At 47.8% G+C, this 144,179-nt stretch overlaps 1 protein-coding gene and 2 non-coding genes across 9 annotated transcripts; 2 read left to right on the top strand and 1 right to left on the bottom strand.

The window, feature by feature from the left end:
* The first annotated feature begins 440 nt into the window (after positions 1–440).
* Trnap-cgg (transfer RNA proline (anticodon CGG)) lies at positions 441–512 on the top strand. The gene has a single exon. It is a non-coding gene; the product is annotated as a tRNA-Pro (tRNA).
* Positions 513–7,490: 6,978 nt separating this feature from the next.
* Positions 7,491–7,562, top strand: Trnap-cgg (transfer RNA proline (anticodon CGG)). The gene has a single exon. It is a non-coding gene; the product is annotated as a tRNA-Pro (tRNA).
* A 51,222-nt stretch (positions 7,563–58,784) lies between these two features.
* Positions 58,785–115,512, bottom strand: LOC144170124 (uncharacterized). 7 transcript variants are annotated; one of them, XM_077699698.1, is made up of 27 exons: positions 114,451–115,510; positions 101,779–102,006; positions 98,843–98,952; positions 98,176–98,310; positions 96,696–96,779; positions 95,014–95,117; positions 93,629–93,751; positions 93,449–93,545; positions 92,533–92,666; positions 91,803–91,949; positions 91,129–91,430; positions 90,025–90,223; positions 89,042–89,381; positions 88,768–88,953; positions 86,232–86,408; positions 83,553–83,678; positions 83,275–83,390; positions 80,669–80,746; positions 77,967–78,081; positions 77,367–77,719; positions 76,522–76,620; positions 74,791–74,997; positions 72,784–72,903; positions 70,878–70,907; positions 70,737–70,757; positions 69,270–69,465; positions 58,785–62,103 (listed from the first exon to the last, which is right to left on the bottom strand). In XM_077699698.1, the coding sequence occupies exons 1-27, from the start codon at positions 114,879–114,881 to the stop codon at positions 61,844–61,846; spliced, it is 4,518 nt and encodes a 1,505-aa protein (XP_077555824.1). In that variant the 5' UTR covers positions 114,882–115,510; the 3' UTR covers positions 58,785–61,843. The 7 variants fall into 7 exon arrangements, with proteins under 7 accessions (XP_077555824.1, XP_077555831.1, XP_077555829.1 ...); XM_077699705.1 differs by lacking the exon at positions 114,451–115,510 and adding an exon at positions 104,086–104,203; XM_077699703.1 differs by lacking the exon at positions 74,791–74,997.
* Positions 115,513–144,179: the final 28,667 nt, after the last annotated feature.

Here is a 144,179-nt window from a genome sequence, read left to right as displayed (position 1 = left end):
GCACCATGCATGCAAAGTTTCCCGGCCTTTTCGTGCAGCATTCGACTGGAATGACATTTATGCTGAGCTTGCCACCACCTTGTGGCCACCAACACATGTTAGGTAGGCCACACTTTTTTTGTTTCCGCAGTTAATCCTTCCGCTTGTTTTGTTTATGTCCTAACTGCGTATGTATTGTTTGTTTTATTTGTTACCCACCCGTAATGTAATATCCCCTGAAGGTGGCCATTAAGGTATAATGAAATGAGGGTAAGGGCTGCAGGCACCGCGAGTCCATCACGTTTCCTTCGAGCTCTCATCCATACTAAGCAACTGTAGCCATCGTCGCTCTGAGTCTCTTCTTGCGGAAAACCGCCAAGAACGGCCGCCACGCAAATGATCTTCTCTAATGGTCGACTAGAGTCGCCTGGCTTCAATATGCCACGTCGCCATGCCATTGCGGCTCGTTGGTCTAGAGGTATGATTCTCGCTTCGGGTGCGAGAGGTCCCGGGTTCGAATCCCGGACGAGCCCACTCTTTTGCGATTTCAATACGGGAGAGCTTCTTTATTACGAGTGCTCAGACGCAAGTTACCGTCGCCTTTATGGAAGTTCCAGCGCCATTTTTCATGGAAGTTTGTTTTTATGTGTGTATATTGTGTCTAGACACTAATGATATCTTGATTCTAATAACAAAATGAGTGTTTTTCTTTCTTTCTGTATACCTACTGCGCTTTCATGTTACAATGGGCTCTCGTGGAGAAGGTATACCGCCGTCAAAAGTTTTCAGGACGTGATGTCGACTGACAAAGTTTATTTCTCTGCTGTATGATGGCTCGGTACTTGATGTGTATACGTAAACGAACAATCCCGCTTCGGAGGGCCATCTTCCCTTGGCGCGTCTTCGATATGTAGTCCTCGGTTTTCGGTCTTGGAAATCGAAGCGTCTTCTCTTCGACTCCCAGCCGCGTCGTCCGCTTTTCTGATAGAGGCGCAAAGCGAGAACGCCCGTGTGTACGAGATTTCGGCGCACGTTAAAGATCCTTAGGTGGTCAAAATTAATCCGGAGCCCTCCACTCTCCACTATGGCGCGCCTCATCGCCTGTGTAGCGTGGGCGCATTAAACCTCACAATAAATAAATAAATAAATAAATAAATAAATAAATAAATAAATAAATAAATAAATAAATAAATACATCTGAGCGTAATTACTATACAGGTAGCAGGAACTTAAAGGCCAACTGCACTCAAAAACAGACACCTATTTGTGTTGTCGTTGTACTTGATTGCTAGAGCGGATCTCAGCTTTGAAATTTCGTGTCAGTACTCCTTTAAGCGGGTGCATTAGCCCTTCTCACGCCCGATTCCTGGCCAATCCCCCACGTGGGTATGTGCCATGCACAGACACCTATTTGTGTTGTCGTTGTACTTGATTGCTAGAGCGGATCTCAGCTTTGAAATTTCGTGTCAGTACTCCTTTAAGCGGGTACATTAGCCCTTCTCACGCCCGATTCCTGGCCAATCCCCACGTGGGTATGTGCCATGTCAGCGGCCAGGCAGCGCGCGCCCATCTCCCCCCGTTGCCAAGGAAGACGAGGAGATTCCTGGCCAATCCCCCACGTGGGTATGTGCCATCTCCCCCCGTTGCCAAGGAAGACGAGGAGCGCGCGCACCCGCAGCTGTTGCTATGTGGACGGACGGCGGTCAACGGAATTCAGGGTCGCTTATAAAGTGCATTCGCACTTAAAAAATTGTTAGTGATTGATCTCCGCCCGTGCACGGTTTGTTCCCTCAAAAAGAGCGATATGATAGCCGAGGCGCAAGCTAACCAAAGCAGATTTTCGATATCGTACGAGTAAGTAGCTTTGTAAATCAAGGCCCGCTATTTTACTCGCAATGCCAAGGATTGCTACTCCGGCAGTTATTCTGATGCAAAAATAAATTGTCGGACGGTGTGCATCATCTCGAATGATTGCAACGCTGTCGGTATTGCACCTAACTCCATTATCCTGGGCAAACGCTAAGGGAAGTTTTGTGGAAATAAGAAAGCGAAAGGCGACGCTAACACGCGCATTTAAAGGCTGCTCTGAGAGACCGCCGGTTCTGGCGCGGCCGCTTCCGTTCTATCCCGTACGTCACGTCCGGCCGCCGTTAATGGCCGCCTTTTCTATTCAGTTTCGGCATGTTTCGGTTCCGAAAAGGCCAATTTTGCCAGCCGTTTGCATCGCGAGCGTTCATGACTGAAACTCAGTATTTTGCATGTCGCACTCTTTTCAGGCGCACTATTAGCACTATTAGGTGACATTCATTTTATGCAGTCGAAACTTTGAGTGCGGTGCCTTTAAATATCAATACCAAGAAAATTGCTGCTAGATGCCGCTGGAAGGAAATATGGATGGCGCTTATCTAGGGCTGCATAATAGCGATTGTCATTGATCATGTAACGAATGTGTTGGAAGAGTACGAAGACTCACAACACGTTATAGCCAACAGTGCCATCGTTACATGATGTATTTTTCATCGCAGCAATGCGCCCTATTTATTAATAAATATGACCATTTTACTTTCTCAGTTCAACTAAAAAGTCGCCCATGAGGAACGAGATTGAAACTTTTTTTTATTTTCTTGGTGTTAAGCCCTACATGGTGCAAATTTTCCCTGTGAATTGGCAGCTGCAGCGCCGCGCAGGCGGTAAAACGATATATTTTCCTATTAGGGGCGAAGCTCCTTAAGTCATGGGTCTGTCGATCCCTTGTGTCTCGTGGTACGTGACCGCCGCATGCTTTCGGAGATGTCGCAAAGTGGGCCGCGTTGCACGCGCAAGAACCGGCTGCAACCGGCAGCGCAAACTCGGCACCGGGAGCGCGAGCTTGTCTGTGTTCGCCAACGGAGGCGCGAGCGCACGTGCACTGCGAGGGGGAGATCACGCAAGAGATCACGCCACGAACGCAGGCAGTCGTTCTCGGAGATCGAACGAGACGCAAGGACCTTTGCTCGTTTCCTCTCGTCTTGTTCGGGCACAAGTTCGCCCTAAATAAAAGTTCTTTCTTTACCGTTGTGTCCCATCCTACGTGACAAATTGTGGTAGAGATGCGGGGTAGTCCTCGATGGCGCGGGGTCTTTCACCATGTCTGGGCCTGGGAGCATTGACTCCGAAAATAAAAGTTGATTTGTACAATGTACGCACACAGTCTTACGTCTTTCTTAATGATGTAATGGGCGAACTTTCACGGGAGAGTTACGGTTACCGATGATCTCCCCCTCTCGAGCTTCGCCCCACTTATCATCATTCATTCCGTGGATATGGCGTGATTTTTTTTCTCTGCTGCGACAAATAGCTAAATTCCAAGCGGTGTTCACAGGAGAAGTTGGACTGCTCTAAACATTTGGCAATTTGCCACAGCAACGAGAACAGATCGTTTTGCCGCACGAGCGGCGCCGCAGCCGCGAATCCGCTGGGGAAATTCGCACCATGTAGAACAGGCTTTAGCCACCAGACAGCGGCGGAGTTACTTTGGTTGTTACTTTGATTCGGCGGAGAGACTTTGAGCCGAATACCCGGGTTTGACGCATACATTCTATTCAACTTCAAAACAACCCAGAGATGCGTTTCGAACGAACACAACGTCACAACATGCGTTGCAAGTCTGAACCGCGATTGACAGACGATCGGTTGCCTCCTCCTGCCCGTCGTAAATTCGGTACTCACCTCGCGCCCGGTTTGCGGGAACGAACAGCAAGTCACTTAAATCTGGCGTGCATATACCCCATGCGAGGTTGAGTCGTACGTCGCTCGAGAAAGATAATCCACACACACACACACACACACACACACACACACACACACACACACACACACACACACACACACACACACACACACACACACACACACACACACACACACACACACACACACACACACACACACACACACACACACACGCACGCACACACGCACACACGCACACGCACACGCACGCACACAGACACACACACACACACACACACACACATGTGCACGCACACAGCTTCGGTCGCTGCCTTGGCTTAACTGCAAGCTTCGTTCGGACAGTCAGCGATGTTACGACGATCCAGAGCTGCGTGAGGGCGACGTGCTAACCACTTGACGTATTTAAAAACACAGGGGCAAAGAACTTGGTTCATCGGAAGCAAAAAATCTTTCCTCCATCTCGCGCTACTTGCCTCCATGTTGGAAACGCAAGCAGCCTCACGTACGCACGCTATTTTGCTGCTAATAGAGAGTTTTAGTGCAGCGTTTGTTGCCTTTGCATTCGCTGCACGCTAAATTTTTGCGTCCCGCTACGTAAACAGCGCGAGGGAAGCTTTAGTAGAGCGTCTCATCAGTTTTGCGTAGCGGCACGCTAATGCATACGGCGCCATCTGTCGAACGTTTTGCGAAATAACTCGCCGGCTGATCTGCTAGCGGAGTGCCGGAGTGCTTGGACATTTTACGACTATCCAAACAAGTGCACACAAACGCTTTCCCGTCAGTGTTGAATGCAACACATGGGTGCAGCTTGTCAGAACACGGGTGCTCGCTGCTCGAGTGCGGCGCTGGTTTGCTCTGCGCCTTCCCGTTCATCAGCACTGATAGAGCGATCTGATCCGGCGCGTTTTATGCACGGGTTCTGTGTCGGTTTAAAATGTCTTTTTCTCATGCCGTCGGTAGGAATTACCACCGCCGCAAAATAAAACCCGGCACCAGCGGGGCCACATCTGAGACTGCGCTTTTTGGATAAACAGTGCGCGGTGCATCAAAGGGAACGAGCGCACGATTCTCCACGTGCGGCTGCGAGTTCACCACCGTTAAAAAGTCACGAGCCGCCGATAGCAACTGCAGCAACGTACACCGCGAAAGGGCAAGGCCAGGCCGCACATATGCGGCCAGGTCTTTCGTTCGCTTTTCCAGCCTTGAGCGGAGTGCGGAATCCATGTCCATGGTGTCAACAAAGATGAAAAAGCCGGAAGAGCTTTCCCGTAGCAGACGCCAGTCTGAGGAGCGCAATAGCGGAAGTACGTCACCGCTGGGGAGCGCAGCATCATGGGAGGGAAGGCAGCGAAGAAAAAGTTGAAAGGAGGAGGAAATACGGCGCGACGATAATGGGCGGTTTTTGATTTACGATTTCTAGGTTATACTCATCGCTTTAACAAAATTCTTGCAGGAGGAGATTGCTAATACGTTGCTTTATTTGGTTACATGTACATCCATGCATCGGCGGAAGGTATTTCAGGATCCCTTTAATAGGAATGACACGGCTAAACCAAGGTTACAGTGATGACGATGATGACCATGATGGTTGTAGAGGCGGTTGACGTGAAGGGGGATTGACACCACTTAATGAATACGGAATATCTAATCCGAGACAAGCTATAGAGAGGTAGTCATTTGAAGGCATAGAAAGGTATAAAACAATTATATTCGCTAGCGGGTGAACAAGAGAAAGCTGATGCCAGAGGCTTATAATCAGGAAGTGGCACACATGACAACATTTTTTTATGCCATGAGCCAGCCCTATGCAGCTTTTGCGACGTAAACTTTCCATGACCAGGACATGCCGCCATTTTTACGTCTTATCCACCCGCTCGTTGAAGACAGCAGTTTCAACGTCCGCTTCCAGCGGCTCCCTTAACACATAGGAGTGCCATGAAATAAAGCCGACAGTATGTTGGCACAAGAAACGCTGCCATCTGCCCGCCTAATCATGGTGCCGCCATGGGAGAGGTGTATTTTAACGTGGATCATTATCTATAATTTTAGGCAACTGTGGCGTCCACATTGCTAACGCGATGCGACGTAAGAAGTGAAGAGGGCAAAGGCCTCTTCGTTGTTGTGTATCCCGACAAATATATAACGATCGCCTATGTGGCTTCAGTAGAGAGAGGGAGAGAGAGAGAGAGAGAGAGAGAGAGAGAGAGAGAGAGAGAGAGAGAGAGAGAGAGAGAGAGAGAGAGAGAGAGAGAGGCAGGCAGGCAGGTGAGAGTGAGAGGAGAGAGCTCTTTATTAGAGAAGAAAGCCGAGAGATTTGCCAGAATCTTAACACCGACATGCTACTCGGCGCGGGAATGTGTAGGGGAAGATAGAAAAGGCCCTATAGGTAACCATGCAGAAGATAGGAGAAAAGATGTAAAAGGAAAGCAGACAGCGTGCAGTTTGTGTGAAAAGTTCGATGAACATCACGGTAGTATTTTAAATCATTTCAGTGACGCCTATCTCGTCCAGGTATTCAAATAACGGTACTAGTGCTTTGGGTTGAGCTGAAGCAGTACTTTTAAGATAATTGGTCCTGGGCGTAGGTGCTCGATCTGCTGCACCAAACGGAACCTTGAGAGGATATAAGCGGGGCACTCTGACAGTACGTGTTCTACGGTTTCTCGCGATCCGCAGTTATTACAGGAAGGATTCAAGGCTGCACCAAGTCGAAACAGGTGTGCTGCCGTAAGCGCTCCGTTGAGGCGTGATCGGTGGTATAAAGTTTATAGTCAGCGCGGAAGGCTCTCTGGCAGCTTAATACTGAGCTCGTGGGCTATGTAGTGCAGGAAGGCATAATGGTGCTGTGGAGCTGAGCCTTGCAATATTGCTCCGCCAAGCGCTGCAGCGTCAAAGCCGTCCCAGCGCCGGCATGGAGGACCTTCTGTTCCCGATGGGGCCTGCCCCCCCCCCCCCCCCTACCCCAACGGGAAGTCTTCGCCCATCTGCTCCATTACCTGGAGACGACCAGTCTCACGCAGCGGCTCTAGCCCGGACTGACAGCCCTATCTCTTCTTCTTTATCCTCTCTTCATATCTTTCTCTATCTCTCTAACACTATACTTTATCCTTTCACCTCCTCTCTACTTCCCTCCCCCCGCACTGGGTTGATGCAGGTGAGCTCCCTGCCGAGCTCAAAAATATCCCCAGTGCACTTCATTTCCTTTTCCTTTGCCACAATTCACAAACAACAACACACCTATGTGTTGGAAGTGTGGTGTTCCGGGCGACGTTCGACTGCCCAGTGCTGCAGATCGTGCACCACATGCTCAAAGTTCGTCGTGCTTTTTCTCTTGGCGTGACGGCATTCATGTTGTCATTTGTTCCTTTTCTTCGTTGTATGCCTCTGGCTTCCTTTCACCCTTGTTCAACAACTCGGAAATGTTATCGTTGTTTACCTTTTACGACTGCCTTCACAAGAACTGCTCCCTAGCTAATCGCCTGGTTAGGTACGCCCAATTTATTAAGCTAGGTTCATCTAGCCCTCACAACCTTTCCCACTAATAATACCATCATAAGCATCATCGTCGTCAGCATCATCATTATTGTTTCTGTCATATTTTTGCTCTCACTCATTGGAAGGGAACTTAGGTTTTAATATCTCGACATCTTGTCCCTCTTATCAAAGCAAACGATAGGGAACTTTAATCACGTTTTCTTCTTAGAGTTTTAGGAGCTTGACATGGCGAAGAATTCTAAAGTGTCGGTTGGTTTCAATATGCATCGTGGGCAAAACATCGCGGCTCGTTGGTCTAGTGGTATGATTCTCGCTTCGGGTGCGAGAGGTCCCGGGTTCGACTCCCGGACGAGCCCGCTTTTTCGCGCAATTTTTTAAAATAGTAGAACTTTTTATTGCAATTAATGTTAAGACAAAACTCCTCGTCACCTTTCTGAGAGTTCAATCCTCACATAAACATTTACTTCTATCTGCGCACGTTGTATTGATACCCGATATCAAGGCCTTATTTATAAAACCATTATTTCCTTTTATTCCTACTGCGTTTTCATAATATGACGGCAAAAAATTATGGGTAGCGAAAACCTTCAACTATAATTTCAACTCGTCAACTTCACCCCCGCCTATTTCCCGGTTTTCCTCTCAAAATATTCCCTTTTCTGTGCTTTTGTTTGCTACAGTAGCTGGAAACGTGGACGACGTTCCAACATTTTGTAGTATAAATGAAAAGCGCTCAAACGGCTGGAACAAGACCTCGAATGAGGTGTGATAGACGCCCTGCACCTGCAATTTTAAACTTAAATACGCATCACCCATTTGGAGCCCTCATCAAGCGTATCTGAAAGATGCACTCTAATCAGTTCAAAATCGCGTAACAACGTAAATGATTGCTCAGACTTTTACCGTTTTAAAGGGCACATAATTTGCGAGGCGACATGGAGAAGGGTGCGCAATAATTTACACCCCGTGACACCCTGTAAGGCTGCCTACGAATCTTAAAACATGTGCGACTTGGTATGCTATTTCAAGGTGGTTACCTCCTTCTACACTGCGTGTGGCGTAATCCCAGTTTTTACACGGGGTCGCTGATTATATGATGAGTGTTTTGCACTCCGCCACATCCGTGCCCCATTCCCTCTCACATCTTGAAGACGACACCGGGCCTTTCAAACGTAACCTTTATCTGGTCAAAGCAGTGGAAGACGGTCTGCAACGGTGCCGTTAAAATCCCCACTTTGCATATGAAGGGGGTGGTGGATTCCACTCGGGGCTAATGTTGCACTCCACCATTACACAATATCCCTCTTCTCTGCGCATGTTACCATCTGCTTCTAGCCCCATTTGTATGCTCTGAGCTCGTTTCAGTTCACTGAATGTACAATGCTGCCACTCCGCTTGCGCCCGGATGAAAGGAAGCCGCACTCCGCAGGCCCGGTCGTTACAGCCGCGTCTTCGTTTCCAGAGAACGTCCCGGAGGCTCCGTGCATGGCTACGCAACTCGGCGGCGTGTTTGTTTTCAAAAGGGGCGAAATCCCTGAAAGGTTTCCGGGGGTGCGCGAGGTTGCCATAAGTCGTTCCACCCGTGCGACACGACGATCGCGACAGCGCGGACAAAATAGAAAAGCGCTGACGAGACGCAGCAGCGTGCGGGAGCGTTGGCGCCTTCTTTGAACGTCACGACTGTGTGTCAATGGCGCGAACAGAATGGGACCCCCGGTTGAAAAGAAGGGAAAGATGCCTCAACGGCACTTCAAGAATTTTTTTTTTTTTTTTTTTTTTTTTTTTTACATTTTGCGCTCGGGGAGAGGCGTTCAGGAATAGAGGTGATGTTTGATGCGGGAAACAACATTACTTCAGTACCGACACGTAAACCAGCCGCCAATTTTTTTTTCTTTTTGTCGAAGAAACTGCACGTCAGGGGGCGTTATAACTCTGCCTCACGTGTATTAAAATCTAACCAGGTGTAAATACGATGGAACCAGACGAGCACCCCATCTTAATTCTGTCTGCTTGATGTGTGGACATCGTAAAAAAGAGAGGGATCAAACGAATGCTTCGAACGCGCTGTCTCGCATACGAGTATCAAAACTCAACTACAGGTTCTAGATTTATACGGCACCCCAGCTTCCGTATGCAAGTGAAATCAGGCATAAACATCAATGGAGCGGAACAGTGCTCTACACTTTATGGGGCGCGCCGGCTGGAGAATAAAAGTGTGAGCAGCCCTAAACACGAATGAACAAGTGAATGCTGCAGCTCGTCCCCGCTTTTCATACGAAGCGCATGTGCCTGCTGGTTGGCTCGTCGGTTGTCTTCAGGTTTAATTCGACCAAAACCGCTGCCGAAAATGGCAATTGAGATATTGTAGTTAAATAGCTTTTGAATGGAGTGTGTATAGTGTAATCATTTTTGTGCATACAATTTTTCAACAGGAAAAGTTACCTGTCCTATTATCTGCATCACATATTACTTACACCTCACAGCGTGTGTGTTTGAAACCCGGAGATTTAAGTGAAATTTGATGCCCATCACATGAAGGTACTGCGACGTTCAGCGTGGGGTGTAACGGCTATAATGAGAAGTGCCAACCTTGCGTCTGTAGTTTTACGGGGTTGGGAGTGCGCTCGCTATATAAAACACCAACCATGATGTAGAGGTTACAGGATAATTAAAATGTACAACGCTGCTTGGTATTACGGGATTCATGTCATTCTGTTTGCGTTGCTTTTCCCTTTTCCTCATGGTGACACTGCAATATCGCATAACCTTTCCTTCAATCGTCTGGCAAGTCTTGCTGTTATAGTGCAGTTCCTTGCGAGACTTCGTACCTGTTTGTAACGGCACAAAATGAAAGAATCTAAAAAAGAAATAAGAAAACTAGGAAAGACAACAACATGTAACTGTTATTATCATAATGGCGTCCAAGTAAACATAGATGTTTGTTCCCTACAGCGAGTGCGCGTGCCTTTTTCGCTTGTATCTTTCGCCCCCTCTGCCAACGGGCAACGTACGAGCTGAGTTGGCGCCGTAGAGTCTAGACGACGCCTGTACAAATCTCTTCAAGCGACGGGGTGCACGTACGCTTTGTGCCCGGCGATGTGTGTGAGATGATCGGTTGTGCGTCCTTGGTAAAGGTTTGTGGTGTGGCAAGACCCAAACCACCGATGTTGTTTGGGTCGTGCCACGCGAAGTGAAGCATGGTGACCGTCTGGCAATGGCCTACCATGTAAACGCCTATGTGCACACGAGTCCTTTTATAAACGCCAGTGAGGCAAGCCGAACCGGCTTTGCGTAAAAATAAAAAAAAACAAATCTAGCAGCTGGACTGCAGCAAAATCTTTTGAAATAAAATTAAAGAAAAACTACAGGTTTCCTAGTCCTTTAACGCAAAATCTGTTTTTGTTTTCCCTATTACGACTGCCAAATGATGGCTGCACTATATGGCGCCCTTTCAGGTGATGTCTCCCTGTATACGCCATGCTCTGGTTCATTGACCTTTACACTGGAAAACACGCAACTTGTTCAGTGAAACTGGATTGGGAAAATATTCCTTCCGGTACTCTTCCTATTCTAAACCTTTCCAAAAGTTGAAGGGTAATAAAAGCGCGCCTATGTAGTAGTCGTCCCGGCAAGCGTTTCGAAAGGAACCGATTGTAAGAAAAATCTAGCTCCTGATCTTAGAAGACGAGGGGAATGGCCGCATCTCAAAGAGCTCACTGATAACTTACTCTACGCTTCTCCGCGTACGCTTGCAACATACTATAAGGCCACCAGCTAACACGGTTTAACGTCCGTGCCAGTGCAGGTAGTATTACGACGTTTTCCGACACGAATAAAGCAGTAACCCCATCCATTTTCTACCTTGCTTATTTTGCCAGCCGTTTATTGGTACTCCCAACATTTTATGTTGGGCGTTGAGTAATTTCACTTTACTTTGTAAAGCCGAAGCCGAGTGGCGGAAATCGCCACTACAAGCCTGGAGCAACAACGGCGAGCGGTTGCAGCCAATACGACGACGACAGAGGATCGCGTCCGGAAAGTTGCATCATCATTATTACGACCCGCATATGTCGCTTCTCCCGCGTTTATTTCATCATCATCCTCAACAACAACAACAACAACAACAGCCTATTTACGTCCACTGCAGCAGGAAGGCCTCCCCATTGACCTCCACCCGCTTTTGCCCTGCGCTGCCCGAGTCCATTCTTCGCCTCCCAATTTTCTTATTTCGTTTCTTCATAGAGTAATGGCTTTCCCCTTCTTTTAGCTCTGTCTCTCGGTGTTCAATCTGTTGCCCTCGCGATCCACCTGTTGTCCGTTCGTAGTACTACATGGCCAGCCCAAGTCCATTTCTTTTTCTTAATTTGAGCTATGATATCTTCTACTCGAGTTTGCTCCCTAATCCAGGATGCCTGTTTCCTGTGTCTAGGCGTTACTCCTATCATCATTCGCTCCATGGCACGTAGGGCGGGTCTAAATTTGCTTACTAGTTGTTTAGTAAGTGGCCAAGTTTCCGCAGTACAAAAAAGGACTCTGCTTTTTCTTCCAACTTCTCGCACAGTGCGACCTTTTCTTCTACCAATTCTCATGTTTGATTGCCCGCTTTATCTTCAGACAAAACTTTTTTTCCAAATCATAGTTTCGTAAAGCAGGCACATTAGCTCCGTGAAGCTCCCGGTACTGGCCAATCTCCCAGGTGAGCATGTGCCAAAGGAAAAGGAACAACAACACAAACAACAACAATTTTCGCTGAATCGTTGCTCGAGTTGGGCCTTTTCGCCACCGCCTAGCTTTCAGAAGCTCAGCGCAGCCCAGGTCTACTCGTAAACGCGCATTTGCTTACGCGTCAATAAAATTTGAACCTGATCCTGATTTTGATCAGTACCATAACATTACACATGCTGATCTATAGGATTTCCGAGTGGCAGATTATGTAACCGCGAGTGTGTATGTGTGTAATAAATCAAACAGGTACTTGTGCTTTGACTCCAAATAAACTGGTGTGGGGACGTCTGACGTCCCGATATAAGGTAACATGCCGAATATTTCTAATCAGTACTATTTATGAGTCGAAATCATCATCCCGAGCTGCAACAGCCGCACATCGCACGCTTCCAATTGCTATTGTAACTGTATTATCTAAACTTATTCTTTTCCCCAGAGTTTTCTCATATCATCCCGGCACCGGGTTGCCTGTCTGTCATGTATATCTCAGCCCGTCCCTTTTTAGGCATTGCGTTACTCTGGCAGTGCACCTGTACTAATTACCGTATACCAATTAGCATCCTGGACCCAACCTAAAGGATGCTTAACTGAATTTGTCAAAAACTAGTTCGGGCTAAGATTACACCGTTTAAACTTATGTAATCCATTATTTCACTATTCGGCGGAAGTCTCAGCGTCCTTTGTCACCTCCTCTCGAATTAACATAGTAGCGCCACAACCGTTTGCAATGCCGATTGGATGCTACCACAGTCTCTGCAATCTAGATTCTCACCTAAGCCCTGGTTTATATCAACGCTCTTCGTTTATTCGTAAGCAGTTCATATTGATTGAAATTCCACCATGCAGACTCGTCAATGAGTTGTTGTAATCGCAGTCGGTACCCACAAATCGGCTACAGAGGTGTCACAAGATTGAAAATTGTACTATTTGGTGCGATGTACTTGTAATCTGTATAAATAAAGAAATAAACCAACCAATCAGGGCTCGAATAATGGCTCTTGTGCCGCTATTTTCTTATGACAAAAAAAATGCGTGCAAATAGGTTGATGAAACTGGCATGATGGCCTGCAAATCTTTATTTTGACTCATAAAATAAATATAACGCATATAGGTTAATACTATCATTAATTGGACAACAAATGACACTTAGTCGAAGTCGTATTTCCGGCTGTATTGGGCAGTTTAAATTATGTAATTCATTCTACGACTATTAAAATATGATGTACGGCCTTAGTTCATCTGTAATGGCCGCAAAAGGAATGGAATGGAATGGATGACTTTATTATAGGAGGAGGCCAATAGGCCCTGTTGGGGCACATGGGATAAAAGGGTAGGGGAAGATGGTTTATATAAAGTCTTCACTGCACTGTGAGTTCACTTAGCACGGTATGCACAGTTGTAGCTGTGGCGAGGACACTCTAATACGACCATGATCGGGGTGTGCAATTGGAGCCGTTCAGGAGCCACAAAGGGTGTTTTGGGGGCCCATCTAGAGAGTGGGTGAACGATCCGCCATCATACTACTTTATAGAGACCTGTTTTAAGACCGGATTCTGTAATTTTCTGTAAAATTTGGGGGTTGTTTCTGACGTGTTGGACATGTTCTTCAGAAGTCGTCGGGCGTACATGCGTTGTAAGGGACTGGTCGTGGTCAGTCGAGTAAGCTGAACAAGCCCAGATGAGGTGGAAAAGGTTCGGTGTATTGTTGCTGCCACAGAAGGGGCACCGAGTACTAGCAAGGTGCCTATGTGTTGTCCATTTGGACATGACGTCCGGGGTGTAGGCCGAGTCAGCGTAGACTTGATTAGCGAAAATTTCTCCTGTTCTTGGCAGGGACTGCAGAGGAGCAAGAAAACTAGGTGGTGAGGCGTCGGCAAGCCGTTGCCGGCTGAGGCTCTTAATTCTACAGTATTTTTGCTGCCAGTCAAATTCTTGAATGGACGCGGGAACCATGGGAGGATTGCGTAAACACTCCCGGGCAGCAAAAGAAAAAAAAAACACCACGCGCTGTCTGCCGCCGGCGCTCCAACTACAGCGATGATGTCACACCGATTTACGGTGCGTTTTGATACTGTTTCGGTCTCACAAATTTCGATGTTGCCCCATTCCAAGGTTAATATCGTCTGTTTATTTACTAACCTACAGTTTCAGAGATTAAATTGCTAGAAATCCACGCAATTTACCCCCGCGAACTTGCCGTGCTGTCGTTATAGCCGAAGTCAGCAAACAGCTGAAGTCGAAGCCGGACAGCTGAAGCCGAAGTCAGCCGAAGTTGGCAGGAAGGCCCAGGGGAAGTAGCCACCTCCTTAGAAAGCACATTTACCGTTAAAATCCCTGTAAATCGGCTGGACAAGCTCAGAACGTGGCCCACGTGACCTGGACTTTAATACAGTAAGATAATTGGAACTGTTGGCAAGTCACTTCATTGTGCCTCTAGGGCTGCGTGACTAATTACAAGGTTAATTACTCATTGCAACTAAGTGCAACTGGTTGCTACAATTCCTCCTAAACCAGCCGAAGGTCATCATTTAAGCCGCTCGAATATTTATAAGTTTAACTAATCAAAATGCAATAAATGATAGTAACAACAAGCAGGGTAACTAATTAGTGTCCCAGACACAAGGCAAGGCCATGAAGGCAATTTAGAATTTTATTCCATTCACTCAATTAGCTCTAATCGTTGCATCCACGCATTACTGCTTGTTTGTATACTCAGCTAGAGGAACTCATTACTATAACAAACGTTGGTATATGCACAGGATAAAACTAATTTACGTCCTTTTGGCTCCTAAAGTTTCAATTTCTACAGCTTTTAGTTAGAGTATATATGCGTCGCTTCCATTTTTAGCTCTCAGTTCTTTGTGAAGGCCTTAACACTAAAAAAAAATGTGAACGAGATTCAGATTTTAAAACAAAAGTGAACGAGATTCAGAATTGGCAGTAATACTCGTCGCAGGCGTTGCCAGATTACGGAAGTGTCGAAACTGTCAGAGTAGGTCGAGAGAACCCGGCGAACGAAGAAAGAAACGTCCTAGATTTACGCTTGCACAACGCAAAAGAACGAAGCGCGCAATCAACAGGAAAACATCTACTCTGTATGCGAAGCACGAACGCCAAAGCTTCGAGGTAGAGGAATGGGCATAAATCCCTCTCAATATAGTGCTTAAATGTATATATGTCTTTTTTTTTAGTTTCCACAAGCCCAGGGGATTGTTTCGCCAATTGTTTCACCCTGCATATAAACTGGATGCCGATCATTTTTCTTCACCACCTACGAATAACACCCACTTCCGCCGGAACACGTCTCGCTTCTTTATTTGTGGGCGCAATCCTTTTGTGGACCCAATAACCGAGGCGAGGGAACGCACGTACGTCATTTCTTCGTTGCAGCGGCATTCGCGCAACCTTCGGAGTCAAGGTCAATCGGAATGGAGTAAAGACTGGGCAAAAAAGCCATGGGCTTCGCCGAGCCGTATTCGCTCGGGGGCACTCACTATGGCGGATGCTGCGCGTACGAGATGATACCCGCCAGTGTTCTGAGAATATATGTTTCCCAGCCCTCCTGGACGCGCTTGTTTACTTTTACCTTCCGGATGTAGAAAAATATGTCTAGAAAACTTTTCAAGAGACCTTCATTAGAAAGTTATGAATATTCGTGTCGAGCGTGTCTGTCACAAAAAAAGAAAATCAGTGCCCTCCCACTAAAGCGGATGGCCATCAAACCTGGGCCGAGTGCAAGAAGTGTACAAAACAAAACACGCTTGCTTGTAATTTGCGATTGAGCATAAGTTCCTAGCAAATTATCTAAATGAAATTTGGGAGGATTACAGTTTTACTTTATGGGACAAAGATGGAGCTGTCCATTTCCCTCACGCGTCGTAGGCATCTTACTGTCTGCGTATTACGTAACACACCAATCCAAACCAGGTCGCATCAGGCCGTGAGACGCTATCGTTGAAATCTCACCCCCAGCAGAACAGCTATGTCAACGGTGAGTGCGAAAAGCCTGGCTGCCCCCCCCCCCCTTCCCCCTCTCCCGATGGTGGTGAAAACATTTATTGAAGGGGAGAATAATAAAATGAGCTGTGGGTGGCCATCCTAGTCCGGTAGGCCGCGTGCCTTCGCAGCCGACCTGGACAAGAGGTCAGGTACTCCTGGTCTTCAAGCCGGATGCCGCACAGCAAGCTCTCTCACTACTCGAGGGAGGAGGGATAGGGGTGTGGGGAGTTGGCGGGACAGAGCAGTACGAAGCGGAGCGTGGTGCTAGGGGTGAGGGCAGTTATAGGGGTACGTAGCTGGCGAGATTATATTGCCGCGAACCATGCATTGGGTTTGTTTATGTTTTGTTTCTGCCGAACGGCTCTGCGCCCGGCAGTGTTATCTGTGTTATCCGTGTGCCAAGTGAAGCCCGTGTACCATTCCTAATTTTTATGCCGCACGTGTTATTTCTTTTGATAGGGAGAGTGTTTCGAACTAACGTCAACAGCTTAGAATCTTCTTTGATCTACAGTGTTCTGGATGAAATCGACGGTTCGAGAAACACTCGCGCCCAAAGATAAATGCCCGCAGAGCAGACGCCGCGACATTTCAACTCACCGACGCTCGCCTGCGCACGTCACTTTGTTGACGGCTGCTTCGCCGCCTGTGTATTCGTTGAGTTGTTAGGGGAGCACAAGTTCTCTCCAATAAACTTGTTTTCCTTGAAGACAACTGAGTAGTCTTTGGCATCGTGACAATATGAAGTTGAGGGTGGCGGTGGTACGTGTAGGTTTGCAGTCAGCGCCAAATGAGACCCTCCGCCATGGAAAGGGAGACGTGGGGAAGAGGGAAGATGAGGCGGGAAGCTTTGTAGTGGTGGAAGATATTCGTGTAGGTTTGGGGGAGGGTGTGCAGTACCGGAGAGTCGCAGAGCGGTGCGTCGTTTTCGGGCCCCTTTCCTCCCCCTCCCCCCCCCCCCCCCCAAGAACCTAAAAGCAAAGCAAAGCGGTGCGTCGTCTTCCCCCCTCCCCCCCCCCCCCCCCTGGATATGCTCAGTGGAGGAGGTCACGGGCGGTGGCATGTGCCCCCTCGTTCCCTGGAAAGGTTGTATGGGCAGGAATCCGAACGATGCGAGTCTGGGGTAGTTCAGGCCATTGGCAGAGTATGGTCACCCCGAGAGTGGATATACTTCCTAATTCAAAGCGCCGACAAGCCGCTTCCGAGTCTGTACGTACAGTAATCTAGGAAGAAGGGGCGTGTGTTATTGCCAGAGTGATGGCTGCTTCTTCGGCTGTGGGGATTGGGATGGTGAGGGAGGTAGTTGTAGTGAGAGCTGCGCCATTGGCTTGAATGGCTGCAACCGCGTGTGCGAGGTGAGTGCGGTAGCGTGCGGCGTCAGTATAACAGGCTTCTTGGTCATTGGCGTATTTTTTAGACAGCAGGCGGGCTTGATGTAGCGTACTCGATGTAGCGGACCAAAGACGAAGCTTACATCAATCTTTTTAAACTCGGCTTCACCACTAAACACAAACGCACTGCTGGGAAAATAATTATTTAGAGGCAATATAAGATCCTACAACAAGATTTGGAGGCCCAAAGACCATTTGTTTTACGCTGAACATAAGACCCTTAGTTTTTGATCCCCGCGCTGAGTTTTCTTTCCATATGGCAGCGTGAAATCTGGGGATAAGATATATACAGCTTTGCTGTAAAAAATAACATGGTAACGGCAAAGAAGTTATCTAGAATACTACAAAATCTACAGCTGCTCCACGAAACTTGCTGTAAACGCAAGTGTAGTCGGTAGAATTCGATCCCGCGGTTGAATAAACGCCATTGCAGCACCGGCACCCAGAGGTAGTGGCTGCTCAGGCGGAGGCGAAGCTGAAATCGCGTCTGTGGATTTTGAAGGCGAAAGCCTGAAGTGCCCCATTCCTCCAAAAACCGTCGTAGTTGTCTGGTACAGAACATTTCCGTCGCAGTAAGCAGCATGTAAAAATTATAAGCCATTCCACCCTGTAAAGGGATGACCAGCGAAGTTGAAGTAACATTGAGTATTAAACAAAGGTATAGGACTCGGAGCGACGACAGCTTTGCCAAGCTATTTACTCAAGGGACAAACCCAGTAAACGCCTGGTAGCTTCTTTATGAAATCCAAGTTCAGCCAAAGTCAAGCAAGCGCATCGTACGTTTTCGCAGCGCCGACGGAAGCGCCAGAGAACATGCTTCGGCCACCGAGCGAACCATTTGGCGACGCCGACGGCTTCCGCAGTGAAAGCGTCTAATCGTTTGTTCGTTCCAAGGGGAGAAAGAGTGAGACAGAAAAAACATCTTTGTTTGTCCTTGTATAAAGGCGTGTAGGGGTGTGAAGAGGTATATAGAAGAAAGAGTAAAAGCAAGCTCAGCCAAGGTCAAGCCAGTGCTTCGTGCGCTTCTGGAGTGACAGCGTCTACAATCACTAGTTCGTTCCCAAGGGAGGTATGCGGAGATGGGAATAGGGTAAACGGGTGAGGGCGCGTGCCGTCAGAAAATGATACAATGACGCGTAGGTTGCATCCAAGTTTGCTGCATGTTGCGCCAAGCGGCGTCTGTGTTTTGTCTTGCCGAGAAACTGTGAGCATGTTCACAGCACGCTCAAATGTATACCATAATTCTGTGTTAACTCTATGTCGTGGGTAGCAAGCTTCAATGGTCATCCACCATCGTAGAGTGGCATGGCTCCCACTTTATTCCCCTGCTACTGGAGTTGTAGTCGTTGAATGACACCGGCCCTTACCGTAGCACGCCAGCCGCAGTGCTGCAAAAATTAGCGGCGACGTCAACGCCAACGGCGCGGCGCCGTTGTCCCGTGCTCGGCCGAAAGAAGTTTCTCTCTCAACAGATGCCTCCTTTAGCAGCAGCAAGCAAGCAAGCACGTAAGCGAACCCAAGCCCATTAACTTTGGGTGCATCAAAGACACGCGGAGCCTAGAGAATGTGCTCTAGCGTGGATGCTTACCACCCCCTCGTGGAAGCAGGGCGAACTAGCCACACACGTGATTGGAGCACTTGCATATCGAGAGCGCACTGTGTGTTTGCTGGCGCAGAAGAAGATACATGGAAAGCCAGCCACAAACAACTTCGCTGTGAAACATTTGATTTTGTATGGGGATTGAACACGGGTCACCACCACATTAGGAGCCAGAAGCGTTAACACCTCACCACATCCGCATGTTGCCAGCGGCGGAACAAAAGGTAGAATAGTGTGTGGGCCGTGTGGCAGGTAAGGTTGACGGCACGTGAGTATAACAGGTGCAGCTCTGATTCTGGGGTATCTGTAACGTGAAACTTTACCAGTTTGCTTGTTGAAGTAATTTGCGGCAAAAGGCGAAGACAAGAGACGAAGAGGGAGACGGAAATACGATGCAAAAATAGTAGTGCCAGGCTTCACAGAGCGTGAGCAGACTTAAATGGCCCACGAATTTTTTTTTTTTTTACAACATGCCTCTTATCGTTAAGCAATGAGCGTGCTTTTAGTTAGAAATGGAGTTACCCGACTTGTTGAACGCTACCACTCCATGATGTAGTTTTTAGCGAATTCTCAATATTTCGCTCAACTTCGACAATGTCGTTTTTATTAAGTTAGAACTGTTTTAGCGTGTATTTTCGTTTCCGTCTATAGCGCACAAAATCCCTTCTATGGTGTACCGAGATGCGAGGCAGCTTCGCAAATGCAGCATAACGGGCCAGGTCAGCGATGCGCATTCCAAAAGGCACAGGCGGTGCTGAGAAGCATCACGTCTGGCACTGGAAGGCTTGCTGAAATCCCCTGTCATTGGACAGGAGCGCATTCGCGCGCTCACAATTCGGCGCCGACTGATCGAAAGGCTGCCCTTGGTCCGTCTCATCGCACAAGGAGCGAGCGTGTGCCACGTAGACCACCTGCGACACGCGAAGAGGCAGTTTCTGCTTTCACTCGTATGGATAAGCTGAAACGCATTGCGACACTGTTGAAATTGGTTCTTAATTCAGCGCATCGATGCACTTCCGCGGCTGTTCTAAATTTATGTCTCTTTGAGGTGCACAATAAGATTTGGTTTACACATATTATTTCCTTCGTTTTATGATTTGTTTCGTTCTTTTTTTGCATTTTCTTCGTGTTGCTATAGCGTAGGGTGATTTGAATTGAAACTAGGAATGTTATAACTCTGAAAACAACCACAACAAATGTTTCGGCTGGCCGGCTGGCCATACTTTATTTTACGCAACCTGTGACTAGGTTATACATTGATTGTTTTCCATTTCATTATTTTAACTTCAGAGCACTCCATCTTGCTTGTCGATGTATGCAAAGTGATAGGTCGATGTTCACCGTTTCGCTTACTTGGCTGCAACGATATCAAGCCATCTCAGGCTGAGTAATCCTTGGGCTTTCTTCGCCGTCCCTATACACGCACAGCAGTGCCTTTTCCTCTCTACACTTCGGGAATTTTTTATATTATTATTGTGTGATATGGTGCTCAAAAGGAGCGAAAACTCACGCTCTTCTCAGAGGCGACCGTTTTTAAAGGGGCCATGAAGAAGGGGCAAGTTTGGTTCATTCAAAAGATTGCCTCGTTAGAATCATGCTGACACCACTTTTAACGTAAACTTCGCTCAAATAAGCTGCATAATTAGGAAAAAAATGGAATGGTCATGCGACCCACTAGCTCATTTCCCGCAACAGAACCTATGATGTCATACCAGCGAGCTCTCCAATTGGCGGAGGCCGGAGAAAGCAAACGCAAATTAAGCAGAACTTATAAGCTTGCCGAACGAGCTGTTAGCGCTTAAATTTAGGGCACATTCTTTTTATATCAGTAAGAGTGGCGGTACAAACAGTGGAAGTTACGTAAGCGCACGTAAACATAAGAAGTACCAATGCGTACTGCTGTTGGTACTGCACGCACTATACTTCGTTTAGATGTACAGCACTGCGGGACACCGGGGTTGACTCAGACGACACTGGCCGATTGACGCCAGCGACGTTGTCTCACGTGACCATATTTGTCGAGCGAGAACCATGTTTCACAAAACGATTATTTCTTCATGGACAAAAACAAGACAGGTACAAACAAACCGAAGGCAGAAGACGGCTTGCCGCGGTGGGGTGGAATCATCGGGGTTGAGTAACAGTAAGCCAGTTTCCGCTCCACACCAAGCTTAGCTGAAAGACCTGTTCTTATGATGTCATTGCAAACATCGTTCAAACACACGTTTTGGCGCGAGAATCGAAATTTTAGCTTAAATTGATTAATTTCGCAGTGAATAAAGCATCGTTTGCTTCCGGACAAGCGCTGGGGGCACTATATAACACGGAATCTTTCGAATAAAACAAACTTGTATTTTGTGTTCATGGCCCCTTTAAGCACCCCACTAGAAAGTTGGCGGTTTTTTCCGAGCAGACTACAAATGCCGTTCCGAAGAACGAGCCAGCCATAAAAACTAGCTCAGGAAGTATCCTGCCCGAAAAAAAAAGAAAAGAAAATATAGCCCCGCTATCTAGCAATTACACAACACGGATAAGATCAGGAATGACATCTCTATGACCACCCACTTAATCATGGCATTAGGACCGATCGCAACAGACAAACTAGCGATTCACCCACAAATGGTCTGGAATTTTAATGTGTATGGTGGACGGAAAGGACAGTCTGGTTGAGAAGCCCTGCTGCTACAGCAGACCAGTGAACATGAACGTCCTGCCAGCACTAGACGCGCAGTCAGCTAATTGCAATAGAGCTTAGCGTGAAAGCGTACTTAACAAAGTAAACCTAGTTCCACCCAGTATGAATTCTGTTGCAACAGCAGAGCTATGGGTTGGCTTTAGCTTCGGCTTCCGTTTAGCTTCGGCTTCCTTCTTGTGCGCAAAGTTAGAGTCGTCTTGGCGGCTAGTTGTCATATAATTTATTTCCAGATAGTTTCCGTAAAACTAGTTGCAGCCGTTTTCTGTAACCGTACTCCCTCCGTCGATGATCATTTGACAGCAGACAGTAATTCTGTAACGTTTGCAACTTTACTGGGAACTAATTATTTATGACAAGTAAGTGAAACTCAGCGTGCTGGTAGAGTCGTCTTAGTGGCTAGGTGTCACACAATTTGTTTTTGTGATACTTTTGATAACACAAGGGTGAGAGCCGTTTTCTGTAATCATACTCCCTCCGTAGATGAGCGTGCTTCACTGCGCAACAGGCAATGTGAGAAAGCCAGCTTACAAAGCCCAAGCTTACAACGAAGTCGGCTTCATCTCTAAACCCAAAGGCATATTGCTCAAAAGACGTTTCTTTTTTTTTTTGGGGGGGGGGGGGGGCAATACAAGCCGTTTTATATCAAAATATGAAGGCCTTAGGACCTTTCTTATGTTTTTTTAACACGAAAGTGTTTTATTCCGGGATTCACGAAGATTTCACTTACGCCATATCCGTCACGGAAATGACGCCAGTACAACGAAGCAAGCGGCCTGTAAAGGGTGCACCCCTACACACAGGGTCTTCTTGCGGAGAGCAACGTTTAGTACTAAAGAGATACTTACGGTTGTTCGTTTTCGGGTTTTTTTATTTTAACACGAAAATCTTTTATGCCGGGATACACCAAGAGATCACTGACTTCATATCCGTCACGGAAATGACGCCAGTACACCTTTGCCGAAGCGACCCGCCAGCAGGACGTCGCTCGCCACGCACACCCACAAGACAGCCGCCGACCCGCTAATCATGCTCAGCTGCAGATTTCGCTGCACATTTCACTTTCGTGCTTTACCGATTCCTATGACAGAGGAATCAACCACCTTTTTTATATACTTGGAAACGGCTTTCGCGAGGCGGGGAAACCTGCTTGGGAGGCAGCCTGACACGATAACATTAGAGACGGTCGTCAAGGCCAGCGCAAGAACAGCTCCGCTGTCCAAACGATAAAATGACATGCCCATTCTGTTCAACCGAGGGCTAGGAATTCAGCACGCACCTGCAGGGCTGTTGATGTGTGAATATACGATGTGATGTTATCGTCTCCGTTTCTCAAGGTTGCGACGTGTTTCTCCGGCACTAGTTTTCCCCAACGTGGAAGCAGCAAAGTGAAGGCCCTGGCACACGCAACTTGCACGCAACAACATGACTGTCTCGCTACTGCACCGCCTGGCAATTTTCAGGCTGGCTGTTTTGCGGCTATGGCGCTTGCGATAAAACCTGCGCTTTACAGCATTATGAAACCAGCTAGCGTGTGGCTTTATACAGTCAGTGGTCTGTCAGTGGTCAGTGGTCTGCCAAAGAGCTTCACACCTTGTCCCAGCCAAACAACGTCCCGGCAGTGCCCTCCATCGGCTGACTAGCGGGATTCTCGTCGGCTAGGCGCTCCGCGTACACGTCGAAGACATCCCTGGCGGGGGTCAGGGCCGTGCTGTCCGCGACGGCGAGCAGCGCTTCTTGTTCCGATCCCCCGGACTGCTGTTCGGCCACGGCGTAGTGAGCGCGCTGCTGCGCGTGCAGGCAAGCGCGAAACGCATTCAGCCTGTCACTCGCAGTGGGCGACCACTACACGCTCTGGCGACCATGTTGCCGCGGCGTCGGGAGGCCGACGTGCAGGAGGCACTGTGCCGGTTGGTACGGATTTATTGAAAGGAATAGCAGCGAGAAAACACGCTACACACGGAGAGAAGAGTACGGGGACGACGCTGGCAGCACTTGCTAGCGAGCGTACGCGCAATACTATCATAACGTACGACGTTCTTTCTATAATTATTTATTGCATCACAACATCGTGATTTCTCTTTACGGAGCTTTTCTCACCGGACATTCTTATTTAGTGTTTTTTCTTCAATCAGCAGAGTGAGCCATACTTGCAATCAATGTATTAAACATTTATTTCATTGCATTCACGTGTTTGCATAGCCGGTATACGTTCGTCTTTTTTTTTCTTCTAACAACACTAAGTGTCGTTTGCTTTCTAAGCGAACACCACTTGCACATATAATTTCTACTCTTGAAAAGCATCCTTGTGCGCGAAATGCACAAAATTTCTGCAATTTATAAATGTAAACGAAATTGTGTTTTTACAAGAAATCTATGGTGCGTTCGTTTGCGTGGAGCCGAGAGCGTGCTACTAATCCCCTTGGCCGGATTCTTGATACACTTTTCCTCTCACCGACATGGGTAAGTAAACTATAGAAGTATAGGCTCTAAGAAATATTCACTCTACCCAAGGCGCAGTTTCTTGATACATGTCCTTAGTATATAAAGCGGACTAATGGCGTCCGTCAAGCGTTGGCGCATGACAAAGTTTAGGGTTCACATCTTACCTTTAATTTGGAGAGCGGTTCAAATGGAAGATGTCTGGTACCCTCATTTGTAAGGTCTGGAGTACATCAAGGTACGGTGCTGGGACCACGACATTTCTCCTTTTAATGAATGACATTCCCACCAAGATCACTGTCCCGTTGGGCTTGTTCACTTACGACTGCGTCATTTGTAACAAAACCAAATCAAGCAATGGCCAGGGTGAACTTGACTTTTAAAAAGTGGGCTACGTTTAGCAAATGGCCTTAAATCCTAAAAAAATTGGTCGGTATGTCCATTTAGCGCAAAGAGATATATTTTGAATTACTCGAGGAACGGTTTAAAACGCTGAAAAGTACTAGTAGATGAGTTTCGAATAGACACAAACAAGTGCGCCAAATTGTAGCTCTATGGTATTTGATGCGAAACCTAGACCAAGTCGATGGCTCAAATATTCTCATTTTACTCGTATCCCGAACACGATCATCAAAGTGTATACTTGAGCCTCGAGAAAAAAATGGCCGTGTATCTGCATACTTCGCTGCAATTGTCGCCGCAAGAGGATAGTATTGTGCCGCCGCTGCTAAGGCCCGCTGCCACGTAAATGGCTCTCTTCTCCCCACGCCCAATTATCACGCTTTTCTCCACCCGTCTCGCGCCTCCCACGATGGAAACAGTAGAGGTTTGCTCCAGTCAGTTCAATTTTCCCGTGTTCCACTGCTACAGCGCCACCTAATGGAACCTTTCGTTACTGTGGGACTTATTGAAATGCCGCCACGAGGCACGAGCCATGGGCGCGAGCGCTTTTGGTATTTTGGGGCAAATATTTCCGACGCGTATTCTTTTATTTTCAATTGCACATATTAAGCAACTACAGTGGAACCCCGATAATACGTCTTTCAAGGGACTGCGAGAAAGCGTCGTATGACCGGGGAGTTGTGCGACCGGGGTGCGGCTAAATGCCAGCCTAGTAGACGATCTCACGCGACAGGTGGGCTAAGAACTTATTTACACTACCATATTTAGCGCGTTCTCGCGTGATTTGCGAAACTTTAGCTGAAATCCCAAGTTAAAAAAATCAACGCCTATGTCACCCCCCCCCCCCCCCCCCCCCCCCCCCATCCATGCGTCAGAGCTAGCCTGCAGTGAAGCGCCGCGCACTAAGCGACACCTGTGCCGTCCGGCGCTATTTTTAACACACCAGCCCTGCGTCTTGCGTGCGCAAGATAAGGCCGACGTGTCGAGCAAATTAAGAAACTGCCTAGGCCAAGCGAAACGAACAGTAGTACAAGGTGGAGATGGAAAAAACGGCATTCTCGTAGAGGGTTGGACACCCTTTGAAGGGTCCCGTGCGTGCTATTGGGTCAAAGTGCTCAACACATAGCTGTTTTCGTTTCCTTGAAGATCCATCAACGCGAAATAGATGATTCAAACTTCGTGAGTAAACCGTGTTGCGGCGAAAATTATAGCGCAGTCCTGCTACAGTGACTTGCTGTGGCGGCCAGCGAATGACCCAAAACGGGGGTGCCAACGTATACGGGCCTCCGCAATTGCGGCGGACGCGCGTGAATTGAGATACTGTACCAAAAAAATTGGGCCCATCTCCCCGCGAGGGGGACTCGAGTAAATGCGTCGCATAGGGGGTGGGTGTATTGCGTTAACGTTTAGTGTTCGGGGAGTTGGTGGTAGTGAATGCGTTGTATCAGCAGCTTCTTGACGTAATTTGAATGAGTCAAGGATATCAGGCGCGTTCGTAGCCTCCCATTCTGTGTCGGCTTTGTGACGCAGTGGGTAGAGCACCATGTACATTGCGTTCCGCCCGCAGGGTCGAGGGATCGAAACCAGGCGCCGGATAGTATTTTTTTTTTATATAGTGTAGGGGGAGGGGTGCGGGCTACGACTACGGACGTCAACGCGGGTGACATCGTGAGTTACTGAAATGTTCTGCATTTAATAAAGGAGCTGAGTGACAACACCGCTCTGAAAGACACTGATAAGCAGAGAGAAGAGATATAGGGAGAAAGATCGTCATGAAAGGAAGAAGCTGGGGGGGGGGGGGGGGGGGGGACCGGCTGTTCGGTGATCGCCGTGGGGTTGCGTCCTATGTGTTTTCGCGTTCGTCGGATGCTCGATGGGAGCTTCAAATTCGCAGTCCGTCTGCCACCTGAACTCTGACTTCTCGCGGTTGGCGTATTGCTACCGGTGGGGCCGTCGAAGGTTAACTCCCGCTCACGAGTTCCCGCCTGCTTGCTTGCGTCTGTTTAGAAAGGGGTCTGGCCCGCATGCGGACCTTTGCACATCAAGCAGCGTCAAACGGGGGTTAAGAATAAAGAATGCCGGGATGAGGCGGCGAAGCGGTGTAAAAGATGGGGAAAACGCCGGTTAATCTGCGCCAGGTTCCGTCGTATGAAGCGGACCGCATGCACCCGGGCGTCATATCATCGGGGTTTTTATTGGATTGTTACTATGGGGAGTTTTCCGGGACCGGAGTGATCCGTCGTAAGAAGCGGGTCGTCGTAAGTCAGGAGGACGTATCAGTGGGGTTCCACTGTACGTACATTTAATTAAAAGAAGATTGCAAATGACACCTACGTATTAATGCCTTGCCTCAAATATGCCTAATGTTGTTTTTTTCTCAACAACGTTGATTCTGATTCTGATTGTAGGGTTTAACGCGCCGACGCAACGCAGGCGATGAGGCGCGCCGTAGTGGAGGGCTCCGGATTAATTTTGACCACCTGGGGATCTTTAACGTGCGCCGAAATCTCGAACACACGGGCGTTTTTGCTTTTCGCCTCCATCAGAAAAGCGGCCGCCGCGGCCGGGAATCGAACCCGCGACCTCGTGCTCAGCAGCGCAACGCCTTAGCCACTGAGCCACCGCGGTGGGTCCTCAACAACGTTGACAAGTATATTTCCTGAATAAATGGGGTGTAAAAGATTTTTCTGTATAAGCCTTTCGTAAAAGTATTCTTTTAATTTTTGGCCAGAAGGCTGAATAGAGTGACAACCAGACAGACGTTCTGAGAGACAGACCAATATTTTCGGCCTTAAAGGAGTACTGACACGAAATTTTTTTGTTACGTTTTTTTTTTTTTTTTTGCTGTTATGGGTGCCTACCAGCCCACTAATCACAGAATGGAACATTATAAATTCGGTCGCAGCGTAAATAATTATTTATAGTCTCGTTTACTCGTGCCAGATTCGGTTTCGACAAAACGAACAGAGGCGGCCGCAATAACAGGAGGGCGCTCGTGACGTCACCGTGTTCGTACCGGTGTAGCCGCGCGCCCGTGTTGTCCATCAACTCCACGCGTCCGGGCAGCATGGCGTCAGTTCCAAAACCCGTGACGTGATACACACGCCGGAACAGCGCTCCCTTACGTCGGCCGTTTGGGGCCAGAAGGAGCAGATGGCGCCATGATGATGCCGATTGCGAAAGAATATCCTTTATGAGCTGTCTCGTGCGCGGAAAGATTAAAATAAATTTTAAATATGCTATACTGAACGGTTAATGCTGACACTTGCTGGGAGATATCTTCATACACAAAGGAAGCCTTTTACATAGTCATCTCAACTTTGAAATTTCGTCTCAGTACTCCTTTAAGTAGCTCAAGACAGGCTATCGCCTTTGAAAATCGCCATTCAGTTTCAATAATGCTACCAACATTGCGTAACCATGTCGCTTACATAAAATATTTTACAGGTTTTCTTTCTAATTTCTTATCCGCGTGTGCTTTCACGATTTGCAATCCTGCCAGATGTCCTTATTCTAGGAGTGTATGCTTCGTAATCAAGAGAGTCGCAGAGAGTCGCCGTAGACGTGAATTCAGTGCTGAGAATAATTTTCCTTTGGTCACGACACGCCCCGTTGTTGTTTGCAATCAGCGATCGTGATGTCTACATTTCAGCCGCTGGTTACAGAATTGACCCAGCTTCTACTGTCCTGACCATTCAAGTCCTCTAAGGCAATGTTCACATACCTGCGACCTGCGAAGTCGCTTCGCTCCTTTACAACATGAAGCAATGGAACACACCGGACTTTTCGAATGACCGTCTCTATGTTCAAGATCCCCTTCTTCAGCCCCGTCTTCCGTATTGGTTGTCTCGACCCCAGTCGACTTTACTTTGTAGACTGTGGTTGGGAGGGGCCTTCGCGAAAGCCTACTCCTTCCTCATCGGGATGGCCACCAGCGCCCAGTGTGACGCCTGTGGGGCGGAAGAGACTATAGAGCATGGGCTGTGTCGCTGCCCCGAATACTCTTCGGAGAGGAGCGTGCTTTCCACCGCTCAGTGGCGGATCCAGAGGGGGGGGCGGTAGGGGCGATCGCCCCCCCCAAAGCCTGTGTCAACATCCCCCCCTCTCCCCCCTCCCTTCAGTGCCCGTGGCCACCTCCTTGGTCAGGTTGCCCCGACACGACTTCCCTAACCGCAGAGGAAGCCGAATGGCTAGAACGGCTGTTATGATCGGCCTTCACTGCTTCAGAGGTAGCTACACGGCAGGCGTAACCGAAGTTAGTCTCCTAAGCGTGGTTATCGCAAACCGAGCTAGGCAAGCACGGTTGCAGGTGCAGGTGCACCAGCCGTGAACCGGCCCAAGTTAATCGACAGCTTCGCGGAGCGGCGGGGGGAGCAGCCGTGATTGGGCTTTCTCTGTGCCCCCGCTTTCTTCGCGCATGCTGTCGTTCAGGAGATTTAAACAAAAAGAGCAGTGACCTGGCACATTTTTGTGTGTTTTTGTATTTATTCAGACGGTGCAATAAGCTGCGGCCGCCGCTGCGTAGCCGGGATTGCTACAGCCGCTCTGACCGCTCTGTTTTTTTGTTTTTTTCAATCAAAATAAGCAATTGTAGTGGACGCGCACTTCACGGCTTACTGAAGGTGCCTTTCTCACGCTTGCTCGGGTGGTTCGCGTTACCTGACTCGCCGGATGTATGACACGTGGGATATCGTGTTCCAGGCCTGCGCTGCCGCGCCATCGGGGACCGGGAAAGTGGATGCGGGGGGGGGGGGGGGGGGGGGGGGGTCACCATTTTTCTTCGCTTAATAAAGACACTTGAGTTCCAGCAACCGATCGGTGTGTACGCTTTTATCGTCATTCGTCAGCCGACGAGGCAAGAAGGTTCGGTAATTCAGTTGGTTCAGTACTGCGGCACAAGTTGAAGGAGATGTGACATGTGTAGTCGAAGGTGACGAAACACTCACGTGCTCACTACATGACGAGCACGTGATTTCGTCGGCCGAGTCGCATGAATCTGACGACTGGTACTGTAGTAGCCACTTGATCCATCCTGACGACTCGAGGTAAGCGTTGGCCACGCGCAAATATGTAGCTTGCATTTAGAACTTTAGATTTGATACCCGCACCTCTTAATTGTTTTGTTTTTGAGTAGAAGAAGACTTGAAACGTGCCTATCATTGCTAGCTGCAGTATTCGAGATGCCAGTCACGCCAGTATTCAGTCAAGCATACCCTGGATGTTGTAGTTACTATACTGACCCTTCTAACGCAGTTACGAGGAATGTACCAAAATCCTATAGAACCCGCTACGACGATATGCATCAGTGATTGAATTAAGTACTTTTTGCAGCAGTATAGGTTATTCATATAAAACTTCAAGGTACGTTTTTCTAAACATGCGTTTACAAAGAATACGAGCATGTGTTGTTTCATATTGATGAAATGAACACTGCCCACGATTTTATGCTGGGGAGTTTCAAAGGTAGTGAAGCAATGTCACATAGACTGAAATAATTTTGCTAAAGTACAAGCGATTTGATTATCGCAAGCCGATACAGCATCTCTTGCTCAAGCTTAGCACGACATCATGTCGCTACGCGCTTTGCGATTCATTCTTTCGATTACACGATGAACAGTTCTTTTTAAAGTATTACGCTGAAAGTCCCCTGTAAGGCTTACGTAAATATGCCTAAGCACTGCGCCATTTGCTAATTTTCGTCGTCTGTGATGCTTCTGCACGTTTAAGTTGCTCTCGCTCTGTTTTACTCGTTAAAACGATGCAACGCACGATTGAAGATGAGCAAGCAAGTAGAACCACTGTGAGCAAAAATGAACAGTATTTATTCTCTGACGGGGTTCCTTTGGTAATAGTAACTACTAAAAACAAAAGTCACCCTCCCCCTCTTCATTTGTACTTCAAGTGACCGCCCCCCCTAAAATGAGTCGCTGGATCCGCCCCTGCCACCGCTCCCAGCAGATTGGACAATCGACCACTTACCGTAGAGACTATCCTAGGTCATCGGTCTCCACCATCGAGTTCACAGAAGGTGGCGAAAGTCATTCTACGTTTCCTGAGAGAAACTAATGTGCTTGAAAGACTGTAATGCCCAAAACGGGACTAGAGAGTGCGCCTTTCCACTCCTATCTCGTCCTCTTCTCCCAGCCTCTCTTTTATCCCCTGAACCCCATTCAGCCAGTGCAGGGTAGCAAACCGGGTTCTACACCTGGTTAACCTCCCGGCCTGCCTCTCTCTCTCTCTCTCTCTCTCTCTCTCTCTCTCTCTCTCTCTCTCTCTCTCTCTCTCTCTCTCTCTCTCTCTCTCTCTCTCTCTCTCTCTCTCTCTCTCTCTCTCTCTCTCTCTCTCTCTCTCTCTCTCTCTCTCTATCCTGTTTTCCTTTTTAACCAGCTTGCTCATGACGCAGCGTATGAATAGAAGTATTTGCAGATCGATTCCTCTGGGTCCAATTAAAGAGAAGACTGCAGTCCTGTGAAAGGGGGGCGATTACGTGCTGCCGTATAATAAACAAAGTTTAGCTTCAACATGCGTCGTATAGGTATACCATTAGCGGTAGACAATTCGTCGTCTACTGCCAAAACTTAGTTGAACACTACGTTACTCAATGATAATTTATGAAGCTTTTAAAAGTGCAAATAACAGCACGGCATCAATATCATATACTATACTTCCTGAAACGCTCGTCTGCGGGCAGACATGCTGTTGACAGGACAATCGTACAACTCTGCACTGCGATTTGCGGAAGAACAAAAATATATACCAGCTGTGTTATTCTTCAGCAGACTACCGAAAATGCCGAGGAAATGTTATGCCGTTTTTTAAGAGATCCTTTCTAAAGCATAAAATGGCACCCTTACATGTCGCCGGCACATTCGTACGCAGTACATCAGTGAAACGGGCATGTCGTTGACAGGGTAAACACGCACAGAGGAAATGTAACGGCGCATGTTTTCATCTGCTTATATGACATACGGGAAAAGAATTGCCAGCAAAGCACGAGAAATGGCTCCACTGAAGCTGCAATGAGGTTCGCGAGTAAAGCCCAACCCGACCTCTGGAACACATTTGCACATTTCGCAAGTGGGTTCAGTGTAAATACCTTTTCCTCTACGAAAAGGCGTGCGCATGTCGATGGCAGCTCCCCACTCAAAGTGGGTTGACAAGCGGTGGAGCGGAGTTGGAGCGCACCAGATAACAACATAAGACGAAGAAGGCACAAACACAGTGCTTCGTCGTGTTCTCATCTCGGGCGCTGCTATTTCCCCATCACGCTGTACCGACGCGTTCAAGCTTTCACGACGTCGAGGAATTTTGAATGTGGCCCAAAATAAGCGAGCGATGGCTGACTTTGCAGCAATTTGTGTCGAACGTGTTATCTTCCGCGTTGACAATTTTAAAGCAAAGCTCTCTATGCCTCCCTGACGGCGACCGTCCGCACCAAAACTCCCTGCAGGAAAGCCAACTTTCTCTGCCGGTGATGGTGTTCGTGGATGAATGATGATCGTGGATGGATGAGGAAAGCGCTCAGGTCATAACCTGAACACCCTCCAGCACGCATTATTTTACCTAGAGTGGCTCATTCCGTATCAAAGGTAAAATGTGGGTACTCTATCAGCTGCGTGTAAGGAAAAGGATTACTTTTACTTGAAACCCCAGTATTTTTGCCAATTTTTTTTATGACTTGAGAGCACTTAATTTTTAAAGGTGCAGCGACACAAAACAAATCGCCAGAAGTCAAGATCTCCTTAGGTATTGAGCTTTTGTTTTTATATATTGTTGCTTGCGGCCTCCGGGTCCATGCGAACCCTAACCTCGTACAGTTCGAAGGCTGCGATGACTCCTAAGTCTGTCTTCTGGCCGTGGTTTCCCACGTTAATGCCCCCGTCGACAGCCTCGAACGTCAGATTTGCCACGTCAAGAAGTTGCTGTTCGTCGCCCTCCTGTGTGGGCAGCTCGCCTTTAGGGGGAGGGAGTGTCTTTCGGTTGGTTACCTTCGCCAAGAAGTCTCCGTGAAATGGCACCGAATCGCGCGAATATCTTTTTATACACAGCTGCGGGAAGTAAGATTTCTTGGCTGCTCACATCTTGCTTTTCGTGGTCGCCAGCGGTCAGCGTGCTTGGGTTCAAGATTGGAGGCGGATGCCCTTGGAGCAATCGGCTGCCACTGCTGTCCCTTTCCATATCCGCGACAAGTCCAGCAGGTGTATCGGCAGACGTTGAGGGGCTCCCTTCCGGCGAAGATGACGTCCCGAAGTAGGGGGAAGAGCGATTAGATAGTGTTGTCACACGGAAGTCTTGGAATGGCTGTTGAATGTAATATGTAATACCCTGAATGTAATATGTAATACCGAATGTAATATCTAATATCCCTTATGCAATACCCCGAAAGGGGCCTTTAAGGGAAAAAATAAATTATGATGATGATGATGACGACGATGATGCATCGCAAAAGGCCTCGGGTGCACGCCAATGAAGCAGCCACGCTCATCGTTGTCCCTGTGCTGGGCACAATCGACGTAAAGTGTGTCAGGTGTGTTGTATGCCTGCTCCGAAACACAACTGACCGGCGAAGCCTGAAAGGACGCTTCTGCGTTCGCCATCACAGGATGAGTCGGCTGATAATGAAGATGGCAAAGAAGAAAATGCCGCGCCCTGTCATGGCGCGCGCGATGACCTTGTGATGACAACAACAATGGTGATAATGACGACCTCCCGAAAATTGCGTGTACGCACAATAGTACTTAAAGCTGCTAGGAGGATACTACTGGCGCGGAAAGAAATTTAGGGAGTAATTCGATTTTCCTGGTGGTGCGCAAGGATATGTTCCACACATTGCATAATGTCATCTAAGCGCAGCGGGGGGCTGTATACCCGCCTCCGGAAATGGCAAAAAAATCTTTGTTGCTAATACCCCGGTCACACGGCCGGTGTAATGACATTTAAAGCAAAAGTCATTTGCTCTAAACGTCATTACTTCGGCGCTCCAACCTCATGTAGCTGCTAAATGTTAGTAACATTTAGCAGCTACATGAGGTTGGAGAGTTCATTCAAAGGCCAAATGAGTAGCCTCGCCAGCAGTGGCGCGTCACTAAACAAGAATGTACCGTAATAAACCAAAGAATAGTGTTTCTAAAAAAATTTCTGTAAACGTATTTTTCCACTCATGTTGTTTTTAAAATAAATAAAGACAAACAAGTGCGCACAAAAAAATTTTCATCCCCACTGCTGGGGCTACCCCGATACGGATTTCATGTGTGCGTCTCGGCTTGTGATGTCTACTTATGTTACCTAAAACGGTGATTTTCTTTTCATTTTAATCTAAAAAATAATTATTTTTGTTTTACAATACCATTATGTATGAAAACATTCTATACACGCTTGTACTATAATTTCGCCTCTATCACTATACCCCATATCACTATCAAATGACATTTGTTTCTCCATCTAGACCCGCACGGCCAAACCGATCATAATTAACGCCTAATGTCATTCACTTTGAATGACATTTGCCGACTGACAGCGGTATAAGATGGCTAGTGAGAGAGATGTCCAGGCGAGAGCCGATGGCACCTCCTGTTATCGGAACTGCTGTAGAATATCGCCATAGCAGTAAACTCGAAACATCGGCAGGTAGTTAGGGAGTTAGGGAAACCGTTACGGGTTATACATTCGAAAGGCGAGTGCAGCTGTAACGTAGAACCACGTGCTCTCTTTTGGCGGTGAGATGTTTGAGTAGCGCCCCCTGGCTCTGACGTCGGCTTAGGTACTCGCGCCGCTGTCGTCTGCTACATTCCGCTTGTGAGGGGCAGCAATGTCCGTGCTAGAAATCGCCCGCTTTGATGCTGAAGTGCATTAAAACGCGTATTTCTAGTAATTTAGTAATGTTTGCCAGCTTCTGACACATCTGAATAATTTCAAGCTGTATCCACCACAAGTTTGCAACACACGAGGAGAGAGAGAACAACTTTCTTAAGAGCATCGGTCAGAAGATCGTGCGTAGCTCGCCCTTTCTAGCTTATTCGCAAGGTTCAGCGTTCAGAGCTCCTCGATAAGTACTCGAAATGCGTAGGCTTCCCTACAGTATTGTTGAGATGCTCTTATGAAGACTCAACAGTGTAATGCTACGTACCAAGCAGCGGGCCCCTATGCGGGCATCGCACAGCAGGAAATAAAGCGGCTGTCTTCTATTTCTTTCGTCGTTGTTGACGTATCGGATGAATACCTGTTTTCTGTGCCCATCGCATTAATTTTTCTGCCCCGTCACAAACGTCTTATAAGTAGGTTTGGGGATGTTTGGCGGCTCACAAAGATCTTGTGGATATTTTCTTCTGGCTGTATGGCATACATTCCCTGCTTCACAAATTGGCTTTCGTTATGGTTGCGTGCAAAAATGAACATATCCGCCACCGCGATCGCGTTCCAGGCAACGTTGTCTAAGTACTCGAAGGCGGCTTTTGTGCTCCCAATTTCTCTCGTAATCATCGTTATCACAACGAACTGACTCTCCACCTGAACAATTATAACATGATTACGTTGTTGAAGGCTTGATATACTCGCTAACGAACGCAATAAATAGTATACATGCATATATGACAACAATCGAAACCGATGAATATTTCTAAGGAGCTCTTTCCAAGGAGCTCTTTAATGTTTTCCAACCCTTTCAGGCGTAAATAACAAATCCTGTCTACTCCGGATGGCATTCTATGAATTAAAGAAAATCACACTCTCTTATCCTGGACTGAGGACCTGGCCCATTAATCAGCTCGATTTTACTGTTAAAAAGAGTTTTCTCCTCCTCCTTCTCCTGCTCCTCCTCTTGGGTGCAGTTTTCCTATAATTCATATAGTGTTACTGTATCTTTACCGTACACGTGACTCGTTTTGCTCAATAAACCTCCATACTGGTCAGAAGCCTGGTATAAAACCAGCATGCGCCTGTACACACAGTTGGTTATTTGAAACTCAACCTACAGTTTTTGCAGCCCATAGTGCATGTCGGTATACGTTTTATGCCATGGCAACGTAAAGTGATGTGATAGAATATTTTCCAGCGTTCGGCAAGGCTGCAAAAACTGTTTTACCTTACATATGATTACCAGGAATCCTGATGCCTTCTGCCAAAGCCGACAGCCCCGAAGGCCTGGAATTTGTTTAGGTCTTGTATTTTCGCTATTGTCGTTTACTAGCAGCTGGCCGTTTCCTTGTTTGAAAGGTTGCTTAGTACAGAAGCTGACGCCTAGCTGCGACTCTTCGCGCTCCACACACAAAGGAATGGGGCGACGCCGGCAATGTTTTAGATGCGACTGCATCTCATTCACTCGCCTTGTCCCTGCATCCGGCGTCGGCGTTGTTGTCGGCGTCCGCCCCTCCCCCATTATCCTCGCCGCGTGAGCTGCGCTCTCCGCCGCTCACCCCCTCTCCTCTCCGATAGCGAACACTCTCTCGCGAGGGGCATTGGATTGGATTCGAATGGATTGGCTTGGCTTGGCTTGGCTTAAATTGGATTGGGTTGGATTTGGATTGGATTGGATTAAAGTGGATTGTGTTGGATTGTGTTGCGTCATAGCCGCGGCAGACGCAGTGGCGCCGGCGCGTCCCCTTACCGTTATGCGCGCTATAAAACGCGGTGCCTGCGCCGCTCCGCTCCATCGTTCCAGCGCCGTTCCTCCGCTGTCCAACGCTGCAACGTGAACCCCCTACGCGTCGCAATCTAGCGCAAAGAAAGAGCAGGGAGAGAGAGCCCGAGTGAAGCAGACGACAAATGCGAGAATCCCTAAGCTTACGTGACGGAGGCGCGCTTCGCAGCGCCGCCCGTGGTCTCCTTTGCGAAATACACGAGCGACTCCATGCACGGCCCTCTATGAGGTAAAAGAGAATAGGCTGCTGCACGATGCCGAACGGCGAGCTGTCTTCAGCAGTGCCTAAGAATATTAATAATGTTTATGGTTGGTGATTGGATAGCGCTCGGTGTACACAGGATGCTTAGTATCTCATACTTCGTAAATGTACCAGGCAAAGAAGTGCGGTGTCAGAAAGAAGATACGACAACACGCTGCGTATACTCTTTTAAAGCTACAGCATGTTCGAAAGCGAAGGGCGTTGTAAAGAAGGATATATACCTAAAAGTAGGAGGCATTTCTGCTGTGTATATTAAAAAGAAAGAGACTCGACATATTTCGTCAAAAGGTAATATTGCCGGTCCAAATTAATGCGGGCAAAATGCCCGCATTCCTGAGACTTTATAGCTTAAAGCTAATACTCAGAGAGCAAGCTACAAATCCGTGGAGGGGACTAAAAGGTAGTTACATGGTGTAGAAGGTGGAGAGAGGAGGATGTAATGCAGAACAGCGACCACCAATTACGCACAAAATCTTATTTATTTCAGCCTGCCCCTACCAGCAGGGCCAAAACTAGGAGACAAACACTCCTAGCTGGCTTCGCCCACACTTTTTAAATAATAAAAAAACGAGTCAAAGGCTTGCATGAATGCTTTAAATTAGCCGAACGTAACAAAAATTAGACGCTTTTTATGCGTTTTGCTGCAAAACATCGCGGGAGGAATCATCTCAAAATTTCAAGATAAAAAAACGTCTAAGCCAGATACTGTCATTTTAACTTCGTTAGCGGTATAATTTTTGAACATCCTAGTCGTTTATTGAGCAATCGTCAGATCCGAAAGCCAACAAAAAAAATTGCTGGCTTAAGCGGTATTGAAGTTATGAAAGCACGCTAGCCGTATACGTTATTCAGCGAGCCTAATTTTTCCTGATGTTCGCCATGTGGAAAGGGGCAAGGTTTTGTTGGACAATATTCGCCTACGGGGTAAGTGCTCTGTACGTAGCGGCGAAATGTCTAAACATAACCGAGTGCATAAACTTTCAAATATAGCTCTGTTTTTTATCATTTCGAAGGCTTATGACTGCGTCCTGAGACAAGCAATAGTGGACAGACTACATGCAATGGGGTTGTCAGGAAACCTTATTCGCTTCGTTCACGGCTTCCTCACATACCGATACATGCAAGTACGGTTGGGGAGTGTGCTAAGCGAAAAAAGAAGCGTCTCGAGGGGGGTTCCCCAGGGTAGTGTTTTGTCCCCTATTCTTTTCAATATGGCTATGGCTGGGCTACCTGCAGCACTAAACGAAGTTCGACAACGAGCTCAAGTATCCGTGTACGCGGACGATGTTTGCATCTGTTTGTCCGGATATCAACATAAGCGACTGGCAGTGATGGCTCAACGGATTGTTCACACCATGCAGAAATATTTGTCCTCCGTCGGTCTGACGATCTCGGCCGAGAAGTCCCGTTTTGTTCTTTTCCCTGGGAACCGGAGACGGTCCACCCGTGTTAATTTAACATTGGGCAGCCTGTCTACGCGTCAAGCCACTCACGTGCGGTTCCTTGGTGTCACCCTGGACAGCAGACTGTATTGGTGACGGGCAGTCGACATGACTGTTTCGGCTCTGCTTCCCCGTGTGAACATTTAGAGGAGGATTGCTGGAGCTAAGTGGGGGAATAACCCGGCGTCGACGATTAAGCTGCACTCAGCTCTGATTGTGAGTCGCATTCGTTACCACTTTCCTCTGATCTCCCCTTCAGAATCCCAGTATGAGCACCTCGAAGCGTTGCATAGGAAAGGGCTGAGGATAGCAGTTGGAGTTCCTCAGGGAGCGGCAAACGAGAAGGTCATACGGGAGAGCCAGTCTGCTACACTCTGCTTGATGGCGTCACAGAGGTTACTGACGCAGGTAATGCGTCTAGAGGAAAGCAGTGCTGGAAGAGCAATGATACGGCGGCTTCGAACAAGGACGGCCGCTCATGCGCACACTGCTCTTAACACTCTGAGGATATTGTGCCATCAGTGGCCGGGGAAACTTCCCATCTCAATGCCGCCATGGTCTTACGAGAGCCTTCAGTGCCAGGTACATGTTCCTCACATGAGAGTCAAGCGAAATACGCCAGTGGAAGCAGCCACATTTTTGGTTCTTGAGCATTTGGAGAACACTTATCCCAATCACCTTCAAATTTTTACGGATGGCTCAGTCGATCCGTACATATCGAGGGGTTGGTGTAGCGGCGCATGTCATTCCTGATGCCCAGGTTTCCTGGGCAGCACGCCTGGATCATGTGGTGCCCTCCACCGAATCCGAGTGCATTGCCACCGCGGCTGCTTTGAGAAAACTTAAGTCTTATATATAAGCCGCAGGAAGTTGTAATTCTGACTGACTCAAAAGCAGCACTACAACTTTTGCAGCGTGGGATCCCCACGAAAAACGACAGTCAGCGTTCCTTACGGCTTGTTCAAGAACTCAGCAGCAAGGGTTTTAATGTGCGGTTTCAATGGATTCCATCCCATGTTGGCGTCAAGGGCAATGAGACCGCTGATCAGATGGCACGGAGTGCGCTGCAATTTGCACCGACAGTTAAAGTTTCCCCCAATCACTGGAACGACTTCAGGCGAACAGTGGCCGAACATTTCAAGTTCTTGAGAAATCCCTATCACCAGCCTTGCGTCACAAAGGGGCTTACAAGACCGGAGGCAACATTGCTGTACCGCAACCGAACGGGCTCAGCGAAGACCACAGCATGGCTATTAAAGGTGGGCCTTGTGCGATCGCCTCTGTGTTCGTCATGTGCAGTGATAGGGGATGTACACCACTACGTAATGTGTTGCCCAGAGCATGATGTCGAGCGGACTGCAATGCTCTCAGCGATTCGAAAGCTGGCAGCCCCACACAGCCACATCGTCTTTCCAAGGGGACATTGGATGCTGCGCAGAGACGTGTCGCGCCTTCTCCTAAGCTTCGTTCAGGAGACGGAACTGGCGAACTCGTGGTGAAAGGACACTACCATTGGCTAATTAGGAGGAGCTTGGGCGGAGCAATTGCCGGCATATCCAGCCAGGCTAACCCCGCCTGAACCCACACAACAACCACCGCCACCACAATGCATTTCAATGAAGAACCTTTGCAGGCAAAGACCAATTTCATAGCATCGCGAGCCTAACGGCCATGAAATATTTATGAAAGCCCGTTTATTTCTATTTGTTTATACGTTTACTAGGAGTAAAATGTTGGGAATTTTTAAATGTGTACTTAGGCAATTGTATGCCCAAATTAAGTTAGGGAGCATAAAGTGACCCTATAATTTTACGGATTAGTGAGGCATTCAAGAGGTCGTTCGAATACTTTTTGAATGTGTATGTCTATCTGTGTAGTGTATGTGTACGTACGTGTATCTGTACATATATGCTGACGTGTATTTACTCGATTTAAACGTACTCGCGTAAAGCTTGTGTTTGTATTTTTCGCTGCTAACACATTTTTATATGGGCCTTCACTAGCTTCGGCTATTGGCCCAACACTTTCTTGCCTACTTTTATGTACCATTTCGACAAAATAAACCAACTCAAATTCAAAACTCAAACACGTTCAAGCCAAGTAATGCACTTTTTACACTCGTAGGAAGTGAAATCTTCAAAGTATCTTTAAATTATTTTATTAACATTTGTCTACGAGCTAGCTTTAGACCAGGAAATGTAACCTATTAGATAAACTTACGTTCTTTAGATATGAGCTAGGCGTTCACCTAACCATAGGCTGTGAGTGAAATCTCCGAAAATTCTCGAATTTGCATGTGTAATGATTCGACGCACACACACCCTAAACGATTTTATATGATCATATGATGAATGTAATTAGCTAGACAATGTTACCATAATGTTCGCAATAAATGTACAAAATGCTGCGATTTTTTGAGACACAACTCACTCGTCATACCAGCCTTTTAAGAGAGAGACTTTATTAACGGAAGGTGCCTCTAGTCCGGGGCTCCGAGTATGGAGCTGGGGGGCAACTCTGATGCTTGGCTTGATCCCTTGAGTGGGCAAGCCACTTCTTCCGTGCACTTGGTGTAGTTGGCATGAGGGGGCGGCAAGAGGACGGGATTGTGGGCGCAAGCCAAAATTATAATAGATGTCCAGGTATTCCCTACAGTGTGGGAATTGCGGAATATCCCTCCATATCTCGGCATTTGTGTGCCATGTGAGTTGTGGGAAGGGATCGGGTATGCATTTGCCTTAAAGGGACCCTGCAACACTTTGCTCAACTTTTTTTGAAATCTTAAATCTTTGCAGAACGTAGCCACCCAACACACCCAGTACTTAGATTAGGGTGCCGCAAAGTGCCTCAGCCAGAAATTACTGCTCTATGCCCATCAGATAATTTGTGAACTCGCTCAAAAGATTTTTCTCTCTTTCCCGGTCTTGACGTTCTTCGACGGCTCGAATGACGTCCCTAAGGCCATGCAGCGGCTGTTGGCCGGTTTTCCTTCAGTCGCAGCAAAGAACGCTTTTCGATAGAAACTTTTTAAAAAAGCCACAAAAACAAATCAGAAATGAAAGGCGTATCTGGTGCGACGAGCAAATCACGCAATGCCGCTCCGTGCTGGCGATAACTATAGCTTTCGCAGTGGTTCCAGACGCGAAGGAAAGAGTGAACTCGCTTATCGAAAGTGTTGAAGGGTCCCTTTAATGTCGTGTTAGTGTACTGTGGCGGGTGTCCAAAAAAGCTGTCTGTTATGGGAGAAGTGCGGGAATCCATAGCACTCAGTACCAAGTCTAACTGCGCACAAGTGCTTTTACTACTAATTACTACAACTACTCGCAAGCCTCCCGCTGTTTGCAAATAGCTGAAATAGCCCAGTCTTTATATGTGTGCCGCTTTCAATGGCCCTTGCTCTTGCTCCTGATTCGACTTCTGCTCTATGCAGTTTTTTTTGTGTGCCATGCTGTGACAAGTTCAAATGCCCTGTTTAAAACGGTAATGACAGCGGGTCCGTTGGAGAGACTGGCGTCCGTGTGCAGTATGCCAGTGTCCGGTGCCGCTTTATAAATAATTTTCAGGAGGGACTTCACGCACGGTGCCTTCCATCCTAGGGCCTTGTAGTGCTCATGCTTGTTGGTATACTAGTGGCTGTCTGGATCCTCACTTTGGTCTTTGGAGGTGTTGGTGGTGGCCCGAAAAATGGCGCATACCCACTTAGGGGGATTGGCCAAGAAGAGTTATGTTTCTATTGTACTTTATTCATGCAAGGCAAAATAATGGAGCATAAGGAAAAATTTGGTTCATGAGAGAGAGAAACAAATACGAAAAAACAACAGAGAGAAGAGTAGGAAAACTAGGTATAAGTCAGCCTTATCGGAATGTTTTTAACACTGCAGACGAGCTGTCTCCGAAATGAAGGAGTGGATGGCGTTGCACACATCTTTATGGCACCGGTCCGCGTATTTTCAAACGCTTCGCTGCACAGAGCACCCACGCGACATGTCGGTTCGCGAGATGGAGAACGGTAATTCAACGTGTTCATTGGCTGCGCCCCAAACCAAAAGCGACCTAAAAGGTACCGAATCACCATTATTAACAAAAATCAACCCGTATATCTGAGTTTAGAAGCAAAAAGTTAATTTTAGAAAACAAAATTAGGCAATTAAAAAGCTAAGACATAGACCTGCTGGGGCTCGAACCCAAGCCGCCAGCACCAATACTCGGTACTCTTCAGCGAGGCTACAAAGCCTGAACGGCGGGTTCGTCAAAACAATAGCGCGCGCAGTGACATCACACGTGTCACGTGGCTGCTCTGTGGAGCGAAGCGTTCGGAAACACGCCACCGGTCCAGCCTAGTCCCACCAAGCGACAAAAGCACCGGTACAGTCAAAGGCAGTCCAAGACGTAGCAGGAGAATCTCCAGCAGCCTTTTCCGATGGTTAGAAAATCGGTGGCGAAAAATAAAGAAATATTCTTCGGATTCAATTTTTTTTTGCAAAAGTGGTACAATGGGGAGGTTATCAGATTTGCCCTATATAAATACCGATTAAGTGGCGGCACACCACAGCGAAAAGAAGTCAGCGATACTTCGCACAAGCGAGTTTGGCAAAAACTTCTCTTCCAGCGGTACATGAGGTGTTCAAGTTCAGGAGAAGTGTTCAGACCATGATCGGACGCATCTTGATTCAACAGGTATTGGCGATAACGGGCCAACAGCACGCAAGAAAACGGGGGAAGAACCTCGACGATCTTTAAAGCAATGCTGTTTTAGCTAATATGTCAGCGGTTTCATTGAGCGTTAACCCACAGTGGCCGGGCAGCCAAACGAGCCGAATCTCCTGCACTTGAGTGGGGACGCAGGAATAAAAAGTTTTAAAAATAGGATGTAAAGTTTCTGAGGAGAGAGCCATGCACACGGACAGGGAGTCGGTGAGTAACATCACGGAAGAATTCGCCGAATCAAGTTTCAGGATTTGGAGTGAGCTGCGTCTTACGTTGACATTCTTCTTCTTTTACTTCGTACCCTAGGTTTTTCAAAACCTGAATGCCCTTTTCGGGATCCCAGAGTCGCTGAAGCTGGCTGATGTATAGTGTGCAACGATCAGTTCATCCAGTGTGTTCCTGATACTGGTGTCTTCAAGTGCCTGCGTGGTTCTGAAGGCAGGAAACGATGCGCTGCGACTCTCGCCTCCTCAATTGTGAAAATCTGAAAGTAGTCGATTGGGACCAATCCAGACGAGGCTTATCAACCTCGCTGTGCCTATGACGCCGAACGTATACCCTTGACGCCGATTGGTTTTGTTTTTATCACCTGTCGCAGCCACTTTTTTCCTTAAATGGAGTCATTTGTTCGTGGGTTGTCCACAATTGAGCTCTCGAGGGCGCGCTGAACCTGGCGTCATTGGCGACAGGACACCCTTTCCAAAACTCATTGGTGCTGTTCAGGTTCGGCGACCGGTACCGCAGTGATGCGGATGGCCGGCCTAACTGAAAAACCGATGCTAAGGCGTGTCATCAGTACAAGATGGTACTATCGTTTTAAAGTTCTGGTACCTTCGTATCTTTTGACTGCAGCCGTGTAAATCACGAGCCCCTAAAAGCTTTTTTATTTCCTTTATCTTTATTTTTATTTTCTTCATTGCTGGTAATATACTCCGCATCGAAAATGCTGTCTGGGAAGTGCCTCGCAAAGTACCTTATCCGTTCAGAGACAGCTTGGTTGTGATAGGTCGTTTTAACGTGTGCATGCAGCTTGCGTCCCTTGGAGGAGTCAGCAAAAACAAATGCGATGGCAAAACAAGAACAAGAAATTTTGCGTTGACTGCGATAAAGTCCTAAAGCCTCTTTTATACCCTTAGGAGTGAAATTGCTAAAAAATTCCTCTTTGGTCTCCAGTCTTCAATTCCGAGAAGGAGCGAAGACCCCAGATTCCAAGTCACTAACGCAGGCAGTTTGAGCTGGACGGTGATTAATCGATCAGACAATCTTTCAGTCAGTGATTCACGTCACACCAAATTGTATTTATTAGTTAGAATATCATAAATATCAATACCTTCATCATCAGTTCAATTCCTGTAGCTGGTGACAGGGATGAGAGAACTCCTGTAGGATGGGGGCTTCTTGTTCTTTTTCGACCTTTTAACCTGACACTTGTAGGAATAACTGATAGAAACATATTGGTGGAGGGCACCGCAAATTATGCTGGAAACAAGCAAACCATGTCTTCGTGTGTGTGGCTTCGGGTCAAGTATGCTACTCATAGGCATTTAGCTGACTGTCTCGCAGGCGGGTGAGATATGTTCACGTAAGGTCATTCCTCCGGTCATGTTCATTTGTAGTGCGTATGGCTCGTCGGCGTAGCGCTTCGCTGAAGGAGGTGGCACTGTGCTCCGCGATGATTTCTCGAAAGAAATTACGCCCACCTCCCCTCGCGGGAACCCTGGTGTGATGCAACGCATCTCATGGGGGGGTTCTATTGGCGTTTTCCATCGTATTGATTATGCTTATAGCAGGGATTCTCACGCGAAGGGGAGGTGGGCGGACGACCTTCGACTGAGACCGCCGGAGCGCGGCATGCCGCTTTATATTCACAGCGCCCGAAGGAGAGGAGAGCGTGGAGAGAGAGAGTACTGCACATGCGCAGCGCGCGCAGCGCCGCCCACTGGCGCCTAGCAACGGAGTGAGAGCGCGCTGCGCCAACCCGCAGCTGTTTGGGAGAGAGTGTTCGCTATCGGAGAGAGGAGAGGAGGAGAGGCGCAGCTGTGCGGACAACGCCGGACAGACGCAGGAAGGACAGAGGGGCAAGCATGAGATGCGTTGCATCTAAAATGGGTTCCAATTGAGAACATGGCTTCGCTGAGTCACCAGTGTAATCCAGATGGTATCTAGATTAGATGGGGTATTTCTCGTTCTGACGTATTTCTTCTTATTTTCATTTGCCACCTTCTCGTATTTCTTTTTTATTTTGGATAATGTACGCACAATCTCTCATTGTCTAGTTACATCTCTGAACACCATCGTCGTCGTCACCAACATCATCATAACCGCCATTCGCCGAACACGGCAGAGCAGAATCTTACCCTCCACTCTGTACGCGAATTCTCGCCCTATCAGAAATGAACCGAAGACGGGAGTCCGCCTTTCCATCGTGGTTCAACAAGCCGCGCTCGACGTCGACGGCTTCCCTGCTGCCCAGCGGCCCGCAGATGACTCTCACGGACAGCAGCGAATGCTTCGACGAGAGCGGGGACGTGCGCCTGCCGGAGCTGACCATGAACCTCGTCACATTCTCGCTGCCGCCCACAGATCTGAGCGACTCGAAGCCACCGCCCCGGCCAGTGGAAGAACCGCAGCCTCCTTCGGGCTTGCGACTCGTCCTCGGAGCGTGCCTCGTCGTCCTCCTGCTATCCGCCACGGCACTGACCCTCGGGTTGCTGGACTTGCCATTCACGCCGCCAAAGCAACGCGCCCGTTCCCTGCTGGAGGAGCAAGGGGCGCCAACAGCGGCGTTGAAAGAAGGCAGTGGACCCTGCCCGGAAGGCGTGGAGGCTCGCGGCGGTTCTTCGGTGGTACGTCACCTCTGTGACGAAAACAGCACGCAGCTGTTGGATTACCGGCCACAGGAATCAACAGAGGTTACCGTGGAAGACGCCTCGGGCAGCACTGACAGCGAATAACGAACAGCACACGGAAGAGAACGAAATTGCTGCACTATTCGAATAACTAGAAAGCAATGACGCATGCTTAATTACGCTGATGTTCGAGATTAGTTAATGTATGCTACAGCTTATGGTGTGTGTAAGTGAAATATTTGTTAAAAAGATAAAAATTTATTTATAAACATCTGAATTTTGTTAGAACTAGCGCCGTACAAAGGTTCCCAAAAGTTTGGTGCGGGAAGTATATTACTGTGACGAGCATTTAATTTGCTCGACTACTGAACAAGTTCCACCTCTGACACCCGCAAAAATATAATTTACTATAATTTGCGTAATTTTGAATATTAGCATTGCAAACATACATTAACAGTGATAGATCAGCCTATCTGCTTATATGAAGGGTTCAATATAGGAGTGTAGGATGGTCATTTAGTCATGCATGGAATTATGGAAAGACATTAGAAACTTCGTGATATGTTCAGGTTTACTTGTGACGGCTTGTGCAATCACATAGGTTCTGGCATCTCATCGAATGATTTCTACACCGAGGCCTCTCAGGCTTCTGTGCGGAGAGAGAGAGAGAGAGAGAGAGAGAGAGAGAGAGAGAGAGAGAGAGAGAGAGAGAGAGAGAGAGAGAGAGAGAGAGAGAGAGAGAGAGAAACACTTTTATTGAGTTTTGTGATTTAGCGGTGCGTGGTAGCCGCCGGTTGAAGTCTGGCGGCGAAGGTGGCAGCTCTTGTGACCAGGGGTGTTTTCACGTCCAAGTCCGAGCTGCCCAGCGCTCGCTCCTACTGCTCATCAATATTTACATTCGTGAAGGGTTTTGTGGGCATGCCCACATAGAGTGGATAAGTGTGGCGGGGGCGCCACAAAGGAGGCGATTCGGTGAGGGATACTGATCGGGGTACATACGATGGAGTACTACCCGTCAAGTGAGGGTATCCGTTTGCAGGAGCCGCCAGAGGCATTCCTGATAGTTGGTGAGCCCCGAATGAGCGGGGGATAAGGGCGGCGGGCGAGACGGTAATGCATCACGATGTCGTTATAGGTGATTAGACGGTCCCTCGTGGATCGGGCACCATGGTAGGGGGTGAGGCTAGCCCCGGCACGGAGAGTAAGCCCTCGTGCCACATTATGGGCCGCCTCGTTCCCTCCCAGGCCAGTGTGCGCCGGGGTCCAAATGAGTTCGACCGGAGAGGGCGGGGAATATTGTAGCGTGAGCTACACTGGCCGAAGTTGAGCAGTTTCGCGTGGCTCCTGAAGAGCCGAGCTGCGCAAGCGCGGCACGTGGCGACCCGGTCCACTTGAGGATCATGCGAGGGGTGGCCGGGTGTGGAACCGATGGCTCGTGCGTCGCAGCAACACCGCAGTGCGCCTGTGGAACCACACACCACGCGTCCAGCGTCTTCGCCGACCTCCGTTACGCACGTGGCGGCCCGCTCCACTTGATGATCATGCGAGGGGTGGCCGGGTGTGGAACCGATGGCTTGTGCGTCGCAGCAACACTGGCGTGCGCCTGTGGAACCAGCTTAGCTCTGGGGCGATTGGTAACACTGCGCCGGAGCTGCTTGATAAATGTAAGTACATGTGTCACATAATGCGTATACCATGTGTGTGTCATTGAAGCAGCAGTAAGCATGATAATCAAGTTAATCTAGACAACCAGGAAAGCTAAGAATAACCAGCTGAACGTGACTCACGCTACTTATATCCTGGCATAGCCGAGCTAAGCCACTGCTAATTTTTTGAAGAGGATTTTGGATGCCATGTGCACGAGGGAAATTGACCCACGGGCGAAGTTTTGAATGGCCGTTTTCGAATCTTTGATTATAATTGTTGGAGTAGGCCGGGTTGTTAGCGCAAGTGCTATTGCAGCCTCCTCCGCCGCCGCTGGGGAAGTGGTACGCATGGTGAGAGAGGTAACAGGGGGGCTATCCGGGCAGTTGATGGCCGCGAGGGCATAGCCATCGTGATGGCGGTATTCTGCCGCGTCAACACATGTCTGGGCGGATGGGCAATTTCTTCGCCAATGCTCGTGCTCGCTCCTTCCTGCGAGCCCTGTGGTACTCGGGGTGCAAGTTCCGTGGGAGGGGACGAACGCGGAGACAGGCATGGGTGGTTGTTGGGATGGGGACCTTGGGGTCGGAGATCTCCGGTGCGCGGATATTTAAACGTTTTAGAATGTGCTCACCAGTGGAGGTAGTGGGAAGCCTGCGGGGTTGGTTGATGTGATGGGCTTCAATCAGCTCCTGAGCCGTGTTGTGGAGGCCTAGGCGTTCAAGTCTGGCAGAGGGTGCATTCTGGGGAATTTGCAGTGCTGCCCGGGGATGACTCCCTAATTAAATTAGCAACTTACGGCAGATCCACATTGATGACTCGGAGGTAAGGGAGGGAATGAGTAATCCGGTTGATGTAATCCGGAAACAGGACGAGTCGTAGCCTGTCCTGTTCTTTGAGTCCCTGATTTCGACTGGAAATTCGTTTAAGGAGTCGAATTGTTTGATTTACATTGGAACTTAATTTTGAGATGTATTACCAGCTGTATTACCAGTTGTATTACCAGCCTTAGCACTTTAAGGGCAGGCACCTCTGGGATCAGATGACCATCACTGCGATGTTTGGGGGGCTTCGCGATCCGAATATAGATGGTAGAAGGAGAAGTTCGGATTTGAAGGGTGAGCACGCAAGGCCTGCCAGGACAGCTTCTTCGGCAACCGCTTGGGCCCCTTGCTGCAAGGTGTCCTCAATTTGTGCGTCACTACCGCCTGTTAGGCTGTTACCCATAGCGTTATATCGTTCGCATACAGACTGTAGTGAAGGTGGGATATTACTTCTAGGCATTTGGGAATATTAAGAATGGCCAAATTGAAAAGCAGGGTTGATAATACTTCCCTTTGCGGTGTACCACAAAGGAAGAGTGAGAATTTTCGATTTGAGATCTCTTACTTGAAGAAACGCCGTGCGCATCGTGAGGAATACACGCGCGTCGTTGTAAGTGCGTTCCCCAGGGGCCATCGATTCTAGGTCGCGCATGATGGCGGCGTGAGAGACCCGATCGAAGGCTTTTGTGAGGTCCAGAGCCAATATTGCTGCTGTGTCGCGCTTGGTATTATTATTACGTCTTGAGATAATTCTAGTAGGGCGTCTTGGGTGGGTAATCCGGGCCTGAAACCAATCATTGAATGCGGAAGAAAATCAGTAGATGTAAGGTGTAGCGTGAGGCGAGAGAGGATGATGTGCCCCATGACTTTACCTCTGAGGTGAGTGAGATGGGTCTGAGGTGATCGATGGTAAGACGCTTCCCTGGCCTGGAATGGGGTTGATCTGGGCGTGCCTCCATGCATGGGGTGAAATAACCGAGCTTCCAAAAGTGGTTTAAAATAATCTGTAAGAGCCGATACGGAGGACTCGTCCAGATTACGGAGCATTTTATTCCACCCGGCCCCGGCGCTGACGCGGGGCGGAGAGCAAGGATGGCGCAGCGTACCTCTGCTTCTGTAATATCGGCATCAAGATCAGTATTGGGTGGTCCTTTATATAGTGGGAACTGTTGAGTGTCACCAGTGGGGACATACAGAGAGCAAACTTTTTTCTAGTACCCGGGAAATTTTGTGTGACCATTGTAAGCCGATGGGTTTGTTCAGTCTTCGCAGGAGTTTGGTAATAGACTCCTGAGGAGGTACCAGTTTAATTTCGAGGTTTCCCTTCATTTGATTATAAATTTCATGCCACTGATCTTGGGCAAGCTGGGCGGAGTACCACTCAATTTCATCGTTGAGGCGGGATAGTTTAGAGCGCAGTTTCCTGCTGTGCTTTTGTTTGCGCCATCTGCGTTGTGTACTGCGGTGGGCAGCCCACAAGTGATGTGGGTGGGAATCAACCACATCCGAAGGAATTTCCGGATCCAGCCCGATACTTGTGTGCCGAGTATCTTTAAGAATTTGCTGAGTCCTATTGTCCAATCCTGAAGTACTAATTTCGGGAGGATCGAGAGTTTGGCGCATTGTCCCAATTCGGCAAAAAGGTCTGCCGGTGGCGGCGGCGCACGAAGCTGGCTACTGTCACGTCCGTTTGGAGGAAGAAATTCGCTTCCTAATGTCCGGAGTGTCCGGAGTGGAGGCCCAACATGCGTGTTTGACGTGATAAGTGAGGGTGAAATCGGGTGATGAGCCACGCTGCAAGCTATTGCCTATCCTATAGTTGGACTCGACGGGGCCGACTCTAGTAAGACGATGTGCTTGAATACGATCCCAGAGAAGTCTGCCCTTGCGAGTTCAATGCTGGTATCTCCAGGCTGTATGTGACGCATTAAAGTCGCCTACTATGATAAGCGCATGGGGTCCTATAATCTGTTTTATAAAAGAGAAGAGGAGATTAAATATATGCCCTGTTGCCTTCGGTCTGCTGTACACATTGAGGATGTACAGCCGCTCAGCGTCTCTTTTGTTCGGAGAGTCACCAGATCGTGCGGAACAGCGATGCCATCAAACTGCGTGCGTTAAGCAGGAATATTACGATGAACAAGTACCGCTGTTGTAAGGTTGCCGTTACCCTGAAATGCCTTTTATCCAGGAAGCTTAATTAACGAGCCTATCTTCTCGTAGTGCGACTACCGGAAGAGGAGTTTCAGAACCGTTGCCTGAGTTAGAAGTTGCAGGGCTTGTCGTTTTTGCCGATACCCCCTGTAATTCCACTGCCAGACCCGAATGGGCCGCGGGTCCTTATTCCCTGGGGATGTCATAATTAAGGACGAGGGCCGGATTAGGATTGCAGAGGGTATTAATTTTGTTCAGGAGCTCTTGAACGCTGTTGCGCAATTCTAAGCGTAAGGCCTCTACGTTAGCATGGACATAGGATATGCCGGCTTGCATGCAGGGCATGGTGAATATTCGAGCATTCGGCTTTTTGCTCCGTCAGCGCCTACTTACAGGAGACCTCACCCTGCAGTAATTTGGTTTTGAACTTGTTCGTCTGGTGTAAGGGGAGATTCAGAGGAGGGCGAGTCGTCTGAGACCGCCTTGCGCTTAGGAGGAGGAGGAGTGGGAGAAGTGGGGTCCTCTTTCCGAGGGGATAATAGCGACTTGAGAGCTTGGTTTTCCTGTCGCACAGCCGCATTCTCTTGGCGGGGGAGGGATATTTCAGCCCGAATAGCATTGAGTTCCCGAAGGATATCCAATGAGCAGTAAAGGTGAGGGAGACGGTGGGGGATTGATTGACGAGCAGTGGACAGGCGCTACCGGGCAGCTCACCTGGTGGTCCGGAGTGGACTGTTGTCCGCCTAAAGGCGCATGCTTATGCTTGGCATGAAGTCCTTGTGGTTGGCCGGCTGGTGGTTTGATGGGAGATCCCGTGAGGAGACCTTGGCGGCCGGAGGGTCCGGTTTGCAGCAGTGGTGGGAACTCTTGCCTATCGCTTTGTCCATGGGTCGATAAGGCTGGAGCACCCGTTGTGACGATTTGGGCGTCTGTAGGTGCCCGCCGTCGTGGTTGATATCGACGTGGGCAGTCAGTCGTTCCGGTGATGCGAGGGCCTTCACAGACGATACATCGTGGGGAGCAGTCATGGGTTCGGCGGGGTGAGCGGTGCCGCAACGGGGGCAGAGGGGGGTGAGGGAGAGAGAGAGAAACATCTTTAATGGCCAAGTGAGGTCAGCCAGGCTGGGCGCCTGGCTGTGTGCCCAGATGTGACAAGATGTGTGCCCGACGCATTGGGCACACATCTTGCCCAATCTTGCTCTATATCGATGCAAACAGCTTGCATCGATATAGAGCGAAGACAGATACCGAATCTAAAAGGGAACTTTTTGACCATCAAACAGGATCTGGGCCATGTTTGACGAGTTCAGCCGCTTTCAAGTTCAAGAATGTTCGGTTCAAGACTGTTCAAGAACATTCAAGAATGTTCGGTTCAAGAATGACGAGTTCAAGAATGTGGGGGTCCGAATTGTCGCTAAATATGATGCCGAACACTTTCTCGGGCGTGTCGTCTTCTGGGATATTAAATATGACCCCGACTACGCTGCTGGCTGGAGCTGCTATACGTGAGCAGAAACCTCGTATTGCTTCCCGCGGACCGTCAAGGAGGTCACACTTGCGTTCTTGTGGGCACGTTCCTCCGAAGGGGTGCTACTGACGAGGTAGTTAGCGGTTTGCTGCACTCAAACTTCGTCCTCACGGTTCGGCACAACGTGAGCTTGAACCTGTATTCCGTCGGCGAGTGTAGCCTGGGCTAGTGACGCAAGGGTCAGGCCGCCTCGGGGACGTAGGACGATCTTGATATCGTTGCCGGGAGTGGCGTCGCCGGCGGTGTCCGCTGAGCCGGTCGCTTGCGGCGGGATTGCTTCTTGGAGTCGAGTTGGGACGGACTTGTTGCGCCGTTGCCTGAGAAGCCACGCGTATGGCATGCTGCCGGTATCTGATGGTTGCCCAGCCTGGTGCTTGAAACCCAAAGCTAAGGCTTTCGCCTGAAGATGACTTGCATCGACCTATAGCTAGTCCTCCCCAGAGAAGACATTTCTTAGGGGGCCCCAGAGCGGCCGGAGCACGAGCGCATGCTGCGGCGGCGACGATGAGGTGAGCGAGAGAGCTAGGCCTGATCAGGCCTAGCGAAGCCGACGGTGTTGTGGATTTCGGGTACTTCGAACTAACCTTCTGGTGGTTCGATGACCTAGATGATGGTGTCCAGGTGAGCCGCGTAACTTGCCGGTTACCGCGGTACCCCTCTCGATGGCGTGGATAGCGATTACCCAGCGTAAGTGTGGGCGAAACTCGGAGCCTGTGCTGGGGGCTTGTGCATCTTATAGGTCGATGCAAAAGCCATTTTCAGGCGAAAGCCTTAGCTTTCGGTTTCAAGCACGCTCGTTGTGAGGTAAATGAAACCAGTGCCGGGAACAAAAAAAAAAAAAAAGTTGGTTTTGGTCGGATTGAGTGCGAGCCGGAAACAGCAGTGCGGGAGAAGAGTCTTAGGAGGGCTTTGAGAAAGGGTGACCCAGTGCACGCCGGGAAAGGGAAACAGCAGTGCGGGAGGAGGTGTTGTGCCAGAGCGCCCGGCTCAAATTCGTTGCACGGGGCGACGCGCCAACAGCTGTGCGTAGTCACACCTCGTCCAAACCAGACCAAACCGCCCGCGGCCGGCAGGCCCAAACTTACACCGCCGCAGAGTCGCCGCTCCTTTTTCGTCGTGGCGGCTCGGCCGAATATTGCATCGGGCGAACAGGATAAAAACACCGGGGAATAAAAGCGGGCGTGACAGGCGTGTAGCGGCTCGCCACACGCCTGGAGACGGCTTCGGTGAAACGGCGACGGCGTCACGCCCGCTTTGATTCCTCGGTGTTTTTATCCTTCATCCCTCTTTTAAATGCAGAGCATTTCTTTAACTCACGATGTCACCCGTTCTTGTCCGCATCGCTCGCCTCGACATGCCCGGCTCAGACGTTTCGCTATCGGCGCGATCAACATTCGATAGCGCGCCCAGGCACGTTTCAAAGACACTCTCTCCCCTCTCTCGGACTCAACGTGCGCCGAGGATGCCAATTTTACTGCTGACGAGCGCTCTCTGCAGTTGCCACAAGTGCAACAACATTAACGTAACGCAAACTACTTAACGTCGTGCGCCCCCGGAAATGCTCTGCATTTGATCGTGCCCCTCGCGAGGGGCATGTTTCACTGCGTCGCCATGCGAACAGTTTGCCACGCTTTAGTTTCAGTTCCGTATCTCCCGGCCACGGCCGTGGAGAGAAGGCGGCCGGCCGCGACTCTCGCCACCGCGGCACTGCGGTTGCGAGTTGCGCCATATTTCTTTCTCTATGGTTGCGCTAGGAAAGCGAGCGTCGTCTGCTAGCGGGGAGCGGAACACGTTCCGCTCGGCATCTCCGGTCTTCGCCACTTCTGGCTGCGCACTGCAAAAGAAATTTTTATATGACAACTTTTATGCACCGCCCTGTTTCATGGCTCGTGCCCGCACCAACACAAGAAATATGCGCTCTATACTCCAAGTTTTACGAGGTTCCGTAGGCAGCCGTACCTAAGGTTTCGCCACCGGGCTTCATGGAACAGATGCAGCCTTCTGACTTCCCTTCTCTCCCTGATCCCTGGACGAGGAGTAGGAATAAACTTCTCTAAAGAGAAGTAAGCATTGGGGAAGAGCCTTTTTTTTTTCCAGGACCCCTGAGGCCACCCGACCTTGGAGTCAGCATATTCCGTATATCAATAAGTGCGTCATATCACGGATCAGAAATTTTCAATTGAAGAAAGCGTCGTTTCTCGCCGGGCAAGAACGTAGTTGCCTATGAAACGCCAAATTACCGACACGCAGCAAAATTAATTGACGTCTGTGTGGTTTTTTTCGAAGAAACGCCAAGAACACGGTTACGAGGAAAACTCAGTGACACTCATGCTAGCCCAAATATACTATACAGTAAAACTGCGCTTAGCAAGTATGATACGCTACCTTCTATTTAGATGTTATTGTTTTCTCTGCCTGCTTGAATATCTGCCTGTTTTACACAGAAGATGCAAGTCAAGCCCCCCTACCCCAGTTTTCATTCCGGTGAAGCCGTTTTACTTGGCACCGCTTCTCCGCTCCTCTTAGCCCGACACCTATTTCACGAGTTTTATACCCTCGCCACCACCGATGCTTTTTTTCCCAAAGTTGCGCAATCAGCTGCTAACGGCGCTAGCACCGTTACAAGCAGTTGTGTTGTACTTTTTACTAGCTATGGGGCGGACGCGTGTTCGCTTGGATGAAGAAGAGAGGGAACCAAAGGAGCGCCGGCGCGCACAGAAGCGCGAATTGGCGCGAAAACAACAGAAAGCCGTTCCCGCAAAGCGTGCAGCCGCCACAGCTGCTGCACAAAGTTCCACCTTGTCGAGTAGCTGCGAATTTCTCCTGTATGAAGAGCAACTTTCCCACTTGGAACGTTGACGTGAGCCAATAATTCTCGTTCAGCTTGAAGGGCTTTCGGAGCGACATTTTAGCCGGTGTCTTTTACGCCTAAGCACGTGCACATCGCTGGTTGCTGGTTTATGCGTTTATGGGTGAGGGAGGGGGGTGCGTGCACGCATAGCTAGGCTTCATGCCTTACCCATGACATGCGCGTTGTGCCGGTGCGAGATTTAAACATGGACGTCTCACGCCAAAATGAGACCTCTCTGCTGTAGTGGTCGAGCAGCTTGGGTTGGTGTGTTACGACGCCGGGAACGAAACAGGCAGCCTTGTCCAGTTTTTTTTTTTTTTGCACTTCATTTCTGACTCGGTATTTTTTTCTTTGTTGGGGCTCACTTTTTGGCCAACGGACCTCGGCGGTTCGTTCGTTCTGGCCCCCATGTGACATTTTCCGCGGGCCATCATCACCATTACACTCCGGTAAGAAGAAGAAGGATCGTGCCGCTAGTGCCATGGATCTGCGTCGACTGCCGAGCACACGGCTTTTCAAGCTGTGTCCACAGCTCCCGTTCGCCATCATTCCTCAAAAAAAGAGCGAGGAGGATGATTCGTTAATAGAGAAGACGGACTGGGAGCCTGGTTGCTCAGACATCCGGCTGCCGGAGCTGCGTACCGAATCCGCAACCTTCGACTACGCCTCATCGGACAACGGGCAAGCCTGCAAACCAAGTGGCACACAGCTCGACGTGCCTGATCTTGTCTCGTATTCACGGCTGTTTGTCGTTTTGTTTGTCCTGAGCGCTACCCTGTCCTCGACTGCAATGGTTCTGGCCTTGCTAGACGCGCCGTTCGCTCCGCATCGCGCTGTAGACACTCTACCAGAATATCGTCGCACGGTGGCTATCCGGGACCAGCGTGACGCGTTACTGCCGCTAGACCGCGACGCTGAACGGGACAAGTTGCTCGCCGAGAAAGCCACCGACGCAAAAGAACTGGCAACACAGACAGGTTCTACGAGGTTTCCAGGGGCTAACCTCGCCACGGAGCCGTTGCAGAACGACTGGGACTTGCTACCAAACGATGACTCGGCCTCGCCGCGGGATGAAAACAAGTCAACCACCCACGAGAGATAAAGTACCACCTGTGAAATAATGTTCAACTATAGTGTTTGGGCACCCCTGGGACAAAAGGAAACTGCGCTGAAAAACAGCGTGTACATGCGAATTATCCTATATATGCTTTTGGATATCTGAGAGTATGGGATCACTTCAATAAAAGCGAGGCGTTACCAGGCTTGTGCATGCACTGGCAGGTCCCTGCGTACCCCGGGCTGCCCAATTTAATTGCACGCCCCATGGAATGCCGTTTGTTCCACGGCTTTTATTTTTCACTGATGATCAGTCACTAAAAGTGACAATGGTCTAGAAAGGTAAACATTTAAGTGCATCATACTCACACTTCTCTTGCAGAAATGTGGTAAAAGAGCCTTTAGAACTGAAGGGTATACTTGAAACTGCACAAACGCCTTTCAGTGAACCGCTGACAAGCCCACGTACATATACCTTCGAGGCCGAATGTCCTCACCCACCATTCCTCCAAATGTCACCCGCAACCCACATTGGCCACTATTCACGGTAAGCGGCATTACAAGAGTTGTGGGAGGCCTGTTATGCACTTAGTCATGTCAGCGCCATCAACGAGAAATTTCATTCTTTACTTCAGAGAAAGTCAATCTACACACACACACGAAAGCGGATGCAGAAGCAGCAATTTTTGTAGAATTCACTAAAGTGCATGCATGTTTGTATGCGTGTATGTGCAGAGTCGCACTACATCTGCGTATACATTTACTATCCGAGGCAGGGATTACTCTGCCTTTTCTTGCACTTCATTTTGAACTAAACAATTGAAATGCGAGTTCAAACTCACGGTTTCTGTACCGAATTTAAATCCGGGCTGTCAGGCTTCTAAAAATGAGTCTGCGGACATGAATTCATTTGAAAAAAAAAAAAAAAAAAAATTTGTGAGGAATCCCACTTTGTGAAGGTGGATGACCAGTGAAGCTCTTCAGCGCTTGACATAGAGTTAAGGTATATTGTGCCGTGGGTGAACATAGTTAAACCGAGTTTGTCAGGCAATAGCTTGGTTTTCACGCAGAACGCACAGTGAATGCGCACACAATGGCACAGCAAGCCAAAAGATAGAGGCTAGTCGGTGCTGTAGGCACAAATGTACAATGAACGCGGATGCATCCCGTGCCACCTTGTATCAATTTCTGATGACACACGCCCTTACACTTTCCCCCCATCCACCTCTCCGCACACTTCCCTTTGAGGCAAACAAGCGATTAGTAGGCACTTTCACTGCACAACCACGAGGCGCTGACTCGACCTTGGCTGAGCTTGAAGGTCAGACTGACGCCATCATGAGGAACGAGTTGTTTTCCGGGTTTAACCTGGAGTAATAAGCTTCGCTTAAAACCATGGTTACAGATGGTTATTGGCATATAGGTACAAGATGTCCTTTTCCCTCGGACATCATATCTGTGTCATTTCGTATGATGACAGCCTCCTGCAAAGAGCTGTCCAGCAGATAATAAGCAGGGGAATGATCCCACATTGTATGAGTTTTGACATATGGTCTTTTTTTTTTGCCTGCTTAAAGCAGCTTTGAGCAGCTCCAAGCTGCTCCATGTTTCATTTGCAGCAGCAGCACCGCGTTGGCTCTGCCCACCAATTCTGGAGCTGCTGAATTGTATTTCATTTGCACCAGGGCGCAGCTCAGAGCTGCCCCAAACTGCTCTCATGGCTGGGGAGGAGCAGCTAGCAGACGACAGAAAGACGAGCGGACGACGCGCAAGCAGACAACACATGCAAAAGGACACTCGGTGTCCTCGGGGTCTCGTTGGCAATTTTTGCTCGTTCTGGCATCAGTTGATAGTCTACTCAGTGCGACAATGGCGGGATTATTGGCTGTTCCCTCGCAGTTCGTGATTACACTTGATGTTAAGACGCCGGTGTGTCCGCGGTCTTTGACGAAGGCGGGACACCGGTGTTTAACGAAGGGCACCAGGTTATCGCGCCTGCCAGTGCATATATAGTATACAAATGGCAACGTTTGGATACTGTCATTAAAGGTTTGTATGACCGCTTGCTGAAGCAAATGAGATGAGATTTCGCATCAGTTTGCATCCCGTATTGCAAATTTATCCTCAAGGTACGCCACTGTTTTGTCGCAGCCACCATAGGAGTCAAGTATATATCCAAAATTGCAGGCAGTGCAACAGCTTGTGCAGTAAACAGTTCATTTCGACCCGCCAGTGCACACCTTAGAACATGTGCTCAGCTGCAAACGGAATATGCAATGTAAAAGCGTCCCGTACACGTCGAAACGGTGCGTTTGGTTGTGTCGACAACGGTTTGTGACGCAACCGAGAAATTTTGTAGTTACTTTGATGGTCGTTCTCAAAAACTATTCACTGTAATAATTTGAAATCAAATAATTATCAGGGTTCTAACTTTACGTTGTTGAGTGCCTGCCTGCATGAGGTGCCGACATGAGCAGACGACAAATCGTCTGCTCCTCCACAGTGCACTTGCCGCGGCGTATCACTGGCAGCTCAGAGCAGCTCTGCTTTTTCACGTGACCCACTATGTAACTTTTGTCTCAAAGAGCTGCTTCATGGCTGCTCAAAGCAGCTTTGAGCTGCTATAAGGCCGGGAAAAAAAAAAAAAAAAAAAAGGAGACCTATTAATTTTTTACGTAGATTCCTGATAAAACAATGCACACCTTTTGCGGCATTCATTTTTTTCGGTAGTGCTCAGGCAACAAGTTCGAATTAAGTGTGTCTGAAGTGGCAAAATTTTAGCATGGAGGCTCATTTGCTTTGCCATCCAGCAATATGAATATTCAGATGTCTTATAGCTGTAGTCCGCAGCTCTGCGTTATGTAACCATTTCTTACAGATCACACGAAAGTGTATAAATCCCCCAAAATGTACTTCTTACGTATTACAAAACCGGAGCTACAAGAAAGTATTTCATTCCCCACAAAAACGTGTTACAGAGGCTAAAATTCAACACCAAAAACACTGATGCCTACTCATAATCTATGATCCAAGAAAAAATACATGTTTACACTGAGGATAAATTTTTCATTCTTCTGGCTGGCGAATTTAGGGCAGTCACTACGCCTAACAAATCAGTTAAAGGCCACGAGTACAAGAATTTTGGCCTAAAAAAGGACCTTTGGAGGAAATCCCAAAGGTAAAATCGGATAATTACAAGATAGATAAATACAAGCAGCAACCCGAGTGAACCAAAGGCCACATAATCTGATCTGATATGGAAAAGATTCTATCTGATATGGAAAAGAAAAACAACAAAAATTCTGGATTGTTATCCCTTATGCTCCCCCTTCCAAAGCACATACAAGCCATGAAAGTGAAGAGGCGTTAGGAGCAGCCTACAAGACTATAGTGTTTATTCGATACAGCGCACAGCGAAAGTTGTGCAGGATTATTTACAGTCACAGACTGGCACAGACGCATCTTAGGAAGTCACTCTGTACACTGCAGCACTGTTTCAAGAAAACATGCTGCCAACTCCAAGTCCACTGGGCAGACACACAGAATGCAGGGCATCAACAACGAAAAAAAAAAAAAAAACCTTCCTATGACTGAGTGAATGTTCTGTGTGAACTACTACAATCACAATCACCAAAAAAGAGAGAGAGAACGGGAGACACAACAGAGAGAAGACGCATCGAGCAGGACACTTAGTTAACAAACCACAAAGCCTTCCCACTGTTCAACCCTCTTATTGTAGGCTATGATCAGGGCGCAAGCGAATGCAAAGACATTAGGGCTGCATGTGCGTGGTGGTTTCCCATTACGGACGAAATGAGGAGGGCTGTGGCGAAGAAAATGTAACAGCTGAAATTTTAACACTCAAAGGTAGCTCGAATGCTCAACTTAAGCAGGCAAGAATAGTTCCACTGAACGAAAACAAAAATGATGTTTGAGACCACAAACGAATATTTCCACAAAATTTCTCGCATAAAAAAATATACGCGAAGTACAATGCACGCAAAAGCGTAAAAACCGGAAAATAGGACTGTGCAGTTTAACTGCTGAGAAAGAATACTGTGCGTACAGGACGAGGAGATTCGCCGGGAAATTTCACAAACAGAAAAATGCTGTTGCAGGAACCCAAGTGCCTCCCACCACAGAAAACCAGGCAAACAAACTGCTGCACAGGCAAGGAAGTGAGGGCACCGTCTTGTTGCAAGAACCGTGCCCGCTAACTCTGGAATGTTTACAGTATGTCCACAGCCTGGTTGCTATGGCACACATGCTCGCGCACACACATACACACACTAACCCTGACTAGCTGTGTGCTCAGTAATCAATACACAAAACAAAACCTGTCAGTGATTTCTTTTAGCACATAATTAATTACCTGTACCCTCTGTTAGCTCCCAGGCAATTATTCCTTGTAAACATACAATGTATATATTTATATATGTGTACATATGTATATGTATAAATTTCTTTACAACCTAAGTACATAAGAGAATACTCTAAAGACCTTCCTGAGGTAAATAGACAAACTAGACACTACCCTCACGCAAGTCGAAACAACAGCATCGTTAAAAGCCGGAAAAATGTATTAGACTCTCTCAAAAAAAAAAAAAGCTACCAAAACGAGGCAATTAGTAGGTTAACTGGTCAAATGTATTTACCTACAGTGGCCCCTTTTACCAGTTAGAGTGCACAATTAGTGTGATAAGAAAAAAAAAAATTCTAGCTTCTTCACTTTTGTGAAGAACAGAGCAGGCTGCCGTGAAACCAAGTTGAGAGCCCAACTCTTTTGGCACTGGCAGGAGACCGAACAGTCTTCACAGGTCTTTGCGATCGCCCCTTCGTTCATTTGTTCAGGAGCACGTAAGAAGTTGCAAAACAGGCCATCAGAACTCAAGTTATTTGCAGGCATCTAGTGTTAGCTGCATAGTACGTGCGCCATTGTGCTGACTATGACAAAAAAAAAAAAAAAAGGTTACACCAGGATGAAAGTTTTCCACATCCCACATTTATGTTTACAATGCCAGCGCCAATAGAAATAGCAGCAAAAAAAAAAAAAAAAGAAAGGGGGCTGTTTTCTTCAAAATTTTTCATCACACCAAAATGCAACAAAAGAAAAAAAGAAAAGAAAACCCACAATGCTGTGAACAGCAAACAGCACGTGACAATGCTTGACAAAGTAAACAATCTAACAAGATTCGAAAAGCATAAAATACACAAATTATACTGAGGAATTAGCTCCAGTCTTCGAGTTCCACTAAATGACAAAACGCGGTGCAATGCTACGGCACTACACAAACGGCAAGTGCAAAAACAGCTACCGGAGTAAACAAGTGATGGTTTGACCGCAAGACAGCAATGCTGATCCTGCCAGGGGCACATGTAAATAGCTTTTTCGAGGCACACAGCAGTCAAGTGACACAGAGTAACAAATAAAACAATATGACCTGTGCAAAGCTGTGGCCTCAGTTGTTCCATAAATACGCATGCCACTCAACATGAAGTAAGAATGACAAGAACAAACATACAGATGGCTGTTTCTCTGCACGTTAAGCATGCCAGATCATTTCTACGGGGCATGCCACAAATCAATGTGCTAAAATAAAACTTGCATGAAATCGGAGTTCATGCGTCAAATACATTTGGAGCAATACTGCAGAAGAAAGTCCAGGAAGGACGAACAACCACGCGGCTCTTAGAGAAGTCACAGACGTGAGAAGCGCCGCAAACACAGAAGCAGGCACATTTTCATGATCGTGCCCAATGCTTACAACAAAACCGCTTAGGGTCATTTGGGTGGGGGAAAAAAAGTAAACCTCTCCTGGAATGTGCTTTTGCCATCATTTAACACAAAATAACATTGAACTGAGGGGTGCCTATGATATTTCCTATGGATAGATGCATCAGCTTGTTCCAAACGTTGTGTGGCACAATACAGCAGCCTGGCGAATAGAATCACAAAAGCAAAGCTGCCATTTCGTACTTAACTTGGCAGGGGGGGGGGAACCAGACGAAGTTGAAGGTTGAAAGCACCGTGAAAGGAAACCGCAATACATTTATGCACTGAGACAATGTAGACAAGTTGGGCAAACAAAAAGGTCCAGTCTTTCAAACAAAACTCGTCACACTGTGTCCTCATGCATCACATGCTTAAAAAAAAGAAAGAGGAAACGAGCGACTGTGTCTTTTCTTGCTACAATGCACGTCTTACTCTTTGTCTGTGTGAACAAATACAAATCGCACGACACTTTGATTTTGCATAAAAATTAGGATGTAAAGTTGAATGCATTTGTCTTTTATCAAACATAAAAAGAGGTGATGGAAAAGACAAGAAATGGAAGGCTGCCAGACTGATGTGCTGGAGGATATGCGAGTGTGCTCACTCGCGTGTGCAAATGGCGTGATGGCGAGGACAGAGGACACGCAACAAGGCTGGGCAGTCCCTAGGATTTTGCCGCACTGTTGGCACGCCCCTCATGAAGTGGCGGGAACTCCTCAGTGACCGAACTGTCCGACAACAGCCCCTGCTCCACCCGGCGCTCCCAGTACGAGGTCCGCTGGAGGATTCCACGAGATGCCGCGACCCGCGGGCGCCGCTTTCCACCGGACGGCTGCCTCGCTGCTCCGCTCACTCCGCCGCCACCCAGGGACGAACTCGTGGAGCTTTCATCAGAGGCGTAGCCAGGTGTCACGTCTCCAGCAGCTGTGCGTGAACAAGAAAGAGAAACGTTGCTCTCTCTCTCTCTCTCTCTCTCTCTCTCTCTCTCTCTCTCTCTCTCTCTCTCTCTCTCTCTCTCTCTTCTTTCTTTCTTTCTTACAGTGAGTAGTTCTAGGCTGCAGTAACTGTAGGCCTGGTGTTGAAAAATCACCTCATTGCACCATACGGGCATAAAAAACAACGATCACAGAACGGCCAGTATCGCTTACTTCTTGTGTCTCAAAGTTCATGGAAAAGCTAGCCTGTGCCAGAGGCTGATGTGGTGGCTAGAGCACCGGAAAAAGCTTTCTGTCTGCATGACTGGCTTCCGCTAGCGGCTGAGTGCCCAAGACAGTGTACTGGATCTGGACAGTCACTTGGAACGTAATAGTGCATATGGCTTGTCCACTGTTGCTCTATTTCTTGATGTGGCTAAAGCATACGACTGTCTTGCAATGTGCTATTTTGAGTCATCTGCAAGCAATGGGGGTTACAGGACACCTACTCCACTTCATCCGAGTCTTCTTGACCGACCGCTTCATGCAGGTGCGGATAGAGAATGTTTTTAGTTCAAAAAGAACTGTAGCACGAGGTGTACCCCAGGGCAGTGTTCTGTCGCCCATTCTCTTCAATGTAGACATGGCTGCCCTGTCTTCTACACTAAGAATCATCAGTCAAAAGCTCGTATGTCAATATATGCGGTTAACATCTGCATCTGGCTCACCGGACACCAGACAAAATGATTACACAACATGCTGTTTCGTCTGTTCAAGCGTATCTTTCAACAGTAGGGCTGACACTATCAGAGGAGAAATCGTGCTTTGTTCTACAGTTAAACCTCGTTATAATGAGACGGGCTATAACGAAATAATGGATATAACGAGCAAATCGTAATTCCCCTTCAAAGTCCCCATAGAAACCAATGTATTTAAAACCTCGTTTTAACGAGGTAAAATTTCCCCGTTACGGGATATAACGAACAAATTTCGTTGAGAAATCAAATTTTGAGCTAATTTTACAACAGTGCGCAACGCAGATTTGAGACAGTGCGTGACGCGGCAACTGTATTAGCAGTTCAAAACTCCCGCCACGCGCGCGAAGCTGGCTGGCGCGCCATGCGGACGCTGCGCCCGCGAAGCCCCCCTCCCCTCCCCTCCTCACCGCGGGCTCCCCGAGAAGCAGTCCGACTAGAGTGAACTAGAATATTCTAGTTCACTGTAGTCCGACGTTCGATTTTCCCACGTATCCCTACGGCTTTGGGGAATCCGCGGGGAATCCGCGGACTATCCGCGGTGAGCCCGAGAAGAACCCCAATGCACACGGCGCGCGCGGTTGCGTCGCCTTCCTCCTCCACCCCTCCTCGTATCGCCGACGTCGCTGCGTAGTTATGTGTGCGTGGGTTTTGGCAGTCTTCAGCCTTATCTTATCGTACTGCCGGCGTGATTCCAACAGCGCGAGTGCGACAGGCGGGAAGCCGAAAGACTATCACGCTTGAACAGAAGACGGCTATGATAAAAGCCGTCGCATCGGGCGTGAAGGAAGGTAAGGTGCACTCCGTGGTAAGGTGGCAAGAGACTTTGACGTGTGGACGAGTACCCTGTCCACCATCGTGAGCAACCGAGATTCCATCGTCAGCGCTGTTGCACATGGCTTGAAAAGAAGCGCTAAGGACGGCGTCGGAGGGACTAGATGCGGTGGACGTGCTGCGTCGCTACTTCGGCGCGCACGAGGGCGGCGAAGATGGCGTGAACGTACTGGCCGCAGCTGAGGGAGCCATCGCTCGCATCAGGAAGGTGCACCAATGTCCAATTACGGACTTCGTAGCCAAGTCTGTTTGAAATACGAGTGTTGAACTGCAATAAAGTAGGTTTGTGACTTTTCCTTTTTACCTCCGGAATGTGTTTATTTTACTGACTATCGCCGTGCAGCAAGATGCTATTTCGCCCGCTTTTTGTTTTAGGTAACTACAATGCATAATATTTGCAGTAAATTTCGGTTACGGCTATAACGAAATATTGGCTATAACGAGCAAATCGCGGTGCCCCTTCAATTTCGTTATAACGAGGTTTAACTGTATTTCCTGGTGTACGACGCAGGTCTGCACGTCTCAGGATAGAACTGAATGGCATCCCTTCCGCCAAGCTACTCATGTATGATTCCTAGGAATCGTTCTAGACCATAGGTCGAATTGGCATAAGGCTGTCGACTCTACGATTTCCTCTGTGGCGCCAAGACTTAATGTACTGTGGAGAATTGCCGGTGTGACATGGGGAAATCACCCAGCCTCTATGGCCAAGCTGCACGAAGCCTCGATCCTGAACCGCATGCTCTATCAGCTGCCTCTCATATCGCCTTCAGAGATACAATATGAGCGGTTGGAATCCTTACACAGGAAAGGGCTTAGGCTGTCTCTTGGCATTCCTCAAGCAGCTGGAAATAACAAGATCCTCTATGAGGCGCAGTCAACACCTCTTCGTCTTCAGGTGTCTCAACGTTTGCTTATGCAAGTGTTGTGCCTCGGCAAAACAAGTGCTGGATTAGCATTACTGCGGCATCTACGATTAAGGGTAGGGTCTCGTGCCCATGCAACCCTAAATACTCTTGGAGTACTGTGTCCCAAATGGCCTGGGAAAAGGGCTACTTTGGACCCGCCTTGGTACCAGGAGAGTGTGGATTGCGCATTGACCATCCCTCATATGCGCTCGAAGTATTGTATACCTACTGCTGAAGCAATGTCACTGGTGCTGGAGCATTTGGAACGGGAGTACGTGGACTCTCCGCGCATATACACTGATGGATCAGTTGACACAAAAAGTGGGGCGTGCGCGGCGGCTTTCTTCATACCCAGTTTGAATATTTCGTGGGCTGCCAGGGCGACACAGGGAATAAGTGTGTTGCCATAGAAGCTAAGTTGCGCCAACTGTCATTGTTTGAAAGGCAAAAAGTCGCAACATTCAGCGATTCAAAGTCAGTCCTTCACCTGCTGCAGTGGGTTATACCTGTGGAAAAGACCTGTCAGCGATTCCTAGTTCTATTAAAGCGGCTCAAGCATGAAGGCTTCATCGTGCAATTCCAGTGGATCCCGTTACACGTCGGTGTAATGGGAAACGAACATGCTGACAGCTTAGCCAAGGACGCCTTATCATCTACAAGGATGGTGCAGACGCGGTGCGATTTCCAACGCATACAGGAACAGACCATTCGCGAGCACTTTAAGGGGACACGCGGGTCGAAAAAACGCGATTTTTTCGAAATATACCGATTTTTTGTTTTCCCTTGCATTAGCATCTTTGACTATCCTTCTTTCATGGGTAAAAAAATGAAAACGAAATATGAACGAGAACTTAGTGAAAAATGTGTCTGAATGACTCGCGGTGACCCAAGAAATCGCGCAATCAAGCCAAATTTCGGCCAGGTTTGAGAATTTATTCCGCACGGCAGCGTGGCTCGCCGCCATTTTGGTCACTTGAGAGAGGTAGATCAAGCCTTCTTCTCTCGATTGAGCCGCTCGCCAGCTTCGTATCTCCGCGTAAAAAAAAATAAAAAAAATGTTTCTTCCCGCTTGTTTTGCGAGCTCCCACTGGGCATTTAAATCACGTGACGCGAAAGCGGGACCGCCATTGGCTCTTGCCGCTTGTGAGCCGCCATCGCCCGCATCGTTCCGTTCGCTACTTCGCGCTATCTTTTCTATTTCCTTATCGTGTGTTTTTAATCGTGAACGGTGAGGAGAAGCGCGACTTTTGTCGCCGGAAGCAGCGTACTTCATGCCGGTATAAAGGAAAGCGCGAGCGGCGCAGCATTGTGACGACCACGGCCAATGCCGGCACGACCGGCACCGTGAGGCCTAACGGCGCCGGGCCTTCAAGCGTTGCAAGCGCGGCTCTACCGGGCGGGGCTGATTTTATCAGCGAAGATATCGGCTTTATAAGCGCATCGGAGAAGAAGTCGGCAGCCTTCCAAGGTGAGGAGACAGCCAGCCACGGGAGCGGTGCAGTTATCTGTGGAGTCGGCGCTCTGACTGACCTTGAGTGCCGCCGTGTGCGCGACGTGCGGGAAGTGCGAACTCGTCGTAGTTGAGGTTGCGAACAAGCGGAAGGGCCTCGCATCGGTACTGGAACTGAAGTGCAAAAACGAGAAGTGCCCTGCGGGAGTGATTTCTTCTGTTTACTCGTCGCAGCGCGCTGCCGCCGTGGATCGCGGAGGCCGCAAACCGGAACTCTGCAGTTTCGCCGTCAATGTGAAAGCGGTACTCGCTGCACGCGCGGTTGGCATCGGACACGATCAGCTGTGCAGGTTTTGTGCCATTCTTGGTCTACCAAAACCACAGCATCAAAAGACGTTCTACAACACTGGCAAGAAAGTTCATGTTGCGGCCAGAAAAGGCGTCTCAGACAACCTTGCTGAAGCAAGGCAAGTAACTGCGTTGCAAGCTGGTCAGACTGACCTCAGTGTGATTTTTGATGGTACTTGGCAGAAGCAAAGACACGAGCCACAACAGTGTTGGCACTGCCACTTCTCTTGACACTGGTCTCTGCCTGGATTTTGAGGTGCTGTCAAACTACTTGTACTTGTAGCCGCCACCAAAAGCTTGATGAGCAAGAGGAGGAAGTGTGGCAAGCCTTTCATGCCTCTTGTGTGTGAAAAAAATGTTGACTGCTCATCCCATGCCATGGAGACGGAAGCAGCACTGTGCATCTGGCACAGGACGCTATCGTACAACCTGCAGTTCACTGTAGTGGAGACTGCCACTGCCCTCGCAGGGTTGTGGTTCAACAGAGGCCACACTAGTTTTGAGCAAGTTCTCCAAGAACTGGGAATCTTCCCTTCAGAAGAACTGGTCAGATCTTCCCTTCAGAAGAACTGGTCAGACTAAGCAATGCAAGTGACCAGCGGAGGATCAGGCAGATGTGTGCAAATCTGACTGCTAAGGCTAGCCCCATTGCCGCAGCCTGGTGAAACAATCCCATACCAAGGACTACCCCAGCAAAAACCGTGAGGGTGCAACTTATGCAGCAGGAGCATTCTAGTTTTAGTACCTCAATGTGGACATTTCAGACTGTATCCCCACCAAATTTCATGTTGTTCGAGCAAGAATTTCTGAGTCTGCCAAAGAAATAAACTTTCAATTGCGTTTTTCTCAGCTTGTTGTTTTTGTCCGTTTTCTGAGTTTGTGCACACTTATTTTCCCACTTAAAGTTGTCGTATCAGGATGAAATTTTGCACAGATGTTCATTATAACACGTAGAGTGCACAAATCTTGTTCATTGTGCAATTTGTGTCCTTAGATATTTCTGACGGTCATAAAACAAAAATATACAGAACAAAAAAAGGCACACTATCAGTCATTTTTTTTTCGTGGTGAGGAAAATGATGATGAGGCTTTTTCAGGTAGATTTGTGCACTCTGCAGTTCATAAGGAACCACCTAGGCTATTTTAAAAGTTTCAGAAAAAATTTTTACTATAAAAAAAAGTGTGCACAAAAAAGCCATTTTTCTGAAAGTCATGCTGCGTAACATTTTATCCGGAGCAGCTATTCAAAATCTGATTACATATATGACCAGAGGAGCTCAATCTCTATAAGCTGTGAAAATTTCAGCCTCCTAACTTCATTATTAAAAAAAAAGTTGTTTGGAGGAGCACGTCCCCTTAAACAGCTGTGGCGAACAGTACATCAACCAGTCGTGATGAAAGGCCTGAAAAGAGCCGAAGCCTGTCTGCTCCGAGTAAGAACAGACTCAACCTGTACACCAGCTTGGCTACATACATTGTTTCATCCCCTTTGTTCCCCTCATGCAGTGTGACTGGTGACATTGATCACTACATTATGAACTACTCCACAACCAACCCTGAGCGGATGAACTTTTTCTGTTATCTCCAGAAATTAGGAGTGCCCAATGCTACATCAGAGGAAATTATTTTTCGTAGGGACCACTGGATTGTGTGAACAAAGGGGTCTCATCTCCTACTCGGATTCTTGCAGTCCACAGGATTAAGTGAGGTGTGGTGACTGCGTGTCTCTGATATCATATTGAGGACGATTAGGCTGAGCAATTGCCAGCAGCTATGCAAGGCGAAGTCCACCTCATTCCACAACCTCATTCCACAACACACAACACACAACACACACACACACACACACACATACATACATGTACAGTGTAGACCATTTATAATGTAACCGCTTATAGTGTGGGGCTGGATATAAAGCGGGTTTTCATGGCCACCGGTAGGCCTCTCATAGAAGTCAATGCATAAGCTTTCCGCGTACAATGCAGTTGCCTGAAGCGCAATACCGTTTATAGCGTGGTTTTTTGGCGGGTCTGCTGACCGATCGGCACAGCTGGGGCCTCGTTTTAGGGTCGCGAGAAAAAATAAAAAAGACTGAATCAGTCATACGACGCAGTGCGTGCTCCCTGCTCTCCTGTAACTTTGACACAGAAAATAAAAAAATAGGCACCCTTTAGTTTGCGCGTTCCGTTAAAATTGCACGTGATAACCACAACTGTCCTTGCTTGATGCATTTCGCAAGATAGCAAGCCCCTCCACTTCCCCCCATCCCCCACCCCTCCTCGCATGGTAAGTAGTTTCTTCATGGTAAGTAGTTTCGATTACAACGTTGTGCAGATAAGCAACCGCCCTTTTCCTTTTTGAACACCTGAAGATAGCGAGCCGTAATGCCGCATGTTCCCCTACCTGTACACTGTGCTGATAAGCAGCCACCTTCGGCATGGCCAACGCGAGCTGGGGTGAAAAAAAATAAAATCCGACTTGTGTTCTTATCACGCTGTCCTGCGGCATCCGTACGTAGGCTGTAAGAAACGTAGATGTGCCTCCTCAAAACACAGACACAAAGAAGTTAAAGCCAAGCAGCAGCTTGTAAATTCTGCAGAACGTCTGATGTTGGGGAAAAAAAAAAGGAGACGAAATAAAGATTGTGCCGCCATTTTTAAGAGGCCTTCGTTTGAGTGATGATAAACAAAGAATAATTGAGAGGTAGACTGCGATGTGATTGGATTTGCGCATGTTTTGTTTCTAGTGCGGTGCCGCTTATAGTGCGGATTTTTGCGAATCCCGCGACATAATACATTATAAGCGGTCTATACCATATGATAAAGAAAGTGGGCACCAGTGCATCCACTGCCACAGCCAGCGAAAAATTGTCAATACAAACCTGCAACGTTGTTGTCACTGCTGTTGTTGGATGCTGTCGCCTGCAATGACTGCGCTGGGAAAACCTGGTCGCAGGCAGTCGCTGGTGGGGACGAAGGTGACTTGATGACAGTGCGGTTCATCTGGCGCGGAACCAGATTTCGCTGAGCGTGCTCCCGGAACTCTCGGGGCAGGCTGCGAGCCGTCAGACTGTGCACCTAAGCAGGGGAGACAAGGCCACTGGCTGTTGAACTGCTTTAGCCAAGGTCTCACGGAATGCCGAGCTCGGTAACAAAAAAAAGGCAAAACACTTACTACTTTTGTGAAACTCTCACTTAGAATTACAATACAGGAATGCAAACACACAACACAATAACATGAGGCACCAAATTCACTCTGCACACTGGCATGGGACAATAGACTCTCATGCTTCAAGTGCAAGCCACAGTTGTGCGAGCAAGTGGCAGCAGAGGTGGGGCACATTAAAGGGCAACAAACAGCAGCCTCCACACAGTGAAACATTAGCAGCAGTGCAGAAATGCTGGCCACACACACACATGCAATCCCATACAACGAAATTGCACACAAAGAACAATACAAAAAAAAAAAGGCAAACCCTCTCGACCTTCACTGTGCGTTAATTAAAATTGTATACAAAACATGACAAAAAGAAAAAAAAAAAGCAGGGCCTGTTCTTTTTCTTATCTCTATTTCTGTTTTATCCTTTAAATGCATTGGTCTTTTCCAGTTAATACCAAGAGTAAGAAGAAAGGCCACAGCTGAGCATTAACTGAGATATAGCAGGAGTCGAAGAGTACACTTTGGATCTTCGCGCTCCACATCCATTATGTGCAACTACCCGCTGCGGTGGCTCAGTGGCTAAAGCATTGTGCTGCTGAGCCCAAGGACGCGGGTTTGATTTCAAGTTGCAGCGGCCACTTTTCTGATGGAGGTGAAAAGCGAAAATGCCCGTGTGTTCGAGATTTCAGCGCACGTTAAAGATCCCCCAGGTGGTCGAAATCAATCCGGAGCCCTCCACTATGGCACGCCTCACCGTCTGTGGAGCGTTGGCACGTCAAACCCCCATAATAAAAAAATCCATTATGTGCAACTTCCCAATCCCACCACCTCCCTTTCCTCAGCTTGTGAGAGTACTTCGTCATATCAACAAGTGCTACCGCATTTAGAGCAGCCTTTGTTGCAGCTCCACTGACATGCCTAGGAGTTTAGACACACATACGCTGCTGACCACAACAAAGCTTGCAGCACATTCGAAATGCCAGTGCACGCAGACAAAGAAGCGCAGGGATCCCGTGCATGGGATGAAGTTGCATTTGCAGTGCAGTGCAGTGCAGTGCAGTGCAGCGCAGATGCAGTGCAGAGCCACGAAGCACACAATCAAGGACAACATACGTCTCGATAATAAAGTGGCGAGACACGGGCATGCGACAGCAACCAAACACATATTAGATAAAGCATCTCTACAAACCAGGCTCTTTCTCGGCAGAGGCTGAAAAAAGGGCAATGACATTCGTGTTAAAAGCTGCGGAGTGGCATTCACCATTTTAAAAAGCAAAGCTTGGAAAATGTGCATGTTCGATATTTTTTTTGAGGATTTGTTGAGACTGACCTGCGGCCTTACTGAAGGTTCGTCAGACTCCTGCAAGTTGTGAACCACATGCGTTTCAGATCAAGCACTGATCAAGCACAAGAAAAGAATATCAACTACAGCTGTCAAAGTTTTGTGTACAAATAAACCGAAGGGCGTGAATGTCTGCTGCTCTGATTTGGCATTCCACAGCCATGCGGAACTTGAACAAAAGAGAAAATGGCAAATAAAGTAATATCATAATTATCTTGTGTAAGAACTTTGCACAACTTAATCAGCTTTGTCACAAAGCCCACAGGCTCGGATAAGGGGCTGAAAATTTTACTTCTTGACCTGACACATCCATTAAAGCAGGCACTAAAGCCGTAACACGTTTTCGGTGCAACTAAAGACTGGGCCTTGTTTGGTTTGCTCAGAAGTGAAGAAATAATCAGGAACCTCTCATCCTTGCTAAGGTCACCCGTTTCTTTTTTTTTTTTTTTGAGAGTTGAATTGACCAGCACGACGTGACAAACCACGAGCAAGGCAACGCTGCTTTCTCACTGTGAACATGAAGAACCCTACCGAAAGAAAGTTCCCTGACTTTCTATACTTTTGAAAGCCAATATGTAAATGTCAGTATCGAAAGCCTTTACAGGCTGCACAAGTACACCTCTAAAATTTCAGAAGTCGCAAATCGCTGAGAAAGATGGTGGCCCCACCAGTATTTGTGCTTTCGTTTATTTTCTTACATATTAAAAAGCAACTGCTGCTAATTACGGTGTATTTCGAAACTAGGCGTATTGCTTTAACTATGCAGGATTACTTTTTTTACTTGAGTATAATTTTAGAAAGCCAGAGAAACCACAAGGCTCTAGCTAATTACGGTGTATTTCGAAACTAGGCGTATTGCTTTAACAATGCAGGATTACTTTTTTTACTTGAGTATAACTTTAGAAAGTCAGAGAAACCACAAGGCTAGAGGAGCATGGGGGTGCTATCAACTGCTTCTACAGCTGAAGATTCTCTCTCATCAATACTGTACCAAACTTTGATAACATCATTAATCATCGACAGAATGCTATGCCTCATGACTATAAGCTAATGTGGAAAGCAATTCGCGCGAAAAAATTATAGGCACAAAAATAGAATCATTTTCGGTTGAGGCATGAGTGAGAAGACTAAAATTACTGTCAGTCTGCTATGCTTGCAACCATATGCCTGGCCACACCAGCCATTGCCATATCTACTAAGCCCATTTTTCAAAAAGAACCAGGAGGAATTTCAAATATCAGCGATCCCTTCTGCAATCAAAACATGCAGAGGGACTCACACTTCTCCATGACTATATTTTCATGCAGTTCTATTGCTGCATTTCTCCGTCCACCTTGATTTAAGCACAAAAATTCTTGCTAACTTTTTTTTATTCTTGGTGCACACATTTTGATTACTTTTTTTTAAACAAAATAAATTTTCAAAGCTAACTATAACCAATTTTTTACAGAGAATATTTATGTGTAAACACAAGCTCATGAAATGTGATTTTCCTAGTGAACTCATCCCTTTATGTAGCTGTATTTCCTGAAAGAGAATTCATTCAGCCATACATACAATAATAGTGCGAACATGGTTTTTCACTGATCTGAGTGCATTTGTATTGCTCTTTATCAAAATCATTTGCCATTCAGCAGTACATATATTCTCCACACAAACATTAAACTGAAGATATTTACAAGTAATCAAAAGTACTTATTCCAATCTGCCACAAGCCTGTGTTGTTTGCATTCGACTATCAATTCAAAATTACCCAACTGCAGGATGTCTAGCTTTGGCAAGCGTTGCCGAAAGCAGCTTCACACCAGCCCGACCATAAAATTGTGAACTATGTGTACTGCAATGCTGGCCATACATCGCCACAGAGCAATGATACCAGAGCAATGTGCCGCACCTTTTTGATGGACCACGCATCTTGATGCTTGGCTGCTGCCCGGTGCTCTTTCTGAGCGGGGCCTCCCTGGCCGTTGAGTGCCTTCTCCTCAAGAATCACCTTCTTGTCAGGGAAGATGCTCTGCACGATAGTTTTGCACAAACACAGCCATTACACCCTCAACAGCCCCCTCTTGGAGTAGCGTAACACGCAAGCTTTAAGGGGGAACACTGCTCTTAAAACAACTTCTTTTAATTTTTAAGTAAACTCTGTGAAACTTGTTAGTCTTGCTGCTTTTCCCCCACTGATTCTGGATATGCCATTATTTTTTGAGTCAGTCGATTAGTTCCCAAGATAATTAGAGATAATTAGTCGTATTTTGAGGAACAATCGACAAAACAGTGTTGGTCATAAAACTGTAGTCTTTATATTTTACAATACTATGAACCCTGGTGAATGCAATAAGAGAGGTTTTTTTTTTATGCACTGCTTGGAACTAATTGCTGTAAAATTAGTTGTAAAATGAGCTGTAAAATTAGTTCCAAGCAGAGCATTAAAAAAAAAAACGCCAACACTGTTTTGTCGATTGTTCCTCCAAATACGACTAATTATCTCTAATTATCTCGGGAACTAAGTGACCAACTGAAAAAATAGTGGCATATTTGAAATCAGTGGGGGAAAAGAAGCAAGGCTGACAAGTCCCCCCCCCCCCCCCCCCCCCCAATAAAAAAAGTTTACTTAAAAATGACAAGTTTAAAGACCTAATGGGCAGGAACGGTGGGGGGCCAAAAGCAAAGCTGAGCAAACGAAAACAAATCCAACACAACTGCAGGGGTTCTTCGACGATGCATGATACCTTGCAGAAGGTAATCGATATAACGGCTTCAAGCGTGAAACCATACAAAAACAGACAACATTGTATCGGGTGCTTTCAAAACCCTTTTCAGGGCAATAGGGCACCTACTGGAAGAAACCAAAGTCCATAATTTTCAGTAAAGGATGCTCTTTTGCTGCACAGCGGTGCATTTACCACATGCGCAAAGTGATCTGCTCACAGTCAATGCATAAGGCCGACAGAAGACAGCGCTCTCGCATTGTGACTGAGCAGAGGCAGGAACCAGCATAAGCAGAGGCATCGCAACAGGACAGAAAGCTCTGGGGACCAGCAGCAGCATAAAGCAATGCAGGTGGGGTGCAAAAGCAAGAAGAAAAACGTCACCCAGAAGCCCACCACCACCAGTGCGCACTCACAAAGTGGAATGCACACAGATAGGAACCAGGACCAGCCTTGCTCGCATGATGGGAGACCTGAATAGTAGAAAGCCAAGCTGTCGATGGCTGCAGATTAAGATTCCATTAGGGAGGGAGCAGATCTTTCCCTCTGTGAGCGAGGACCAGACAAGGGTGCCGGTGGAGAGAGTTTGCATCAGCCACACATTGGGATAGGCAGGAGGGGTATACAATGAATGGATCTAAATCATCAAATATTAGATGTAGCGATCCAGCCACAAAATAAAGCATGAAGCAGCTGCACAGCCAAGCTAGGGCATAAAGCGCTGAGCAAAGAATGCGCCATTTTCGGCGACGGCCCGTGTTTGCAGAGCAGTAGGATCCAGAAAACTGGTTCCAGGTGAACAAGCCCGCTTTGCTACTTATGTCCCACTGATGACGCTACTTCCACTGCTTACTCCTGTTTGAAGTCTTACTTTCTCAAGTTGCACTACAAAGTCCAGTGAAACTCGCGCACACCAAGGTAACAGCAGTGCCCAAAAGTGGCAGTATTTAGGTTACACAAAAAGTTCTTCATATCCATAAGATTACCTAAGTGAGGCGCACTACCGATTAGCATTTCAAAAGGATTGTATTGCATTAGGACCTTCTGCAATGGAAGCCAGACAGAGACTTTGACCAGGGAGAATATTTGTCACCCTACGACTGCACCACGCTCTTTGTTACAGAGTACAGCCAACACCACTCAGGGGATCCCAACAGCGGCACCGCCAACCATTCCCGGGGAGGAGGGCACACCTGAAACTCCTGGCCAGGGCTGGGGAGACTCTCGGAGTTGGAGCCATCGACAGCGGACTGAGCGGACTGGCTGGCAAACTTGAGCACCAGTTCCCGCACAGAGGGCAGGGAAGGGTCGCCCAGCTCCATCTGCTCTTCCCCTTCGGACCGCCGACGCTGACGCCTGCCCGTCCCATTGACCGCCTCAGCGGCACCCATGCTGGCAGCCTGCTCTCGGAACAGGGCCACAAGGGTGGAGCCAAGGGAAGAGGAGAACAGGAAAGGAGGGTCACGCTCCCGCACCACATGAATCTTGCAGTTCCACCGCTGCCAGCGGCCAACGGTCCCGTGCGAGTGGATCTACCTGACTGCCTCTTAAAGCTCCCAATCACACACCTATGCTTGTGCTAGCTGCTACGCACAAGCTCACTGGTCACTACAAGGCCCCTTCCAGAAATTATCCTTCGGACTGGAGCAAGGGAAGGAAAAGCCTGTGAGCATGCATTCCTATCCTTCCCTGGACTGGGTTGTATGAGGGTGAACTCCCTGTTGAGTTCAACAATATCCCCAGCTCTTTTCTCTTCCCTGCCTTCCTAATAAATCACCACCACCACCACACTAATACCCCTGCTACACTAGCATCCAAATGCCATTTGAACCAAACGTCATTTGGCTCAAATGCCAAGTTGTGCTGTTCCACTGGGTTTTAAAATGCCATTTGGCTCAAATGACATTCGAGCCAAATGAGCACCCAGAGGGACATTTGGGGCTCTCAAATGCCATTTCTAGCACTCTCGCGCACAGTGTTCCAAGTCAGCATAAACAAATACATTACTGGTGCACTTAAAACAAACAAAATATTCGTAATTGTGGTACTTTGTTTACTTCTCGTTCACTTACATCACAATATCAAGATGTAATAATTCCATACTCCCAGGACCAGTACGAGCAAGCGGCAAACCAGTGTGGCCAGACAGCACAAAACAGCACAAAAAAAAAAAAAAAAAACCTTGATTGCGATACAGAATTAAGCAAAAGCCGTGTCGAAGGTTACGTTATTTATGATTTGACATCATTTTAATTCCAAAGACTGCTGCTAAATTTTATTGTTGCATTATTGTGTAAAAACAGAACTCGACAGCAGCAGTGCCACGCGGCATGGCGAGCGATTGTTAAAGCTTTCAAATGCCATCGAAATCGTAGTGGAGCACAGCGGATTCTGAATGGCATTCGAAGCCCCTCACTTGAGTCAAATGACATTCGGTTCAAATGACATTCGGACGGCAGTGTAGCAGGGGTATTAGTATGCTGTAAAAAGCCAGCTCGATAAGCACGGCCAAGGTATACATACGTCTGATGTTATTGCTTAATCGAGCGTGGCATTTATGGAACAAAAATATTTGATGATCCAACATTTTACAGTGTGATGGTAAGATATATTTAAGCTGCTGCGCTTAGCCGCAAATGTACTGATTCAGAAACAGGCTCACTTTCTCTTCTAAGCACTTTGCTTTTAAACCTAAGGTATAACAGATCAGTGACCTCACATTAAGGAAAAGAACAGCGGCACCATTAGCACTTGGCACATCCCAGTGCTTGCTGATATTTTCGCATGGTCAGGTGAGGTGGTAAAATATGCGCTGAACTGTACGGTACTCTCTACCAACAGCTAAGAACATGCCAGGGCGCAATCCCAAAACAAACAGAAGGGATTAAGAGCACAGAGCAAGCAATAGGACACCAAGAACTCACAGCTGCGCAGTCAATGTTGAGCTGGGGGGTGCTGACAGCAGCAGTCAGCGTGCGAACCTGCGCCGTTGGACGGAATGCCTTCCTGGGGCTTGAGTAGACCTGTGGGTTGAGGAACAGCCCAAGGATTAGTTCTGTGCAGCAACTGCAAGTCGACAGCATTGAAAGTTTGCCTGCTACAACAATAAAGTCTGCTATCCCGATCAATGTTGCCAACTGATCCATGCACAAACTGTGCTACACAGGAGGCACAAGTCAGGGCCCAGGCAGTGCAATCGTCAACCGTCTTTCTTCCAGGCTTCATTCAACAAGGTTTTACAACTTTGGAGACCAAGATTGTTTCTTAAAAAAAAAAAAAAAAAAAAAAAAAAAAGAAGAAGCTGGTAAAAGAAATAGGACCTTATATGCAGCTGTTGTAAACAAAGTATCAGCATGAATACAAGGCAGAAAAGGAGCAGAAGTAAACATTTTCAAAATGAGCGTTTGGTGCAAGATGGCAAGGGCACCAGCCCTGTGAGTCGCTACAGGTTTTCACGTGATACGTCAAAAATTTGGGGTTAACTACATGGTTTCCACTAATCGACTCAATTGTGTAACAAATACTCAAAGGTACCACCAAAAATAGCCAAACTTTACAATTACTCTTCAATGGTGCCATAATGTGTTTCCTCAACCTGCCTATCGTCAAACGGTTAGTTTCGGTAGATGGGTGGTTCTAAGTCTTGAGCCAAGTATCCTGCTCGCACGCATGCGAGAAGGAAGAATGAATGAATGACCGAATGCAGATGAAAGTGCACTCTAGACAACGTTAATTTGTTATAAAAAAAATGATGTCCCTTCCCACTGACCTGCTCTTCAAAGGAGTGCAGGGTTTCCTCAGGGTCTCCCGCCACGGACGTCAACGACTTGGCGCTCTGCAGAGATGATCGCCGGACTGCAGACGCCTCCACCTGAGCGACCAGCTTTGGGTTGTTGATGTAGTAGTCGCGCAGATAGGACGACGGAAGCATGGGCGAGGTGAAACCGTCCTCGTCGGCTTCGTCCTCGAGCGGGGCATCAAACGAAGAGCCCGTCTTGGCCGTGGACAGAGACTCTCGGCGACTCTCGCTCGCCCGCTTTGACAAGTTCTCCACACTGTACGGGTTGTTGGGCAATGGCACCGCATTCAGCCACTTGGCGTGCTCGCGTTCTGCAATCGTACCTGCGTTTGAGAGCAGACCAAAAAATATCACAAAGAAGCACAGTACATTTTTAAGACAAGAGGAGAATGAGGCTTGCGGTCATCATTGCGCATCTCGTGCTTGAAAAAAGAGTGCCAAAAACTGGAGCCTTCATTTGTTGCACTTTTGTAAAGTGCAAGCCTCCAGGAACTCGCAACCTCACAGGCCAAGGTACTGCGTCTAGCAAATAGCAGACTAAAATATGAAAAAGAGGCAACAGAAACCAACCAGGTTTTGGCGGAGCGTTGAGCACCTCGACGGAAGGAACGAGCTCTGTCTGCTCGTCAACGTTCTTGAATGTTGACGTGTCATCGTACAGAAGGCAGCTGTCAATGCTTGCAGCCTGTAAAGGCAATTTTAGCTTGGGAGAAGCACACAAGAAAACGACATCCACACTTATTTTCCCGGCAGTTTTCTTCTTTTGTTATTTGTTCACCTTTCTTTGTAGAGTGATTTTATTTATTGTTTTTCAGTGCCTGGTAAACGTGACCCCAAGGTTCATTTGAGGCTAAGTTAAATTGATACGATATAATTCTAAAAATACAAATGTGCAACTTTCACCTGGAACTTTTAATTGAGCAAACTAATGGTTCAGTTAAGCCCTGGCTTAACCCAAAAAAACAGAACCCCTTTGATTTTGTTGAACATAATTGTATACAAAGAGGTCTCATGTGACTGATCTTAGAGTAAGCAGTTTCTAGACCCCAACGCAGCTCCTTTTTGTGCGAACACTATTCAAATGAGAGTACAAGTCAACACAGCCTCAGTCAGCTCAGCCTTGGTTTGAATCAGTGCAGAACACGCACGAGTCGGTCTATGTGTCATTGGTATTTCGGTTAAACTAAAAATGATAATTTTCAAACCAGTTTGGATTTACAAGGCAGTGTGAGGCTGCCCAGTGGCCAACACAACAAGATTTATGCTAACCTTAAATTAGCCATTCACACCTCCGCACATTTTTTTTTTTGTTAACACAATGACTTATTTAACAGGTTACGACGAAATTTAGAGCTCTCGCTTTATACTCAACACAAGGTATGAGCATTCATCAATTTTTTTGGTGGTTAATTATCATCTTCTTGTTTTGGAAGACCAGCAATTTCAAGGATGTGCTCAATGGTGCTATTAAAGTATTGGACAGCTAACAACGGCCAACATATGCTCTAGAAAGCTGTACTATAGTTTGCCACAACTGGCGCAGGTCACTGCTTGTTGGTAAGAGACAGCGAAGAGGGTTCCACAGTTAGACGAACAGCTGGCATGCTTCGCGATTTAATCAAAAAGAGCTTCTTATGCCATTTCTGCCAAAACGCTTCCCGCGCCACTAATTGCCTGACCACAATTTTACAAGCAAGATCCACAAACAAGAACAATATTGCAATAGATGAACCTTCCCTCCCCAGCCATGGCAACCGACTTCCTGGATGCAGCTGTTGCCTCAAGCATTGTTTATGTTCAACTACGAATAATTTTTTTCAAAGTGGCTGCTGTACACAAAAAATCTTCGGTTGTTTGGCTTTCCAAGAATAGCTGACAATCCAACAGGCTCTAAGGTAGGCGAACTGAAATGCCCTTCCCTCACCAGAGCTTTGAGGCCACTTGCACAAACGAGGCCTATAGAGCCGATCACTACCAAGCAAGTAATCTGTATTAGTGGAAGCCGCATTTTGAACTGCCACAAGACAAGACAAAACACAACATTTATACTGTGTTCTAATCACATTAGAACATCACATATAGTAATCTATCTGACAAAGTGTTACGGGTGTGAAAAAAAAAAAAAAAGCCCTCTTATTGTTGATTTCCAAAAGCTGAAAATCGTGTACAAAAATTTCGGGGCTATGTCCACAATGTGGACTGATTTACCAGCCCTTAACACTTGGCAAGACAGCATTGCCATATGCATAGTGCTCCAACCAAGAAGACAAAATCGAAATGACCGTGAAAAGAAGCTCATCAGAATTTTCAGGTTTTGTTTTCTTTTTAACTAGCAATGTTGCTATTTTTTAAATATGAATTCTGGTTTTCACTAATTTGACGGAAAAAGAATGCTTTCCAATAATCGAATGGAAAAAGACTGCTTTGCAGGCAAAAATACTGCAACTTCTCATCACCATTAACAGAATCAGTCTAATAAAACGTCAAAGTAATTTTATGAGTTAATCACACAGACTTAGTTTGTTGTCATAATGCAATGGTTTAACTCAACATTTAACTTTTTTGAGACTTAACTTTTTGTCATAAGTAAAAACTGTGTAATAAATTACAAAATGTATTTTTCTCAGTCACAAACAAATTTCTTGCAAGTTAAAGGGCCATGAAGACAAAACACAACCTTGTTTAATTTGAAAAATCTTGCCTTTGGTAACCCACTCTGCTCTTTTACAGCCAGAAAAAATGCAAAAAATATTGAAATTCTTTCAAACCACCTGATGCATGACACCAGCAGAGCTGCAATAAAGGTAAAGCTAAAAACAGAGTTATGTATCAGTGCATTTTACTGCACATAAGCATTCAAGTGATACGATGTAACAAAACTAGAGAGTCCACTACAACCACATGATCATGTTGGCTTTAGTCAGTGGCCACATACCGTACGAACACCTGGCGAGACTGTCGCTTGAAAGTTACCAATGCCTGATCTGGTTTTTTAATATCTCAATTATTAGTTTGAAGGTAATGATAAAATTGGTATCACTGTTACTGCAACAAAGCAGACTTTGTAATTCACCAAACTTGTGTTTGTCTGCACGGCCCTTTAAACATTAAGTTTGTTGTGCGGGTTGAGTACAAATCCCGACCCTGCACGCAACTAGCCCAAAAGCCAGCCCCGCACACCAACAACCACTGCGGCCACTGCAGAGAACCCGAGAGGGTTAGCATCAGCCCGCAAGAAAGTCGGGCAGCGCCTGATGAGTTGTGGGGTTTACCTTAGTGAGCTGCAGGGCTGCCTGGCGCTCAGCCCACGTGCGCTGTATGACCAGGGGGGACGGCCCCGTTTGCGGCTTCTGCCACGCACACACGGGATGCCAAAATCGTGCAGAGGTTAGTGCAAGACGACCACGCCAAGGGAAAAACCCTGCACACGACATACCACCACATCCCCACAGCGACACCAGCCACCGCAATGCAGAGCAAGAGAGAAAGAAGCAGGCATGCAGAACGCGGTGCCTGGCCCTGACAGGGCGTGACAGCACGGTTCGGAAGCACGTAGTGTTCACCCTGAAGCCCAGTGAAGAGACCAGCCAATGGTTAGCACATAAAGCACATACTGGAGAGTTTCTTTTCTCTTTTTTGTTCTGCATCTCCTATTGCTACTCTTATTCTTATTCTCGCTGGGTTCTGGAATAAGCAATGCTCTTTGAGAGCGCTTCAACAGCACGAATGGAGAAAATTTGATCAGATGAGCTTTAAAAACGTGCCACCATTAAATGACACCCAGTTAAATGGGGGTCATTTCAGTGAATAATGAAGAAGAACAAGGTTTTTTGAAAAAGCCTGCGATGATACGTAGCATAACTGGACTTCCATATGATGGAGCTTCAGCAGTTCAGGGGGCACTACCAATCTATCAGACCATTCCACTGTCTTGCTGGCGACATCTTGCCAGGCTCATATAAATATATTAGAATTTGTTTTTACGACGGGAGTTTAGACAGACCGGTGGACTGCAATCTGCAACAGCCACCATGTTTGATTTTAAATGAAGCACCTCCCCTTGTAACCTGCAGCTGCAGTTATAAAGACTTCTCTTGGCAAGCAAGCTGTCTGTTTTCAATAGAGCTTGTGTCAGCAATATTGGACTTACTGCAACCAAGCAACAGCTCCTCCATTACACTGAGTCGAAAATATAAAAAGCTGAACAGCGAAACTTAATAGTTTGGTGAGAAGAAACATGACCACAAAAAGCACAAGCACTGTGCTAACTAAAAGGAAAGATGGCCTTGTCTGTCATACAAAGAACAGAGTTACTGTTCCACCGGCAACCTTCAGGAAACTGTCTCTTAATTAAAAGATGGGCTGTAGAACAAAATGATTTGCTTCCCCTGCTAATGGCAACTATAGCAAAAGAAGACGAAGATTTTAGAGCACTGAAAAATACTAGGGATAATGCAAGACATTTGAATCCCTATCCCATAAAAACTATGAGCCCTGAGGAACTTCTGCAGTGTTTTGAAGGCCTCGCGACTGTGGAAGAATAAAAATATTGCACAGGAGGAAGTAATCATTAACTCACACCAAGCAAGACTTACTAAAGCCACCTCATGCAAGGCTTGTGAAAGTGTAGCAGACAGACGTGTACCGATCGCACATAACAGAACACGTTGTGGCAAGCAGCAGGCTGGTCACGCACTGAGCAGCACCTCACCAATGAAACCCTTGAAGCACACCAGCCAAAGCCGTATGACAGCGGGCCTCCTTGATTTACCAGTTCCGGAACAGTCCTCGGGCAGTTCTAGAGCTGCCCTTAAGCAGGTATTGCCACAGCAATGCGCAAGAAAAACTAACGCAAAATTGCACCCAAGCACAGCAAATTCTGGAGGCAATAATCGAAGAGGCCCACTGTTTGTTCACCCAGCAGAAGCGAGGATAAAGACTCTGACAAAGAAAAGATTGCCTCCGTGTGTTTGACTAATATAATCACTCTCTAGTCAGTCTTCATGAACACTAGAAGTGCTTTCTGAAGTCAGTGACATGCCTCAGTTTGAGGTTACCTTGTAAGCACCTGATTGATTTGATTGATTGATTGATTGTAGGGTTTAACGCGCCGACGCAACGCAGGCGATGAGGCGCGCCGTAGTGGAGGGCTCCGGATTAATTTTGACCACCTGGGGATCTTTATCGTGCGCCGAAATCTCGTACACACGGGCGTTTTTGCTTTTCGCCTCCATCAGAAAAGCGGCCGCCGCGGCCGGGAATCGAACCCGCGACCTCGTGCTCAGCAGCGCAACGCCTTAGCCACTGAGCCACCGCGGCGGGTACCTTGTAAGCACCTAAGACTGCCAAAAATAGAAAAAAGTCCCCTAATTCCAAAGGTAGTACAGGAACTTAGTGCACAGCGAAATGGGCCTCTCTAGGTTACTTCTGCAGCCCATTTAGTGGCGAATAATCATTACAATTTGATAGTTGCTTATTTGGGATAAGTAACCTAGTCCCCTTAATTCAAAATGGTGCACCCCAAAATGCAATGAAGTCTGCTCATCCACTGCAGTGACTCGAAGTCAAAATTTGTTTCAGGCTAATTTTCTTAGCTAGAGCGAGCTGAGCATTCTGGACAGTTCCTTCCATTCAAATTAGGACTGAACCACACACAGAGACAACCTCTTCAATTGCAAGCCCTCACTTAATGCAAGGGCTCTATGAAACTAGCAAAATGTAGTTCATGCAATGGAACGCTGGTCGAAGTCTGGCTAGGACGGAATCCGTAAGGCTGCCTCCATTCTCACCAGACTTCAACGCAGGTGAAGTGTTAATGAAAACCGAAGTAGCACTACACGTACGTGAGAGACCAGAAGCAAACGCCGGCAACACTTACGGCTTCAGCCTCCACTTTCTTTAACGGTTTTTTCAGTAGAGGGGAAGTATCGTGATTCGTCTTAGGAGCGGCTCCTTTCACCGGGCGCCCAGAGGCCAGTTTGACCTTCAGGTCAGCTGAGACAAGCAACGAAACAGAGAAAAGGAAAAGAGTAAACCTTTAGTTTAACTTCCATCCCTGCTCTGGTCAAAACAAGATGAATCGGCCCGAACAAAGGCAAAAAAGCCAGTGAGGCTCCAAGCCTTCCCAAACGTGACAGAGGTGCACCCAGCACTCACCGAGGTGGAAGGTGATGGAACTTTGAGCTTTGCCCGTGCTGTTGCCGGCGACTGCAGTGTACCTGGCCTCGTCGTCGGGTGTTGGGCTTTGCATCCTTAGGCACCACTCCCCATAGCCCTTGTTCTCTGTGGGGAAGTACAGAGGAGAGGTGGAAGTTGAAGCTCACAAGCTGCGTCCTTCACATCACACTGATGAGAATCCCTAAAGGCTAGCTAATACTGTCATTTAGGGAAAAGATGCGGCATGGCCTAAGCCAGCATAGAAGCACATCCCTATGCGCAACAAAGCAACTGAGTGTTTGAGAATGAGTACAAGTTCGGTGCTGTTTGCAGGGAAAAGGCATTACTGTAGACATAATAACATACATCAAAAAGTGAAAATTCGTCCATCGTTGACAAAGTTCGCTCCTTTCCTTAAGCACTGGTTGCGCACGGATATCGGTTGCTTACCCTATTTGATTCTAATGCCCACTTTTTGGGCTTAAAAGCAAAATCAGCGGCAAAGTGGCTAACAATCGAACTCAAAAGTGAAATCGGCTGCAACGAAGCTAGCAGTGCTTCCATGGACACCAATTCTAACTGGACACCAATTCAATCCAAACCAAGACATTATGTCAACACCACATGCATTAATTTCTTGGTGCTTTTTCCAGCTGTTGGACACGTTGATTCTGCTGCTATTACTACCCAGTTTCAGTTTTTACTGCTCCAAAGTACCTACCTCTACGAAGCATATAAGGCTTTGAGGAAAATATTCTGGCAAGAAATTTCTCGAGAACATCAAGACTCTCTCACAGAAATGATAAAGGAGTTTTGAACGAACAAATGTTCCGTCGCATCTGAAATTATGATGAAGGTCAATCTATTTCAAATAGCAAACAGATTTAACCTTCCCTTCTCCAGTTTGACACCAGCAGAAGCTGGATAAACAAGTTTATGAAGTGCAAAGTGTTTCTGGTGCAGCTGCAACGCATGTCAAATGTCTCTTGACAGATGCGTGCTGTCAAGTCTTTAATATCTGTGCGGTAGGATCTGCATCAAATTACACGTTCGAATTATCTAAGCAAACATACCTGTGCACTATAATCAGGGGCACATTAGAATCGCGCAAATACGGTAGCTACTACCATGCATACAGCACAATGAAGTACAGCCTCACTTGCAGCAAAAATAGTCGCTTTATGAGATAACTATGAACTTTACCAAACTGCTCTCAGCCTGTCACAGACCTCCCCTTTCTTTGAAAAGGGCACCACACATTACATCAAAGCATCACCCAAAGCTTGTTTGCAATCTTTTGACATTTCTGAGTCATTTTTCGTGAAGCATCACTCTTAGAATGAGTATCGAGGCAGATTGTAAACATCTCATTGTAACTCAAGATGCATGCCAAATTTTGTCAGCTATGGTATTATGAAGCAAAGACACGGCTGATAGAATAAACGACAATAAAGTTTCACACATCTCAAAAAGAGTCACATCTCAGCTAATCTCGCCATGTAGGGCTCCAATTAAAGAAAAGACGCCATAAAAGTTGAAACAATATCATTGCTTTAAGTATGCATAGAAATCACCAGACTACTTTTTTATTTCAAACTACTAAGAAAAGATCATGTCAAATGTGTATTTCAAACAGGCAGTTGCCGACATTAAGCGATTCAAATAGCCAAGCTTTGAAAAATGCCACTTCTACACTGCTACTAGCTTAAACTTCACTCGATGCCACAAATGGACAAATACTATTGAGGTTGGAGACCTTAATAAACAACAGCACATCCTATGCATCTATAGAACTCTGGGAAACACCACAAAAGTAAGGGCCCTCTGCTTAATTGTCATTGCCTACTTTCTCATTCAGAATGTCAGATACATCTCGACTTGATAAAGGCCTTGCATTTCAATAGACGATATTACTTCTCTCGAAAATAACTGCTGAAATTTCTCATACACAATGCAAGAACAGAGAACACAACAGAGAGAATCGAAATAAAGTGACTCAATGCTTGCTTAGCAAATGGGTGCAATGCAGCACACACTAAGTGAAGAGTGAACACACTAAGTGAAGAGTGAAAGGCAGGCATGAGAAAGGCAGCAGACGTACGACCACTTGGTGATGAGCATAGCTAGAGGCCAGTCAGAAGCAGCCAGGGAAGAAGAGAGTAGACAGGGCGTGTGAGAAGACAGACATACAGACAGAGCTCTGCTTAATAACGGCCTGTGGAAGTGCAACTACACAGACTCGGACAATGTTAACAAGGTTACAAACATTGCCTTTTGCACTATTAGGGGGTGAATAAAATGATAACAAGGTAATATCAACTTGAATCCATAAAACTAAAGATTTTACTTTTTGTCGTGGTTCTGAAACATTTATAGAGTGCAGTAACTGAACTCTGACCCCAAATTAGAGATGTGGTACCCCAAACCTTACAAACATCATTTTGAACTTTGTGCTTTCAGGTTAATATTTTCATCATTGTGTTCCATTCGTCCCCAACAGTACATACTGCAGAATTCGCTCAATTAGATAAAGAAACCTAGCTTTAATCAGTTAAAGCCGTCACACAGTGTGGCTATTTGCAAAGCTGCAGTCATCAGGAAGCCGGTATCAAATGTGCACTCTGCTGATCACACGATTCCATGCGGCCTAGCCAAACGGGTAGCCCGACCACCACTCACCTACACAGAACCTGTCCTCTTCACTGTCGGGAAGGGGTAGGTCATCGCGCAGAAACCACACGCGTGGCTCGGGGTAGCCACTGACGGTGCACGAGATTTGCACCCAGGAATCGCCGGTCAGCTCCACCAGGTGTGGAGTCACCGTGAAGTCCGGTGCATTGGCAGCACGGCTGGTGGCTGCACACGTTGCACAAAGTAATAAGCCCACCTTCAACGCAAAGTTGGCCAGTTTTTTTTTTTTTTTTTCTCTTACAGGAGGAGCACAGCAATGATTGCACCCTACTTTTTTGTTGTAAATATGGGCTGCTTAGGAACCAGCCAAGAATGTCCCCTCTCCCTGCACAATTTCCCCTTAAATTCAAATGTGCTTGCCCTACACAGGAATAACTTTTGAGAGTACGTGGCACTTATGCTTAGACAACTGCTTCAGGCTTATGGGTGATTGCAAAACTGCACCTCCGCACAGCAGCACTCTTTCGTTGCACTGAACTGATGGCAATTCTTTGGCTGTGCAGGTCAAGCAAATACAGGAGGGCAGAAGGGGGGGGGAATGTCGTGGCAAACTGGACTTAAATTTTGCAATTACAACAGTGCTAGCTGTCCCTGTGTCCAGGCCGTCAATGCAAACAGTGCCCTTCTGGCACTTCTTGCACAAAAATACATCGTCTGCTTGCCCACTGACAATGGCATCTCATATGTCAGCAGCGAAAAATGGTTTGCTCAGAATGTATGCAAGTGTCCACACTGGTAATGCAAGTGCATTCATCAGCGAGTGAATTCCGTCAAAACATCGAGCTTGTCCAATATATGCCTCAAAATACACCAAGTGCTAATTATTACCCACAGAAACAATACACTGCAATGAAGCATTATTCATCAACCAGATTTAGGGGAAATCCCCAAGGTGGAGTAAGTTTCTGCAAAGGAAAGTTTGACATCCACCTCAATGCAGCCATATTGCTACAAAGGAAAGCTAACACCTTCCTCAGAAATTTCGCAGTTGAAGAGAAATTCATCCTGGTCCAGGATTCGAACCCGGGACCACCGCTTAACCGGAGAAGTCACTTTGAGTTGTTGATCAATTCTCTCTCGTGCTACAAACGACTAGCCTACTGGTTAGCTTAGTTGGCAGAGCGACTGCTCCGGTTAACACTTCCGTTACGGCGGAAAAACGGCCGATTTTGAGTGCTTCCACAAAACTATTTTTTTCTCTTGAGCTAGTGGACACATTTAGCATTGCTATGCATGCAATTGTAGCTCATAGATTGCTCTTACAAATACATGCCAGCAGTTTTGTGAAAGGTACAATTACTTACAGTTTATTAGTCAGATAATCAGAAAAAAATGCGCAAAAAAGTATACACGCAACGTATATAGGCAATTGTAATGAGCCTAAAAATTATTTTAGGAATTCTAAGATATACAAATTGTTCCAACATTTCGTGGCTATGATTCAATATATATATCAACACTGTACACCAAGTTTTGTATTTTTGTGGGCCCGTCAACCTAGCGGAACTGACGGCTGTGCCACTCCTCGAAGCCACTCAAGTGTAAGTCGGTCATGCATCCAAGCACACTTTTTTGTGTCCTGACACAAAATCCTTTACACTTTAGTGGTAAAAAACCAGAAAAAAAATCCAGCGACCTTGAGAAGTGTCGCGCATTGCTCCGTAGTGGTAATCTGACACGAGTGCCAGGCTATCATGAAGGTGATAACGCGATAGGACGCGGCGCATTTGGCAAAATATCCCTACCGTATGTTGTCCAGACCCTACACATCAATGTGAAAGCCACAGTCGTCAGATAGGAATTAAGCCCGTTTTGTTTATAAATAAAGCCCAAATACAGCGGACGCCGTTTTCACACAACTCGCCACTACTGGGGGTTCAAATTTCACTCCTGGCACGGTGTCTGCAGGCGAAATATCAACAAAACATTATAAAATCGAAAAATGAGTTGTCAATAAATATGCCAGATGGCGTTAGTTGTCTGACAGGCGCAGTTTTTATCTTTCACGGGACGTTTGAAATCATTGGACCTCCGTTTCCGATGGCCTATGGCGCCATATGGAAAGAGTTAAGCAGTGGTCCCGGGTTTGAATCCTAAACCAGGACGAATTTTTCTTCAACTGTGAAGTTTCTGAGAAAGCTGTTAGCTTTCCTTTGTAGCAATACGGCTGCATTGAGGTGGACGTCAAACTTTTCTTTGCAGAAGCATTATTGAACTGAAATCTCACAAAGCATGGTGAAAATGCAAGGCTCATGGTTTATGATGAGGCCTCACCTAACTTCTGTCCCACACAAAGCGAGCTACAGAGCTTCCAGAGCTGTCTGCCCATTTCCTGAGCTGCCTACAATATGGTTTTGCCTGCTTGCCACTGGTAAAAGCGAGTATGTGCGAATTCCGCAAGCGTCATCAGTGGCACACATCGCTTAGATGTTAGTCCTGCACCTGAAATCCCCACCATAACTTTAACAGAACAAGACAAGCAATAGCTCGTCTCTTCCCTCGTCCCTCAGTACAGGGCACTCACCTCTAACGGCCAGGGAAAAGTCGCACCACACCTCATCCTTGTCAGTGTAGGCAACGGCCGAGTAGCCACCTTCATCGTTTTTGTTCACGTCGTACAGCTCGAGCACGTACTCCTTCCCACGGAGCCTGACCATGCGGCAGTGGTCATTTGGCACCAGCTGCTCCTTGCCCCGAAACCAGGACACACCTGAAGCAGCAACAAGAAGCGTAAAGTTGCCATCGCGGCATTTTCGGTAACAGGAACGCCGATCAGGACCAAGAAGAAAAGCGCTCACCGAGCAGCTTGGGCGACGACACCTCACAGACGAATTTGGCAATCTTGCCGGCATGCAGGGTCGTCTTGGCATCTGGCTGAAGACTAAATCGCAGCGAAGGGTCCCTGCACGGCTTCCTCGCAGCAGGTTCGGCATAGCTGGGGATCCTGAGCTGCTTCAAGATTATCTTGGCGGCCGACACGTGTTCCTTCCTCTCCTTTTTGGGCGTCGATGTCAATGGCCTTGAAGTGACCTTGGCACCTTGCATCTGCGGCGAGGAGACTCCGCGGCGTGGCTTCGGCTTGGGTATGCCCCGGTCGTCGGTTTCGTCATCGGTCAGCGACTTGTACTTCCAGGTGGTCTGCGACAAACGAGGATCCCACAATGTTCGAGTTGGCAGTTGGCAAGAGAATCGGGGCAGCCAGACAGCAACCGTCCAAAAATAGAACAACATTCGAACAGGAGGGTGGGATCAGAGTGTGTACTAAGATTGGTAAACACAAAACACTTTAAAAACAAAGGGTTCGATTACTAAACACAAAACACTTTAAAAACAAAGGGTTAGATTAGTAAACAGAAAACACTTTAAAAACAAAGGGTTAATCTTTTTTTTTCTTTTTTTTGAGGAACTACGCAGAATAAGAACACAAGAGATAGGTACACATAGACACACACGTACTATCAGCGTCAAATGAAACGCGAACACGAAAATATGAAGCTGAACGCACAAATAGCGCGATTTCTTTCCATGCAAGCCAAAATGGTGCGTGGCTTGGTTACAAAAACAAAGTTGGGAAAAGTGGATTTCTAAATACACCAATAGCGTGCCATTATATGAACTCTACGAACAGTATTTTTCAATTTTGCACGTTCTAGTTCATATTTTCGTGTTCGCGTTTCATTTGACGCCGATAGTACCTTGCCAGAGCAAGCCAACAACACACAAAAAAAATGAGGGGAGAGAGAGAAAATTAAAAAGAGAAGAGATGAGCAGTCACAATTACCGGAGCATCAGGAGATTTCGTTGAAACAGCAGCTGCCTTGGCAGTGCCATTGGCAACAGGGGCTTTGGCAGGCTCCTTCTCAACAAATACATCTGATGTGCGTGTAGGGCTCGCGTCCTCCTCAGAGTCCGACGCACTCGACAGATCCAGAGAGCCCACAGAGAGCTTCTCAGACATCTCTGACAGCTCATCAAGGTCCCTGGAAGAAAAAACAAGGGTCAGAAAGCATATAAAAGTAGTACTGTATCTGCGGCCAAGGCAAGGACCATATGCAGTACACAATGCACCCCGCCGTTGACTGATCACAGCATTCTTGAGGTGATAGGGAATACTGCAGTTTAATTGATGTTATGATAAAATGGCCTACTATAACAGTGAAGTAATTATGATTCCCCTTCACTGGTAGATGAGGTCAATAATTACAATGAGGCAAATTTGGCTCTGTCTTCAGTTTCACTGTAATGATGTTTTAATATAGTAGCTAGCCTATTAAGCTTAGTTAATAACTTCTTTAATGCAATGAAAAAAAAAAGGCCATCGTCACTCCATACAATGACTGACAAAATTCATTTCGTTTCTTTGTGTAGAGCTCGGCATCTATTTTTAATTCTTAGTGCATGTAAGCTGAAGAACACTGAACAAACCCAGTGCTTGCTTGCATAGAAACATAAGCCTTGTGCACTTTTTAGACGTTTCATACCACAACAAGCCCCTTCAATACTCCTTAGCCAACGGTACTGGTGGCGCATCTCATGCTCACTGCCGTGCTGAACGCAAAAGCTGGTTAGCTGATGTGCTGACACAGCATGGGATAAGCCATGGGCAACTCAATTGTGCACCTGGCAATTCCAGTCACGTTAAACTACATAGTGATGCCTTCCTCACGTGCATGCATGCATGCGGGAGTATGACAAAACTGTCAGTGTCTCAGATAAAGTACCAGTACATAGTGTGATGTTCACGCCACCTTCACGGCCGCCCGCTTATAACAATCATCTGTTACAACGATGGAATTTCCTTGGCACTTGGATATTGTTATAAGTGGACTAGACTGTATTCTAATTTTTTACCCCTAGGGGAAGAGAAGGAGGAGGGTAAACCCACCTGCTCCCCAGTCGCACCCGGCCTCCGTCATCCGAGGGGTTGGGAATGACCATGTTGATGGGGTCGTAGTAGGCCGCGTACCGGCCCCCCCGGAACGCGCCCAGTGTGGAGCTGCGCTTGCGCTGCCGGAACAGCCAGTTGTCCTCCCAGTCCTGCACGCACGTGGTCCACACGGGTGCTACAGCACTGCCTCCCTGGGGGCTCCCCCCTGCTGCATGCCCATCCACGTCGTCCGCTTCCTCCTCTTCAGAGTCCACAGCATAGGGAGTCACAATGTCCACCCCCATCTCGGGAAAGGGCACCTGCATTCGACGGGAATCGCAGAGGAGAAAGCAAGTGAGATCGGGCCCAGTCCTTGAAGCAGCAAATCATGCCTTGACATTGAAAGGGACTTTGTTACAATATTAAATTTCATGCAACAAAAACCGAGTAACCCCTTCAAAGGGAATCTCCTTCACGCTCTCCTTCACGCTAGCCCGGAGGATTCAAGACACTAACGGCAGCTCTATGCCCTCTTCACCAAAAGTGTTGGGACACAGGCTGAATTAGATGCAGAGGTCAAGCATGAAGAACAGCACTGGCATTGTGAAATAAAGTTACAAATGGTTTAACAACACTCTTCCCAAAAACAGCTTGGAAACAGGGTGAAGCACATGCACTGCAGCTGCACCCACCCTGTGCTCTCGAGACAGGTCCAGCGTGAAAGGAACCTGCGTCCCCGGACTGTTGCTGCACTCCTCGGTGTCTGACAGCCCCCGACTCCGCTCGTCGTCCGATTCCGTGTAGGCTTCCGTGATCTCCTCCTCAATTTTCTCTTCAATCTGTCAGTAGTTATGAGCAGGGAGTAAAAGGAAAAAAGGAAAAGCTTTAAAGCAGAGTCACTTTTCTTTTTCCTTTTTTGTAAAGAAAGCATTAATCTTTCGCATGCCCTTCTTTGCACTTGCTATTTTCATTATTGCTTCGTTCATGCTCAATCCTGCACACTGCAAGGGCAGATTTTGTTATTCCTAAACGCTGCCTAAAGACAAATGCATACATATGTGAAAGCCCGAAAACTTGCGAAAGGCAAGCTGTGCCAAACACTGGAAATACACTCGTGTCTCTGTCAGATGCATTGAGACTAGAGATAGTATACAAGGTTAGGCTACCTTCAAATACTCCTGTTACTGCATTTTTGCGTACATAGCCTGCCATGCAGATAAACTGTGCCCCTACATTGGGCCTACAGAAAAAATTATGTAATGGGGCCTACAGAGAAAAAACCAGTAACCTTCCATTCCACGCACCTCATAGGCCAGGCAGGTTAAGGTCTGTTGCAAGCCTAAGTGCTTGCCTTACACGTGCATGCCACACCTCTAGTAGCAGAGGGCCCGGATGAAACAGAACTGCGTGTAAGAGACTCACAATGTACTTGAAGGGGTCCTCTTTGACACGCGACCAAAAGAACTCGTCCGACTCCGTCTCCTCGGTGAATTCTTCCTCTTCTTGCCCCGAATCCGACAGCGGAATGTCGGACTGGCAACCAACATCAATGTGCTCTGTGAAGAAAAAAAATGGGGGAGTGTAGGTGCAACCAAAAGCCAAGTTCAAATGGCTAAAACAGCGTAAAGTAACCACTGTCAATGCTATTCTCGTTCATAAAGCCTAAGCCTTGTAATTGCTTTACATGTGCAAATTCAAATTATTCGTTCAGGATGTCACAAGTATACACTCTGAAACTCCTCTAAACCAAGACAGAAATACAATATGCTGGCTCCATACATTTTCAGTATCACCAAAGCAAGTATCATTATTACTATTATTGCTGTCAAGGTATTATCGTCACTAGCCACACATAACAAAAATAGACTAGAAGGCAAATCATTTCAAATTTACAAATTAACAAATATTAATGTACCATCCTCAATGTAAATTGTTTTCTTGGTGCGAAACTGCTACAACTGCTAAAAATCTGCCACAAAATATGTGCAGAATCTGTTAAGACCATACTGACTAATCCCCGCCAGATTAACCACACAGCATAAAGTGGCTTTGCATTGGGCAACTGAATTAAACTCTGCGCAGGAGGTGTAAGTTTTACCCGTTATTCTTCCCTGCACTTTTTAAGCATTCCACTTATCCCACAAAACACAGCATGTGAACTGAAGGGCAACTTTCACTCTATAGTTTGCATGCTTTTATAAAATATTGGTCCACGGACTGCGCACCAGATGTTATACCATTCGAGTCTATACACAATGTGCCTTCCAAATTTTTCCTCTAACAACCAAATAAAGGAGTGGCAGCATGAACTGCCAATGCAGCTAGCAAAGCCGCTCACCTTTCTTGGCTGTCCTGATGATATCCGGTTCACAGGCATTCTTCAAGTCGGCAGATCCATTGTTGGAAGTGTACTTTCGCTGGGCCATTTCAACAGCCTGCACGAAGGTTTACAAAACAAAGGGGTTTGAAAATGTCTCCAGGAGCGATCTGGCACGTAACACAACAGCCACACACACACCTTGTTAATCGTGGCAGCGACAAGAAGCTCCTCGTACGTGTCGCAGACAACGTCGTCGCCATCCTCACTGCCTGAAACATCGGAGCAGGCAGACGCATTCTTTGTGCTCGGCTTTCGTTCGTCCTGGAACAATAGACAAAGGCAAATGTTCCTGCTACACAAGCTTCCGGTTGGGTTGCATCACTTAATGCTTCAATGCTGTTGTTCATGGTTACAACTGTCTCCACACAGGCTAAATAAAACGAGAAGGAGCTGTTCAGCAGGCTCTAATGTACACCTGCAGTTTGTAAATGTCCCCATTGAAAAAGTGGTAACGTGGTGGGCATTCGAATCAGTCCGCCCCTCCTTCTCACTCAGCCCCCAAATTGGTTAAAATGCACAGGGAGGGAGTGTGTACTGAAAACCACTCACCCTGTTAGCTAATCAGAGTGGTACGTTTACCAGACTCACCCCATCCCCAATCACTGCCAAAATGAGGCCACTGGCTATAAGATTTACAACAAACATTGGCCCATTCATTTTTCAGCTATTATTGCACCTAAGCCTCTGTCAAAACCTTAAACCCGGTTCAACTCTCCATAGCCCCATGTGAAAAGCTCATTGATCTCGTGTGCCAGTCCTTACGGTTTACGCTGCTCTCACTGAACCACTCACGCACCTCGGGAGCACTCGTAATTACGAGGTGCCTCCGGATTTCAAACGCCGCCCACTTGAGCAATCCCCAAAGTGTAACTTTGTTCCGAACCTTACCTTAGAACTCTACGGGTACTAGTAGCATAGAACAGCATAATGGGCAATTTATGATTCTTTGACGTGCACTTGGCATGTACTGCTAAAACAAAACTAAAGTGTCTGTGAAGCTCCTGCCATTTACCTGAAACTTCTCGTTGTTTCTTGCTATTTATGTGAAACCCTCTGAACGATGCAGAATTTGATTGACTGTAGGGTTTAACGCGCAGACTGAAGCCAGGCGATGAGGCGCGCCCTAATGGAGGGCTCCGGATTAATTTTGACCACCTGGGGATCTTCAAGGTGCGCCGAAAACTTTGTACACACCAGCATTTTTGGTTTTCGCCTCCATCAGAAAAACGGCCGCCGCGGCCGGGAATCGAACCCGCGTCTTCGTGCTCAGCAGCACAACACCTTAGCCACTGGGCCACCGCGGCGGGTAACAATGCGGAATTGTTTGTTGTTCTAGGAATTCCATGACAAATCGGCAAGCTTTCCTGTCAAATGAGCATTTTTAAATACACTCCAGATTTCCGCCTACAACTTCAAGTGCAAGCAGAAGCCCCAGATATAATGAATTTCCAGCTTTGGCTGCATATCAGGAGAGCTCTTAATAAAACGCACACCCACCCAGACAGGAAAGTAGCATGACATACCTGCAAGCAAGGCAGGGAGTCCGCATCCTTGCAGAGGTGGGCTATCAGCTCCTTGAGTGTGGCATGCGTGCTGGTTGGCGTAAAGTCCCCTTCGCACTGTTTGCCTGCAGTCGAATGCAAATGAGAGTCGCAAGAATTGCAACACCAAAACAAAACAAAGAACATGCACGCACACGCACACATGCACACACACCATTTTTACCTTTATGCTTTCTTAAGGGGGGACATGGCTCTTAAAACTATTTCTTTTAATTTTTAAGTAAACTCTGTGAAACTTGTCAGTCTTGTTGCTTTTCCCCCACTGATTTCAAATATGGCATTACGTTTTTAGTTGGTAAATTAGTTCCAAAGATAATTAGAGGTAATTAACCATTTTTGGAGGAACAATAGACAAAACTGTGTTGAATGCATAAAACTGTAATCTTTACATTTTCCAACACTATGAACCCTGGTGAGTGCAATAAGACAATCAGTTTTTTGAGGCATCGCTTGGAACTAATTTTACAGCTGATCAAACTTTAGTGTTTGAAATGGGCACTCAAGATGGTTCCTTGCCACTGGTGCCACCAAGGTTTAATAAGCTGTAAAATTATTTCCAAGCAATGCATCAAAAAACTGATTGTCTTATTGCACTCACCAGGGTTAATAGTGTTGGAAAATGTAAAGATTAAAGTTTTATGACCAACACAGTTTTGTCTATTGTTCCTCCAAAAATGGTTAATTACCTCTAATTATCTCGGGAACTAATTTACCAACTAAAAAAAATAATGCCATATTTGAAATCAGTAAGAGAAAAGCAGCAAAACTGACAAGTTTCACAGAGTTTACTTCAAAATTAAAGAAGCTTTTTTAAGCCCTTAAGGGAGCTGCTAAATAAGACGCCCTTACTACACGCAGAGTGAAATAGCAACCCAGCACCCTTCTGTTATTCGCAGTTTTTCCTGATGAGCGCCTCGCTCAAATTTGTGCTAACCTGCTTCAAGAAAAACAACGTACAAAATTCAAACATGTATTTACCTGCCGTCCCTGCAATAACACCAAAGAAACAGAAGGTCTTATCAGGAAACTGCTAAGTGCCCGCTGAAATTTTCGGTAAAGAAACAAAGGTGTAGCGAGGACATGTCATTTACTAAGACACAAACACAAAAGAGAAAAGATAGGAGGAGCTAGTTTGGCGTTTGCTGGAAAACCGTTTAGGTCCCAGTTACGGTGCCGATTCAGTTATATATGGTTGACAAGCCCGCCGAAGAACGAAACTTAAGAGCAGCAAGGTGAATATTTTTAATTAAGCAGTCCAGGTGCCAATGCAGCTAGCTTAGCATAGAAATAGGCTTATAAAACAGAAGGCAATTCATACTGCATTGTAGTAGAGAAACCTCATTCAACAGCAGATGTTAATATGTGTAGGCCCATCGCTTCATGGGCAAACATGCAGAAGTGGCGAACCCAAAAAAACAGGACAAATGGACATGAACACAATAATACAGGATGGCACAGCTCTTGATTCTGTCCTGTTCTTTTATGTGTGTCTCCTTTAAGCTGGATTTGCCCATTAAAGCAGAGGTGACCGGGGCTGTGAAGTGAATTTAGTTGCAATGCCTGTGGCACACAAGCAACTCTAGAGGCTCTAAAAGCGGAGTATAACAGGATACTGATTATAAAGGAAAAAGCTGATAACATACCTTGTAATGCAATGAGGAGAGCCCGTGTAAATTGGGACACTCCTTCTAACAGCTTCTCTCGATGATCGGAAAAAATCTTATCGTCTGCAACAACAAAAAAATAAAGCATACAAATAAAAATAACATTAATAATAATTTAATAAACCATGGCATCACAGTAAGCACCCCCAAAAATTATAGCAAGTAATGAAATTTGAAACAATTTGCCCAGCATGGCCTACTATGTAGTCATTTAATCAGCCCACATTGGCCTAATTTTATTTGTTTGTGCATTTCCACCTTCAAATACAAAAATAAAAAGGGTAGTGATGATGCTCGTCGGGTTTGATTTAATGTATTCTTACATAAGTAAGGGTTGTGTAAGGAATTAATTTGGAAAGGGTAAGATGGTTAAAATCTGTGGCCTTCATCCTCAAGAGGACATAAAAGTAATGATGATGATAACGATGAAGGGCTACGAAGAAGACTGCTCCTAATGCTCATGTGCAGTTTGTGGGCCTTTTCTGAAGACATGACCCCTTATCGTTTGCACGAGACTTAAAGGGGCCATGAGGACAAAATACAAGTTTGTTTTATTCAAAAGATTTCGTGTTTTATAGTGCTCCTAACGCTTAGCCGGCAGCAAATGATGCCGTATTCACTGAGAAATTAATCAATTTAGGTTAAAATTTTAATTCTCCAGCCAAATAGTGCGTTTTCAGGACGTCAGTAATGAAGTCATAAGCGTGCATATACAAACGAACTTGCACTGCGTGATTCGGCTGCAGCGCTGCTTGCCGTCAGTCTTCCCAGATGGAGCTACAGTACCATCCTCATGCATGAACTGTTGTCTGCCGTTGCTTTGTTTTTCAACCGTATTTGCACCTGGCTTGTTTTTGTTACTGTAGAAAGTAATCGTTTCGTGAAACATGGAATATCCTCAACAAACAGGGTCACGTAAGGCAACGTCGTTTACGCCAATCGGCCAGTGCGTGTAAGACAACTCGAAAGCAGCGGACTGCTGTGCAGCTAAAACAAGCATAGTGCGCACAGTACGAACAACAGTATGCACCGGTACTTCTGTGTTTACGTGTGCTTTATTCTTACGGCTATAAAAACAATGTGCCCTAAATTTAAGCGCAAATAGCTCATTCGGCAAGCTCATAAGCTCTGCCTAATCTGCGTTTGCTTTCGCCGGCCTCCACCAATCACAGAGCTGGCTGGTATTACATCATAGGTTCTGTTGCGGGAAATGAGCTAGTGGGCCGCGTGGAGATCCCCTTTTTTTCCAAATTATATAGCTTATTTGAGCTAAGTGTGTGTTAAAAGTAGTGTCAGGACGATTCTAACGAGGCAGTTTTCCCAATGAACCAAACTTGTATTTTGTCTTCATGGCCCCTTCAAGCATGAATTTTGCTAATACGTAAGAATTTAAAGCTAAAAAAAAAAATATTATGGTTTAAAGTTAGCTTATACAGCAAGAACATGAAAAACCACTCACACAGGGGGTGCCTATATAGATGGCTGACAGAGGCAGAATCTAAAGACTCGCCGAGAAGGCTCTCAATTACGGACTCGACGTGCTGCTGGACATCAGATTCTTCTTGCTCGGTCGCTCCTAAATCAGATTCCTTGTCTGCATTAAAAGCAAGGGGGGAAAGAACAGGTTTAAGAACATCGGCTGATGCCAGCACAGTGCTCAGAAATTCAATTTCACTTTTGCCTTTGAAATACCAGACAAAAGATGTTCAAACAGCAGTGACAGAATTGTCAGAAATCAGCCACAAAGCAGACCAAACACAAATGTTAGCAAAGCTCTGAAAGATCAAACTTCTTAGAGTATGTACATGAACTTGCAACCTTTTTCTGCACTAAACATTAAAACAAGCACTTTTATTGGTAGTAATGACTCCACGGCTTGCCGTGCTGTAAAGTATCCGTAACTTAAAGAAAACAAACAGCGTGCAAAACAACGAACAAAAACAATTTGAGGGCTTCTTTGTTCTTTGGCTTACACAATGCTGATAAGTTTCGGTATTTGAAGTGAACAGCGGTGTGATCAGCAGCATCATCATCTTCAAGCACATCCCAGCCTTAAAACATTGCTGAACGATCGCCATTGCATGCAAATTGCAGTGCCTAGCCTACGTCGTTCCAGCCAGACTTGCCTGTTTTCTTTGGGCCATAGAGAGACAACAGCACCTTCGTGCTCCCAAAATGGTTGAACTTGACCTTGACATTGTCGTAAAACCATTCACACGACTGGGCTCGTAGGCTCCTGGAGAAGACACAAAACACAGCAGCAAAAGTCATACGTCAAGCATGTGTGAAGACAAGTGCAGCGGTATGCAGCTTCGGTCGCAAAACTCAAAGCAGATAACAGCTTGGGCAACTACCAATTAAGAATAATGACACACAGATAAAAGTAAAAACACCGAAACAAGAAAATAAAACAGCACTTGCAGCTTCCCTGCAGAAATATTGCCACTCAAAAGTGCAATCAATGCATGCATGTCTTCTTCGTTGCATAGCATACATTTTTTTTTTGTTTCTGTGCAAGGTTATTAAACTGCGTGTTGCAACAGGCTCCATGGTAAAGCTGCATACCCAACTGATGGATTACTTCTTACTCATGGTGGCACATTTCAAATGAGCTGCACTTGCATGCGAACAATCAAGACAACCACCTAACAGCGGAATTTGGAGCTAGAATAAGCTCAACGTCTCCAAACATCTCAGTTCTAAGTGCCTCTTTTTGATGTTTTCAACAGCTCAAAATTCTCGATAATCGGAAAGGGCACAGTGAAGTAACAGAAATCCGTTTAAGCCCGCTGCGCAAGATATTCACATTGCACTTAGGCATTTTGTGTAACAATGTCCAACTTTTTTACGATGACTGTGGTCAGCATCGCTCATGTTCTTAAATTAACACCACATAACAAGTTAACCCTGTTTACAGGACCTGTTTCTATCTGACAGCACTAAGCAGACAGAGTAGCGTTCATTTTTTTTTTCCTCTCCCCTCCCTCTCTTCTTTCCAAGAATAGTCAGCTGAATATACTTCAATGGGCAACAGCTTGCAGTATATAAAGAGCTTGGACGTGCAGACATGCTTTTCGCAAACAATGTGTTGTTGTCTCAGCCAGCGGAGAAGGCAGCGCACGAAGAAACCAGCTACCTGGACTCGAAAGCACAATGCCCTTTTCTGTCTGGCGACCCCCGACATATGCATTGTATCTACGCCTCAACATCAACATTTGTTTTTTGCGTTGTCCTCCTTTCCAAGTTTAAAAGGTCAATTCCGTGCAGACACTTAACAATAAACAAATTAGTCAACCAAGATACATATTCCACTCTTCCAATGCGTCCGCTTGCGCTCTTACAGAGATAAGGTTACGAACTTTATATAACGCTCACTTTGTGAAGTGAAGCCTCGTAACTCAAAATGTCACTCAACAACTAAAAGGTTCTTCAAACTGAAAACTGATCCCCAACATGGTTTTTGTACTTTCATTTGCATTGAGAAGCTTGCAGTACCCATCCAGGGTGAGCAAAACTTACCAAACAACGCTAAAGCGCTATTTTTCGAAGATTATTGGAGCAAAAAATACGCAAGCTGAAGGCTTTGGACTGAAGAATCAAGAAGTTTAAGCACGACTGTTTATGCACTCAGGTGTTAAATCTGAGGAAAGTTCATTTCACAGCCCCCCCCCCCCTTCACCAGTCCCCCCCCCCCCCCCCACCCCCCCCCCTCATGCGTAACTAACTGTTCTCCATCAAGGCCTCTCCATTCTGTTTTCAGCCAGCACGTTGCTTCTTTCCCGCATCCTGAATACATCTCAATTCATGACTTGCTGCAAGTGGTTTCTTCTGCATGTTGAATCTGAATGATAAATAAACAGCTACTGTATTGCATAACACCAAGTGACTCACATGAAAACAAGTATCACATAAACCTGAATATATATTCAATTTGTTTTCACCAAAAAAAAACGTGCATCAAGGTCACCCCTCATCCTATATAGTGGTCATTGGCAGAATTCAAATTTTAAAGTGGCAACCATGAGAGTGCAAGTGTCCCACAATTGGCTCACCGGCACTTGCGTGAGAGCTATTTCCTACACGCCAGTTGCTTTTGTTCCATTTTATTAGTTCTCAACTCTTGTTTGTGCCTTTAATTCTCGCTTTGTGTTTTGCAATGTGTCAACACTCCACGGCAAGTGCTGGAGCTCAGCGGCAGTTCGTTGCTGCGTTCCAAAAATAACTGATAAGAGTTCGCGAAACCAAAGGGCAATACTACAGCGGCCTCAGAGCTAGTTTGGTGTGCTCGACAAAAGCCTCTGGTACGAGCAGAGCTAAACGTCAAAGTTGCAATCATGTCACCCTAAGAAGAAATCATTTAAGGGATGTCGTAAAATACAGGCGTGGCTACTGTTCGAGGTAACACAGAGTGCGTGGTTGAGCTCACATGCTAAGGACTGAGAAAACATTTTTTAAAAATTTAAAGGTTCTAGGTCTTGACTGCGCCGCCGTACAACGTGCACAAGGTTTGCATTCAAGGAAAGCTTGGACAGCTTGGATGAGCAACTTAATTAAGCAGACAGGAGTGCCAATGACAGACGAAGGCTAAAATAAATAAAACAATGTTTTCTTGTCTGCATTTTCCACCTCAAGTAGTCAACGAACAGTCCAGTCTATATTGCAGACATTTTAGGTGATTTTAAAAACCACTGCAGCTTGATGCCCTTTTGTGGGTGCAACACTTCATAATACTTTGCTTTCCGGGCGACAAGGTCACGTTGACTGACCTTCAGCCAGTGTACACAACTTACTCGTCCAAATTATCCCTCCAGTTCTCCTGCAGTAGTTTCATTAACTTAAAACTGCATCCTTGTTTTCTCGAAAATAGTAGCGTTAACAAGCTTTCACTGCAGTTGCCCAAGGGCAAAGAAGCAAGCTTCATTACAAACGCTCTTCCCACCAGCAAAGCCAACAGCTCCATGCCATGATTTATGAGCATTAAGGATCCAAACTTTAAATAGAAAACACGTGCGCCTATCCACTCTATGCTGGAACAAGAGAGTGAGTCTACAAGGAGCCGCACCTCTGCTGTTCGCACAGGCGGCAGTACCACCCCCGGTCCCTCGAGTCGTACGTGGCGCAGTCCCGGCACACACTGAGGGCGCACTCGCGGCACACCAGCTTGCGGTTGAAGAGCAGGTTGAAGGCAGAGCCGCAGTGGACGCAGCTCTTGCCCCCGTCTTTGCACACGTCCCCTCCGGCCCCCCGGCTGGAACCCCGCACATGGCCCTGAAGCTCCTCCTCCAGGCGCCTGTTGGAGAGAAAGAGAGGAGACAGCCGAATAAAACCGCTGTCATCACACACGAACCAACACCATGTGACACCGCCAGCCACGCAGGGGTGTAGGCAGAGGCACCACTGAGCAATGCTTAAAAAGGCCGCGAAGGCAACATACATGTTTGGTGCACTAAGAAGACTGTTTTGTCCCAATAACAGTGATACCGGTTTCATCACACACTTCAAACAAGCAATCCAGATATTGAAGAAAACAGACCAAGCAGTGGCAGTTCCCTAACCATTTTGCGGCAGTTTCTGTAAGACGTCAAAGAAACTTGTTTGTACGAGCGGCAGCCAAGAACCTAAGCCCCCACCAAGAAACACAACTTGGCGATTGTAGTGGAGCCTTAACTGATGTTTTATCATATCAATCGAATGTTGCTATGCAGTTAACACACTGATAGCTATGTTTTCAGTGATGGGTCATATTAGCTCTCTCCTGACCAATAACACACATTACATCACTGCAGCACAAAATTAGAATGTTTTTCATATTTCTTCCATTTTTCTGGTTAAAGAAAAAACAAGTATCTAGTGGCTAAAATGGGGCTGAAGGAGTTATTAAAGGATAGTTCTTTTTAACTGAACAAAGTTGCACGTTGGCTTCGTGGCCCCTTTTAACGTCCTTGCACAAGACTTCCGAAAGAACTGCAGACATTTCTTTACAAATGCATAAACGCCATTGAAGAGCATTTCCAACAGTGCACATTTTTATGGTGGTTGTAAACATCAAGCGATATGGAAGATGCGTGATCACCTTTGGCAAAATATGAGAAATGGTTAGAAAACGCTTCCGCAGGCACACACCACTGATGTGTCCACGACTGTGGGAGGGTGATGGAAGCTACCCGAGTAGCTCTGATGATCAGCACACATACATACGACACCAAATCTGCAGTCACGTATGCACGATGCTTTATTTTTATGTTTGCCAATAAATGCGCACAATGAGAAAGCTTCAATAAGACACTTGTTGGGATCTCGCGAGTTAAGAAAAGTGTGCTGATGGGTCCTTCCATACGAGATGCCCCTGGAATAGTGCCCCGGCATGTTAGTTTGAAAGGCCGAAACCCACACTGCAAGCAATGACAGTAATTTAGCATAGACATAAAACATAAAAAGCCCTTGAGGGTATTGGGCATGGATCTCAGACTTGCGTGTTCTAAAGCAGGAATTGCTAGCCCTCAGCTACAACTTGTTTGACATGCAAACACAACTGCGGGATATAATCTTTTGGAGCCGTTACGAGGCCCAAGAGAAAGAAGAATGATTCATCACTGCTTGTACAGTTTGCTTCAAACAGAACCAGAGACAGCAAAAATACAGGCAGTTCTTGCCGGATAGATAGATATGGAGGGTTGTAAGCTGTCAAGCAGAAGCAACTAATTTGTGCCTGTACCTACATATAGGACACACCCATGCTGACTATGTGTGTGTATACGTGTGTGTGTATATGCACACACGCACGCACACTCATGCATGTACACGCACACGCACGCGTGCACACACACACACACACACACACTGGCTGCATGCTTCCACTACATTATATATGAGCCAAAATAGTCTGAATTCGAAAATTCCACTTCATTAGTGTTAAAACAGTTTCATCTAAGGAGCAGCAACTTCAATAAAACTCAAGGTTTTATGGCATGAAACAAAATGGAAACAAGAAAACTTAGAAGGAAACACAACAAGCTTTACTGAATCCATAAAAAGGCCCATTTCAAAGTCTCTAACATTTTACAAATGAACGTAAAAGGGCCATCTATATAACCTCATAAAACGTAATAGTCATAAAAAAAACAATACTCTTCGAAAAAGAAGAAACAGGCACTTAGATATGCATCAATTAGCAACAAAAAGCTGTTGGAGCCAAGAACAGGACAGCGACGAGCAAAGCAAAAGATTCACAATGTTCTTAGGATGCCCAGGCAATGTTCGTAAGAAATTTCAGGATAAGCTGACATCAAAGCCAACGCTGCACAAGTTTGCCAGCTGTGAGCACTAAACAAGGCCTTCTTAAATAAAAAACGAAGAACATCCAGCTTACATTTTCCAAGAATTCACTTCCATAGCCTACCCTCTACATGTTCCCGCAAAGACGTAAACACCCAGCACTAAACAGAAATCACGACTCTGCCGTAGCACGCTTGGGGCAGAACACCTGCTCTGCCTAAGATTGGCTGGCTCCTCCACACACAAGCTGTCCTTCTTTATGTTTTCTCCTCCTCTCTTGTTTTTCCGCCTAACCCTCGGCACACATTTCCTCCTGGCTGAAGCCTGTCAACCCCCGGCTCCCAACAGTTGCGCACGATGCATTTGCCGATGCGCCTAACCACAGCTTCTTGCATTTTGTAGCCTCCTTCCTACAGCAATTGCTCTACTTTCATTTTGACGAATGGCTCCAGCCTGGGCGAGGGTATTTGAATTGAGTGTTATTGAACGTTAGAAGGACCTTTTATTTAGAAAAATAGTTTTACAGCACTAAGAACTTCCCAGCAACACTTCATTCAAAAACCAAGACAAAGTCATCTTATCTTACTAAGGATGGAGTTTTTGCGTAAAGAATGAAACTCATGCTGCATGTTAGGCAAGATTCGTGACTGATGGGCCTGATATTTTCCTTTCGTTGGGCAGCACGACGAAAAAACTGGGTGGAAAACACAACAGTGTGTGCAGAGGGCAAAACACCAAACCTTGAAACTTAAAGCAAGAGTTACCACATGCAAACCTGAAATTCAATCAACTACGCTGTGCAACAAAAGCGTGAGAATGAAAACCGACTATTCGTCTAAAAGAATAAGTGAACGAAACCAGATACAGTTGAACAGCGATTCGAAGTCGTTCAAACATCAATTCGAAATCACTGGGACCCACAAATTATTTCGTTAAATCAGGAACTTTGTGAAATTGAGGGAACGTTAGGGCAACTGGTAAGGGGGATTAGAATTTTTCGTTTAGTCAGAGAACCTGTAAAACTGGCTTCCTTCAAATCAGTATTTTACTTTACTCTCATTTCGAATTCATTCAATCACCAGTCGAATTTACCAGCATGCTACTTAGCTCTAGGGCAAAAAGAATTACAGCAGGCTTCAACAGGCAAGTAGAATTCATGCATTTAGGGCATTCGTTTAATTTACGAAAGCATTTTTGTTTTGTGCTTCCTTCTTATTTTTTCTAGCCATGGCATGGTGCACAAAGGTACAGGCCATAGTTGGCAGCTCATGGGAGAGAAGACAGCACTTCCTTTTATGTCTGCTATCATGCGACGCCAGGTGCAGCGGGTTATCTTATTTTTTCTGGCAAGTGTCACTGGAAAGGCTGCGATTTTCTACTCCTTTTGCTGAATCCTGATCAAACAGAGATGGTACACCTACTATGTGAGCAGGTGAGGTAATTATACCTTTTTCGTTAAGCTGTAAAGAAAGCAACATTGCAGAACTATAAAAAAGCTGGTTTATACTGAACAAACCAAGTCAAGCAGTGTTCCCTCTTGTGTGCCCAGTTTGTAAAATAACCTCAATTCGCATGCCTCCCAAAGCTCTTGTGAAACAAAGGGTAAACATGTCATACTGTCTTATCAGTTGTGCAAGGCATTTGCTCTCGGGCATCTATCAAAGGTAGCTCAGACAGCCCCTCCCCCCTTCTCCAAGGGAATGGACCCAAAAGGGTATGTTGTCAGGTTGTCAAGATAGCACTGAAGGAGACAGTCCTCCACCCCCCCACGCAGCATGCTTATCATTCCCCTACACTTTGCCCAAAGATATGCGACTGCTGAACATAAAAACAAGAGGCCTGCACTACGACACAAACACGGAAAGCTGCAAGTGTGTGCTTACACAAAGAACACTAAAAGGGCGACGTTCCTCAAAAACACTTTTTCTTTAATAGTATACGAATAGTTATGAAACCCTAGTCATAGATTGAGTTTTTAATGCTGATTCCAAATATGTTCTTGGTTTTTATGTACCTTTATTAGTTTTTGTGTGAGACAGCCCTCAAGAGCACAATGTAGGTCATTTTGTGCACATCTTTTTTCATATTAAACGTTTGTTTAGAGCAGCCTGAAATAGCTCATTTTGCTGCTTAGGTAAGGTAGTGTGTCGAAAACTACTTAAAATTCATTCAGATAATTTCTATACTTGTAAGAAAATTAGCAACAGCATAGCATATATTTTGGGTGCTATGAGTCAACATTTTATATTTTTGCAAGGAATGTATAAGAGATACTCAAACTGCATACAGATATTAACATCATTCGCACTTTCAAGAGGCGAAATTTCATCCGAATCGGACCACTAGAAGTACTCGAAATGTGTTACTTAGAAGTTAGAAAGTACTCGAAATTAGAAGTACTCAAAACGTAAACAGTGCTGAAAAGTACGAACGGAGAAAAATGCTTTTGAAACATTTTAAAGGTCCAGTAGAAACGCTGCAAACAGGCACCAAAATGTGCATTTTTTTATTATTTTCAGACGTAATGTGATACAGCGGGCGGCGCCATGGGCTAGAAGAAAGCTTACTCTACCTCTCCGAGCAAGCAGCAATGACGGGCGACGTCGGCATATTCTCGAGATACAGACAATTGAAAGCTGCAGATGTGCGACGAAAGTAGCACTTGCTCGAGCCGCCGTGACTGAACAAAATAGATTTTTTACTAACTTCTCGTTCAAATTTTGCCTCGATCTTTTGCGAAGTTGCAGCTGAATGTACAAAGCTAATTTTACAGGCAAAACCTTATAACTGAAAACTTGTGCGAAAAACTCGATTGTTCGAGGAGCATCTCCCCTTTTAAAGGGGAAATAAGGGCAATATACCACTCTGCTCAATTTGATAACTCACTCAGCTATATTCCAGCCCCTAAAGATGTTTTTTAACCAAAAAAATGCACGATGGGAAAAAATAGGAAATTTCAAATTTCCCACTGCAGTGACGAACATGGTCAGGAATGACGTATTATGGGCAAGTACTAAAAGCATAGTTATCACTGCGTCAACAGCATGTTAGCATTCAAGTGCTATGGTCAAACAGAACTAGAGGCCCCTCTACAATCGCCCGGTCACGTTTCTTGGTGGTGGCTTGAGTCGGTCGGTAATCGCACAAACAAGATTCTGCAATCTCAGAGGAATTGCAGAAAGTGGCTGGGGAGTCGGGTTTGGAGTGCAGAAAGGGGGGGGCACGAGCAGCTATATGTTTCATGCCCTACTGACGTTTGTTGTGTTGGCGTGAGCTTTAAACGTGGCCGTCAAACAGCCCAATGCGACCGGTCCGGTGTCCTCAGTGGTAAGTGGATTGGGTTGGCGTGTTACGCAAACAGCAAGATGCCTACCACTCGAGAGGGAAAGAGACAGGTCTACATTTGTCCAATAAGATAAAGCTCGGGTCTTTCCAAGGTTCATTCAGGTAACTGGCTAGGAAGTATGCTCAGTCGTAAATGACAAACAAACGCGTTTTGTTTCGTGCTTTCCGTGGAGGGCGTGCAGCTTCGCAGGTAATCTATTTTCGCAGAGCGGGAGGGCATTAATTTTTCTTTGTCCGTCACAATTTTCTGTGTCGCATATTTCAATTATTTATGAAGTTTACGTTAAAATTGCCACCACTGCTACAAATACAAAGCAGTCTTTTGAATGAGCCAAATTTGTATTTGTGCAGCAAAAACATTTGGAAGAGCTAACCTTTTTGTAACTAAAATTACAATGTTAATGAAATTTGCTGCTGAAGTTGCCTTTTGAAAGTAATTTATTGAAAATGCACATTTCAGTCAATATTTGCGTGGTGTATGTAATATAGAAAAGGAAATCAATGGGGAGATTGATTCAAAACATGAAAGCCATTGAGCTACTTTTATGACGCGCATAAAGCAGGCTGTGGTTAAATTAAAGGCCATAGTTTTCCGAGTGCTCACGTCTGAAATTTCCACTTCATTAGGATATGAGAACAGCACATCAAAACTGAACGTCAAAGCATGAGCATGAAGTTCTTAACCGGTAAAGTTCTTAACCAGCAAGGTTCTTAACCCATGAAGTTCTTAACCAACATATCCATATTTTGTGCTTATGCTGCCAGCACTAGAAGAAAATTCACTTGAAAGCCACTACCATTAAAAGAGTGAAAAGTGAAAATGTTTATCAAAAAAATATTATCAACATTACCGCACAAGGCCATGGCAATTATCCCCAAAGGTAATTAGCAAACAAAACAAGGCTACCAAGCAAACATAATAAAATGAAGCCTTCGCCCAAAAAAGGAGTCAATAATAAAAGGAGTTCACAAGAACGCCTTTGTGGACTAGTGGGTAATCCATCTAAAAAAGGAGTTACAGCACGCACAGATGGGAGCCCAAAGAAGGACACAGCACTGACCACAACGAATCTTTATTAACAGACGCATTACATATAAATGCTGCCACAGCCAATGGGAAGGCTTGCAAAGCCATGTTATTTTCTCCGCCCCCGAACAAACTTTCCAAGCTTTGGTCAATGGTCCTTTCCGGGTTCAGAAAACAAGTCACACGTTAGAAAAAGTACTGGGAGCAGTTTGTTGATTGCAATGAAGGCGTTATTTACTCTCTCCCCTTTTAAGTTACGGTTAGAGGTATGTTTGCCGGTCGGGTAGGTGTGTCAACAATAGGCTTGGAGAACACAAGACCCTTGTTGGAAAATGTCATATTATTGCACACGTCGCTTTATACTGTAGCAGTGCTTGTACACCACTCTTCAGAGGGAGCGCAGTCATCATGAAATAGAAGGATAAGCTCGAGTGTGAAGTTATCCAAGCACTCGAAGTCGATGGTCTTAAAGATAAACGCAACAGCACGCCTCCTGTTGTGGTCTCAAGAAAGGAAATAGGTTATCTTAAAGGGGCACTGACACAAAATTTTGAAGGCGAGATAGCTTCGGAGATAGATTGGTGGGAACACATTTACATCATCTGCAAAATATCAGCGGCGAATACAGCCTAGAACATATTTAAAATCAATTTTAAAGTGTGCGAAACGCAACCGAGCAGCCAGCAGAGGACCACGCGCAAGCGACATCCCGAGGATATTGTGTAAATAAACAACGTCCAAACACGTCACGAGTTTGTGTTTGCCGCTTCCGCACTGCCGGCGTTTTTCGCCGGCTCGCCCGGCTCGCCGCTCCAATCGGAGGGCCGGAGGGCGGAGCTTCTGCTCTCGAGAACGAACGACCCGATCGTTGGCGGCGGAGGCGCCGTGATTTCGTCAGCTCATCGGGCAGCTGGCCGCGACCAAAGTTCTACAGCGATTCCAGGCACTCTGTTTCTATTACTGTTTATTACCATTGGATGCGAAAACGCGCCGGAGGCACGAAAAGCCCACTGAGCTAGCCGCACGGTCGCTGTGCAGGCAGTGGCCACGGCCGCGAATTGGCCCAGGCCGGCGCAGGTAGCTCGAGTGATAGCTTGTTACCGCTGCACGAAATCGTCCCCAAGTCCCGACCATGGTGGCTTACATGAGAAAGGAGTTAATGATGCCATGGCGGGTTGCATTAAAAATTGTCATCTGCACCGCTTACGAGAGCGGCACTCGAATATCCGCCGCAGTGCTAAGCCGAACACATCTGTAGGTGGACCTGTAGGCAGACCGGCCGGCTGCTCCCAGCGCGCGTCTTGCCACCCACCGTCTCGAGCGTCGCGAGTCGTTCTTTAGCCGCGGTAGCATTTGCACTCGCAGCGCCTGCGTCACATCCACGGTCGCTTTTTAATTAAGCGCCTCACGAGATCAGTACGTGGGGGCATTCGCAGAAACTGCCGTCGATGCGGATTCGACAGTGCTACGGCGGCTCTGCTCTGTGATATCCCTCCGACGGTCACGTAGTCAGCTTTGTTCACACAAAATCCACAAAATCCATCGTTTCGCGGCACTCGCTGAAACCGAAACTGCGACTGGCCGCATTGAAAATGCCTCTAATTAAACAACCGTCGCACACTGAAGCAAATGAGGTTTCTACAGGTTATATGTAGGTCACTAGCTACTTATCGAACAAAAAAAACAAGATGCAAAATTTTTGTGTCAGTGCCCCTTTATCATTGAAAGGTTGTAGGCAGAGGGCCAAATGAGGAGTACCATTCTTGTTTGTGTATCATTTTGCAAGTCTTTCCACCTGCTGTGACAGCATGTGATCCTTCTTCTAACAAACAACCAGTTGTATCTGGCGTTATTTCCAGTACTTTAGAGCAAAATCTCTACTGCGCTACATCTTTCAAGGTCAAAAGCAAGAGGCCTTCAGCCGGCGACGCACAAGGTGCACCCTTCTTTCTTATCACTTCACTCACTCGAAACCTCACCCCCGCGGTACCACGTAACTGGGTGAGAATGAAATGGCTGCTTCGCCTGCCCTTGTTTGCTCAGTGCCGGCTGGGCTTGTCAGCAAGCGAAAGGATAAAACCTGTAATCCAGTAACCCTAGATAGGCTGCAAAATCTCACGCAAAGGCAAGCTTTCACGAAACACTGTGTGCATAGTGTTTGCTTTCGTTCGTGATGACAAGTTTTAGAAGTGTTAAAACTGAGCCTTTTTTTTCCCTCTGTGTTCCCGTCTAAGTGCGAAGTTTCTCCTTTCAAGAAAGAGGAGAAACTGTCGTGAATGATAATGGTGGAGTGAAGGCCAGTTTGACGGGACACGCACCAATATATTCATGTCGACGCTACTTGTGTTCATTATAATGTATGTTTGGAGTGTTTGTTATTTGTCCTTTCGTATGTTTTGTTGAACAATTACAGTGTACGCTGTATCGGCGCTTTGTAACCAGGGACGTATGCTTTGTATACCCCCACTCCTGCGATAGCCCCAAGGGGCTGCAGTATGTAGAAATAAATAAGTGGTTGGATGCAGCTTGAGGCTCACAGTTGGAGGCAAAATACAAGGATGCCTGCATACACAATATTTCCGCACATGTTAAAGAATCCTCGGTGGTCTAAATCCACGGCACATAAATGATTTCAGGACGCAAACTGGCCTCACAACCATGAATACAACTTTTAAGCATGCTTTCAAGGGATAACAGCACAACCTTGCACGCCTGGTAAGATCAGAGAAGGCTAGCTTTGTTTCTTATAACAGCTACCAAAAACTACTACAACTGTATACTAAAGGAAGTCGCAGGCTAATGGAAGTCGCTGGCTAATGGAAGTTATGTCCTGTGTGACCAACATTCAGCCAAAAATTACACAAACGATGGCACGAGAAGCATCAAGTGAACTTGTAAACCCATTTATGTTATGTTCATGACCACCAACCCACCTCTCTGTTGTCACACCCAGCTATCTGCAGCGAAAATAAATATTATCATCATCGTTAACTAATCTAACAGCTTCTATGTTTATCCAACATGTTGAAAATTTGCTTCAACGCCTGCGTAAAAAAGCACTCTACAAAGCACTACCAGCAGCCTACCGACTTTTCGTAACCATGAAAGCCTTACACTGATGTGGCACCTTACAGGCCATTGTTTGCACACTGGCCAGGGGCTGCTTGCATGCACCCACATACTCAAATTTAAATTTGGGGGTTTAACGTGCCAAAGTTACACCTGGGATAAGAGTAGGGCTGGGTGAAACCCGATTTTTACACCCAAAACGAGTTTCAGAAGAATCGGGTTAAACCCGACTTCTCCCCGAATGGACCCTTTCAAAGTATCGATCTGCCCAATTGAGGGGAGGCGGTCCGCCGCTCTCAACCAGCACTTGCTGGAAGCAAGCCCCACAAACACAGCTTTCAAACTCATTGAGTATTGGCACAACTCTCTACCGCTCGATACCCCAGGCTGGGAAATGCTGCATACACATTGTTGTGCCCAGCTAATGGAAGCTGTGATATCAACAGAACTTCCTTCCGGCTCAGACACGTTCCAACGATCGTACAGGTCTTGAATGGAAATCGACAGGTTGCGCATGCAGGTGACAATGTATGCAAACGAAAATGTGTAAAAAATCGATAACTGGCTTGTCATGAATAAAATGTTTCATTTTTTTGTAGGTTGGCAATGCTATTCACTGTCATAATTATTCTACCCGATTCATTTCGAACAAACGCCACAAATTTCGGAGAGTATTTGCCAGAAAACCCTGATGTGCCCCCAATTACCAGCTTGAAACAAACGCCAATTTTAGCGCGTTATAAAGTTCAGAAGCTCGTGATACCTCCTGATAAAATAAACTGACATCTCTAGATTTAACCCGAAAAAAATCAGAAATTTTGGGATGTGATTTCTCCCCGATTATCAGTTTGAGAAATAGCACCAGATTTCTACCCCCCGATTTTGAAAAAAAAATATAAAACCCGAAAACGAACAAGCCTAGCTATGAGGTGTGCCGTAGCGGAGGGCTCTGGATTGACCACCCGGGGATCGTTAACGTGGTCGAAACCTCTACACCCAAATAGTCGCGTTTCGCTTGAAGAGAGCGTCAAAAGCACGTGGATATACGTTCAAACGTTCCCCTAGATGGCGCAATGTGTCGCCTGCATCTGCGGGACGTGAAATGCGAATGCGGGGCCGCCCAGCCAGACACGTCGCAATCGCCAAGGGGGAAGCGGAACAAAGGCACCGAGACGACGCTGCAGAATTCCGCAAACACCGTGTTCTATTCTTCCTAAAGCAGCAGCCGAGATTCTCCGGGACGGCGCGCTCGTAGGCACGCGTTTATCCAGAAGTGGCGGCGAGAAAGGCGCCGCATCAAGCGGGAGACGCGAGCACTTCCCTCCGCGTATCGTCACGACTAGTGCAAAACGTCCTTTTCTTGGAGCCTCCGCGATGCGAACGTTGTGAAAGCTAAAACAAAAAGTTAAAAGCGAAAGAGGCGGGAAAGTTGGGAGACAGGCATCCTTCCAGCAGAAGGAACGAAAGGAAAAAAAACGCGCGGGAAAAAAATAAATAGAGCAAACGACGCCCGTAGCAGGACGACTGCTGCGCAAACGCACGGTAGAATTCCCCGCGGTTAGCGTCACGTGGCGTTTCATTTTTCGCTTTTTTTCTGTTTCGCCCCTGTATTTATCCTAATGGCGCGAAAGGCTAGCAAGTGTTTCGTTCCGGCCACCACACCCGCTACGAGCGGCCGGCCCTGTCGACCAATTGAGCTAACGGCGTTACTTCCGGGAACTTTCGAACAGTCAAGTCTAGCGTCACTAAATAAAGGCTTATTTAGTGACGCTAGTCAAGTCCGCACTTCGCTCCCACAAGTTTTCGGTAGCCCCACAGCTCAAATTTGCGGCGCGGCGTGCGACCGGGATGGATGGACAAGGTTGCGGGCGAAATTGGTTTGCGCTGCGTATCGGCAAGCAGGAATAAACTCCCCCGATTAAAGCTTTTTTTTCCTCCATGCCCGATTACGGCCTGCCTAATGATTGGGATTGAGGGAGAGGGAGAGCACGCGGCCGGCCGTAGCCGAGCGGTGCGCGCACCGTGGAAAAACGGGGATGCAAATTTGTGGGAAGAGGACGCATCACTGATGGCGACCTCGGCAATCGGAACTTGTTCGAGGGCGCCCGCCGGATCGTGTGTCGCCCAGGGCGCAGTGCCGCAGGGATGTATGGAACAAGAGCGCGCCGGCACTGTGATCGAACGCTTCGCTATGCGCGCGAAATACAAATGAGAAAAACAATGGAACGAACAAAGCCGAGTTGGGGAGGAGAGAACGAGAGTAAGAGGATGCAACAGCGCAAGTTACGAGTACAAGCGCGAGCAACAGAGCATGACCGGTGCGTGTTATGCCACCGCATCGGGCATGCGACGCCGGTGCAGGCGCGCGTCGAAAATGTAACGGGGGTGAGGCGACACGCAAATGAGGGAAGGGGAGGGCTTCCTTTCACACGGATCGCGGCGCGTGAAACTTTTCTCCCCCGGAGGAAAGTGACGACAAGGCCGGAGGTATTTCGCTCCTCGTAGAACCACTCTGCGCTTCCTGCGAGGGCAAACGCAGCTGCTAATTTGAGAAAATAAATGCATCGAGTGTTCGCATCGAAGTGCCTTTTCTTCTCGCTTTTCTTCCTTCCGTTCTTGAGAAGGGGATAAAGGAAACAGACGAAAGCCATTACTCCTTCGGAATTACGAAGGCGCGCCAATGTGACAAACTTTCAGAAAGGCTGACAAACTTAGGGTAATTTACGGGCTCACAAAAAGCGGTAATTGGCGGCGTTCTCTCCTAGAGGAAAAATTTGCAGACACTCATTGCATCTGGCCACCAGGGATTCCACCTGTGGAGCCCTGTGCTGGCCTTGAAGCAGTGACCACATCTCACGCACCGACAGCGGGGGAATAAAAGCGTTTGCCGTTACTCTCATCGGACAGTGCAAGCCAAGCTTGTACAAGCATTTTTTTTTTTTTCGTCCCGAACCTGTTCGATCACCTACACGTAGCGCTGCTCTGAGGCGGCGCGCCGATCGGCGGCAGCCAGCTCACCGAGTGCTCTTGGCGTCGGCGTCCTTGATTGCGATTACGACGGACGAGGTCCAGCGAAGGGTCAGCCGGACCAGCGACGTCCAGCGGCCGACCAGCAGCCAGGCAAAACGCACCCACCGGCGGGGACTGGCCCACAGCGACACCCACGTAATCCAAGAGGAGCGTCCGCATACTTCGGATGCCTTGGAGCCCTTCGAGGGCCGCTGTGCCGCCACGGGCGAAGAAGGCGTGCCGCCGTCGTTCCCGCCGACCGGACGAGAAGAAGCGAGCTCTTCCCCTCGGGTCAGGCGACGGGCACGGCGCAGGGTTTCGGCGAGCAGCGAGCTCAGCAGCAACCTAAGCGCTCCCCACAGGCCCCACCCGACATCCCAGAGCCGGATGCTGATCCGTTGCTGCCGCGGCGGCCGGCGCCGGGCTCGAGACACTTCCATCTTCTCACACTACGGCCGGGGTCCCGCACGCGTCGTCGCGACACAAGAACACCAGCGCGCACTGGTAGCACCACGGTGGACGAGCACGGCGGCACGATGCATGGTGTTCGCCGGCTGCGCAGAAGAAACGCGGGCGTGCCTGCTCCTGTTTACACGCTTCTCCAGAGCCGATAACGCGCGCGCGGGGCGAAGACGACCGCAGCGGCGGCGGCGAGACCGAAAGCGAAGTCTTGCGCGCGTACTGCCTTCTCACCCACTCGAGCGCGCACCTCCAACCGGCACCAGCAGAGTTATTTCCCTTCTCGGCGGCTCCTCCGTCCGCTGATGTGCTTTTGCATCGCCGCCGGTGCTGCGGCGCTTTTCTCTCTGCGTTTATTTTCCTCCAAGCCGGCGAGGAGCCGCTGAACCGACTGAACTTTTTCCTGCGCCGCCGCGGGGAGGTGGGCGGGGAGGCGCACCTCGCTCGCCGCCGCCGCCGATGTGAAGGTCGAACGCGAAGAGGGCGACGCGAGGAGAAGGGAGGTGGGGGGACCGCACAAGGGACACGATCGCCGCCGCGGGGGCCTCGGCGGACACGTGCGCAATGTGCCGACGCCGGTGGCACGGCGAGGGGCCCTCCGGGAAGTTTTCCTCATCTCGTTCTCTAATGTCGTTGTCGTCGGGACGGCCGTCGTCGTGACGCGCGGGCCCCACTGCTGCCTCAGCGGCCGCCGCGGCGTCGGGAAAGGCGCCCGCGCTATGCACCAGCGGCAATTACATGGCTACCCCCTTTTGTCGCCGTCGTCGCCGGGTTACCCGAAGAGAGAGCACTTCTGCTTCCTCTGCCCGTCGATGGAGAGGAGTATTTTCTCGGAAGAGCAGACGCCGAGCAATAAACAATGAGAAGCGGCTCCTTCCAGACCGCACCCATCCCCCTCAGGCTCAATCTCCGCCATTTAGCGATGCTGAAAGTGTCGTAAAAAAAAAGGGCTCGCGTGTTTCCGCTCACGTTACTGCTTTACGCAACGCATGCACGTAATAGAGAGTTTTAGCATAGCGGCTCCCGTACGCTACGCTAAGGTTAGCGGGTAGCGGGACCGGACTGCGCATGCGCGTGCGGGGAGTGCGAGGAGGTTGCCCCCTCAGCGAAGGGAAAGAGCGGGCATGGCGAAGGTAGGCCGCGCGGAACTAATCCACCCCACCGTGACGAATTTGCTCTCCCCAGTCGCGCCCCGCTACCCGGCGCCGTAGCGTTAGCGGACGGAGCACGCTATGCTAAAACTCTCTAATGTGGGTCACATTTCCAACGGCTCCGAATGCATTGTAATAAGGACGCATCAAGTCATTCCCCTTTAATTCCACAAACAAAAAAGGCACGGTAGAGAGTATCCGGGATGCTATAATGAGCCCCCAGTATCACTTCGGACGTATCTAAAAGCTCTCTGTAGTGAGTGGCTAACGTGTATTCAAGAATAAGTCGTCCAACATCATCCCGCAGTTCGCCATTGTTTGTAATCTTGGACAGCCACACCAGGGGCGGTATTCTCGAGTTTTGTCCCTTTTGCGTCCCTTTCAAAAGTGTCCCTTTTGGCGAGCCCTGATTGGCTAAAAGCAAACAACCGGAAGTGACGTAACGCAAGCGCAACAAACCTACTGCCAACGCTTACTGCCTAACCGGAAGTACGTCACGACGAAATGGAATCAAAAGGGACGTTTTCAAAGGGGACAGTTACGAGAATACCGCCCCAGGTCTAAAGACGAGATACCAAAGCTGATTTTGCAAATGTCGCCACCCCCCCCCCCCCCTCAACCCCCAATCTCCTCTATCAAGACTACTGAGTGCCACGCAGATTCAGGGGGCGTTTCGTCCCCCTTTGGTCTGGGTTTAAGCTGCGCTGGTCTTGATTTCTCCATAGAGAAGCACACTGGCCGTTCTGGTCAGCCTTGTCCGTGCGGTAAGCAAGGTATACGGATACGTTGGGCAGCACACTATTATATCACCACACCACGCACAACTTTCGGCGACACAACAAATGTCGATTCTGAAGTACTTAATTTCTGTTTTGGCGTTCTTTTTTTTTTTTTTTAATCTTGGCAGAGTATCGCGAAATTGTGTTTCGATTCTATGCGCGATGCTGCTGTTTGCCGTTCAACGCGATTCCAGTGTTCAGTCTGGTATGCATTCCCGATCGCGCGCGACGGCGCCAGGCTGGTGCGGGGGTTCGAGTTTCAACGAGCCGAGGCAAACAGAGTAATGGACCTTACATTTAGGGACTTGGAAGACAATATATTTTCCCTGTCAATCACTCCCTCATTCACACTCACTTATCCCCCCACCCCCAACATACGCACACACATCCCAGATATCGATAAAATTTACCGCCACACAACGTCGGTAGTTACGTCGTTGGCGAAAGTGAGAAATCACTGCAGGCACTACCACTACAACTGTACCACGATGTAATTTATTCGCGGTAGCTTTAGTCGGGCACGTTTTTTGACATTCCTTTTTTAAAAAGTATAACGTTATACGTTATGCAGCGCTCTGAGGTCTAAGGTCGTCAACTGGATCCAGCAGCCTGACGTACGCTGAGTATGCCGTTACTTGGCAATTTTGGTATGTGGTAAGGCTCAACCTGTAGGTCACGTAACGTTAATCCTAAACATAGCACACCGGGCCTAACGCGGCACGGTGTAAAAATATTCCTACACCATGGCCTAACGTCCCACTGAGGTTGAACGTACCCATAGAAAAAAAGTGTTATAGGCCTCCTGCGCTGGAGTTTTGGCGACATGCAGCGCCCCTAGCGGCCGACGCCTCTGGGTAGTACAAAAGCAGACGACCCTCGCCGCTCTCAATGTGTTTTCAATTGCATGCCAGAGTGAAAGTTGGTTGTGGCGCTTTGTGGCGTGTTTAAATGACTGCATACTGTATGAAATAGCCGTTAAAGTAGTTGCAGAGGCTAAACAAAATAGTATCCTTTAAAAGAAGCCGATTTGTCGGCTTTCTTTTGAGCGAGCTGTCGCAGTGGTCGCCGCGTGGGACAGTATCGCCAGGTCGGGTGGTTTAACTGTGACGACAGTTAGTTTTTTCTTCTTGCGTGCGGTCCACAAATGAAAGTTCACGAGTAGCATAAACACGGAGCGCTGCTCATCCTATATCCTGAGGTAACTGCAAAAGGTTGCTTCAGCGGGAGCATGCAAGCGGACGCAAGAATTGCGCAGCGGACTCAGCTGACACTGCTGGCCTGTCACCGCCTTTGAAACGAGTGGAAATTTTGTTTCGTATTTTCGCAAACTAAATGATTCTTGCGTAACGTTTTACGCCGCTCAATTTACGAACGGCAGGGTACATGTATACTAGCGAGTAGGTGGGGCAATAGCGCCAAATAAACAAATTAAGCGCTATTAAAGGATACAAAATAAGCACCAAATCGCACGCCCGCTGCCTGCAGAGATATGTGTACTTATATTTGCATAACATAACAGCCGCGTACATGGCGCGCGGCCCCCAATATTTACATACGATCATATTCTGTTGGTTATCGTCTATAGTGCAGGGGTCGTCGCTAACAATTTGAACGCCGACACGCCAGTTTTTTCCTCAAATGGAGTTAGGCAGCGAGACAAGAACAGAGAATTGGTCAATTATAGTTGAATGGTTCCCCAGATTGTTCTCAAATATTATTGGCAATTCGCTATTTTCTTTGCGTTCAAAGCCCCCCCTCCCCCTCCCCCTCCCACCCAATTTGCCGTCCAGCCCTCCGCCGTGTCGGCTGCATGCAACTCGGTCCTACAATTCTAAACGTTGCTGACTCTCATTCTAGCCTATTAAGTGCGAACTTGGAATATATAATGCAAGAGCGTAATTAAGTAAATTTAGAGCAAACAAGGAAATCGAGCGGCTTCTCAGTTCGCCCACCACTTTGTTTTACGGCCACTCATTTCGGAATCGCAAAACAGATTTCACGCGTCTGACGGTCGCGGCATTTTGTCACTGAGACACGCAACAAAACGGCAAGCTAACGCTACACCGTGTATTCGTAACGGCGACGCAAACGAGCACTGCTTAATGAACGTGCACGCATAGTGTGCAGGTACGCAAAAGAGCGGCGCACCGCAGCAGGCGAGCCTGCGGTCCGCCGGACTCGTTGGCTTTTTAAAGCGCGATCATCGCCGATTGCGTCACTCTTCTTTTTTGATCGGCTGTTTTTGAGAAGTCTTTGTCACCTAGAGTATTAGTTTAAACTAGAAATTTCACTTAAACTTTCACTTCGTACGACCATCGATCGGTGAACCTGCGAGTAGCAGACGCCGTCACGGTCCCGGCACTTTCGTCGGAGTTGTAAACGTGTTTAGCGCTGCAAAGCTTTTTCCCCTAATGCCAAGTTGATCGCTGAAATAGATTGGACGCGTCGGGGATGAGCTGGTGACCACGTCACAAAATAATCGGGAGCGTCGAGCTCATTTTGCTTCTGTCAACACGGGATTCTATGGGACCCGCGCAGCTTTGTACTACCCGGAAGTACTGCCCGGAAGCCGCTTGCGCAGCGCCCCCTGGGCAGCGCAGGAGGCCTATTACCAACTGACGTCGTAAGACCTCGAAGCGAAACTTTAGGCCTAAGCTCCGGCGCATATCCGACAGCTGCTGCTTATATTCTAGCAAAGGGATACATACCCACAGAGTTGCACATACCCGCCGTGAATTATTGGCAACCAGCATAAAAACAGGAGTGTAAACTGCCACGGCGCGCATTGCTACAGCCGCTGATGGGGCATGCACAAAGCAATCAATGGCCACAAGAGATCTGTGCCCGTACTTCAAAACACAGCACGCTAAAGCCTAGCAATGCGTTACACATACACAGGCGGCACATACCCGCAATGGAGTAATTGGACAACGTTTAATATGCACGCTGTTTTCGCACGATATTCCGTGGTTGACTTGAGGCAGCCAACCACCTATAATGTTTTAAAGCGAAGATTCTATGCCTCACTAATGGCATGGGTCGTCCGCGTTAAAACGCACTGCAGGAAAGCCACCTTTAAACAATAAATTTCCCAAAATTGTGATGATGATGATGATAATAAAAGGCACATCAAGCGCCTTAAGAAACAAAACGCTTGCGGTGCTCGGATTCGAACCTGGGTCCCCCGCGTGATGAAGCCGACGTCTATCTGATTGCGTCACTCGAACAATGTCGAAGCAGTTTAGATTTTGGACTGACTTTGACTCAGATTGCATGGGAGAAAGCTTGGCGTCTTAACCATATTTCTCTTTAGAAATTGGCTTTCATTTTTTTTTAATTGGGACAGACGACACAACTTCAATAAAACAGACCTAAAAAAATGTATATTTAAATGTCATGCGCCCAGTCCTTTCGTAAATACGGTTTTTCGTACAATCAAGAATTCATTGAACTCCTACATTTGCCAATTATAATACGAAGAACACCGATCGTACAGATGTATCTAGTTGCGCAGTGTTATCTACCACTGCACTTTTATCTGAAACCGGAAGAATAGCTACCACATCTACGATTAGTTTCTCCCACGTGAAATAATGATACCCTTATGCAATACGTTCGTTTACATTAAAAAAGAAATCTATTTTCATTGGACACAAGCAAAATCAGACTCCTCTTACCACACTCCGCCCTATGTTCTAAAACTCTCGAGTAGGGCTCACTGCACTGACATTTTTTTTTTGTTTCCTTCGTCAAGGGCCCGCCGGCCGCTTAAAACCTCGCAGCTCTGGTCTGATGTAATAATCTACAACCCAAAACCATGCCGGTATAGCTATTCAGAGCCCAGCTTCGGTTCGTCAAAACGCAAGTCCGAATCGGTCGAGACAGCTGCAGGAGAGTGTCCGCAGTGAGGCGCTTGAATCGGGTCACGGACACAACAAAACCTACAGGCGCTATCGCATTAAACAAGGAATATGTCGTTCCAGGGCTACCGTAAGCCTATTTGGTCACGGCGGCGGCACCAAGCTGGTTTGGCGCAAGTAGCGGTAAGCCCATAACCTACACGCAACTCCCCACAGCACGCCGGCTTCGCAAAGGGTATCGCTCGGCAGCAGCGCGCGACGCAACGAGAACGGAGAGGTAAACGAACGTCGCCGGTCTGTCCCCCGCTGGCTCAGCAGGTCACTCTTATCTGTGCGCGACCTACAGAGTGGAATCGAAGAGACCCTTGAAAAACTGGTGCCGCGCGGCAGAGATACGCTCGCGTGCCACGACTGGCGCGTGCACGCGCGTCAAGGGCTGACAAGAGAAAAGTAATACGCATCGCGTCTGCAGAGGAGCGAACCGAGTCCCAGCCGTGTAACAGCGTTCGAAAAAGAGAGAAATGAGGTCCTTATACGAAAAAAAAAAAAGAAATAGAAAAGGGGGATCGCGTCGAGCTGACCTGTTGGCCGGGCGAAACAGGATAAGGTGCAGCTCGCGGTGCGCTGCCGGTCAGACAACTGGACGGCAATGATGCATGCGTACCTGCGGCGTGCTTTTATGCGGAGATATGTCCTATTTCGCCATATACCCGTAATGGACTAAGCGCGGTTAGCCGGTGCGCAGCGGTCAACTTGGTGTTAGCACGCGAAGACAGCTCACGGAGCAGTCCACGAAGTTCAGTTTCTGCGGCCGTCGAAATCAAGCGTGCAAGAGTGGTATGCGAAAGCCGTTTTTGGACAGTTCCGGACGTCACAGTTAGAGGGTCGAAACCATATACACTGAACGGCGCAGCTTCACTGCTAGAACTTATCAGCGAAGTGCAGCGCCGCCGTACTGCGATACCGGATTTCGGGATACGACCTGACCGGGATATCAAAACTTAACGCTAAAAAGCAACGGCTAAAGTGTCGGCAATCATTACTCCCGCATAGTCTTCTGCCAGTAAAGGAGGACCAAGTGCTGCTTTTCCGTGCAGCCCGAAATCCTGATGGGCACTGGCGCATTCCGGCCTGTTCGTCTCTGTCATACTGCCGCCGTTGCAGTTCGCGGCTTGACGCACAGGGGTCGACATTTGCGAGAGCGAGATAAGAGATACCCGACTAAAATAACCGCCCCAGTTGCGAAGAACGTCAGTCGGCCTTCAGCCACGCCCAGTCTCCCCAACATGGCAGGAGGAAGAGAAAGAAACCTGTAAAAAACACATCGGATTGTCAAGAGATCCGGGCCACATTTTTATTTTTAGAATACATACTTAAAGGAGACGTTTTCCCCTCCATATTGCTAATGGCTGCAAATTAGAGGCGCAGACGTCCGCGGTGACGTTGCCTTCAAGGGAAAAAATCGTGCCTCCTTATACTTCGGTCAAGACCTCCTCACACGTTCTGGCTCATTAAAGCCGCGCACTGCTATACCTAACGCACACGGAAAGAAACTGGTGCCACGAGCGAGCGCAGCTTAATGTAGATCTAAGCAATTCAGAAACGTCTCTCCGTGGTTCTTTGTCTATAGACGGCAGAGCGGCGTGGCACTAATAAAATATATCCGCGGCTGTGACAGGATAAACCTTGTGTCTTTCTCTCCTAGGTCCAAGAAAATCCTACGGGTTTCCAAGAAGACGCTTTTTGTAACAACGAAGCTGTTTAGCAAATCGTAATTTTTCGTGTCCGCAGTCAAAAATACAAAAAAAAATGCAGAGCACGCGCACGTGAGCGCGGGATCGCGGAGACCGCCCAGCAGTAGAGAGAGAGAGAGAGAGAGAGAGAGAGAGAGAGAGAGAGAGAGAGAGAGAGAGAGAGAGAGAGAGAGAGAGAGAGAGAGAGAGAGAGAGAGAGAGAGAGAGAGAAGAGAGAGAGAGAGAGAGAGAGAGAGAGAGAGAGAATAACTTTAATGAAGACCAGCGATGTTAGCCGAACCGTCGGGCTGGCTTGCTACGCTACATGAGAGAATAAAAACAAACAAAAAGAAAAAAAAAATGTGAAAACGAAAAGATGTCATTTGATGCGCCCAAAATTTTCCATCACAAAACTCTGTCCAGTTCTGTGCTTCGAAGAAACTCCAAGAGATCCTCGACTGCACGTGCAGCCTGACTGGGACCCGACCGAGAACACAAAACAGCCCTCAGTTCAAGTCCCGCACAAGCTGCCTGCACAAAGATAACACCGTGCACAGACAGCCCGGCAGTAACAAAACCGAGGAAATGCCTAGCACTCGTGTGTGCGTGCCTCGCGACGACCGGCCAGAGTTCTCTGCACCCGTTCGTCAAGACAAGCATACCCACTTAGAGAGATTTTCCAAGATTGCGGCGACCACCCGACAGTTAAGACAAACCAAGAAAATGCCGAGCGTTCGTGTGTGCACGCCTCGCGGCGGTCGCCCAGCGCCCCCTGTGCACGTTTGCCAAGCCAAGCATACCCACTTTGGGAGATTGGCCAAGATTGGCAAAAAAAAAAAAAAAAAAAAAAAACTCCATCGTTCGCCGTCGTCGTGGAACCACTTGCTCGGAACGAGCAAGACACGTCATGGCATACACTCCTCCAAAGTGACTTCCAATGAATTCCTTCCAAAAAATTAAAAAAGCTCACACTTATAGCAACAATGACGGAGTAAAGGTAGTTGCGACAGCGAAGAAGAAGCAAATCGTCTGCAATCGTGGACTTAAATCGTCGTGATGGTCGTGAAGGTTGCGTACAGCTTCGTTACCAAATTCAAGTCTACGCGTTAGCGCGAGCTTCCTTCATTTTTTAACCTGCACCCATGGATTGCGGGCCTCGTGCGCTGTACTGTTAAAGAACTTGCCCCCAGTGAAGCTTAAACATAGCTGTAAGGTCTTCTTTACCTAGAAGCCATAGAAGCGGAAGCAACACGCGAAAAATACCTCGTGATGCGGAAATTAAGGTTGAGTTGGTTTAACAGGACAGAACAAGGTTGGAATTAAGTTGGTTTAACAGGACGCAGGATACAGTGCAGAAAAATGCGCACAAGGACAAGAAAGGGTCACATGCAGCGCTGCGTATGTCACTTTCTAGTCCTTGTGTGTGTTTTCCTGTGCGGGTCCCGGTATACTTCACTTAAGATTCTTTAATCTCGCTTAGCCTAATATCTTCCCTAGAGACACACTACTGACTGGCACGAAAAACCGTTTTGTTTGCTGATCAACGCACTAATAACGTTGGATCAACGCCATTCTGAACACGCAGGCACGCCCATCAACTGACCCATGCAATCGGGGGAATGAATTCGCGCCGGAACGACCCCCGCAAGATGGTCCGCTCTGAAAAGATTCAAATGAGCGACTCCATCAATAAGTTATGCACGCATGGTCCCTCCCACACACACGGTTCTTTCAAGCGGCATCGCAATCGCCACAAAATAACGAACAGTACTTCCTGCCTCGTAAAGCGATTTGCAACACATCCGGCAAGTTTGCACATCCTATCGACTAAGGCACGATAAGCCGAGCGTTTGATCAGGCGCCGAATTTATAACGGTGTGGAAGTCGGACATCCTTGTTTTTGCACCCTTTCAATAGAGTGCCCCTCTCGAGCATTTAGCCCATTTCCCCTCCTTTGTTTGCATCGTATATCACGCACCCAGCTCCGAGCGTATGTATACATGGTTCGAGGGTGGAATACGTCGGGTGAGTTGGTACACAAGGCAAACAAAGTATCTCGTGCATGTGGCGCGAGAAGAGTAATAGGAGCGTCTGGTCGACGTCTTCTCTCGTTGGGAGCGCATTCGCAACCCACTCACTATTGCAAAGCGCATACAGTCACTGTGCGCCTCAGCAGCACTGCAACCCTTGACGTCGGCGACATTCCGCAAAGCAGACGTCAATTGGGATTGCAAAGCGTCGTCAATAGAGGCATTTTTTTACCTGATCTGGCTGTACCAGTGCAAGCAGTGCAGCATATATTCATTTTTTTTACTCATTGATATCCCCAGTAGCACTCTACAGTGGTCTGCCCGACACTGCACTAATCTGCACCAGTGTAGGTTAAAAAAAAAATGTCCTAAATGTCACGCGATTCCGAAGAAACACGGGAGGAAGAAACAAAACATACATGCTCGCGACTGCACGACACCGTCAGTGCTGCTACGTTAGTGACTGTACACGGCACGAAGATCCAATGCTTATTTATTTAGACCACGGCGCATCTCCGTGCGTCTCAGCACCCCGCTGTCGGTATGTCGTGAACGGTTCTCGCAACCACAATGGATTCGTCCGTTAGATCAAGCCGACATGCAACGATGTCTCGATATATCACGCTAGCGGCCACCCTGCCCACTGTACATACGAGGAGCCTCAGACAACGAGCAGCCCATAGAACACTTTGGCGAAGCCACGGCGGGGCCAAGACGTTGGACAGCGCTCGCGAGTGCAGCACCGCACGCATTGTACACACTCCTGCGATCGTTTGCGACGCGAGCCCTGCTTGAGACGCGTCTACTAAAGAGAAAGAGAAAAGGGACGTAGTGATTGTGCGGGGTTCGGGGCACCAGGAAAAACGGCCGGTGCGCACGTGCCCCGTATATAAAAATCGCGCCGTGGGCCCACGTCGGCAGGGGGAACGAGGAAAGGGCCCCGCGGTCTGCAGCCTAACGTCGCTTGCTCGGTTATGGTTCGGCGTAGGCGATCGGGACGACTGGGGCGGAGTTATACGCGGGCGCCTACAAGGAGCTCCTTCCCTTTTCGGCGGTAAACAGGCAGAAGGATCGATTTCGAGCGCGGATCGCGAGTATCCAGTGCGCCACGTGGATAATGAAGACTGTCGAGCCACCTTTCCGCGACCCGGCAAATAGAGACAGAAGCCAGCTCTTTTGACCTGAGCCATCAGGGGAAAAAAAATTAGATAAAGAAAAGCACGAACAAACTGTCGCAGTAGGCAAGATTCATGGCAATGTCGCAAATAACAGGCGACTTTCCCGCCACCGCGTGCGGAGGGAAAAAAGCACACGGGGGCGTTTTTTTTTTTTTTTTGTCGTCCTTTGGGTGCAGTTCGGGACGAGAGAAATAAATGGGGTAGGGGTGATGTGTTTACGACTGGCATGTTTTTTCACGCCTTCTCCTACTGCAAAGACAGCCACATGTGATGGGCGTCACCCAAATACGACGAGTCAACGCAAACTTGACTGCATTCGTTCCCTTAAGACTCAGAAAACTCTCCTGCGCCTTCAAGGCAGTACCCATAAAGGTATGCAGTGTTATTTGCAAAAAGGTATAACTTCTTTTACAGCTGCAAAAAAAAAAAAAGAAGTTTTATACTTTTTCTGTTCGTTCCTTCCAGACCTCAGAAGTGGGTGGCAACGCCTAAAACTCGTTTTAGTCTCTCGCTGAAGCCACGAGATGCCAAGCAGACTCAATTCGGCATCATAGTCGATATTGACATTATTATTATTTTTTTTTTTACAGCGGACCTGTTCTGACCTAACTCCACGGTTTTCTTACGTCCGTGAAACAAGAAAAGCAGACATCGGCATACCTGTCTCTTCGGCCCCCTGTTCGTCTCCGGCGCTTCATATTTTGATATTCAGTGGTGTATATTGCCCCTGGCACGATGCCTTCAAAGCAATGCATTTGTGTTTAGAAGTGACGCCGCCTTTAAAAAGATCGGTGCATGGTCTTTGTAAGGTAGCTTTCCCATATTGTGAGTGGCACAGCGAAGCGTACTCATAAAGAAAAAAATAGGCGAAAATGGGCGCGAACGCGGCGAAAGGAGAGCACAGACGACGATCGAAGCGTAAGCGCGATGCCCGTGGGGAGCCCGAATACCACGAGACGGAAAACTCAAGATGTCAGCGCGGCTACAATCCCGCTGGACGCTTTCCTAGCGTGGCGGCGCACTTTGAGAGGAAGCTTGTGGCCAAACAAAAACCCACAGACAGCTCCGCAGGTCTTCAGAGTGGAATGGCACTAATTTTTTTATGTGCAGTGCTTTGCCGTACAAGTATCTGTTAATTACAGATATTTTCCCCACATCAACTGCAAATTATTGTCAGAACGTCTCATTCTGACCCTATTTCTTACGGTGCAACAGATGAGTAGAGGGCGCTGGTGAAAGTTGCGAACCAGTAGTACACATACATACGCGGCGCATGACGTCACCCACCATACTGGGCTTTGCAAGCGCTATTTAGTCGCCTTCCAGCGAGTGACGTCCCACAATCAAAACCGATACTACCGAGCACTTGATCAACAATTGCTTTCCAAATTATAGTCATGACTTCTGAGGTACTGCGAACACCACTAAACAGTCGCGAACAACGCTCACTTCAAGGAGAGTTAAAAAGAACAGCCAGGAACAGCGCAACCAAGAATTAAGGCACGCTGACGCATACTGAAATGCGAGAAGTTCGTGATGCCGCGATTCCCCAAGTACCCCTACACATGCAGCGAATGGGCGAGCTGCGTTCACGAATATATATGGAGAAAAATGCTACTCTAACCTCCGCGAATCGATAGCTAGCAAGATGCGTGCACGGAAAACAGCAGATATACAGAGCCGTTTGACCGCTGTACTAGCTAACTTGCGAGGCGTTCTGGGAAAAAAATAGAGGCTCGTGATCTCGACTACGCGAACAAACAGCCAGCCTTAATGCTATATTAAACGAGGGGGGAAAACGCACCTGAGACAGCTCTTGCAGTATACCCCACGAAACAACAACCATTCTCGAGACGTCCTGCCGCATAGAGCAGCCGCCCTAAACAGCTGCGCCGGGCGTAAGAGACCGCACAGCACGCACGCCATGTCGTGTTTACAAAATTGCGCGTACCCTTTCTCCGTTTCTTTCTTTTTTTCATCCGCGCGTCGAACTTTCACGTGTATATTAATAAAAAAAAAGGACTCAATCTGCTCCTCAATTAAAACGACGCCCAGCAGTTGAGCGGGCTTCAGCTTCGGGCAGAACACTCAAAAGGCGACCACAGCTGTGTGGTTCTTCTGGCGTTCCCGGCGACGTCACGAAACAATCGGCACGAACTTTAAGCGCAAAAAGAAAACAAAGACCAATGACTCCGCGCAGCTACTTTTCCTGCGCGGTGTACGAATCCACGCTGACGTCAAAGCTGCTAGAAGAAATTAAAAAAGAAAAATCCCGCTTGCGCTACGCGTCACAGCTTTTGTGACGACACACCAGCGTGCTAATAGGACTTCGCTGCAAGTACGGCGGAGTATAGCGAACTCGTCGGAAGATCAAGCAACTCCACAGCAGCAAGCAGCTCGAATGGTGAAAGCTATCGTCGCGGCGAGGCACGTAAACGCCAAGTGATTGATATCACTTCCGTGACGTCAATGCATGCGTCATTAAATATATTTTGTATATGGTAGTATGTATTGATTACCCAAATACGCCAGCGACAGAGCGCCGAGAGATTGCTGGCCGGGAAAAAAAATTGGCTCCAATCCACGCTGTGAAGGTGGCTGGAAAGCAAAGCTTTAAACGACACCCACAACAATTACCCACGCGACTTCACTTGAATTCACACACGTCGCTCTACAAAGAGTGAAACCAGAGATTCTGCGTGGAATTCGCGGGGGCGGCGTCCCGAACGCAGCAGCAGCGTCGGCCACGGCCGGGCTAGAGCGGCGGACGCCGCCGCTCCCGGCCGTGAGTCGCGCGGAAGAGGAGCGTCTTTCGAAGGGTGAGACAGCGGAAACTAGTAATCCTGATGTGCTAGCTTGGGACTACACCACCGCGCGACACAAGAGCAGACACCGAAACCATTCGGCATGTGAGCTTGGTGATTCCCATTTATACCTATCGAAATTAGTTTAGTAGGTTTGAGAATTGCGAGAAAGCTGAGGGAACTTTAATAATCGCTATTTATCAGAACCAGTTGCTACTTTCGCCTTTTGTAATACCTGTTAAAACTCAACCGAATTGGTATTCACCCAATTAAAAAAAGGAATCCCATTCCTGGCAAGCAGTGCGCAAAAGGTAGCGTTTCTCTAGCGGCTAGTGGTTTGTACATTTTATTTTCTCCAATCCTTAACGTATGTTTGCCGTACGATTACTTATTTCCGTCGGGAGAGGGTTACCTTGAAGTTAATAAAGCCGTGCTAAGGCAGCGCGCAATGGACGCGACGCTGCGCCAAAACAGGCCCAAAACGACCGTCGCTACAGCAGATGACAAAGCCGCACCGCCGACGCCGCCGCCGGCGTGCAGGCACTTCCGCGCGTGGAACGCTGGGTAAATTCGCCGCGCCATCTATAGTGTGCTCCGGGAGTGAAACCCTCCGCCTCCCCACCACCCCCCCGTCGCCGCCTTCGCCGCGTTGGGAGTTTGTTGTCTCGCACGCCACGAAAGAACCGTTGGCTGGTAGAGCTAGAAAGCTTTGCTTTAAAAGATCAGTGCGCCGGGCAAGTGCAAGAATGTCCCGCACCCTTCACGAGCATCGCGCTGAAGATGAACTCCCTGTCCTCACCGGTACAATTAGGGTGAGCAATCGCGTTTGCCGGGTGGGCGCCAGTTCTGTCCGTAGCGCCACCAGCCATCACGAGGCCAGTGCTGACGATGTGGTCGCCCCGCGTAGCTTGTCTCTTCGTTCTTCAGCTACGATCATGAATATGCCGACGATAGCACTCGCATGGTGGCTTCCCTGTAATTGGCCGTATTTTGCGTTACAACATATTGTCACGTAGCCAAAGACGACGCAGCTGTCTTGAAGAAACAACAAATTTATTGGAGCGAACTTGTGCTCCCCTAACAACTCAAAAGAATACAGAGGCGGCGAAGCAGACGTCAACAAAGTGACTCGCGCAGGCGAATGTCGTCGAATGGAATGCCGCGGCGTCTGCTCTGCAGGCTTTTTATATTTTACATCCAGAACATTGTAGGTCAAAGAAGATTATTCTGGGCTTAGTGACGTTAGGGTGAAACAGTCTGCTTATCTGAATGAGATAGCCCGTGCGGCATAAACATAAAGAATGGAAGACGCGCATCGCTCTGGGCACACATAACAGAGCCGGGCGTGGCCGGGCAGTAAAACAAACAAACAAACAAACCCATACATGGTTCGCGGCAATATATACTGTATACACAATATACATAAGAGAGAGAGAGAGAAATAAACGTTTAATAAAACGAGCAAATTTGGTGCTAGATGGCAGGGGCACCAGCCGTGTGGGGGGCAACCTTAGTCCGGGATGCCCTGGTCCTGGCTGGCTGCTCGGGCTCTAGCGACGACTTCTTGTTGCGCCGCAAGGTCCGAGCTGGTCAGCCGGTCCGCCCACTGCTCGTAAGTAGGGTTGAGGATTGGAGATAAAGACGGGGATTGCTGGCATTCCCATACCAGGTGGTATAGGGTGCCACGGGATGGGCAGTAGGCACAGGTCGCGTAGTATTGGGTAGGGTACATTTTGTGGAGGAGTGTACGGTGGGGGTAAGAGTTAGTTTGTAGCCTTCGGAGGGTAGTGGCTTCGAGACGACTAAGGCGAGGGTGAGGGGGAGGATATCTGCGGCGGCTGAGGCGGTAGTGGGTGAGGAGATCAGGGTGGGTGAAAGGGGTATCTGGGCAAGGAGACTGCCGGTCGGAGACGGCCTGGCGTGCATACTCGCAGGCAGCGGCGTGGGCCGCATCGTTTCCGGGGAGGTCAGCGTGGCCGGGTGCCCAGATGAGTTGGATGTCGGGTAGTTCGTAATTAGCCTGAAGGATGCGGAGAGCTGTGGGAGTAATTCGGCCGCGAAGATATCGGCGGCATGCCTCTTGCGAGTCACTAAGTACGGTGACGTAGTCTTTGGCTGTAGTCGCTGCTAGCGCAATGGCTGCTTCTTCGGCCGTTGTGGCAGTGGTGGTGCGGATAGTGGCTGCCGAAAGCTGCTGAAAGCGGTGGTCGACAACGGCAACGGCGAAAGCTCGCTGGGTGGAGTAGCGGGCAGCGTCCGTGTACCGAGTGATGGGGCTAGTGGAATGTAGCCGGTGCAACGCGGCCGCACGAGTAGCTCGGCGGGCGACGTTGTATTTCGGATGCATATTTCTGGGGACAGGAGCCACCGTGATTCGATTCCGGATATCAGGCGGTATGCCAACCGGGCAGTCGTCGGCTGGGGGAGTGGCATAACCCAAGCGTTGAAGAGTGCAGCGCCCCGTATATGTAAGGAGAAGGCGTCGTTGCTGTGACAGCTTGTGCGCTTCAAGAAGTTCTTCCCAGGTATTGTGGATTCCTAATTGGAGCAACTTGCGGGTGGATGTAGTGGGCGGAAGGGCGAGCGCGGTCTTATAAGCCTGGCGAATGATCACGTTGAGCTTGTCTCGCTCCGCAGGTTTGATGGCCAGGTATGGGGTCCCGTACATAAGGCGGCTGGTCAGTAATGCCTGAATGATGCGAACCGCATCGTGTTCTTGAAGGCCGAACCGACGGTGGGCAACACGGCGGATTAGTTGAGTGAGTTGAGTTAGCGTCCGCTGGAGTTGGGGGATGGTGCTAGACCCGCTACCGTAAAAAACTACACGCTACATAAAAAAACTAGTTGATTCCTCTGTCACAGAAATCAGTAAAACACGAAAGTGAAATGTGTAGCGAAATCTGAGGCTGAGCATGATTTCCGGGTCGGCGGCTGTCTTGTGGGTGTGCTTGCAAGCGACGTCCTGCTGGCGGGTCGCTTCGGCAAACGTACTGGCGTCATTGCTGTGACGGATATGACATCAGTGAAATCTTGGTGTATCCCGGCATAAAACACTTTCGTGTTAAAATATAAAACCCGAAAACGAACAACCCTAAGTATAACGTGCTCTTTAGTACGAAAGGTTGCTTCCCCGCAAGATGACCCCGTGTGCAGAGGTGCACCCTTTACAGGCCGCTTGCTTCGTTGTACTGGCGTCACTTCCGTGACGGATATGACGTCAGCGAATTCTTCGTGTATCCGGCAATAGAACACTTCCGTGTTAATATACACACAGTGCGTGAGTGTGGGCGTGCGTACCTGGGTGTGTGCGATGTAAGAGAACTACCAGCACAGGCCCGTCACTATCTCGACTCGGAGTCGATCAAGTCACCCGATCTCCCTACGTGGGGAAGCGCTTCGTGTGAAAGCAGCGGAGAGCATGGCTTTTCCGACAGACAGACAGACAGACAGACAGACTTGAGTTGCGGTCAGACTATATTGATTATGAGGTTTAACGCGCCGACTCTAGCCAGGCGATGAGGCGCGCCGTAGTGGAGGGCTCCGGATTAATTTTGACCACCTGGGGATCTGTGACGTGCGCCGAAATCTCGTACACACGGGCGTTTTTGCTTTGCGCCTCCACCAGAAAAGCGGCCGCCGCGACCGGGATTTGAACCCCCGTCCTTGTGCGCAGCAGCACAACGAGCCACCGCTGCGTGTTTGCGGTCAGACTAAGACCTATGGATATTCTTTTGCCAGAAAAAGCGTTCGGTTAGTGCGTAGCTAAAAGTGCCTCCCCGCTGCTCGAAAGCGGTAGCGGCGCGTCGATCGCCAGTCCTTAACAGAGCATTCCGCCTCGGTGACTTCGGCCCATCGACGCTTTATGATTTCGGCTTGTCGAAGGGCGGAGCAGAACAGACGAGGTTCCGGTTCCGGTTCGCACGCATACGAATTAAGAGAAAGACGCGTAGAGTTCGCGGGGGAGACCAGTGGACCACATGACGCATGCATTCCAAGGTATGTAGGAACTTTTAAAATAATGGTACTTTAGCTTTTCCCCTTGAAGTTGTCAAGCGCACGAAATTAGAAAATGAGCCGCATGACAGGGTAGGTCGTCAAGCAAAGAACCGGGAATTCTTCACACGGGTCGCGAAGCTTTCATTCATTCTGGGTTCAAACCGTCACAAGGATCAGATTAGATTTTTTTTTTTTCGAAAGAGTTACTTTACTTGGCTAGGTTGGCGAAAGCGCGCTCCAGCTGGTGTCCGCAAAAGCCGTGACTGGAAAGCAGGTGATTTCTCCTACCGGAACTGACGTCGGCGTCAACACCTGCCGCATACATATTACGTCACGTATTAACTAATGGGAAACCGTGGCAGGAATGGGAATCGATTCGATTGATTCGATTGATTGTAGGGTTTAATGCGCCGACGCAACGCAGGCGTTGACGGAGGCGCGCCGTAGTGAAGGGCTCCGGATTAATTTTGACCACCTGGGTACCTTTAACGTGCGCCGAAATCTCGTACACACGGGCGTTTTTGCTTTTCGCCTCCGTCAAAAAAGCGGCCGCCGCGGCCGGGAATCGAGCCCGCCGGCGACCTCGTGCTCAGCAGCCTTAGCCACTGAGCCACCACGGCGGGTCAGGGATGGGAACCGAAAGTCGGAACGCGCGATGACAGGCAAGTCACGACACCCGTACTCTACGCCGACGCCAGGCGGGACACGGTGCTCGCGGTCCTTAAATGCGAACGAAAGAGGGCCAAAGGGGGAAATACAAAAATTAAAGCCGTTCCATTCAATGTGAGAGCTATATCGCAAGTGCAGAGCAGTGATTCGCCATAGGGGCTATGGCGCCGTTACCCGCTCATTGCTATACCATTCGTCACGCTCTTCGCCTCCCCGTGTCACTCCTCTCTTGATGAATTGAACAAATATTTAGCTAAGCTAGATAGCTAGCTTTGTCCAATTTTCGTGCAACAAATTTTTCCAATGTAATTCAATTTTCCCGCCTTCGTAGTAGTCCTCGCCGCCCTCAGCCTAGAACAGCACGAGCTGGAGCTCTGTTCTTTTTGTGTTTGCTTTCATCTCGCACGTGCTGGATCCTTACTGCGCCATTCTGAACGCGCGTCGTTTTTAGGGGCGAAGCACCTTAGAGGCTCAGGCTGTCGGCGTCTCACGTAGTCACGGTACTAAAACACCGGGACACTCGTTTTCCAAGGCCTGGCGCTAGAACGTAATGCGTATACTAAAAGAAAACATCGGGACACTCGTTTTCCTACGCCTCGCGCTAGAATGCTTCGTACTTCAAAGACACGGGACTTTTACAGCAAAGCTGTATACCTCCGTCCCCCAACGGTTTCATCTCCATGGGCAAAAACGCCAAGATGCCAAGGCCTTAAGACGCCGAGCGTTCAGCATTGAAACCGCACCATACACATTTCTGCATTTTTCGCCCCTCCACAAGCTTCAAGTTAGTGGAGATGACCAGGTTTCTTCTTTTTTTTTCCTTCCGCGGCCACTTTTTTTCGCTTACTAGCGTAAAAATCAACCCAAAGAGCATTCTTAACTAAATGAACGCGGGGACTGCCGGCTAAGAACACATTTTTTGCCTCCAATGTAACGGCAGTTTTCTTTGCGCTAACTGCACATATAAGCCAGGAGTTTAGAACGATTCTGCTTATATAAACATCTTGTTCAAGTGCCCTCTTAACTTCTGATCGGAAGGCTGAATTGAGGGACAAGCGGGTTATCTTTTCGAAGCCTCTGTTCGGTTGCGTGACGCCACGGGGCTCTATTGGGTCCGTTACGCCGCGCGGATGCGGTGCTTATAGCGTGACCGCGGACGAGCTACGACGACAATCTGCATGGGCACCTAAAGTGCACTTAAAACACGAAAATCAGCCCGCGCATCTCGTGGCTCCACGTGTTCCGGGGAGATTCACTAGATGGCGCAAGCTGTCCTGAGGCGCGCAGTTTGAGCCTGAGGAAACGCATTCTATGATGTAAGTGAGGAAAGTCTATAAGGCGAGAGAGTAATGCTGTCAAATTTACATACCGTGACAATTAGGCGCCCGCAATTTTCTTTACTGCGGCGGCGAAATCGCGCTCACGGCTGCTGTCGCCCCAGCGACACTCGACGCGCGCTCCCCTCCCCCGCAGCAACCGTTTAGCCAAAACACTTTGGCGTTCTCATTTTACCCTTCAAAGGAATAACCCTGCAGCTTCTTTCACGCCAGATAAACATTCAGCTCGAAACGTTCTGTATGTAGACATCCCCCCCCCCCCCCCCCACACACAAACACACTTTTGTTTTGCTATATCCGGGAACAAGTTAATGACGGCAAAAGTTCATGTACGGTATCACTCCGCCTAAGCGACGGACCCGGATGTCAACGAGCGCGCGCGTTTTGACAGGAGATTGCTATGAATGCGTGATATATTCAGCCTTTTCTCACTTTGTTTTCTCACATATCACGTCGAAAAGATCATGTAAACGGCTCGTGCCATGTTCAAAATATTCCCAGTAACGCACTACTTGCGCCGCGCGGAGTAACATCCAGTTGCGGTGACGAGGCACAGCGGCAACTTTCGTTGCCGTTCTTATTACGGCGTGCGTTACGGCTATCGCCGCTTCGGAACTCGTCGGGTCTGAATTCGATCCCGGGTACTGATAAGTATCCTTCAAACCTGCGCATAGACTGTTTTTGCACGCACGCAAACGTTGGGGGGGCTGGTAAGTTCAGTAACGTAGAGAGACAAACTCCGAAATTATACGACAAAAAAAAAAAAATAATAAATGCATGGTTCGGCTGACACCGGGTCAATGAAAGACGCCGCTGCTGGGCTCTGCAGAGGACATTGACAGGCCGATCACGATAATGATGTACCGCGGGCACGACAACCTCTGAGCCAGCAAAATAAATACGGAGCGCTAGAGAGTGAACGCTAAAATAGCGTCAAACGCTAAACGATAAAAAAAAAAAGTGCCGCGTTTTGCGGGACGCAGACGGCGCCGGGATGCACGCGTCGGCCGTCAAAGCGCTTACACGGCACGCACTCTTCTCTCGACAGCGAGAGCGACGGAAACGAGCCGTGACGTGCACGTCGTATCGCGCGACACTCCCCCACGGTTGGCTGCAGCAGGTGCCGGGCGCAGACAAAGGATTCGAGCCTTCAAGCGTCGAATTTATTCGCGCGCGGCGCACCCGAGAGGGCTGGAACGGCTGCAAAGGCGCAGGCATCGCAGCCGCCTTAACGGAGCAAATCCGGGAACAATTACGCAACCACCGCGCGGCGTAATACGGCGCCGAAGCTGGACTATTATGGGGAAGGAGACGCGTAAAAATGTCAAAAACCGACGCTGGAGAGGCTGTCTTCGAAGAAGAAAAAAAAGAGCTAACACGGGCCACGATGAAGAAAGGAAGGAAAAAAAAAAAAAAAACTGTCGTTTCTGGTATCTGGGTTGGCGTTCTGCAGGGGGCGCCGGAAGTTTTCCGGCGAAGTTGAATTCTCACGCGGTCTCGTGTGATTGGCTGCGCGTGTAATACGTTACGGGTAAGTGAACGCGGAGCCAATCACGTGTAACCGTGTGAGAAACCAACCACGCCGGAACACTTCCGGCGCCCCGCGGAGTTTGGCCCCTGGCTGTATGTCAGCTCGCGTGGACAGCCCCCAGCACACCAGATTTTAATCAACGCAGGTCATTCTATGGCTCGCTAAATGGGACGCCCCGGAGCATATTGTTGTATTATTCTCGCACGTGTGCGTGCGTGAAACTCTCCTTGTAAAATTATGTGCAGTGTTGTGATGAGTCGCACTGACTGTGTTTTAAGGGTGTTGTTATTAATCTATCACGGTTTCCTCTTTAAAAAGAAACCTGCGTAATTACAACTCATAACTTTAAACTTCTAAGAAACACGGGCACTGAGAGGTCTGCCGACGACGTGCGGCACCTGTATCGATTTAAACAACGATGTTTTAACGCCCACACAACGTTTTCAGACGGGCGTTATTTTTTATTGCCTCCGCCCACAATAAAACGAATTTTACCGTCAGCAGAACAAACTCGCGATATACATGTCATAACGTCTGGTAAATTCCAGTGATTCACTCGTAAGAGAAGGGTGGTTCTATAGGCAAGTTTCATCGCTACCACCTGGCGCAAAAAAACATGCAAACACACAACAATGCGGACGGGACAAGCGCTAGAAAAATGCTTTAGGGACTAGCGTTTGTCGCATCCCCATTCGCCTCTATGTTCACGTCGTTTTTCTCGTTTTTGCTTCTTGTTTTTTTTTTTTGCGCTAGGAAACACGCCTTAGTTATCCCAGTAGCAACTTGCCCAACTTTACGCACTAATTAACGTCGTTACCACATTTACATATTACGAACATACATATGCGGACATACATACGAAGGTCCACCATCAGCAATCCACCCTTCAAGGGTGTATTGCTGACGGCTGCAGACGCTTTTGTAGCTGGAGCTTTTTTTCAGCAGCAGCACCCAATCATTGCGCCAAGAGTAAAATCTCTATATGGAGGAGGAGGCATTTTGCCGTCCTAACCTCACCAATTTAACTGCATGACATGCAGCTTTCGCTGACGAAGCTTCCCTCAATCGTGCACCGCAAACTTCATTAACGCCGTCTGTTTTTAACACGAAGGTGTTTTATTCCGGACACAAAGATTTCACTGACGTCTTATCCGTCACGAAAGTGACGCCAGTACAACGAAGCGAGCGGCCTGTAAAGGGTGCACCACTGCACACAGGGTCTTCTTGCGGGGAAGCAACCTTTAGTACTAAAGAGTACGTTACACCTAGGGTTGTTCGTTTTCGGGTTTTATATTTTAACGCGAAAGTGTTTTATACCGGTATACCCCAAGATTTCGCTGACGTCATATCCGTCACGGAAATGACGTCAGTACACCTTTGCCGAAGCAACCCGCCAGCAGGACGTCGCTCGCCAAGCACACCCAGAATACAGCCGCCGACGCGCAAATCATGCTCAGCCTCAGATTTCAATGCAAATTTCACTTTCGTGTTTTACCGATTCATATGACAGAGAAATCAACAACAGTTTTTTTTTTTTGCTTTAATTGGGGCCCGGGAAACATTTTTTTAAACATCTAGCACTAATTGATTACGTGACCGAACACCTGAGCCAATCGTTACGGCTCTATTTGCGCAGCTATTTCGCGGCTGCCCATTATATGGACGTGACTATTTGCTCTGTTCGAGAAGTGTTTCAGATGCCTAAAATAGTGCTTAGCAGGCTAATTTAAAACACGCTGTTAATTAAATGTGCGGCGAACGATCGAGGGAAACTTTGGGAGCAATCAGGCCAATTACAGGTGCCCTGATTCCCTCGAGTGTGACTGCTCTCTCCCCCCTACTCCTTCTCTGGTGGAGGAAGTTTATCTCAGGATGCTTCAGGCTGGGGCGGGCGGCCCTCACACATTCAGACACCTGGACTAGGGGACTCGCACCAGACGACCCAGGAACTTCCCGAAGTGTCCAGCTCCGGCGGCTGAAGCATTTATAGAAGATGGCAAGAATCTTCCACGAATGCGCACGGGAACAATGACAGCTCGGGACCACGCGCTCTCTAAATGAAAGTTGCTCTCTCTCTCTCTCTCTCTCTCTCTCTCTCTCTCTCTCTCTCTCTCTCTCTCTCTCTCTCTCTCTCTCTCTCTCTCTCTCTCTCTCTCTCTCTCTCTCTCTCTCTCTCTCTCTCAATACGGAACTGCATGCGTATACCTATTGACTCGACCCCTCTTATCGCTTCTTCATTATGTGATTTTAATACCCCCTCTTTCTCCGACTTGCTTCTCTTTTCCCATCTTTAAACCTCCTTTCATATGCCGCGTGGCAAGACACGGAGCAAAAAAAAAAAAAAAAAGCAGTTACCGCGATTGAAGTAGTCGGACCGAAATATTTTACATGTCGCGGCGCAAGGAAGATTGGCCACCGAAACACAGCAGTACGCAACCACACAGGAAAAAAAAAAATGCGAGTGCATAACGGTGCTCGCTGCACGCAGCGCAGAGCACGTTTATCGAGGTTCTCCAAGCTGAAAGTCTACGAACAGAAGAATGGCCCTGCAAAGTGCCCAGTGAGTAAGCTTCCTTCGACGCGTCGATGAACCGAATGAATGGCGGCGACAGTATACAAAGCCAGCTGGAGAAGGCTCAGTGACCTGGCGGCATTCCTTCACACCTGGCATACACGACAGTGTTCGCTCACGTGCGGCGTATGCTCTCGCGAATCAAGGACCCACCCGAACTACGCATGCCCTGTAGCGAGAGAGAGAGAGAGAGAGAGAGAGAGAGAGAGAGAGAGAGAGAGAGAGAGAGAGAGAGAGAGAGAGAGAGAGAGAGAGAGAGAGAGAGAGAGAGAGAGAGAGAGAGAAGAGAGAAAGAGAGATTGGCCCTTAACAATGCAAGTAGGGAAACGAGGCTTCTCGTGATGGCGTTGCCAGCGCTCATTCACACCGGGACGATTCTCGATGGCGCAACAACCAAGTGACTCCAGCTTTCATCAAACACACTGCTCTACAAACATGCCTCCACCACAGAAACGGACGCCCCAGCTTCGCCCCCCCATTATCATCTCTTGCGAGACGAAGCACGTACGCGCCCACAAACCAATTCACATCCGCATAACACTCTTCCATAGGCTTGCATAACACCCTTCAACTTTGCTATACACACTCGGCGACTGCAGCGGGGAAAGGACAGCCCCCGGTTTTCTTTTCTTCTTTCCATCAGACGACACACTCGGTTTCGCTTTGCAGGAGCGGCCATACATACGAACACAACAAAAATATCCCACACCATCCAGAGCCAAACCACAACCCCCAATGTTGCCCCCTGTTCCTTCCTACATAGCACACACGCTTGTCACGAAAGAAAGCTATTACAACGGCTAGGTGTACTAAACAGATTGTTTCCGTCCCTCGTAGCCCCGTGCGTGCACGGCAAGCCTTCGAGCGCGTGCATTGTCTTATTCGCAGACGGCGGCGATTCGCAAAGCAACAGGCAGGCGGCGTAATAGGCCCGGAGGGACGCACGCCCCGGGAGGTCACCCCGAGGGCAAGAAGAGGGGGAGGAAGGGGGGACGACGCCGGTCAAGGCGGACGAGAGTCGTATAGCCGCGAGGCAACGCACGGACGGTCGCAGCAGATAAGCGCGCCGCACAATTAGCCCGGCGGAGTGCGTCGACTCGGGCACTAACAAGGCCGCCATTACGGCTTCGTGTCGACTACAAACGCGACCGCGTTATATACCGGTGCGAAAACCGCTTACAGGCACGTCGGCCGGCCTCGTTGCGGAGCCGCCGGGGGGCGGCGGCGGAATTCGCACTCGGCGATCGCTACCCCTTTGCCGGTCAGCTGGGAACGTGACCCAGTAAAACACTTCACGGAATTCGGGCGAACTGCTATATGGATTCCAGACGCAGTAATAGCGCGAAACGAAGCAAACTACGCCAAGCAAGGCGAGCACTGTCCAATATACCTGTGAAAAGGAAAGTAATTTATGTATACATAATAGTGCTGAAAAGTATACGGTGTGCACGCTAACGACGGCCGAAACCGGCGCGAAACCCGAAAAATGCGATCTCCTACATAAAGACTATACGGCACATCGCCATTTGAATAAAAACGTCAGCAGGTGAACGCTCCTGCTGTGTATATTTGTTGTCTTCGTCTCGTTTGAAGACACGACTAATGGACAATGAAGCCGTAAATGCGGCCTTCGATCAAGCCTTCACCTGTAGCAAGAACACCGCGCTTCCCGGAGGCCGTTCAATAGAAGTATCGCAGAACCGCCGCGGCATTTGTTCTATTCCTGGTTTGAAAGTGTGGGTTTTTTTTAGGTACGAAGTGCCGTTGGCCTGCGTCCCCCACCGCTTCTCAGAACAAAGAATGGGCGCGCAGGTGAAAGCAGAGGGGAGAGAGAGAGAACAACTTTTATTATGAGCATTGATCAGAAGACCATGTGGAAGTGGCTCCCTATTCACGGGAATCCATGCGCTGTCTTGACCACGACGAGGATAAAAAAGAGCGAACAACAAAAGCGGCGTTCTTTCTCTAAAAGTTACCCATTCGGGTGAGGCCAGAAACAACTCATTCCCGTGAACCCGTACCGTCTGAGCCCATTCCCAAAACGCCCTTCCCGTTTGGCCGCTTTCTGTTTCAACCCGTTCCCAAAACGCCCTTCCCGTTTGAACCCACTCCAAAAACACCCTTCCCATTTCAACTAGCATCGTTTTACGCATTCGATTATCTGAAAATACGCGTTGCCGTTTTTGAAAGTGTCCCCGAAAATTTGCTTCCAAGGAACCGGCCATGCGTTACTGTAAGCACTTAATTCTATGCAGCAATTTATCTGTAATTAAGCATACGGCCGATATTTTCGACCAGGTAAAAGTTTGCGAATGCCTCAGGCCGATATGCTCTTAAAGCTTTTTTTGGGGAAGGAAATGCTTTCGCATTTCGTTCGTCTGGCTTCTGTAGGGAATCAAAGTTCGTTCGTTCATTCATGGCTCCCCAGAAAAGAAAAAATCGCGCTGAAACAAAATTATGCTCTCGAAAAAATTCTTTCCCGTACCGGTACTCCTATCCACCGTGGCGAACTAATCAGTCAGGGCCGGCAAGATTTCGCTGTCAAAAGCTTGTGAACGGAACCTCCTGCATCGATGTGGGTTCAAATCCCGACAGCTGCACGTTTTTGTTTTTGTTTTTTAATCATCAAGAAGCGTGTACCCAAGAGCAAATGCAACTATTGCAAGTGCCCCTTCAACAAAACTGCGCGCATTGCACGCATGTGATGTATGTCTGTGCTGGCATTTCAAAGAAGAGATCTCAAGGCTGCTGCCGGTTCTGCAAAAAAATGTTCGTAAGTATTAGATGGATGACTACCTAAATGTTATGCACTTACATTTGCTTTTCCACGTACTGCGCGCCCACCTTTGCATTATCCGTAACAAGTGCACGGAAAATAATAATAATAGCTTGAGAGTGTTTTTAACGCCTGGATGAAAAATGTGTACGAACAATTTTCTTCATGAGAAAATTTCAGCGTCAGACTTCAGTGACCACCCTTTCACATACATTTGCACAGATAGTGACCGTTAGCCCCAAATTAAAATGATTCGTACAAAACACTGGCTTGGCCCATAATAGTTACCGCTTTCATAAAATGCGTTTCTTATTAGATAGATTTGGTAATTAAATTTCGCGAGATCTTTTGCCCGCGTACAAATAAAACAATAGCATTTTACTATCCCTATTTAATTATTGATTGTATTTTGTAAAAGAACCAACTTCGTTCCCGGCACGATACGAACGCTACAAACTGGCACAGCGCCCGCGGGAAGGGGTTCTATTTAGTTAATTCCCGCATTTTTCTTCTCTTTTGGGTGATAGATATGGAAAGAAGTGCATGTGCATTCGTATACAAAACAATTCAAAGTTTGAAACTCCTATGCAACCGTCGGGACTCGAACCCACACCGATGTCGGAATACACATGCGAGCAGCACGCTCGAGACCACTCGACCAACGCGGAAGCAGACGGAAGATTGCAGTTTCAGCTGTAATTCACCAAGTCGGACGTAACGCAGCAACCTGCCTGTTGCTTTGGGTTACGTCGGACGTAACTAAAGACATTGGGTTACAGTACAGTCGGACGCAACTTTAATTTCAAAAATCGCGCGCCTCGGTCCGAGTCACCATAGTCGAAATGGGCACGTTATTGATTGATTGTAGGGTTTAACGCACCCACGCAACGCAGGCGATGCGGCGCGCCGTAGTGAAGGGCTACGGATTAATTTTGACCACCTGGGGATCCTTAACGTGCGCCGAAATCTCGTACACACGGGCGTTTTTGCTTTTCGCCTCCATCAGAAAAGCGGCCGCCGCGGCCGGGAATCGAACCCGCGACCTCGTGCTCAGCAGCGCTACGCCTTAAGCGCTGGACACATGTACGACTGGTACACGCGATTCGCATGCGACTGATCGTTACGATTGATCGTTAGGACCTGTTTTGGTGTCGATCGCTGGTCGGAGGAGGCTCACGACGTGCGTCTGGCAAGCCAGATGCAGTCGTGCCATCGTTGCAATCGTCGTGAGGCCACAGCCAATGAGAGCCCGCTGAGCCCCAACCCCCCGCAACCGGCGTGCGTTGCTCTGGTCGGCTCGGGTGTTGGAAACTTTAGGCTTAGCATCCTGGCGGATATTTGATTGCCGCTATCTGTGTAACTGCGAATGACAATCCGTAACACAACTTTTCACCACACTATCATCCCTTTTCTCGCATAAGCTACTTCTTTTTAGCGATCAGATTGATTCAGAAGAGCAGCGACAAGCGCGGTTGCTACCGTGGTCTGCGCCGGTTCGAGCCGCTGAGTGTGCCGAGCTGGCAGGCGCGACCGGCGTGTGCGCGGACTGTTTCCGAAGGCAGAAAACACTTCGCGATTGCCTGCTTTATCAATTTCTTGCCAACAAACGCGCGGAATCTACAAATTCAGCTCAGCGATCGTCGTAGTTGAACATCTGCGTAGCCTGTTTCGATGCTTCCGCGCAGGTATTGCCATCTCTCGACCGGTCGGCGCACCGCCCGCCGCGCGCCGCGGGGGCCGGTCAGCGTATACGCTTGCATCGCGGCAGATATCTGATCGCCGCTTTTAAAATAAGCCCTGATAACAATCCCAAGCACAATTTTTCACCACACTAACACCTACTTTCTCGCATGTGGAACTTTATTTTAACGATCAGATTGATTCAGAAGAGCAGCGACAAGCGGTTGCTACCGTGGTCTGCGCCGGTTCGAGCCGCTGAGTGTCCGAGCTGGCAGGCGCGGCCGGCGTGTGCGCGACCTGTTTCCGAAGGCAGGAAACGCTTCACGATTGCCTGCTTTATCCATTTTTTGCGATTAAACGCGCGGAATCTATAAATTCAGCTCAGCGATAGTCGTAGTTGACCATGGAGCAAAAACGGTGGGCGGAGCGACGCCGACGACGCATCGCATGCACGCATCGGGTCATGTGTCTCAAACTCACGCGTACGACTAGTCGTGGTGACAGTCGTAACGATCAGCCGCATGCGAATCGCGTGTACAAATCGTACATGTGTCCAGCGCTTTAGCCACTGAGCCACCGCGGCGGGTGGTACGTTATTCCTGGAAGGAGCTAAGTGGGAAAATACGAAACAGGAAGGGCGTTTTGTACCGGGTTGAAATGGGAGGGAACGAAGGACAAGGTTGAAATGGGAATGGGATAAACTGGGAACAGGTGAAATGGGAAAGGGCAAAACGGGAAGGTCGTTTTGCGCCGGGGTGAAACGAGAGGGCGCAAGCGCGAAAGTTGAAATGGGAAGGGGTTCAAAGGGGAACCTCCCACCCATTCAGCCCAATTACTTCTTTATTTGGCTGGAATGCCTCGTCGCCAGCGCCATCAGCCTCACGTGAACAAATTTCACTTGCACTCGAAACGCCCGATTGTCTGCACACGGACGCGCGAACGCCGGAGAAGTGCACGTAAACAGAAAATAAGCACCATTTTCCGACTACTCGCGTTCCGACGACTTTCCTCCAGTGCTTGCGGCAGCAAAACGCCAAACACAACCTCGACGAAAATTTTCCTCCGGTTTTTACGGTCGAACAAGGCGCTACACGCGTTGCCCATCGAAGCCATCGGGGCGAGTCGATGGCAGCATTACGCGAGTAATTCGCAATCGTGCGAACGTACACGGAGAGCTCAATAA

This window comes from Haemaphysalis longicornis, unplaced genomic scaffold, assembly GCF_048455015.1.
Source record: "Haemaphysalis longicornis isolate Haplotype H1 unplaced genomic scaffold, Haemaphysalis longicornis Haplotype H1 scaffold_2, whole genome shotgun sequence".
Taxonomy (NCBI): Eukaryota; Metazoa; Arthropoda; class Arachnida; order Ixodida; family Ixodidae; genus Haemaphysalis; species Haemaphysalis longicornis.
The sequence above is the reverse complement of the archived record's forward strand: the minus strand, read 5'-3'. Positions and strand labels throughout refer to the sequence as shown.

Excerpts from the sequence above, each read along its gene's own strand:
- LOC144170124 (XM_077699698.1), bottom strand. The coding sequence starts at position 114,881 with ATGGAAGTGTCTCGAGCCCGGCGCCGGCCGCCGCGGCAGCAACGGATC. Across the intron at positions 98,311-98,842 it reads CTATGGCCCAAAGAAAACAG|ACAAGGAATCTGATTTAGGA; the intron begins GCAAGTCTGGCT and ends CTTTTAATGCAG. Across the intron at positions 96,780-98,175 it reads TCTATATAGGCACCCCCTGT|ACGATAAGATTTTTTCCGAT; the intron begins GTGAGTGGTTTT and ends TTGTTGTTGCAG.